This window comes from Pseudonaja textilis, chromosome 1 (assembly GCF_049901715.1).
Source record: "Pseudonaja textilis isolate UNSWEBS1 chromosome 1, rPseTex1.2, whole genome shotgun sequence".
NCBI lineage: Eukaryota > Metazoa > Chordata > Lepidosauria > Squamata > Elapidae > Pseudonaja > Pseudonaja textilis.
In genome coordinates this window covers 60,432,449-60,575,013 of record NC_141990.1, presented here as the reverse complement: position 1 = coordinate 60,575,013, position 142,565 = coordinate 60,432,449, and the positions used below count along the sequence as shown (strand labels likewise).

Sequence of the window (142,565 nt, the reverse complement as noted above, 5' to 3'; positions counted from 1 at the left end):
TTCCCCATCTGTGAAAAGTAACAAGTGAATATGAAATAGAATGAAATAGAATATAAAAGCACCAGGTTTTTCAAGGTCCCGCCCTAAGTGTTACAAATGAAAACATGAAGTTACACCACTTTCTTTGCCAGATAAAAGTTTATTTCGACACCCCACCATTCCCTAACTGCAAACATATTTCCCACCTACCAAGGGGATGCGTTAACTTGTGAAGTCTGTTCATAACTGGATTTCATATTCCAAAAATAGACAACCAACAATAATTTTCTTGCTGCCCTTTCAATGAGTTCCAAAATAACCCCTTGTGAGATTTCATACCATTTTAATATCATTCTAAACAAACAGAAGTACGTTTGTCCAGTTTAATCACCCACATTTTTTTTCCTCCTGTCCTCTTTTCATACCTTTTCTCCTTTTTTTTTCCTGGATCTTTTAATACTCTGGGCTGATGAAATACTCTTGGAAACTCAAAATCTCGCATACTCTTTTTTCCCCAAACCTAATGAAGGCATTAACTTAAGGTGGATTTGGTATTCCTCCTCCCCACCCCCAGCCAACGTAAGTTTTCCTCTGATAATGCTCTCATAAAGAGGAAAATGGGGATTGAGGGAGGGGGTGGGGAGGTATAGAACAGGCAAATTTTCAAGAGTGCCTTTTTTCCCCCTGTACCTTCAAGCTATTAAAAGATAACAGATTATCCCACCTGGCTAGGAGAAAGCAAGATGGGAGATGGGGGGAGAAAATGGGGACTGCTTTTTAGTCGAGACGTACGGTTTCCATGAGTTGAAACTGTCCCAGCCCGGGAATAAGAAGAAATCTCTCCTTTAAAAAGAAAGGGGTCCTAAAGAGCAGGTGGAATGAAGGTTAAATGAAGTCAGGAGAGCGGAGGGAGGAGCCCGAATTTAGAAACCGAACCCCACGAGGGCGCGCAGCTATTGCAACACCAGTTCCGATTGCCTCATTCTGTTTTACTTCGCCCTTTGGAGGGGTTACTTCCCCCCCCGCCCCGCTTTCCTATTTTTGCCTCACGGCGGTTCTTAAAAGCAGTCCCTTGCGCCGCCTACAGACGCCTTCTCCACAAGGACGCCGCGGGAGCTGCGAGGACACCTTAAAACCGGCGGCTCCTAAGCAAGGGCTGCGCTCCCTCTCAGCCCAGCCTCCTTCGCCGCTCGGAAGCAGCTGACTCGCTGGGCGGCTGCCAACTCCGTTTAACTGCCTGGATCACTGAAAGGCAACGTGCAGAATGACATGTAAACCTCCTCCGCCCTTATGCTAATACCAGGGGAGGGGCCGCCTTCCTCCCCCCCCTTTAACCCACCCCTCCCTACCGCGCGCGCGCTTGGCTCAAGTTGCCGCTCCATTCATAAAAACTGGGTAGGCACTGCCACCTAGTTTAGAGAAGGCGAAGCGCGGGGACCGGGCGGGCGGCCTTGCCTGACTTTGAGGCGTCTCAGCGGTCTCGGGGAGAGGGGTCTCTTTGGTAGTTTACCCGGGAAAACGGTGCGCTGAAAACAACCGACATGGCAATCATTCATCGCCACTCTTTGAAATGAGGGGCTGAGGAGCGACTTTTTTTTTTTAAGCGACTTTTTAGGCATTTTTAAATCGCCTATAGATAGATCATCTTCAAGTTTTCTTTGGGCGTTGGTTTTTTTTTTTTAATCTTTTGCTAGGCGCAATTTTGCTGGGTGTGTTGGAAGTAAAAACAGGTAGGTCATAGGATGTGGGTATCCATAGGACTCTTTTAAACCACCCTTCTCACTTTTTTTTTTTTTGGTTATACCATCTTTAAGGGAGAGAAATCCTTATTTCTCCACCTTTCCTCTGGGAGCCCAAAGTGGGGTCTTGTAATGTGGGCAGGAGCTCTTCAAAGGTATTTCTTGACAAGTCTGCTGAACTATTTCATGTCAACCATCAACCAACCAAAGGCTCTGAGTTCATATGGACCGACGCAGAGAGAAGGAGGGAGAGGCTAACACTAAGCAAGCTTAGCGTGATTTGAGAATCCAGTCCCTAGAGTTTTAACTGATTCAGATATATTTGTGGTATAAACTCAGCAACTATGAATCAGGGATGGATTCCTTGGCTTAGATTCTGGCACATCTGGTTTTTAACCACTGGCATACATGCATGCATGCCTGCTGGTATTTTTTTTTTTTTTCCAAATCTGGCAACCCCAGCTGAAGGTGGGAATAACCCAAAGCTCCCCCGCCCTGAGTTATTTTATAAATTTATAAAATTTATTTATAAATTTATTTTCCCTCATGCTGCCTCCTTTGGCAAGCCTTCCCTCCTCTCTTTACCTCTTCTTCTTCTTCTTTTTCTTCAGCGTTTGTCTCGCGCTCGGGCGAGGTCCGCTAGTGTCCTTGAGTACTGCTTCCACACCTCTCTGTCTGCCACGTGTGTCGGGTCTGCCTTCGCGATCTCTAGATCGGCCTTGATCGTGTCCATCCAGCGTTGTTTAGGTCTACCACGCGGTCTCGCTCCTCCGACAGTCACCTTCATTACAGATTTGATGATGGATTCTTCCTTGGCGCGGCTCACGTGGCCGAACCATCGCAGCCGGGACTGCCTCATGACCGTGGGGATGGGCACGACGTTGAACCGTTCACGCACTTCTTCGTTTCTGACGCGATCGGTAGGGTGAGGCCTACCGACCATCGGAGCATTCGTAGATCTCCATTATCTGAGTCTGCTTTCGACTTCTTTGGTCGTCGGCCAGCACTCTGCGCCGTATATGGCCACGGGGCGCACCACACCCTCCTCTCTTTACCTATTTTCCCTTTCAATGTGTCCCTCTATCCCTCTCAGTTTCTCTCCTTAATGCGCCCCCCCCCCGAATTTTCCAATATAGGCTTCTAAAAATGCCCCCTCTGAACTGCCGCAACCTTCCCTCCCTTGCCATTTTGGAGATTGCTCAAGAAAATCTTGCTTCCCAGAATTACCCATGTGCAGAAAAAAGATTTTAAAAGCCTGATACTTTGTGCTGAGTTGGACTCAGGTAAGAAGACCAGGATGAGACCCAAGAATGCCAAGCTGAAGGATCTGGTTGCTAGGAAAACAGGAAGATCCTGCTCAGGCAGTTTGCTGTGATCCAGATTACTAATATCCAACTTTAACACACCAACTGTTTTGTGAGGAACTGGAGTCATTAAACCTCCTTGTGATGGAATATTTTCAGCAGGTAGAGGCCTTTCTCTTGATTTATAAGAGGCTCCTCCAGAAGCTCAAGGTCATCATTGTCTTCCCCACATCTCCTTGATCAGCCCTTGTAGGTCACCCACCTTTCCGTGAGGCCCATGAAGAAGCAGAGCAGAAGGAGAAGAACTGGCCATGGGATGCACTACCGTGTTTCTCCCACAATACGCCCCCCCCAATAGGAAGACCCAGAATATTTTCTAGGCATAAAATGAAATTAAGCCCCTCCCCCCAAATTTAGGCCTAGTTTAAAACATGCAAAATTGGGGGGGGGGGACTTGCCATTAGGAGTCCCCCACGGGCAGCTATACCTCACCATCAGCCGCTCGCTCCTATCAGCCAATCATGGTGGAGCACGGAGGGCTCCCTTACCCCTCCCTTACCTGGGTCAGCAGGCGGGTGGCGTCGGCGTGGATGTCTGGCAGCATTTCAGCCGCTTCTCAGGCCTCCGTAGCTTCCACGGTTCCCACCAGTGCTGGCACCTCTCTCGCCAGCGCCATCTCCAACACCAGCATCTGAGGCTTTCCCGCTTTTCCCCCGTCCCTGTAAGAACAGGGAAAAAAAAAACATTTTGAGGTACCTGGGAGCGCCGCGCGCTGCGTTTTGGTTTAATCCTGAGCAGCTGGGTCGGCATGAAAAGAGCCGAGCGAGCATCTCTGCTGCTGCTACCCTTGATGCTCCAGCCTCGGGCTCTGCAAGTTTGCAAAAGTCCCAGTGCGCAGCCCGTTCCTGCATTCCAAGTGCCCAGGCCGAGCTGCAGCTGTCCCTCTCTTGCCAGCGCCATCTCCAACAACAGCGGCAGCAGCGGTGGGAACCGTGTAAGCGTTTCAGCCACTTCTCGGGTGGGGGAGCTGCCTCCGTAACTTCAGAAGCCTGCAGAAGCCTTCCTCAAGCATTTGGGGGCGCTGAAAAGGGCCTCAAACCAGCCAAAATTCAGCTGTGAGGCACAGTGCAAGTAAGGGGGTAGCGGGGTGTGTGGGGACTATGCATGGGGGCATGTATTGACTTCTGGATGCTGGCACGTGAGTGTGAGTGTGCAAGCGCGCACACAATTTTTGGCACAGGAGCCCAAAAGGTTAGCCACCACTGACCTATACCATTTGTCTCCTGCTTGAATTGGGGGGGGGGGGTTGGACTAGAAGACCTCAAAGATCCCTTCCGACTCTGTTATTCTGTTCTAAATAAATCACACCAATTGGGAAGGTTAGGAGCTTAATGGTAGGCTCATATTAGCTCACCACTTCAAGTGTGGTGGAAAAGACACAGGTTGGAAGCCCTGCAGATCTGGTGCAGTTGTGGGTACTACTCAGTGGTGGGATACTGCCGGTTCAGACTGGTTCTAGCGAACCAGTAGCTCTGATGATCAGTTGGTGCTGCCCACCCGCCTTATCCTGTCCCGTATTTCCACGTTATTCAGCTCAGCTGATTCATGCGACACAGTGGATTCCCACACCTCAGCTATTTTATTACTGGGGCTGTTCTAGAAGGTAAGCTGTAGCGCTTAAAATTGGTGTATTTTAAATGCTGCACGCACGCCTGGTAGACCAGTAGACTCAACACAAGGCAGTTTTCATGACTGTAACTATGACGTTTCATCTTTGACAGTCCATGTGAAATTTTAAATGCAGCAGATTTGCCTCTCTCATAAGAAGGAAAGCTGGCTAAAAATCTGAATGTTTCATTCTTCTGACAAGTGAATAGTCCGCAACGCTTGGAAGTATCGTTACTGTAATCCTCTCAGGCTGGGTGCTGAGAAACAGCTTTAAAGACAATCCTCTTCCTTCAGATTTCCTAATATTTACCCGCAAAAGAATGGAAAAACCCAGGAAGGCGGACCCTGGCCCTCTTCTTCCCCTAAACTTTTTTTAATTGCTCATATTTGTATAGCCAACTATTTCATGTAGTGACTTTGGGCACCGTACATAATAAAATACACAAAAACTCTTTAAAACAATTCAAAGTAACTTTAAATTAAGAAAATATAAAAACAAATAGTGGAAAAGAGTGCATTCAGTTAATTTTGCAGTAGTTGAAGCTTCTGGATATTCTTCAAGGGCAGCCCCACAGAGAGCACATTACAATAGTCCCTTCAGCAGGGGATTTCAGGTATGACAGTAGAACCTCCTGGCCCAGGAATGAGCTGCAAATCAACTTTCTTAGTTTTTCCTTCCTGCAAATCCAGCCATAAGAAAGCCACACCTCCAGGAAAGTGTTGGCACTCACACAAAAACCCTCAAAGGCAGGTGCAGGATCTGCCACTGGGATTATCTGAATGGAACTAACTGTCCAACCTACCATCTCCACCACCAGGGAAAGAAAAATAAGTCTCTTTGTGAATGAGCTGGCAGGAAGCAGAACAGCTGGAGGAGATAGTCTCTGTACGTGAGGCGAAACACGCAGAGCTGCACCTGACTGAAACAGCTTGCTTCAGCCCTGCAGGTCTTAGCCAAGCCAGTCACCTGAAGCAGCCTTGCCTGCCTCCTAAGGCAGAAGAGACACCAGCCCTGCAGAGGAGTTCACCCTGACACCCACATCCACTTCCTTGTCCCCCTCCACGTGCAGACACCCACATAGGGCTGAAAACAAAGAAAGGAGAAAATTGTCAACCATTTAAGAGTTTGACTCATATAGAAAGATAGGAGCTGGGCAATTGTGGGTCTGGAGCAGCTGACTGCATTCTGGGTCTTTTTTATTTAAAAAAAAACATCTTTCCATATTAAGTATTATTTGGACCTGTGCATTACAGTGGTCTCCTGCTCCTAACATGAAAAAGATTGGGAGTAGGGGCTGATGTGAACCATGGTGGCACAAGGGTTAGAAGGCAAATATTACAGGCTAGTCCTGCTGACTGCCGGCAATTCGATTCTCGCCGGTTCAACGGTGGGTAAAATGAGGAGCCAGCTTGTTGGGGGCAATATGCTGACTCTGTAAACTGCTTAGAGAGGACTGTGTAATGCACTGTGAAGTGGCATATAAATCTAAGTGCTATTGCTGATGTGAGCATTTTTAGGTAACTATGTAGCCTCTTACACAATAATATTGGAGGGGTTACCTGCTAGCCACCTGCAGAAGATTCCAATTGAGCAAATGTCCTTTCTGATCAGTGGCCAAGTCAACTCTGGTTTGATACCTAGGGGTATCATAACGTAGCATTCATTTTCTGCCTAAAGACACCGTATTACGGTAGTTTGTTGCATAAAACATAATGTTATCGTGTCACCTGGGGAAATCAGTAAGATGTAACACAATTGATTTGCCAAATCCTGCAGCTCCAGACAACATGTGGAATACATCATACTCCATCAGACAGAACCCCTTGCAGTTTCTCCTGCTGGTTTCCTAATCCAGGTGCCTCACGGCTTCTTATCAATCCATCCTTCCAAAAGTTAATTGAGTTTTGTTCTCATTAAAATGAGTTCCCATTATTGTGATTCCCAGTTGTTCTTGTTCTAGTCTAGGTAATACTGTGTACTGGGTGTCACAGCCCTTTTATCTTTCCTACTGTCATAACAAATTAGATTGCAATTTTCCATGTTTCAAATTCTCCCTGCTAAACTGAGTGATTTAGGGCAGTCTCTTTGTCAGTCAACTCTCAAGGTAGTTGATATGGGGATAAAATGAAGGGAGATCCCATAGCTCCTGAAGAAAAGAGGAAGGATGGAATATAAATCTAATTAATTAAATGAATCTGATCCAGCTGTCAGCAAGAAGATACACACAGTCAGGGCAATGCAAGCGCGGTATGTATTACAATTGAGGAACACACTGTCCGTGGATAAGAGTTTCATTAAACGCAACAAGCAGGGGCGAGTCCTGGAAAGCAATTAGATGGTTGGCTGTGCTGATGGAAAAGTTTTTCCCAAAGTCGATTTTTTTAAAACAAAAATGGCTACAACTACAAAGTCTCTTCTGAGCCCTTGCTTCTGCTTCTCTCCAATTTTCTCTTTCCGAGCGCTTTATATCTTTTTCCTCTGTCCCCTCTTGGACTCTTTCCCTCCTCCGTAGAAAAAGCAGAAATGTAACATTATGATGCCACCTAGTGAGCCTTTCATGTCCCCTCTGCAGATTGCAAATTATGGTTTCCTTTCTGATGTTTTGAGACGGGAATGTAAATCATGCAACAGGGTGGCCACATATGAGCCACTGCCAATCTCCGTCCTTTTTTTTGGCGTTTTTCTTGTTTAATTTGGGAGCGGGGGGCTAAGAAAAACTTTCACAGCTTTAAACCCTGATATAGAGCCTTGGTGGTGCATTGGTTAGAATACAGTTCTGCAAACTGCTTCTGCTGACAGCCAGGTCCCTGCACCTTGGCAGATCGAATCCCACCAGGCTCAGGGTTGACTCAGCCTTCCATCCTTCTGAGGTGGATAAAATGGGGACCCAGGTTGTTGGGGGGCAATAGGCCGACTCTGTAAATCACTTAGAGTGGGCTGTAAAAGCGGCATATAAGTCTAAGTGCAATTGTTATTGCTATATAATCTCTTCCGAATCTTACCCCTCCCGCTTTTGCTGCCTATGGTCTGATGCAGCATTTTAACCTAGTTGTATTGCTTAGAAAATAGCTCACTATTTGTTTTATAGTTACAAAATGAGCATTAACATTTCCTGAATGATATTGCTATTGCAATGGGCAGGCAAAAATGCAGCGGGAGTGGGAGTGACTTGCAATTTCCTGCTGGCTTCCCCATTGACTTTGCTTGTGGGAGTTGTCAGGGAGCATCAGAAGTCATGATCGTGTGACTGCCGCAGGAAGTAGTCATCAGTGTAATTCATACAGTAACCTCTCTAATTCACATGGGTGTTAAGAAGGGGAAGAACTAAGTATAGTGCTTCAGTAGTCACCAGTGTAATGGCACTATACTTAATTCTTCTTACACCCAGGTGAATTAGAGAGGTTTCTGTATGAATCCCTTCCAGATATTATCTCGTTGTTCTGAACTTCAAAAAATGTTTCAGTCTCTTTTGCCTAGCTAAATAATAATAGCACTTAAGATGCATCTACCGCCCCATAGTGCTTTACAGCACTCTCTGAGTGGTTTATAATGTCAGCATATTGCCCCCAACAATCAGGGTCAAAATGTTTTAATTCAAAAGAAATATTTCCAAAAAGAGGTCACTTGCCAAAAAGGGCAGCCCAGTGTCAGGCTTTCTTCTGCTCCTTTATAATATAGTACACCATTAAATAGTCTTCACTGGAACAGCAAATTGAACTGCTTCATCCTATACAGAAGAAATCCAAATCAGTCTTGCTTTTTAAACTGACGTTCCTGTGTGCCTTGAAATGTTTAGTACTTAAGGGAGAAGAAGAAAGATTGGATAGTAGGAAAGAATTTGGAGGCTCTGTGATTCTTTGCTATCATTTAGAAGTAGTGCAGTTTTTATTTTTTTAGTTTGGTAACAAGGTTTTAAAAATTGTAATCTTGTCATTTTTTGTTGTTCTACTTGTTAACTATTTTGTCATTAATATGGTAAGAGAGATAACAGGTTAATAATTTGCAAATAGAGTTAGAAGTTTAAAAATTGGGGCGGTCTGTTTTGCAAAGGGTGGGGAAAATATTGTTGAAATATTGAATCCATATTCAACTAGGGGGGATAATATGTGTACACGTGTTTGTGTTCTTTTTTTAATGTCTTTTTTGTTCACTTGTTTCTGTAAAAATATTTTGGGGGGAGTTTTATATTTTAACTTTTTTAATTAAAAAAAATAAAAATATTTTTGTGGCCCCACTTTTATTAATGCTTCCTTTATTTTGCCAAAGCTTCTCCTAGAACAGCTTTCTCCAACCTTTTCCCAAATGTGGCGTGGGAGGAGAGGGGGAAGAGGGGATGGTTTTGTGCCAGGGCATGCACGCACAGCTTCTGTTGTGTGAGTGGCAGTTACCATACCTGCCGCTCGCATGAGTGGGGCTGCACACACGCGTATGCACACATGCCGGCCCACCACTCACCTGTCACTGTTGGGAATAAGCCACAGCTTGACAGTGAGCCACAGCCCACAGGTTGGGGGCCCCTGTTCTAAAAGGTGTGGAAGCACCACACCTTTCCTGCAACTCTATGAACCTGAACCTATTAATCCACTTGCTTAGCTTTCTCTTTTTGCTGCTTTATCTGACTCCTCTTTTCTAAACTGGATCTGAGCTCATAGGAAATCTTATTGCACATTTCTTCCTTCTGACTTGTGGACTCCTGGTAGTATCTGAATTTGTCCCACCTGCTCAGGTAGCCCTCAGTTAGCATTTGTCTTAAGCATTTGCCAAAGAACAAAGACTGCGTTCTTCCCCCTTTTTCTCTTATGAAGAAATTCACACTGGTAACATTAGTAGTGCTATCTTGAAATGTCCTTCCCTGGTAAAGGGATTTCTGCTATGTTTTATCCACATTTTTTTTCCATTTGGCAAACCAAGAGACTAACAATGATAGAAACTAGAAGCCATCTCAGTTCCTAACAACCTCTAAGGGCTACAGCAGTATTTAAATACACAAATAATAATTAGATTTCTCCAGGCATAGAGAAGCTTGACATTCCTATATACCAGGGGTCCCCAAACTTGGCGAAGGAGGGTGGGGGGCGCAGAGAGCTGCAGGGAGCTGCTTTGTCTTTAAAGACATGTTTCTCCTTTTCTCATCCAGGGAAATATAATGTTCTGCCTTTTTAATATTTCCTAGAATATTTCATTCTTCTAGGAGAGGGGTGGGCGCTAACTTTCTACAGAAGTATTCGCTTGTTGCAAAGCTGTAACGCACCTGCTTTGAGGGAAAAACTGCAGGCCAGGGCCTGGATCCAGATCATGTGCACACCAGAGGTGATATATTCAGCAGGTTCTGACCAGTTCTGGAGAACCAGTAAAAAAAATTTTGAGTAGTTTGGAGAACCAGCAAATACCACCTCTGACTGGAGATTTTACAGTATTTTTCCCCGGCCATGCCCACCGAGCCACGCCCACAGAACCGGTAGTAAAAAAAAATTGAATCCACCACTGGTGCACACCTACTCCAAAACATAATAGCAAAAGAAAAGCCCCCCCCCCCAAAAGGGGGGGGGGGCGGAAAGGAGTTACCTGAGATTTCTCAGGGAAACTCAATCTTATTGTTAAAGCTGCTGCTTCCCAAGTTCTTGAGAATTCTTTTGCCTCAGATTATTTTCAGCCGTGGAATTTAATATGCAGTGAACAAAGCTTTCCAAAGGCATGCCATGGAAAAAGTGAAAACGTGAGACATCTGAATGAGTTAACCCTTTGGAACACTTGAAACTTCCAGGCTGAAGCACAAAGTCCTTTCAAATGATTTGGTTCAGACCTCATTACTCCCCAGCATTTCAAAGGTTTGGGTGCATGTCATTTTGTAAAGATACTGCTCCCAGTGTCTTTCTTCTAAACATTTCCCACTCCCAATGCAAATTCTTACATTGACCTGACATTATTAGAGCAAAAAAGGAAGGGAGGACATCGCTTTGCATTTTAATAATAATAATAATAATAATAATAATAATAATAATAATAATAATAATAATAATAATAATAATAGAAATTTCCATTCCCAACTACTAGGCTGGGCTCTGGATCTGAACTCATTTCAAGTTCCTAGGTAGTTTCAGATAATTTGGAAAAAGTCGATGTGGCCTATGTGGTCTGAATTTAATCGTAAATAAAATAATAATAAACATCTTTAATCTGTCCTGCTATTTCCTGCCTAAGCAGGGGGTTGAAGACCTCCAAGGTCCCTTCCAACTCTGTTATTCTATTTAGTCACTAAAGGCAGAAACTATCAAATACACGAGTATTCAAATCAAGGGTTCAGAGATTAAAGTACGTCTTTTCCTCTAGCCCCGTCCACTTCCTTGTCCCTTGTATATTTTTCAGAATGTAAAGGAACGAGTAGAGACCTCTCAGCCTCCTCCAATGGAAGAATGATTCATTCTTAGGCAGGGAAAATACAGCTGAGCTTTACATTTTAAGTATTGTCATGATCAGGAGACTTCGATATTGACTTGATTACCAAATTAATTACAGGCATAATTGTAGGGAATTTCCAGATTTATGAGCAAACGTGACTGTCACCTCCTATGCCTTCCCCACCCAGAGAAATACCTGCTGATTCTAATAATTCCCCTCAGAGGAGACTTAGGTAGAATCTTTCAACAGATTGTAGGTGAAACTGTTAAGAGACGATCAAAACACCCAGCTAAGCAATCAACATATTTTGTTTGCCTTGAAAACCCCTCTCCACAATCCTTCCCCGCTCCACCAATCTAAGATTCTTTCACATTCAGCTTGCCTTATCTCCTGCAGTTTGGGAATGCACTGACAGAGGAAAATTTGGATTATTTAGTTGTCAATCAAGCTTAAAACAAATTTAGAAAACTTGTCACTCACACAGAGTTCTTAATCATGCCTGCCCTCTAGTGGTCATAGAAGATATTCACAACTTTAGAAACAAAGATTACCTTTCCTATCTATAGGACAGAGGTATCAAACACAATTTTATCAAGGGTCCCATCAGGATTGTGTTTGACTGCGGAGGGGGGGAGGCATGGCCAGCTCGACATCACTTGTTGAGGCTCCATTTTTGGCCACGAAGGTCTCCTGCAGTCCTTTGCTAGAAAAAATGGAACATGGGCGAGCCATGAATGGCCACCCGAGCTCTGTTTTTGTTGGCAGAGGGCTCCAGGAGGCCAGTGAGGGAGGGCCATGTTCCCAAGCTTTGTTTTCACTGGCAAAGGCACTGCAGGCTGGTCCCTTCCCAGGGTGGTCCCGCGGGCCGGATCTAAGCACCCTCTGTGCCAGATACAGCCCGCGGGCCTTGAGTTTGACACCCCTGCTATAGGACAAGGACAGCATTTAATGCCTAAAAAGTATTGATTGTCTTAAATACAGGTAGTCCTTGACTCACAATAGTTCATTTGGTGACCATTCAAAGTTAAAACAGCACTGAAAAAAGTGACTTATGACCATGTTTCAGTTATGACCTTTGCAGCATCCTCCTGATCATGAGATCAAAATTCAGGTGTTTAGTAAATTGAGTATTTCCATGTTATTTACTTCTATATAATTTATTATGTTAATTCTGTTGAGAGAGTTTAAACATATTGACGAACTACTAAAAACAACCCTGTATGATAGGGACACACTCTTCCTCTGATTTTCATTAAACGTATGAGGATAGTGGTTTTTACTTTCCAGATTTTCAGCTATATTATTAATCTTTAATTTTGATTCTTGTGTTTAAATGGAATGAAAATAATTTTGAATATAAACCAGAGATGGTATTCAGCAGGTTCTGACAAGTTCTGGAGAACTGGTAGCAGAAATTTTGAGTAGTTTGGAGAACCGGCAAATACCGCCTCTGACTGGAGATTTTACAGTATCCTTCCCTTGCCATGCCCATCAAGCCACGCCCACAAAACCGGTAGTAAAAAAATTTGAATCCCACCACTGATATAAACATTATGGGTACAACGAGAAAACTATTATTATTCAATATCTTTGAAACTTGCCAAACTCTTGCTTCTAATTTTAGCCAAATTCAGATCAATTACTGTTCTTGTTTTAAAGACAGCAAGATATATTTGGAAAATTTTAGTTTGCTCATGGTTCTAAGGAGAAATTGGGATGGCTCTCATTTAAAAATGGTGGGTAAGCATTTTATTATTTTGTGAGAACTTGGGTGGGGAAAAAACATTTTCAATCAATGGACCTTAACACTCTTTTAAAAAACATTCTTAGACACTATATAAAGAATCTGAGAAATAATGCAAAGATTGATTTATCTGATTCCATGTGTTCAATGTTCAATGTGTTATTGAAAAAGTATCCTTCCCTTCATAATGTGGTTGCATTCTATATGCATGGTTTTTTAAAAAATCCTAGTTTGTGTATCTTAATCTTTTTTTTATGCTTGAGCCAATAAAATAAAAAAGTATTTTGTTATTTCCTTCTTCCAATATTTTCTTCTATTTTCAAGCTGGCCCTTAACTTTTTGAGATCAGCTAAGATACCAATGGCAAACAGGACATAATACTAGGAGAAGCATAAAACAGAATACTAGGAAACTGGCACCAGATCTAATGTCAGAATTAGACTAAAAATATAATCAATTCTCTTTCTTTTGTTCCAAGGTCAAATTATTTCTTTTTAGAGAGAAAGATCACACAAGAACCTTTTACTCTTGGTGGGAAACAGATTGGTCTTCCATACTTAGCCAGATTTTTTTTAAAAAAAAAAAACCACTGCAGTGATGGAAATGTGCATTTTTCTATTCTTCTTAGTGGATATACTTCTCTCTTTCAAACACTGATGAAAACTGTAGGTGGCCTCAAAATAGGAAAATATTTGGTGAGCTGTTTGGCATGCTTTCTTAAGCTCCTAGGATAAGGGTTTATTCACAATATTACAGACAAAATATCTCCCTGAGCTGAGATTAAAATACACTCATTGTCTTGTCCAATTCCCCTGCTACAAGAATTCAGTATTTAATATGGTGGTAGCTGCAGGAGGTGTTCAGCTCCAAAAAGAAAATCATAACATAACAACTCAGTAAACTGAATTGTCTCTTAAGCCCAAATTTTCTTCTGTTAGAATCAGATATAGTGGTTTTTCAAAGGATTAAATAAGATTTTAAGTAACAACCATGGATTTCTGTACTGGAAAAAAATGTATTTCTGGAAAAGTCAAAGTTCAGTATGTTTTGAAATATTATTTTCAGTCAAGAATCTGTTACTTGCAAGATATAAATTGGGAGAAGAACACACTGTCTCTATCCAACCACAGATTCTTTTTTTCTCTTTAGTCTCAGAACATTCATTCTTCTGTCTACATTTGTTTGCAGTTTAAACTTCATACATTATCTCAGTGTGTTGTGAGAGTGGTAGGAGGTGATCCATGGTTGGATCCATGAAGTAATGTTGACTTCTTTGATGGAAGCAGTGTGCCCCCACAAGAGGCCATTCTTGGACCCAACAGTTTTCATCCTGCCTTCATTTTCTGAGGAAAGTTGTTGAAAAGGTGCTCAATCTAAAGCTCATCAGAACCCTGAAATAAATGAATTATTTAGTCCCATTTCAGCCAGGATTCTGTATTGAGACAACTTTGGTCACACTTGTTGATGATCTGCGGCAGAGCTGAGATGGTCAATCTTGAGCTGGTGAGAATTGAATTGCCAAACTATTGGCAGCCAGTATTCAGCAGAAGTAGCCTGCAGTTCTGCATTCTAACCACTGCGCCACCACATTTCTTAGAGTATAGCTTCTAGAATTTTTTCCAACTGAGTTAGCCATGCTCTGCAACCTTTCCTTAGCTTGCAATATTGCAATTAAAGTAACTCTACACTCTGTAACATAATTTACTTTAATACCAAGTATCTTCTATATATCATCTTTCCTTATATCTACTTTCTATTCATTCAGTTAGGAGGCTAATATTTTTTAAGAAGACTGTCTCTTCCTGCAGCTATTATATTTCCACCCTCATTTCTTCCACTTCTGTTCCCTTTCTGTAGGTCTAATCTGTTCTTGACACTCCAAAATAAAGGCTTGTTCTCATCTCTCTTATATCCTTTATTAATTCTCTCAATCTTAACAGTCAAATCAATCATGTTTTCAGATTCATCCCTTTCCCCGCAAACACACAGAGACTTATGAATACACTTATGTATTACAGATAAACAAAAAAAAATCCTAACAGATGCTTGCTGGTCACCTTCACATTCATTCCTGGGTCGCCAAAGGGCTCAATTACTTTTTTCTGTAATCTTCTGTCTTGTGCCACTCACCCACTCATGTAACTGATAAAACCACCATTTTCTCTACATTCATTCCATGTCACAATTTTCCTCAAAATGAAACCTGGTTCTTCCATTATCGTCACAGTGGCCATATACAGCACATCTTTTTTATTTATTTGTCAAATTCAGATACTATCCTTCTCACTCACAGAGAGACTTTGGGCAATATACAGCTAAAATAACCATAAAGGACAGTCTTTTATTTCAGAAAGCTGTCCCTTGGATTAGTTACTTACTTTCTTGGATTTGCTCTTACATTTTCCTTTGTAAAGATAAAAACCTTAAAGAGCTGTTTTTTTTATCACTATGAAATTCTTTCAGATTTTCCTCTTTTTTAGCCTTGCCCTTTATTTTCCCCCCCAAGAAACTATGGTCACTGTGATTATCATCATTCATTGGAATGTAACAAGTTGCTATCTTCAAGCTATGGATTTCTACTTTCAGAACATATTAGAACTTTCTGATACAAATTAGCTCTTTCCTTCAAAATAAAATTGCACCTTCATTTCCCTAAGGATATCAGTTCTACTGCGCAAGATCATGTCACTATTCAAATACGTTACATCTTTCCCCTTTGTCTTAGTTTCATAGACATACAACTTATATATTATTTCATTTGTGAACTAACTTTTTATTATTTACTGCATTTCAAATTTGCAAAATTATTGCAATTTTATGCAGGTTGGAATCTTTACGATACAGAAAAGATTGTCTTGCAAGCCATTATACAGTACTGTGAACTACATCTCACCTACGAGAAGATGCTGTGTACTGACACACTCAATATATACAGGTAGTCCCCAACTTATTACCACAATTGAGCCCAACATTTTTGTTGCTGAGAAATTTGTTAAGTGACTTTTACCCCATTTTATGACTTTTTTTGCCACGTTTGTTAAGTGAATCATTACACTTGTTAAATTATAAACATGGGACCCTGGGACACAGCAATGGTCTTAAATATGAGCCAGTTGCCAAGCCTCTGAATTTTGATCCCATGGTCATGAGGATACTGCAGAGGTTGTACTGTGGAAAAAAAAGTTACAAGTCACATTTTTCAGTATGTTGTAACTTTAAACAGTCTGTAAGTTGTAAGTTGAAGACTAGGCTGTAAGTTGAGGACTAGGCATACCAGTGATGGGATTCAAAAAAATTTACTACCGGTTCTGTGGGCATGGCTTGTTGGGTGTGGCATGGTTTGGTAGGCACGGTGGGTGTGGAAGGGGAAGGTTACTACAAAATCCCCATTCCCTCCCCACCCCACTAACCTGCTTTCCAGCTCTGTTCTCCTGTGCAGGCAACAAAAGAAGACCCAGCCAATCAGCTGGGACTTAAGAGGCAGAGAATAAATGGGGGTGGGCCAGTCTGAGGTGGTATTTGCTGGTTCTCTGAACTACTCAAAATTTCTGCTACCGGTTCTCTAGAACTGGTCAGAACCTGCTGAATACCACCTCTGCTGTATACTGATTGCAAAAGATAATAAACAATCTGTGAAATTTATCTCAGTGAGTACAGATCAGTGGTGGTGTTCAGCTGGTTCGCACTGGAATGGGCGAACCGGTAGCAAGGATTTGGCATGGGTCGCCAAACCAGTAATAAGTTCTGGCTGGCCATGCCCCCGACCCTTTTGCCCGGTCACCTCTGGCTTGCTTGCCGCATCTGCCCAATGCTCGCTCACCCCGCCCACCTGACGCTTGCCCCTTAAGGTATTTCTTTTTTTCCCTTCTGACAATCAGCTGTTCATACAATCAGCTGCGCCGAGATTCTCCTTGCTGAGGCCCAGGGAGGTAAAAAATGGAGGGAGGGGTTCAGCCCCCCCCCTCCATTTTTGCGTTCCTGAGCCCCCAGAGGAGTTTTCTGGGAGCAAAAATGCCGTCCTAGAGGCTCCTCTGAGGCTCAGAAGGTCCCCAAAATGGGGGCGGCTGCAAAAAAAGGCCACACCCACCCAGTCACATGGCCATGCCCACCTAGTCACATCCACCAAGCCACACCCACAGAACCGGTAGTAAAAAAAAAATTTGAATCCCACCACTGGTACAGGTAATCCTCAACCACAAGTGGGAAAAGAACATTCATCATCAAGCAGCATGGTTATTAAGTGAGGCATCACATTGCTGCTCCCCATTTTATGACCATTCTCCCCATGGGAATTAAGCAGCTGGAAAGGACACAAATCATGCAGAATGGTGCAACCATCGAAACTGCCAGCTACTTGCCAAGTGCCTGAATTACGATTACGGGGATGATGATGCAATGGTCATAACTTCAAGGACGGCTCATAAGTCATTTTTTTTCAGTGCCATCGTAACTTCAAACTGTTATTGAACAAATGGCTGTAAGCCAAAGACCGCCTCTATGGGTTGAACTTCATTCCATGAATTTTCCTACCATAGGAAATCTGTGGTTCCTTATTCTGTACATTTTGTGGAGTTCCATGTTCATAATACAGAGAATCACAATGCAATCCAGATCTGTTTCCTCTGAAGTAAAGTTTATTGACTTGAATAGAGTTTATTGACTGGAAAGTGTTTTCAAAGACCTAACGTTCAGAAAAATGGAAAACTCATATGTAACCATGGTATTTTATGACAATTCTGTATTTTTTTTAACGTACCTTTTAAAACAGGAAGGGAACAAAAAGTCAAATCCCCAATAAATAAGCACAGTTGCACATGATGGTATGTCTCAGCAAGTGGAGCCAGTGAGTCATCCATGGCTGATCTCAGAAGCTAAGCAAGTTCATTTCTAGTCAAATGATGAGAAATGTCCTGGGAATGTTGGCTGGACTCACAGAAACCAAAAATATAATCCCCAAACAAGGTAATGACAAGCCACGTGCCCAATATTGTCAAGAAAACTTCAGGGAGTCCTTCATCAGGAGTCCTTTGTAACAAAGTCTTTGACCTTTACAGCAGTAGCCTTAATGTGTTCCTTGACACAATATGTTGTGCTGTCCCTAAATTAAATTGGAACTTGTTAAAAAAATAAGTTGAACGGCAAAATCCTACATATCTCTTTTCAAGAAGTGTTGCCAAATTCAGTAGAATTGACTTTCAAGCTATAGGGTGAGCAACTCCCACCTTCATCTGGGGTTACATGGGCCTTTTTAAAGGGCAGCTGAATTCAGAAACTTTTGATGGATGCAACTAAAAAATGTTCAGTTTAGAGGTACACAAGTATTTGTGTTAGCATAGATTAAATTCTGCTCTAAATCAGCAGAAAAGGAACTAGCCAAAGCTTGAATATGAAGGCTGCATCCTAAATCAGAATTATAGAATTCATTGAGAAGAATCAGGATATCCAGTAGTTACTAAAACTTCAACAATTAAGCCGGGGGGGGGGGGAGGAGCAGGGGGGGGAGAGAAATAGGCAGACTTCTCCACTGCTATTGTTTTGCAGTTTATAGCACATGCCCTAGTTTTTCTTTAAGTCATCCTGTAGTATGATTTCAACAGTTGTTCAAACTTTTTATGCAATACGTACAGCTTGTAACTGGTACGAGTACCAGTAAGAGTAACAACAAACATACATGGTGTTTCAAGATCAAAAGAGCTGGTCAAAAAACAGACACCGCAGGGATTCTAGGAATGCTATTGTTGTGGGGTGTAATAACATATTTTAAAAGCCCGTCCAAGTTTAGCTTTGTACCTCCAAGGAGTTATGATGAATTCTCACACTTCCTTCAGTCTCTGGACTGTGCATTATCTTTCATAAATCCTTCTTCATTCATGCCTTGCCCAGGATCTGCTCTGTATTTCTTTACAATATGAATTAAGATATGTGTAAGATGTATATTAATTCCAGAGAACCATGTCAGTCTTTGCAACCAACTTGAAGAGACCACTTTACTGGAGCAAATAAAGGGGTCATCTGCAATAGTACTTATTTGATCACCAACGGGTGCAGAGTGTGGTGGTGTGGGCAGTTTTGGGGGCCCTAAAATGGCCCCAGTAACACCCTTGCTCAGCAAGCTGCATTGGTCACCAGTCTGCTTCCAGATACAATTCAAGGTGTTGGCGATCACCTGTAAAGCCATTCATGGCATGGACCATCCAGGACCGTCTCACTGGGATTGGCCTATCCCACTCACGCCAGCCAGGGAGGCATGCTGCATGTCCCGTTAGCATTATTCCAGCTGGTGGGATCCAGGATGAGGGCATTCTCTGCTGTTGTTCCTGCCCTCCGGAACATCTTGCTGCATTGATGTGAAATTGGCCCCAACCCTCCTCTCTTTTCATCAAGGCCTAAAGACCTGGCTCTGCTAGCTGGCTTGGGGAAAACAGCAGTGGAAGTGGTTGATCAAGTAACAAAAGATCCCACATCCCCTCACTCTTCCTGCGCCTTCCCATGTGTCCTTAGGTTTTAATCTTGATTTTAATTATTTATGTTTTAACTGTTCATGTATAGATATATATTTTATGATTGTAAGTCACCTGGTTATCAGATGGTAAAATCAGTGGCTAATAAATTTTATAAATAAACTAGCTTTATACCCGTGCTTTGCTATGAAACTATGTGATCGGGATTAGTTTTTGGGAAGGAAAATAAGGGGGAAAAATTGTGCCTCTGCCTGCCAGCATCGAGCGGTATTCATCTGGCTAGCATCCAGTCAGTGTGAGAGAGTTGAGGGCTTGTTTGGAAAGTGAAACAGTATTTGCTGTGTGAGCAAAGAGACAGCAAGGAGCCTGGCCATGGCTTAGCTCAACTGTTCTGTACTAAAGCTGCTTGGTGCTCTGAAACTGAAACTCCTTTCCTCTGCATGTGTTTTGCATTTGGAAGAGATTTCTTTTTAGGGGGAGTAGAACTCCTTAGCATCAGAGCATGTTAATAAAAATATATGAAATACTAACGTTCTGATGGTCATTTTGAAAAATCCTTCCTAAGTGAGCACCTAGAAGCCAAGAGGAACATATGTGCCAAATTTCAAGTTTGTAGACTTTACGGTTCTGAAGATTTTGTGACGATGCGTGAATAGTATTTCATGTTTTTATATACAGTATATAGATTTTATATAATTTTATAAATAAAATTTTTAAATAAAGATTAAAAAAGAGGGAATTCAGTGATTTTTGTCTTTGTTCCTTTAACACAACCGCTTGTTTAAGTGCCTTGTTAACAAAAGGGGAACAAAAGCATTCTACATATATTCAATACTGAAAGCTTTTCTCAACAAACAAAATTCTTGAAATCAAGCCAGAAGCACATAGACATGAATCACCACAAGATGGCACAATGAGGGAAAAAAAATCTTCCATGCTCCCCACAGAATAAACCAGGAGCGTGCAACCTTGGCAACTTTAAGACTTGTGGACTTCAACTCCCAGAATTCCTCAGCCACCCCTGGAATAAACCAACTCTTGTTCTTTACATGCTAACTCTGCTTTTAAAATACTAAATATTGAATCTCCGACAATTTTTTTACAATCTTACATTTTTTTCTACCATATCAGTCCTTACATTTAAAATCCTTTGGAGGAACTACCTATCCCTGTGGGGATACAACCAAAGATTTATACTTCCATGTTGTGGAAATCCAGAATTTTGCCACGATTATTCTGGTTAGATTTTATTTTCTGCGTCAAAGTAAAACAGAATGCCAGTGATAAAAGGATTTGCATAGCAGTAACTCTCAGAAGTCAAAAGCTATTCATCAATAACATAAAGGCCACAATTCCATTCATGAGATTTGCATAATTTATATTTGGTGCCCCTAATTTATTCAGCTACCAATACAAATTCAGGGTTTATATGGCATAGATTGCAGATTAAAAGAAAAGAAAAAAAAACAAAGGACTGAGCAATTGGAAACCACCCGATGGTACATGAGTAACCTGAATATCCTAAGGGCTCATAATTTATGAAGGCTGGAAAGATGGGCATGGTTTCAGGATTTAATTCTGAAAAACCATTTCAGAAGCATTCTGCAATCCATGCCTCCAGTGGATTGCAATTTTCATCATCCAGAACCAGCACAGGATGTGAGCACAATATATCTGTAGAGCGTTAGTTTGGGGGAAGCAAGCATGCAATGCACATACTCTTTCTTTCTAGCACTATTTATTTAAATTACCACCCCTAAATGAGAGTATGATGTAGGTGCTGCACTAGACTCTACGACAGGGGTGTTAAATTGGAGGCTCGCAGGCTGGATGCGTCACAGGCAGGCCATACCCACTCCAGCTCAATGAATGGGTAAAGTGTTGCAAAATGTCACGTGAGTGATGCCATGAATTTGACACCCGTGCTCTAGGAGAACCAACTTCAGGACTCCCTCAGCCATAGCAATTCACTGGGAGACTTTGAGTCACTCCCTGACTCTCTGCCAACCTACCTCATACAAAAGTTGTGAGGAAATGGGAGGAGGATACTAGCTCGCAGATAAGATATAGAACTTACACATAAATTAAACCTACATTATGATCAACTCTGAATGATGTTTAACCTATTAATTAAAAGGGTGACCTGTGTCCTTCACATTGGTTAGTGAAATCCCAAACTACTGGGTTTAATTCAGTATGCAGAAAGCATCTGTAAACAATGAGGAAAGATAAATTATGAAAATGCGAAAGAAAAAATGAAAACGTGACAGAATAAAAATAACATAGTGGGGAACCTCGTTGTAAGAATAAAGTAAGGTATTGTTTAAGAAAGTGAAAAAGGGAGAGAAGCGGGAATAGTAATGTTATTTATGACATTCTTTATTTGCCATTTCCTTTTTATTTGCCTTTATCCATTGCATAAAACTATGCTGGAATATACTTTTAAAGTTATTGCTGGCTGGAATCTGAACAATGCACAGAATGTTTTAAGAATAAAACTGGGAAAGAAATAACTCACAAAAATAACTGGAGATCTATAGAAAAGAACAGACGATGGTCGGATCTTTTGACACTCTAAATGGCCCTCTCACACTCCCAGCCTTTGCTTTCTCCTTTTCCACCTCTTTCAAAACCATAAATCATACAAAAGTTATTTAACACTCTGCCTTTAATTAAATTAGTTCAGAAGAGCAATTGTTACCCAAAATAATGGAAAGTGTATTTCCCCCAAGGATGTCTTAGCACTCCGTGCCATCCTCTTCCTACTTTTTTTTTCAAATACTTCTTCCTCAATTCTGGGAATGAAAAGAGAAATGCAACTCAAGGGACAGTCCCACAACATCCCCTTCTTTGTCACTCGATGCCCTCCCAGGGAAGTCACACAAAGTCTGTGGCAATGGCCAACACTTTGGAGAATTCTTTTTTTTTCCTCAGCAGGGAAGGTATAGGTGTTTTGATCCGTGTCCCAACTGGATTCCCATTATCTTCGATGAGCACCACGTTGTTAGAATCAAACCGAGGAGTCATGCAAGGCCCGGGAAACTTGCACCCGACAATTAACGCCTTTTTCTTTTCCCCTTTAATAGCCAGAAGAATTCGATCACCCACTTTGCCCACTCCGTTTTTGGTGTAGACGTGGATACATTTTGGAGGCCGGTGATACGGTGTGTTCCCCAAGGCGCTGTTATCAACCACTCGCACACGAGTCAATTTCTGGATATAACTGCACACATTGCTGAGGCTGATAAAAGAAGAGAGAGAGAGAGAAGTCTCAATAGATCTCCCGGGGACGTTAAGTAAGCCAAGGTCACTTCAGGATCCATTTCAAGTACAGCATTCTCTTTTCTCTCCAACCCTGTGCACTCCAAATGCTGGCCATATGTTTGGGGGAATCTGGGAGTTATATTTGGAGGGCAAAAAGTTGGGAAACTTGCATTAACAAGGACAAATAGGCTGAAAAACAGCTTCTACGCCAGGGCAGTAGCTCTTTTGAATTCTGCTGTATAGTGCAGTATTGTGTGGTGTCAGGGGGTTTCGGTTCAATGTGTGGAGGGTGAAGGATGTGTGTTTGTCTTTATTTTCCTGGACATGGTCATGATGTGCACTGAGGATGGTGTTTGATTTCGTTGTACGAGGTGCAACGACAATACACTAAACTAAACTAAACTAAAATTATGGTAATCTCCTTCACAATAAAAACAATATTGTGCCAGAAAGTTAAAACCAGCAATATAGACAAAGAGGACTGAATTAAAAAAACATACTACCATTTTAACAGCGCATATACTGGCAATCCTCAAATTACAACAGTTCATTTAGTGACCATTCAAAGTTACAACAGCAGTGAAAAAAAAGTGACTTAGGACCATTTTTCACACTTACAACCGTTCTAGCGTCCCCATGATCACGTGATCAAAATTCTGATGCTTGGCAACTGACTCATATTTATGACACTTGCTGCGTCCCAGAGTCACACGATCCCCTTTTGCGACCTTCTGATAAGCAAAGTCAATGGGGAAGTCAGATTCACTTAGCAACACTAACTTAATTACTGCAGTGATTCACTTAACAACGGTGGCAAGAAAGGATTGTAAAAAGGAGCAAAATTCCCTTAACAAATGTTTCATTTAGCAACAGAAATGTTGGGCTCAAGTGTGCTTGCAAAATCAAGGACTACCTTCACCTATTTATGGAGAATGAGAGATGGAGAAAGAAAGCATCCATTCCATTATGAAGCTTGATTCCCACACAGAAACCTAACACTGATTAAATATTTATCTGGCAGGCTTTTCTGGCTTATATTCTGCTACCCCACCTCCATCCCCTTTTGCTAGCATTAGAGAGTTACATAAAGGGTATCTGGCCAACAGAATCAAGTTGTAATCCTACCAACACTTAGCATGCAGTACCCCCACTTAAAAGCAATGGGACTTAACTTCTAAATAGGCAATACACTTACCATATAGTCAATACAGCTTTGTACTTTTATAATGAGAGAAAAGGCGAACTGTGAGACTTATTGACTCATTTTAAAAAATACTTGTACCCATAATTTAAAAAGTGTTGCACGTATTTTTTGAGTTTTAGCAGAACAAGGGTCTGGTTTTTAAAATCAATTTATGTAGGGTCCACTTCCTTTATAAAGTTAAGTCACTAGAACTCTAGCTATCCAAGACACACACTTTAATCCCAATAAACTTTAGAATAATTACTTGCTGTTTTAAGTATATTCATTCTGTTTTTCTCTTGAAGTGATTGCTATATGAGGAATCTTTAATGTAGCTCTGGGTATGAAGGGCAGCTCTTTGGATTCAAAGGGCAGCAGCTATTTCCAAAGAGACAGGAGCATCAATGAAGCCCCAATCAGCAATTCCTCAAAGCAGCTGAGTTTTTTCTCTGGGATGGTGTGGCTCAAGGGTGTCAAACTCACGGCATCACATATCACGACTTTGTTCCCCTTCGCTAAAACGGGGGTGGGCATGGCCAGTGTGTGACGGATCTGGCCTGTGGGCCATGAGTTTGACACCCCTGATGTGTCTTCTCCCTATTACAGCAAGATTCCCTGGAAGTCTCAATTTCTATCCCCATTAAACTTTTTCCAGCCAAGCACCATGATGGCTAGATAGTCTAGAAATCGCAATCTGGGGAAGCCAGGTTCAGCTCAATTGGTCAATGCTGAGTTTCTCAAACTCATAATGGTATACTGTATAACCTGTTTTGGTCACAGTTTGTTGAGCAACCCCTAGTAGCCAGATTCATACTAAGGTTATACAACTTGTTTGACAAACTGTAACTCTTGAATTCACAGTTCCCACCAAGCCAAAAATCAAACAAAAGGTAAGTTGGGGTGATGCAAGACCACAAGCAGCATGGAACGTGCTGGATCTGGCTCTGAATATGGAGATGGCAAATAGACAAAGTAGCAATATGTAGCCACACAAAACAGAACCAAATCTTTTTATATTTTCACTCAGAACACTCTAGGCGACTTATTGGTTCTAAAAATATGTTTGCTATGAACTGCATCTTTCAAAATGCTCACTTGTAAGTAGGTGGCTTCAGGGCTTTAGTTTTCAAGGATCACTCCAATAATTGAGGAACAGCCAGCCTTTCTCTCAGGGTTTCCCTGACTCAACCAATTATTCATTACACAATGGATGAATCACAAATGTCAAGGGTCTTTGTTCCCTCTTGAACATCAAGTATTTTGCAGAAATATTTCCCGCACACTTGTAGAGCAGGAATATAATGATAAAGGGGGAAGGGCACATACCTCTACCTATCCAAATCTAATGATTCTTTTGGAACATAAAGCTGACTTTATGCATCAGATCATTGATTGAAGAGTTTAAAGTACCTTCAAAAAGCAAGTGTGTTCTGTGAGGAAGATGGGCAGTTAAGAAGTCAACCTGAAAGCTTCTGCTTTAAGCAAGCTCCTGGATACAGGTTGTCCTCGACTTATGACTCCTATTGAGCCCAAAATGTCTGTAGCTAAGCAAGATATCAGTAGCTGTTAAGGAAATTTTGCCCCATTTTACGTTTTTTCTTGCCACAGTTGTTAAGTGAATCTCTGCAGTTGTTAAGTTAGTAACACGGTTTTGAATCTGGCTTCTTCATTAACTTTGCTTGTCAGAAAGCCGCAAAAGTTGATCACATGACCTCGGGACACTGCATAAATACATGCCAGTTGCCAAGCACCTGAATTTTGATCATGTGACCACAGGGATGCTGCAAAAGTTGTAAGTCTAAAAAACAATAATTACTCACTTTTTTCAGTGCCGTTGTAACTTTAGACAGCCACTAAATGAATTGTTTTAAGTCAAGGACTACCTGTACAGGGTTAAATCCCTGGAGAAGAGTCTGTAAAAGGGGACACCTTCCAGTCTCCTCCTAACCACAATCACCTTTTTCTCAATCCAATCTGTTTCACAGGATAATGACAAGAATAAAACGACAATATAAATTGTCATGGATACTTTTGGAGAAAAGACAGGGTATAAATATAATGAAACGAATACCTGAAAGTACGTATATTTGTTGCCCTGCTTAACTGGGGAAGAGCCAATCCCAGGTACCGATACAAAGGAACCATCAGGATTCCAATTAGAAGCCTGGGTAAAAAAAAAAGAACAACAAACAAAAAAGTTTAATTTGTATTTATATGAATAGAGCCAACTCCTAGGGGAAAGCAGAATTTTTCATTCTGCTGTCCCTTGAAAGATCTGATGCTTGCATTCAGAGGTGGTATTCAACAGGTTCTGACCAGTTCTGGAGAACCGGTAATGGAAATTTTGAGTAGTTCGGAAAACCGGCAAATACCACCTCTCACTGGCCCCACCCCCATCTATTCTCTGCCTGTTGAGTCCCTTCTTTTGTTACCCTGCATAGGAGAACAGAGCTGGAAAGCAGGTTAGTGGGGTACGGAGGGAATGAGATTTTATTTGTTTGTTTGTTTATTTTGTCAAACAATTATTAGATAACAGGTATAAGTATAAACATGGTTATAAATATATGAAATGGATACAAATAAGAAAAAAAAGAAACAATAGGACAGGGACGGTAGGCACATTTTGGTGCGCTTATGCACGCCCCCTACAGACCTCTTAGGAAAGGGGCGAGGTCAATAGTAGACAGTCTAATGTTGAAGATTTTGGGGTTTGGGGAAGAATCCAGAGAGTCAGGAAGAGTACTCCAGACATTGACTACTCTGTTGCTGAAGTCATATTTCCTGCAATCAAGTTTGGTGCGGTTTATCTTTAGTTTCTATCTATTTAGTGCTCTTGTATTGTTTTGGTTGAAGCTGAAGTATTCATTGATAGGTTGGACATTGCAATATATAATTTTATATACTATACTTAGATCAAACCGAAGGTGGTGTAGTTCTAGGTTGTCTAGGTCTAAAATTTCAAGTCTGGTGGTCCACGGTATTCTGCTACGAGTAGAGGAGTAGAGGACTCTTCTCGTAAAATATTTCTGGACTTTCTCAGTTGTATTAAGATTAGATAATTGGGAGTTGTACTATCAAGCTACGAATCTGATGTGGGTTAAGGAATGGATAACACTAAGAAATACTAGATTGTTGACATTAGAAGGACATGATTTGTTGTTGGGGTGGCATGCTTTTTTATGGTATAAAGGAACTAAAACACAGGGGTATTTTAGAAGACATTATATATGGGAGTCTCTGTGGTTAAACTGGGAGAAGATTAAAAGACAATGTTATTTGAAGATTCCAGTCGTTATCAACTATTGAAGCATTTTCTTATCCTATAATATACAAAAAGGAACAAACAGTTAGATATGGTGAAATATTGAATGAAAGGAGTGAACTCAAATCTATACAAAAGCTAGAGAAACAAGGTATAAAGATGAATTGGTTTTCATATGCGCAAATACATTCAAGGTATGATAAAGATTCTAAAATGGAAGGTTTCTATGATAAATTGACTGATTTAGATAAGATTTTGACAGATACTGATGAAAAGGTGATTAAAAAACTGTATGGATATTTATTAGAAATTAAATTAGAAGAACAAGTTAAAGAAACTATGATTGCTTGGGGGAAGAATTTTGGATATGGGATCGATTTAGAGAAATGGCAAAAATTGTGGTCTCAAAATTATAAAATGACAATGTCAACAGCATATAAAGAAAATTTGTATAAGATGTTTTACAGGTGGCATTTTCCCCGACAAGAATAGCAAGAATGTTCACGAATAAATCCTAAAAATGTTGGAAATGTCATCAGACACCTGGCTCATATTACCATATGTGGTAGACTTGTGCGGATGCTAAAAAATACTGGACTAAAATCCACATGTGGTTGGAAAAAATGACAAAAAAAACATATAGACTTGAAACCAGAGATATTTTTATTGGGAATTTTACCTGAAATATATAGTAAAGACTTGAAATACCTGATTGTAAATGTATTAACAGCAGCTAGGATTGTATTTGCGAAAAACTGGCAAAATGAGAAAATACCATCGCAGGAGGAAATCATTAAGAAAATATTGAAATGTGCTGAAATGAGTAGATTGACATTTGAAATTAAAAAACAAGAGGATAAACAATTTTATAAAATTTGGGATCTTTTCTATCAATGGTTAGACAATAAAATACAGTAATGAAATATGTAGACTTTTAGAAAATAATAAATATATAAAGATGTACTTCTTTCTTATTATACCTACCAAATGATTTTAGGATAGATTTGGGATGATAATATGAACTGTTATAAAATAAACTAAGTAAATTATGATTATCTTGTAAAACATGAATGAATAAAAGTATAGTCAAATGATTGATGAATAATGATACTAGGGTATTTAATTTTTGATTGAAAATATTAGACTATATGCAATGTAATTGTAATTGAAGACTACGAAATGGAAGCACAAAACAATTTGTAAACCAACCGGCACACTGTATGTACACATATGGAAAATAGCTTGATGTTTTTATGTTTTGTTTGTTTATGTTTGTTTTTAAAAGCCAATTTTTTTTTTTTAAAAAAAGAGATCAGATATGTAATGCGGGTTCCAGACTGATGAGCTGTATTCAAGTATTGGTCTAGCAAATGTTTTATATGCTCTAGTTAGTAAAGTGATATTATCGGAGAAAAAGCTATGCAGGATTAGGTTAACAATTCTTAATGCCTTTTTGTTCCCCAAGTAACCTAATGGCTTTTGACTATGTAGTTACAGTGGGCTCTAGCACTTAGATCATTTGAGATCAGTACTCCAAGGTCCTTGACAAAGTTTTTGTCATCAACAATGTCTTTACTATTCAGCTTGTATTTTATTTTTTGATTTTTTTGCCAACATGTAAGATAGAGCATTTATTTGTTGAGATTTGATGTTGCCATTTGTTTGACCATTCTGACACATAGTCGAGGTCTTTTTGAAGGGTAGCGGCATTGTGAGTGGTGTTGAATAGCTTTACATTGTCAGCGAAAAGAACTCAGTTGTTCTTAATATAATCATTAATATAGAGTATGAAGAGAGTTGGTCCTAGAACTCTGCCTTGGGGGATACCACTGTTGACAGGTACAGGATTTGATAGGACGCTCCCAATTTTGACCATTTGTTGCCTGTTTGACAGGAATGCTTCTATACAGTTATGCAGGTATCCAGATTAGTAAAACTAATTATTTATTATACTTTTATACTTATATAGTTATACTTATTTTGCAGTAACCTTCCCCCAGGAGTGGGGAGGGAATGGAGATTTTACAGTATCCTTCCCTTGCCACGCTCATCAAGTCACTGGTAGTAAAAAAATTTGAATCCCGCCACTGCTTGCATTGTATTGTTAAGCCACAGCCCCCATACTGTTCCTCCAAAAGAAATAAATACAACAGAATTAATGTGAGGCAGTTATTCATAACACAATGGTACTGTACTTGGGGAACAAAAAACACACACCAGGGCTGCTTTCTTCAAGGGCACAGATCCTCATTGTCAAAATAACCTTCTGCTTTTACAATTGCTGGTTGTTAGCTGCTAATTGTGGAGGACATGAGTACAGAGCATAGTCATTTAGCACAGCATTTTCTATCCTAATGGTCTCCAGTGGGTCCTGAACTGATGGTTTTAAAGCTTTAAAAAAGAAACAAGATTTTTAAAAATTCAAAAAGCTGACACAGAGATCCATCCCTTTGTTATTTGCTACTTTTTCAGAGAGAGGCTAGCACGTGAGCATTTTTAAAGAAGTTTGAGCTGCAGAATTTTAAAAGCTTATTTGGTATCAAAATTAAGGGTACGTTTAATTTCTTTATTTGCAATGGAGTAGTGATATGGAATTTCTAATCAGCAATTTGGAAGAAGCTTAATTTTTAAAAAAATCCCCAAATAAAAATCATCCAATGATACTTCTGGAATACAGATCCATTTTACAGGAGTATAAATAGATTAAAAAAAACTTTTGAATAAAAATTACAATTACCCTCATTCTGATTAGCTCCTTTAATGCAAGTCCCGTGAACATGCCGTACTAAGTTTATTTTGACCAATTTAATAACTCAGCTGTATACGAATTACCAGCAAACTATTTATTTTTTATCCCAGGCTTATTTTTTATTCTTTATAGAACCTTTATTCTTTTCCTAGCTTCCCAATACAATGTACAATACCTAACAGAAAGATTCTCTGTCCAGTTTTTAAGCCACTCCAAAAATACTGATTTCATTAAAGACTAAATTTATGTATGTATACATATGTGCGTGTAAATTTTTGAGTGTGTGGTAGATTCCAAAGAAACCACAGAATTGCAAACATGTTTCAGATACATAGAGCAAGATCTTCTAGCTCTAAATAACCCATCTGGAAGGAAAGTGTTCTTAGCAATCAAGATCATAAGCATTTATTTGCTTGTTTGCTTGCTTGCTTATTTATTTATTGATTTGATTGATTGCAGGTTTTAATGTCACAATTCCACACTGGTGAAACATTCACCTTAAAAATGATGTAAATCAAATAAATGGACAATCTGCCTTCTAATAATACACAGGGAGAAATTACTACCTGCATTCCAATAATACAGGGGGGGTTATCTTCTTTACTTTTTTTCTGTTCAGTTATTAAGTCTTTTCCAGCTAGAATTCTGGAATAAAAGCTTCATGACAAAATGGTACAAAGTAGACCAGACAAGCCTTGTATAGTAAAGATGCAAGACTAAGTAAAAATAGCTCTCTGTATAGATCATGTATAATTTGTTTTTAAAAACACTGAATTATTACAGTGAAATTATCATGTCTATATTAGAATAATTTTTTTTCTGTTTTGCTTCCCCTTTTGCACTTCTGTGTTTATATACACATACCATATGTTTTGCTTCTGAGTGTTTATTTTCCTAATAACAATTAAATCAGTTTTTTCTTCTTTTTTCCCATCCCTTATGATAAAAGGGATTAAAGGGGTAAAAACTCTGAATGTAATATACAGATGGAACAATGGGAGAATATATTGATAAAAGGGCTGTAATACACATATCATAACTGTGAAGGTATTTTTTTATGAAAAATGTACCAGTGATATTTGTCACTGGAAAAATTGTCTAAAATGTGTAAAGGTACTTTAAATGAAAGTTGGAAATGTGAACAACAAGAGGGGACATTTTTATCATACTTGGTGGAACTGTAAAAAAGCTTTAAAATGGATTCATCAATGCAGAAGATTTTAAAGACCAATATAAAATAGAAATCCGAGATACTTCTTTGGGGACTGATGGATAAACAGTTGGGGGAGAAAACTCATGGTACTGTACCTTGTTTCTTCAGAAAAAAAATTTAATGCACAAAGATGGAAATATTTGACGTTACCTGCAATGGAAGAACAGACGGTGAAAGTTGTTGGAGTTGGCTGATGGCAAAACCAACTGTTTGATCAGAGAATTGGAAGCCCTTTCTGGACTTTCTGCCTAAAACAAAAAAATATGAAATTATAATATATGGATATGATTAGAATAACAATAACAGAGTTGGAAGGTACCTTGGGGGTCTTCTAGTCCCGTGATGGTGAACCTATGCACGCTGTCACCTGTTGGCTCTTCCGGATTCTGTCAGCTGGTCTTCGCGCACGCAGGAGCACCGGAAACCAGAAGAGCAGCTCCCCTGTGCGCATGCATGCACCAAGCAGCTGGTCTTTATGTGTGCATGCGAATTAAAAACAGGAAGACCAGGTGGCCAGCATGCATGCGTGCACCGGGAGCTGCTTTTCTAGTTTTTGGCATGCATGCGTGTTTTGGGACTCGGTGCCTTTTCAGCACGCACGCTCCCTTTTCAGAACTCTGTGTCGAAAAGGTTAACTCCCACTGTTCTAGTCCAACAACATGCTTATACAAGAAACCATACACCATTTCAGACTAATGGTTGTCCAGTCTCTTTTCTTAAAAATTTCTAGTGTTGGAGCATCCACAACTTCTGGAGGCAAATTGTTCCAATGATTAAGTCTTCTAACTGTCAGGAAGTTTCTAAAGCATTTCAGATATCTCAAATTCTGTGTGGTGGGAAACACCTCTCTACCTGAGTCCTATCGTAGAAATAATAGCACAGGTAGTCCCTGAGTTATGACCACAATTGAGCCCAAAATTTGTGTTGTTACGTGAAAGATTTGTTAAGTGAGTTTGTCCCATTTTACGACTTTCCGTGCCACAATTTTTAAGCGAATCATTGCATTTGTTAAATTAGTAAAATGGTTGTAAAGTGAATCTGGCTTCACCATTGACTTTGCTTGTCAGAAGGCTGCAAAAGGGGATCGCATGACCTTGGAATACATCGAGTCATAAATATGAACCAGCTGCCCAGCATCTGATTTTTGATCATGAGACCATGGGAAAGTCATAAGTGTGAGAAATGGTTGTAAGTCATTTTTTCCAGTGCTGTTGTAACTTTGAATGGTCACTAAATTAACTGTTGTAAGTTGAGGACTACCTGTACTTTTCTGCACTTTCAACTTTGGCTTTTTTTTCAGTCTTTACTTTTTCTTTTTGTCTATTTTTATCTTATTTTTATCTTACTGGTTCTTGTTAGTTTTTATGTCTTTATTTTAAAACCGAACAATTTCAAAACATATGTAATTGTTTTTAAGAGATGGCTAAAATGCTTTAAATTGTTGTAAAATAACTTTAAAATACTTAGCAAAGATCCATTATCTGGAATTTAACATAATCTCAGAAATTAGAATTAAAATTTAATCCTGATTCATTTTAGATTTTTTGTCCTATGTCATAAATAAAGACCCCGGATACTTTAAGAACCACTTTCAATGAAATGATATAAACAAAAAGTATCCCTGCACACAATTAGGAGTTAGTGCTTCCTTCTTAAAATATAAATAGTTCTTTTGTTTTTTCATTCCTTAACATGTGATTTGCACTACATGTTGATATGCACCACATGCTGCTAACTAAGATGAAATGTTGCAGGAAATCACCCGCCACCTAAGCATGACATGCAACATTAAATTATAATATGGTTTACCTATTGAGGCCTAGCATATTGTGCGGGCATAGTGATTCTGTTGGATTAACCTGGTTTTAAGGTTTAGCATGTTGAGGAAATGGATCAAGGGCATTTGGAAGGGGACATACTCCTTGATTGTAATTTCTTCTGTACTTCTCCAAATGTAAAGTTTTTTTTCAAACTGGTAATTTATGACTGGCTGTTACACAGAGTCTCTTCTAAAGATTACAGAAAGAATATAAGATAGACAAGAAAAGGGATATCCGCAATTCTTTGTTATTTATCTCAGAATAAACCATTTTTTCAGGCAGGCCTTGACATTTCATTTCTTTAATCAAACCCACTGATCAAAAATAACTGCTACGCCAAGAACAAATTTGTATTCTGAGTATAAAACTGATATGTTGAAAAATGAGTTTTGACACAAGATTATTCTCATTATTGGTGGCGTAGTTTTTATGACTAGAAACATCAAACACACAATTATTTTGTAACGTTAAGCCGTAATTGCAGTTCCTTAACCTCTTATAATCAACCATTTACATCAGCATAAAAGGAAATCATCTGAACACTCTGAATCAAGAATTTTTGTTTTATCTCATTCTCCTTAACTGCTAGGAATTATCTGAGAACAAATCCACTTTGAATTCAAACTAAACTGCATAAAGAATGGAAAGAATTAATTTATTTAAATATGCAGATAGATATTTGGAAAACTACTAAGGACTTTCAAATGTATGTTCATCTTTTAAGGCAAATTTGGGAAAATAAGACAGGGAAGATGGAGGGATCAATCCTTTCCTTACCTGCAAAACCCATAAATCATTTAAAACAGGACTGTCACAGCGAAATTGTTGGCCAGTTTGGGAGCAAAATCACACGATTAGCAAAGACAACAAATCAACAAATATAGACAAAACCTTCTCCATCTGTTAATCCTTTCTGCAAAGGTCTCCTCACTTCCACATTCATATTATCTTTGTAAGTCAGTTGCTCAAGAAAAACCTTTCCCCCCCAACTATGTCCAGGTAATTGAAAATAACAAAAACACTGGAAAACCTTTGGTTCTGGGGGGACAGAAGCCAGTGTTACAATACCATTCTATTAAGTACAGCATAAACACATTGACACAAAGACTAATTTGTATTAGTTTACTCTCCTGCTGAGATCTTTCTGAAAATATGCTAATCTTGACATAAAAAATAACATGCAAATTACCTTACCTTTTTAATTGCTCTGGCACCAGAATATTTCACGCTTCCTCTCAAACATCTAACAAAAATTTGAAGCACCTTGATTTTCCCAACTGGAGGAGCTTCTGAAACCTTGCACCAGGATTGTCAAAAGCCCATGAGAATGTGGACTGATATATTACACTGCTTCCCAAACTTGAGTGAATTACCCGAACTTGGGTACAAGTGGGAGTTTGGGGAGAGTTATGACACACAAATAATGTCCCAGAATATCCCAATGTTAATGGGGACATTTGAATAAGGACTTTATGAAAAAGAGTTTTGGATACTGAAGGAAAACGTTTAACAAGGACTGCTACACCATGTGTCAAGTCACCTAAAGAACACCTTAACCCAGAATATTTCATAGATCCTCTCTATCCTACACTGTTGTCTTCAGGAGAATTCTTTCTGATAGATAGGATGACTAATAGTTACCTAAACAGTGAACAGATGGAACTGGACTCACCTGTTCAATCCTCTACAAAGAAAGAGTGGAATACAATAAATGCTGTTGCTACCATAATTGCCTACATAGAGGTGTTTCATTTGAAGGTGGAATACTCATGGGAATTATTATGTTGTCATTGTGACCTTCCCCATAAAAGACTGTTTAATCAGAGATTTTGGATTGAATTGTTTGTTGGATAAACTATTTCCAGCCCAAGCTGTTTGGAGGAAGATCTGACTCTTTTCATATTATTTCTCTCACAATGCAAGAGAAATTTAATATACAAAATCCATCTACGATGAGCAATTTCCTATGTATGCACTGACATTAAGTTCTGGAAAGGACCTAGTGTGGACATTTAAAATATAATCTCAGTGTTCACCTCAACCCCCATCAAAATCTTGGTTCACAATTCCAAATCTATGTCTATTGAAATAGCAACAACACTTAGATTTATATATCGCTTCACAGTGCTTTACAGCCTTCTCTCAACAGTTTAGAGCTAGCATATTGCGCCCAACAATCTGGATCCTCATTTTGCCGACCTTGGAAGGATGGAAGGCTGAGTCAATCTTGAGCCTGTCAGGATCGAACTCCTGGAGTTGGGCAGCGAGTTAGCTTGCAATACTGCATTCTAACCACTGTTCCACCACAGCTGTTACTGGAGTGCAATCACTACTGAATTTGTTTCAGATACACAGTATTCAAAAGTTCCCACCAACGATTCTGAGGGCGTGGCTGCAGGGGCATGGCTGCAGGGATGTGCGCTCCAAACGCATGCTTTGTGCATGTGTTAAAACAGTAAAAACTAAGCTACGGCACCTCTCAGCTGTTTAGCACAGCAATCTACTCTGCCACACCAAACAGCTGAGAGGTTCAAAAGGACCTAAGAGTAGGGGCGGGCAGGTGGGCCCAACTGCAGAGCGTCGGAGAGACTCAGAGCGAACCGATTTTCTGCCAGCTGATCTTCAGTGCTACCGGTATGCCAGAACTGGGCCGAACCAGTAGAATACCACCACTGATCAGCAGGCTTTACGCTAGCTACCTTTACATTTTGCTTTCTTTAAAAAATTATAAATTGTCATTTTGTTGTTTTAATTTCCCTAGCAGTTTTGGATGAAATTTAGAGGCAGAGTGGCTCATTTTGGAAGTTTTATACATTACAAGTTTCAAAAATAGCCTTTCCCATTTAAGTTTCCCTAAAATAATAATAATAATAATACAAATCCAACTCATCAGCATCCCTATATATCAGGGAGGTAATAATTAGAGCTTGTCCTAATTAAGCTGCCAAAAATTCAAGTTGAATGTAAGCACAAGGAAGGAAGGGAGTCAAAAAATGGCCATGAAGTCTGAATGGAAGAAGTATATCAAATTTTCTGGATTATTGGAGCTAATTAGACCAATTTCAAAAAATGTTCTTTAACTTTCAAATCTTCCTTTGGATTTCATGGGCAAAGAAACATGATTGCCCCCCATATCAGTTTTTTAAATGTAAGTTTTAATAACTGTTGGACCTTAAACTTAAGTATATTAAGTGGACATGTGGCAGATCTCCTCACAAATATTAGATAAACTGCTTCAGTTTGTTGTGTGCTTCCGGTTGTTTCTTGAGAATCATTGAACAAACTGTTTTTAATATACTAAAGATATTGGGAAAAACAGATCCTTCCTGTTCCGCAATCATTCATAACATTCCACAATGCAAAGGATGTAGCTCAGATGTTTTGAAAAATGCACACGTTGTGTTCTGGCCAATGTAACAACTGTTTTTAACTGCTAAAGTCTTATGCATGCTTTTTTGAGAATATAAGAGTGCACAAGAATTTAGCTTTGAAAAATTGATCAGCAAATAATATTGTGCATTAAAGTAATATTATTATAGCAAAGCAATAAGTTATTTTTATATATCCAAGTAATGTGTAATTAAACTGAAAATAATGTATCTTAAAACTCAATTGCCTCTCCATTAAGTTTCTAACAGCCTACCCATATGCCCTCTTAAATATATTGTAAATGGAAACAGAACCAACTTTAAGTCACTGATTGAATTAAAAGACTGCAGAAGATCTAATTAATCTCAGATGTATTGTTAACAGTGATAAATGCCACAAAAAATCTGTTTGAAAGTATTGGGAGAAGAGAGTTACAAAGTTGTATCAAGACAGGTTAATATCTAGGCCACTTCAGAGATGAGGATGCTGAGATGGCAGTAACTTTGAATTTAATTTTCTAACATATAAAGTGTGTGGCAAGATAAGAATTAGGGTTCTTTTTGTTTTTATCTTCTCTTCTACTGTTTTCATTATGTGAGGGAAAAGAGAAGGAACTATTAATTATTTATACACAATTCAAATCATACAAATATATATGTATAAGAGTGTATATCTGGACACACACAGACCAATGATAAAGTACAAGGTCCACCATCCAAAGAGGATTCCTTGACATGAGATTTGGTGCAAGTGTGAATATAGACAGTTCTCAACTTAGGACCACAACTGAGCTCAAAATTTCTGTTGCTAAATGAGACATTCATTAAGACATTTCTTGACATAGTTGTTGTGAATCACTTGCAGTTATTAACTTGTTAAAGTGAATCTGGCTTCCCAACTGACTTTACTTGTCAGAAGGTCACAAAAACTCATCACATGATCTCGGGAGCCTGCAACCATCATAAATATGAGTCAGTTGCCAAGGGTCTGAATTTTGATCACATGACCATGGCGATGTAGCATCAGTGATAAGTGTGAAAAAGTGGTCATGTCACTTTTTTAGTGACGTTGTAACTTCCAAAGTCACTAAATGAATTGTAAGTCTAGGATTATCTGTATAACCTCAGGTCATGTTTCCAAAGAAAATGACCGCTTATTGAAGAAATAACATAGGCACTTATTAAATCTTCCTGAATAGTCCACATTTGCTTATTAAAGTTGTGCACATATATTAGAGCATATTGTCTCCAAGGACACCATAGACAATCTCTTCTAAGAAGGCACCAGTCCCATCTAGATTCACTAAGTGCTTTCATAGTTCTAATCTGCTACCTGCTTATTTAGGGGAACATTTTTAACTAACCAAAAAGCTTATTGACCGAATTTAAACAAATGCTTTTGAAACAGCCCTAATTAATAAATCAGGTTGTGTTCTCCACTGAGAATCCTTTTCCAGCAAAACCTAGGAAAGAAAGTTGATTTTCACTCTTCTAAATCCTTCTCCAGAATATTACCCATGTTTCCCCGAAAATAAGATCCAGTCTTATATTTTTGTGGTTGCCAAAATAAGCACTAGGGCTTATTTTCAGGGAGGTCTTATTTTTTCATGGCTGCAATAGAGCAGGAGACATGGGAGGGGTAAAGGACAAAGTGACGCACTTGGTGCTGTGGCCACTAAGCGAGGCGGTGAGGGGGGTGGACGATGAAGTGAGGCAAGGGGTGAGAAGCTACTATGCATACCCGGCACCAGCTTATCAGAGGGTCCCACAACCAGGCCATCAATTGCCTGGCCTCATGCAGTGGTGGCAGCTCCAGCAACCCATGAAGATCGCCAGCTTACTCACTGCTGCAACAGAGCAGGAGGCTGAGTGATGCACCAGTGCCGCAGCCACTAAGCGTGGCAGTGTGGGGTGCAGGATGAAGCAAGGTGGTGTGGTGGTAGAGAACGAAGCTTCTTCTCCTTGCTCACTGCCACATCGAAGCACGAAGCTGAGCAATGCACCAGTAACACTAAGTGAGGCAGTGATGGGGGTGGGAGGATAAAATCCCAACAGTATCCTTGACCGCCTGGCCTGCAGAACCCGATGCTGGCAGAGTGAGGTGGTGGTGGCCAGAGCAGCCTCTTCCCCATCTTACCCACTGGCAGCTATGTAAGAGCTACATAATGCCCTCTTCTCCCTTCTGATCTGATGTGCTATACAAGTCCTGTGGCATATGAGGACATAAAAATCACAACTGCCTCAACTATCACACAAACAATGGAAGCTTCAGACAGATACATGCATTTTATATTGATAAATCTAGGATTGAACCCCACAAATGCTGAACCGGCATTCACATGCACAGCAGAGAGCACAGTAATGTGGCAAGAGATTGTTTCCAGGTCAAAGTGAGGGGCCTCGGCTTGCAGTTCCCTTGGATAACCCTTAGGAAACATTAACCGAAAATTAATCCAAGCTATCAATTTGTTCTGCAACAACAACAACAACATGCAACCCAATTGCTTCCTCAAATTGCAGAGTGAGAAATTATCGTTCAGACAACTTTTCAAGGCTCTGGCTCATTTTAATCTCTCCTCTAGAAGCACAGAGGGCTTCTGCCAAGCCGCAATCTCAGCTTTATATCCAGGCAGCCCAGGACCAAATATTATTTTTAACCTAGAATTGACAAAAAAACAATACCTCTGGATCTGAGCAATGTTTGAAGGATTCTGCAGAGGTGAGGGGAGATTTGGGAACAAAATGTCCACTGTCATGTAGCTCACAAGGCTTCTGTCACTGAGTCAATCAATGCTTACCTATTCTATCAGCACATTGGCTAGAATCCTCGTAACTCCTTTAAGCATGTCACTTAAAGGCCCTGCCAGCCTGCATTTCTCCACAACTTCCATTTCCTCCTTGACCACCTTACATTGCCCTTATATCAACCCATCTCATGAACAAAGCAATCTTTACTTGTTCCTAGCTGTACTGGTTTTGTTTCCTTATTTCAACATCACCAAAGATTAGTCTGAGAATGTATAATACTAGTTAGACTTTGCTACCCATTTTCTTAGAGGAGACATCAAGTGAGCAACTCTAAGAGTTACATAGAAGCACAGAATCCTGAGGGGTTTTTTTTTCTTTTTAATTTATTATTTTTTAAGTATTGATCTCTTTCTTTTATTTTTCATTATGATGGTTTATCACAGTGAGCCAAATGTTCAGACTGGTTTTGGCATTTTTAACCAATTACCTTTCCCAAGTGTTTCTTTTATTAATGTTTGTCAGAGATAGATGTGAGCTTATCCCAAGCTGTTTCATGTCACTTACTGACCGTTAGTTCCAAGCTTCCACTACTCTTTCTGTCAATACTTTCTAGCACTACTTTTGTGCATCCCTCCTGTCAGTTTGAGGTTATGCCCCTCATGTTCTTGATTTTTGCTTAATATTGAACATATTGCCTTCTAGAATCTTATTCACATCCTTAATATCAATCAGAATAGAGCTGGAAGGGACTTTGGAGGTCTTCTAGTCCAACCCACTGCTCAATCAGAGTAGAGTAGAATAAGCTGGAAGGGACCTTGGAGGCAGAGGTCAGATCTGACCGGTGTAACTCCCGGTTCTGAGGCTTTACATTTTGCGCGTGCATGTGTATATCGTCGTCAGCTAGCTGCCTGGACAGCTGAGCAGCACTGCGCGTGGGTGCACAGCGGTTGAAAGAGCACTTTTTTCCCGCTTTTCCAACCGCAGCTGTTCTGCACAAAGCAGCTGCAGTTGAAAAAGCAGGAAATAAAGGTCAGGTAAGAGCCCAGGCGGGCAGGTGGGTCAAAACAGCATCAAACATAGAACTGGTTCTATGTACGCTCTGTTTGCTGCTCTTCAGAGCAACCGGTTCTACAGAAGTGGACAGAACCGGTAAAATCCCCTCCCCTGCCTAGGAGGTCTTCTTGTCCTGCTCAATCAGGACAACCCATACTATTTCATATAAGTGAATATATGTAATATATTTAAAGGTTTTGTATCCTCCCTTCCCCTTCTGTTTTCCAAATTGTATATATTTCTAATCTCTCCTGCATTCTCCTGACAGAATATTTTAGCCTCCGCTGTAGGCTTTTTAATCTCCATGAGCAAAACATCTCCTAGACTCTTTTCTTACCTGCCTTCCATTTCTAACACTAACTTCTCTCCAAGTTTTCCAAAAGGAAAGTCTTCCTCCACTATTTTATTTGGGGAAGAAGGGGTATGTTTGTGCTAGTCCACCTTAATATTATTTTGAAATCTATTTCTATTTTAATATGTAAAAGCCCCTCCGCTGCAATTGGATATTGAACTCGTCACCATTGCTTACTCATTCATTCCCTGTGCTTCTCAGAGTAAATTATTGTTGTGCCCTGCAAGTAAGAGAGTGGTTACCCAAAAGCTGGTCCATTTCAGTTATCTTACTCCCAAGACACGATCATGGCAGGATTTGCCTCCCTCCCCAGGTTCTATTTCTATCACAGGGTTGGTTGTTATTGTGGGAGTAAAATTAGGGGAGACCTCTTCCCAAGTCGCTTGAGAGAAAAAAGTGGGATATCCACAAAGTAAATCTAAACAATGACTCTTTGAACTTGTCGACATCACTAAGATTCTATAATTGTTTACTACAATAGTACAAGTAGTCCTCGTTGAGCAACCAAAATTAGGACTGGCAATTTGTTCATTAAGCAAAGTGGACACTAAGTGAAACGACAAGTGCACTTATCTTACTTCAGCTTTCCTTTGCTTTACAAACCTGCGAAAAATTGGTTGTAAAGTTGCTTTTTTTCATCACCATTGTAACGGCAGATGGATGCAAAATGAGGGCTACTAGTACTTTTCATGTTAAATGTACATAACAATTAACTGTCAGACTACATTTAATGCATGTCAGAAGCTAGTGAAAGAAAGGAAGAGTTTCTTACCAATCTTTTGTTTAGAGTTAAAAAGGGAAACGTTTATTTCCTATTAGATTTGATGCCAGCAAACCTTAATCCATCCTACGGTTTTTCTTTACCTGAATATTTGTTTCCTTATTTCTATTTTCCTTATCATTACCTTTTCATAGCTTCTTATGCATACGTCCCCACTCCCATGAAACATAAAGCAGGTAGATATGAGGAAAAAGTTACCATTTTTCATACCTTGCTAAACTCTGCCTCTCCTGCTATCCCAACTTTAAAGAAAGAAAACATGGGTAAATAAATGCCGTTAGAACTTTAAAACTGAAGCTTGCAGATGAAATTTTAGCAAGAGCTATTAAGTCATTCACATTATTTCATCTCATACTGGATACATGTGATGATCATGCTTAATATAGCCAGAAGAATATTCTTGTTACCAAAATTTGATATTGTTTTTGTATAATTTTGCTACGTTCATGTTACTGTAGCTTTAAAGGGGGGGGAACTAACTGGGTTCTTTGTCCTTCATGTTTGACCAGCTACTTTTGGCTCTCCAGGTATAATTGTCGCTTGGTGCCCTATTTCTCTTTGTTGCCTCTTTCTGATAAAACCACTGGTCATTGGTGTCTAAACTACAATCCTGGACCAGGAAGAAGAGAAAGTTTCTCATCCATCTTTTGTGAATCTTCTTTTTTAAAAATAGGTTATCCTACAGCCAAAGCAGACAGTAAATGTCCTTGCTAAAAGATCCAGATTAGCTTTGCAACATCTTCAAGCCCAGGAACTGGAACTACATTAAGATCTTAAAAAAAAACCCAAAGACATCAAGGTGGAAAGCGTTATCAGGATATTAAGAGAAAGTCGCCTATACTATAGTTCTCCAAATTCGATTTTAAAATAAAGCATTATTACTTTTTGCCTGATCTGCAAATTTCTTGTACACATTTATTTGGAAATAACCTCCATGAAACTTAATAGCATTTTATTTTCAGTAAAGGCCAGAAATTGCTGGAATTCCGAAACACTGAGGGAGAGGCCCTCAAACCTGAGCTGGTTTAATGCCTCTGAATTGAATGGGATTGGATTGTAGTCTTATTTCGAAAATCTGATGATCGTTTACTGCCTAGCTAGCAAACAAAGACAAAATTCCAACCTTCTGGATCTTTTAGGTTTGTATTCCAAGTCGCAAAGTTACTTCCGCACGAGTAACTTGCATAAGATGTCTCATTTGTAAGTAAAATCATTTAAAATAGCACTAAAGGGCTGCAATGCTACTCAAGCCGAGCGTCCTGATTTTCCAAGCCCGAGTGTACATACATATATATTATATACGACCGCGCTGCACGGCCTAACTTCTTTTTTTCCCCATCACTAGCACGGAGCCCCTGTCCTCATCTTAAGCTATGCCGGCCCTTCCAGCTCGAAGCCGCGAGGAAAAGAGGGAGCCGCTCCCCACCCGAAACGACCCCACCACCTTCCTTTCCCAACCCCCATCACTCACACGGTCTCCAGGCCAGAGGTTTTCCCGAGCACGCAGGCGCAAAACAGCCTTTCCAGGAGAAGGGGAGGAAAGGACGCACATGCGTAGAAGGCGAGACTCTTTCGCCGGCACCGGGCAAAAGGCCACGCCTCCTTCGCTCTCGCTCTCGCTCTCCCTCCCTCCCTCCTTATTCTTTTAGCCTGGAAGCTGGAGCAGGGAGGCGCGAGCCAATCCAAGGAGGCGAAAGGCGTCTTCATTTAGGAAAGAGGGGAACGTCGCTAAGGAGAGCTGAGTGCGCTGGAGGAGCGGAGGGAAGCGGAGCCTGCGGGGCGAAGTGGAGGGACTCTACCTTGGACGCCAGGTAAGCCACCTGGTTGTTACTCCGAGTTCCATTGCAACAGCGCTTCCCTTCCCCTCCCCTGTCCTCACCCCCACCCGCCCGCAGCGATAACAACTCCAAAATCCTGTTTCCACAAGGGAAGCTGGGTGGCCCCCGAGGAATCCTTGTGGGCGGTGGGGAAAGAAATGGCTTTCCCGTGCTTTCTCGAGGACGCCCTTTTTCTCCAACTCGGAATCTGTTTACACGGGAGAGATCTGCGCCTGGGCTTGCCAGTTCCCTCCCTCCTCTGCCTTGCCCAAGCCTAGAACAATGGAAGCGGCGGCGGCGTTGCTGCTCGGGATTCCGGCCGATCTGGCGCAGGCACTCGCAATATGCGGTGGTGGCGGTGGCGGTGGCGAGCCGGGGACGCGGGAACTGGAGGTGCCTCTCGCCCTCTACGCGTCTGCTTTCAGTCCCTTTGCGGAGCCCTGCGGCAGGCAGGATCGACGGCTACCTCGTTCTCCCCGCTGCGTTGCTCCCGTTTTGGTGGGATTCCCTTCCCTTCCCCCCCCCGACCCTTTCGCCCGCTAGATCGGACGCAGTTTCTCCTTCCTCGCTTCCTCCCGCCCTTAAAAAACCCACCTTGGCCAGTTGCTGTATTTCGTTCCGGGTTTCTGGGATTTCCTTCCCAATGTCAATGGGGGGTGTGGGGAAAGGAGGAGGGCAAAATGAGGTGGGTGGTTTTGGGGGGGGGGTGTTTTTATTTTTTGGTGGTGGTGTTGTCAACGGAGGGTCGTGGCCTTTTATTTTCTCCCGATCCCGAGGTGAGCCTCCATGGATCTGTTGGTGCTGCGTGCGGAAATAAGGCACGGGTAATCTAGATCAAGATGGCACGGAGAAGAGAAAAAAAGGCTGGGTTGCTTCTTTGTTGCTGTTTCCACTCTGGGATGGTGTGGTCGTGGTGATGATGATGTTGGTCCGCGAGGCTGCAGTCACTCCCCCCCACATCCTTGGGCATGCGATAGAGCCTGGAAGGAAAGTAGAAGCGAGCCGATGAGGGAGCAAGTTGCCTTCTTTTCATGCGGCTTTTGTTTGGGAAGATTTTGCTGCAGTTTGGAGGGGGGGTGGGAACGCACCAGGTGCTTCAGAGAATTAGGCCACAAAAGCAGCAGGCAGGGAGAAAATCAGATCAGTTCCTAGACGCCATCTGCACCTCCCCCTTTACACCACAACAGAAGCTTTCTGTCTTTTCCAGGGATATATATTCTCTTGGAGGAAAAGTGATTGACTTGTTGCTGTCAGTCAAAACATATTTTCCTACCCATGAGGGACAAAAAAAGCCCTCCCTCCCTTAATATCTGATGACTGCCCTGAATTTCTGCTCCCACAATCTCCATTCTGTCTGGGCTGCTGGCTGGGAATTAGGTCTTCAAACATACGACCACAGTGAAGCCCAAAACTTCTGTTGCTAAGTGAGAAATTTGTTCAGTGAGTCCTGTCCCATTTTACAATTTTTCTTGCCACATTTGTTAAATGAATTACTGCAGTTAATAAATGAGTAACACGGTTAAGTGAATCTGGTTTCCCCATTGATGTTGCTTGTCAGAAGGTCACAAAAGGGGATCACATGACCTCGGGATGCTGTAACCGTCATAAATGTGAGTTAGTTGCCTAGCATCTGAATGTAAATCAGTGACCATGGAGGTGTTGCAACAATCACAAACGTGAAAAATGATCATAAGTCACTTTTTTCCAGTGCCCTTGTAACTTTGAACAGTCACTATGCAAACAGTTGTAAATCAAGGACTACCTGTGTGGAAGTTAAAATCCAACACATTATAGGAAAGCCTTGAGGAATGATATGGTGTAAAACCTTATCCAAATGTTGCAACAATGTAATACTGTTCCCCTTCTTGCAAGATCTAAAGTCTATATACCAATGCTAAGACTAAATTGTAAGTGTATGTAAAGATATTTTAATTTGGATTAGATCTGCTTAAGTTTGTTTTTTTTAATCAGCTTTTCTACTGGTTTGTTTTGCCTGATATTTCCTTGTCCCTACAATTCATTTATTCTTTCCTCCCTCCACTCCAGTAACCACTTCCATTGAGCATCATCTTCAGACTGCTTTTGCTCTGATTATATTTTGTTGAATAGAAAAGCAAGCTGCAAGTGGAGAGGAAGATTCCATTCCTGATCATATTGGGGATTATTTTTTTTTTTTGCCGTGGTTTCCAAAACTCCTTTGTTTCCATTTGTTCTAGTTATTTTCTTAAACTTAGTCAGGGTCTACTAATGTGGGTGTGCCAGGATTTCAGTGTGTCAACACCTGATGATAAACCACTAACTGACTTATATAAAATTGGTGAGGCAGACTGAAGACTAAATAAAGTGATGTATGTTGAGCCTAGCAGTCAACGGGATAGAAGAGAGATTTTGCTCTAAAACAAAATGCTTAGCAAGTATTTGGCACGGGACAGCCCTTAGGAAGGACCTGGGCCTATGTTATTTGTCTTTGATGTCATTTTAACTAATGACTGGCTTCTAAATACATAAAAGTTACCTGAGCCTTTTGAGAAATTGGTGAAAGATTAGTATCCATTACTTGCCATTACAAGAAAGCACATCCTCCTGTTGCAAATGTAACCCTTAAACGTGAGGGAAGGCATTGAATTCTCATTAAACTGGTGAAGTTAAGCCAGGAAATATTGACATTCCCAAAGCCGCCCAAGTTGTTCATGGAATTTTAATGCTACCGCTCCCAATGTTTTTCTTTTTCTTCTCATTGAAGCTTTCAGGTCTCCAGATGTGAGTTTCAACCATTGACGGTATGGCATGAAAAGACTCCTTTGAGTCAGGCTTGGCTTCTGGGAGCCTTGTGGGCACATCCCTGCTGCTTTCTTGGCAGCAGTATAGAAATGATTTGCCATGGCCTTCTGGGATTTTTTTTCCTTTATCTTTCTAAACTAGCTTTCAGACATGGAATCCCCTGGAGTGTCTCCCATCAAGAACTAAATTCTAAATTCAGATAAACTGAGCCAAATATTGCCACCTGCTGTGGAATGCTGAAATGCAGTTATATTGTAGCTAAAGAGACAGAAAATGAATCCAAGGCGCAATAACCCTTGGATTTGAACCTAGGTTTTTTTTTTCTTCCTATTTGAGCTCTGCTTTTTGTTGTTACCCAGCATAGGAATGGATATGATCTCTGAATAGCTTGTTCTTTATCCATTACAACTTCAGTGAAGTGTATTCAGTTCTTAACATCTGTCAAATGAGAGTGGAAACAAAGATAAGGGTTTTCCCCCTGATGATTTTATTAAAAATTACTAATGAAAAGAGTCAAACACAAGCTAGAAAAATACAGATAGTAAAATACAAAAAAGGGGGAAAGGGGGGAAAGGGGGAAAAAGCAGCCAATTTCCTCCTTGATCCCAGCAAGTAAAGGCAATTTTAATAGGACTTATATCTGTAAATACAGTCTCTTCATCCCATAGCTTATTTAAGAAAAAAACAAAATCCCAATGCTTTGTCAGTTGTTCTTTGTCAGCAAAAAAAAGTCCAGTAAAAGCAATCCAGGTGTAATTGTTTCTTTTAGCCCCTATCAAATAAGTCAACCTTGTATTTTATCCCTGAGTTTTTAAGACTCTTAATTTTTAACTCCTCCAAAAAGAATCCCATAATTAAGTTTCTGTTCATCTTCTAGCCAAAAATAAAGTCCTCCAACACCTTAACAGCACTCATTTGTATATCCAGTTAGAAAAAAGTTATCCAAATCAGTTTGCTGGTTCAATGTTTGTAATTGCTTTTAGAGAATACATCAGCCATAAGTTCAATTTATGTGTCCCTCAAGTAACCTGGACCCGTGTCATGAAAGGCTTTAAAGGTGACCACCAACACCTTGAGTTGCACCTGGAAGCAGACTGGTAAGCAATGCAGTTCCCAAAGCAGTAGTGATACAGTGCCCATTCTTGCCCCCTCCCAAAACTGCCCACACCAACTGGAGCTTCTGAATGCTCTTCAAGGGCAGCCCCATGTAGAGCACATTTCAATAGTCCATCCACAGAATGACTAGGAACTGAACGACTGAGCGCAGGAAATCCTGATCCAGGAAAGGCCACAACTGGAGCACAAGACAAAGTTGTGCAAAGGGTCTCCTAGCCATGACTGCCACCTATTCCTTGAGCAGGAATTGCAAGTCCAAGTTGCCAACTGGGTCTTTCTGGGGCAGTCCCACCCCATCCAGGGTCAAAGATGACAAGATCCCAGAGCCCCATGGACCCAAAGCTAGCAGTATGGCAAGTGCAAAGATTTATTAGTTGAGCAGCCTGTACTTTTTAAAATGTTAATTCATTGCTGATGTTAGATGAGAAAGGATTTCATCCCCAGGAACTCTAAAATGCCTCATTAATTGAGAAATCAATTTGCTTGTAATTGCTATTATATATTAAGATACAATTGTGCTATTTTTTTTTTAAGAGAGGAAATAATTGTAAATTTATTGCTTCTATTTATTTATATCCAGTAGCTGTCAAACCTGCAAACATGGCACAATATAGTGCTATATAGCAATAAAAATCACATTAGTTAACAATGAAAAGATGTGAGATTTATTTATTATGCTGATAAAAAGACTAGAAGTTACCAAAAAAAGTGAAGATATACAGACAAGAACCTGCCTTCCAAAAATGTAGAATATTGGCAAGAGCTGTCCTGCCATAAAATTGTGTGTGTGCGCGCGCGCGTATGTGTGTGCCTCATTTGAAAATAAGGTACTGGTTGGATTTCTTGCATTGTAACTTTATATAACTTTTCTTCAAGTAAATACTGTTGATTAGAATTGCTAGCTTGTTATTCAATGGATGAACTGCTTCCACTCTAGATTAAAGAAGGGAACTACCTATAAGACAACAATAAAATAATAAAGAATTAAAGATCTTCACAGTAGCTAAAAAAAAAGAAAAGAAACTTTGCTACTATGAAACAAGCATATTTGTTAGATATAGTATAACATTTTGTTACCAGTTCCTTCCTGTAATTCATACCTAATGTTCAGTGTAGAGAAATACACAATTATTTTTTTAGTTATTTGAAGGATATTCAGAGTAATGATACACATATCTGTTTAGACATAATTTCCAATGAGCTCAATGGTGTTTTTCCCCCAAGTGCATCTCTTTAGGATTTTATACTATAACTGCTAAGAGATGGAAGGTGATGTTGGCAAAATGTTAGTAAATTTGCTTTTTGGACCAAAAGTTTCTTCTAAGGAACTTGAGCAATATATTACTATAAAATGGGTATACCCATACAAAAATTATAATTCATATCTTTTGTTAAGCTAAGCCTGAGGGTATTGATTTGGACGTTTAAGGCAGAAGATAACATAATAGCAAAGCCACATCTGATGATTTCTTACTAATAAGATTTGAATCAGAAATTTAAAATACCGCTTTTTATATTATGGGGAAATCTGTTAATTATTAGATATTCCTCAGAATACAGGTTAGCTATAGGCTAGATTTTTACATTTGTAATATTTGAACTTTCTATGAATGTTTACACAAAAATTACATTTTTTTGTTGTAAGAAAAATACAGGTGTAGCTAATCTATCCAGATTCAGGATGCTGATGCTATCCACATTCCAGATTCAAAATGATCTTTAATATTATATAATAACTTTATGATGTAATTTGGAAACACTAATCTGATTCCCATATTTCACTAAGGTATAATGTACCTTTTTGGTTTTGACTTAATGTATTTTGATCCATAAGCCAAGTGATTTATAGCTTTAGCATGTTAACATGAACTTTGAGTTATTTGATAAAGCACAATTAAATAATGACTTAATTTTATATGTGAAATCTCTCACTATTTATGTATAATATATTTTAATTGTACTGGGTCCAATTTTTGCTAGTGTATTGTACCTTTAACTCTCCTACCCTGGTCTCTTTTTAGTGAAATAGCAATGATTCTAGCTTCTATGAATTTAAATGTATATATCATTTGCTATCAAACAGTGAATTATATATATTAAAAGTTAGTAAAGATCTAGGGAAATGTATCATCTGATTCTTTCTAGGATCCTTTAGATTCTAGGATATGGAGATTAAAGAGGGACCCCTAGCCTGGCATCTTTTCAACTCTCCTTCTGTATCAGTGCCACCTAAGCCATTGGCTAAACTCACACACGTGGCGGAGGTTGCTAGCTGCCAGGCTACTTGCTCCCATTTATGAGCAACGTTACAACTTTACTTACACTCCCCATCTATGTGACAAGATCTCTAGACTGGTACCCACTGTCTGAACAATCTTACCTGTGGGGGAAAAGGCTAAGACAGGCTATTTAAGTAACGCTCCTGCCATTGGGGAGTATATTTCCTGGTGAGGAGAGTAGCTAGAAGGGTTCTGAGTAAGGTGTCCACAGCCTTCTTTCCCTAATTTGGAATTGTTCTACCTTGTTGATAAGCATCGTTTTAAAGGCTTGAGCTAACCTAACCTCACGTCTATCTGTGTTCCTACTCGGAATGCCCCACAGCATCTCACTGCCTCCAATTTTAATAAGGAATCATAAAGACGGCCACAGTCTTGGAATTTTCTCCATCCTTTGTCTAGATTTGCATTAGCATTTTACTAAGCAAATTTTAATGTGAGAAAGCATAGAGTTCCACCTTCAAATTTGCTCTTTTTTTCATTTGTGAAACGTGGCAGCAAACATACCAGCCTGCAAGCATCCAGTCATGTCTCTTTGCCTCTGGGTGTTTTTCAAAGATGGTAAGATCACCAGGGATTGCATTTCTGGGTTGGCATTTCTTAGGTCTTTAGTCTGTTGGTCTCTGTGAAGTTCTTGAGATGCATTAGGGGAAGAGGATGGTGTCTGTGAGCTAATCTAACCTGTAACTCCTTGAACACTCATGCATCTTTCCCCCCAAAATCAGCATTAAAAAATGACTCATTTTCAGCTTTACAATTTGTTGCTTATTTTCTTTTATTTTTGCCAGGTTGAAAGGGCTCAGGATGATAGTTTGGCCTGATTTAGCTCTATGTGGTTGGAACTGGATTTGCAGATAAACCAAGGAACCACTCAATATTACAACAGCAGTAGGCTATGGGAACTAAGGCCCTCTTAAATTGGAAAAAGAATTATTCCTGTGGAATTTGCTCCTGGTTCTTCATGCTGTAAATGCAGAAGCTTCACTCAGGGAAGGCTCCTTTATAAGATTCAGGATGAATCAGCCTAAGGCTGTTCTCTGGGCCTGACAGTCACCTTTTGTTCACAAATTCATGGGAAAGTCTTTATCATTCTCTACTGGAGAACACTATCGGTATTAAGCCACAGTTTAATTGGAAGTTTTTAGTACCCTTCACATGCTTGAAATTGATCAATGAAAAGCATCAGTTACAAGGTGCAGCTTCCGTATCAAGTAACTTTTGTTTCTTCCCATTCCATGAGAAGAAACATATTTATTACCTGGTGTGATGGTATCCTTGTAAACATCTCACACAATGACACTCCTAAGAAGTAAAGGAAATTATATTGGACGTTTAAGTTTATGTTTTCACATTTGTCAACCTTAAGACATGTGGGCTTCAATTGCCAGAATCTGGGAATTAAAGAAAATATATCTTAAAGTTGACTAGTTAGAAAAACACGGATTTAAGTGAAAGTGAGTAGATAAAAAGAAGTAAAGCCAATCACTGTATATGGAGATGAGAGAGCCAAATCCAAAGGAGAAGTTGATTTACTGACTATATTGTTGTCAGTTTCCTACCAAAACTAAGAAGAAGAAAAACCAGCTTGTACCACAGTTGTGAGGGCCTGCTATCATCTCTTTGTTACCCTACTCCCACCCCAGGAATAAGCGTGTCTTTATCAAGGAGAAATCATTAAAGGACAAATTCTGTTCTGGGTTTGTAAACGTCTCAAACCAGAAGCAAATGATAAAAATGCATTAATAGTATTCACAATGAAGGGGAAAAGTCATCAGCAAGCATCCATTATTGGTATTTGGATATTGAATTTCATTATAAATCTCACTGAATCAATAGTGACCAGTAAAATGACCACATTCGTTTATTTTTATATAAAAATGCATAGACGTTTGCTGCAGGTAACGGAATAGCTACTGAAATGCAAAACAATTAAGTGCGCTTGCAAGTTGGTGGTGGCCCAGGAAGAATGTTTTGGGGTTAGAGCATAATATGCACACTAAATACTTTAAATTTAATAGTTATTAGAAAAAGCCATGTAAAGATTGGGGTTATTAAAGGGAGTGTTAATAAATTTACAAATATTGAAATATTATTAAATTGTCAGATTTATTATACTGGGTAGGGTTTCATATCTGAAAAATGTTGCTAGACTGGAGATGGTAGCAAAAAATAGAAATCTTCACACTCACTTTAAATATTTTAAGAAAAGTTTAATGAGGAAGCATGCAAGTTTTAAAAATTATTATTATGGTTGGATCAGCCAGATATTTAGACTGGCTTTGGCATTTTTATCCTATCAAGTCCTTCCCAAAGATCGGGAATAGGCAGATGTTGCTATTTCATCATATGAAGGGTCGATGTAAGCTGTTCCAAATAAAGCTGCCTTTTGCAATTGACTGATGGTGATGTTGTCAATGCTGGTAGTCTTCAAGTGGTACTCTAAATGTTTTGGAATTGCACCCCAAGGTGCAAGGTGCCTATTGCTATTGGTACTATCTTTGCTTTCTTTTCCCCCATTTTGTTCTACTTCTATTTGCGTATGGTAAATATTATTTTGGTATGTTATTATTTTCTCCAGTTCTTTCTCTTCTATTTGGCTGCCTCCAGGTACTGCCACGTCCATTATCCAGGCTTCTTTTGTCTTTTTTATTGACAGATGTTAAGTCTGGGGTGTTAGGCTTTTCTGTTTGAAGTCTAAAGTCCCAGAACACTTCGTTTTCAATTGTTTTGTCTATTTTGTGATCCTACCAGTTCACAGACAAATGGTATTTTTTGCAGATATTCCAATGCACCATTGTTGTTACTTTGTCATGCCATTGTTTCTAGTCCTCAATCTGTGCGGTCTGTTTTTTCAGCTTTTGGGGAAAGGCGGCATTTACTTTCTCTTGCTGTCGTCTCAGTTCTGACTTTGTATGCGTTTGTTCTTAAGACTTGGTCTTGCAGCCAGAATTAGCCCTTCTGTCTCTTTCTTCAATTGTGTTGATCTTACCTATTGCCAGGCCTGCTATTTGTTTTGCCTGCTTTATTATGTACTATATTTGTTATGCTTCGTCTCAAGTTATAGGTGTTACTGGGATTGTTATATTGCTTTTATGTTATTATTTAGGTGTTGGTTTGGTTTTGATTGTATGAGTTGGGCAATCTTATAAATCACAAAAAGTAAATATTTAAATGCCAACAATTTGTACCTACATGTTTTTTGAGCTCCCAATCAGTGTAATGATTGGTGATAAAAATAGGTAGGGACAAAATAAAAAGTGCATAATGTGAATGACAGCATTCTGCACAGTAATCAGGAGATGGAATGAGATCTCAGGTGACCCAACAAAAAGCTACTGAAATAATCAACACATGACACAGAGTATAAAGCAGAAACTTGATCATCTCACTTACAGAGGAACTGATAAAGATAATGCAGTGCTCAGTAAATGGAAATAGTAAATTTTCATAGGTTTTTTTTTCATAAAAGTTCCATCAATTTGAGCTCTTAATTTTTCCCAATAGCAGGAAATTCTTCTATTTGATACAAGAAGATTCATCATGGACAAAATCATTTGACCTAATCCTTACAAAACATGTTGTATAGTGAATATAAACTCTGAGGTTGAAATATCAGGCATTCCAAAATGTTGCTATATATGTATTATTCTAGATATTAACAGTCTTTTAATTTTAGGGTGGATCATTGTGTGGAAAAATATGAAATAATCCCAGACAGCAACATAACCAAGTACCAAATATCGATTTTCCTGGAAGTCTGCCTGCCATTCTTTCTACCTCCTCTCTCTTTGCAGTGCTACATTTTCTTATTTTTATTCTTTGCCCAGAAAGCTGGGCATCCTTGCAAACAAAGCACAAGACATGTCCCTAAGGTGCTTTTCAAAAGGCAACTGAAGATCAGAACTGAAGAAGCTTCTTGGATGAGAAGTGAAACAATTTCAAAGAAAAACCAAGAAAAATTCAGTCACCTTTTGAAAAACACCCTTGGAATAATTATATGACCTGGATGATTAAGAATCTTTATAGACATAAAGCACAAGTCTCTTTTTCTCATTTGTCCAATATTTGTATTTCTTTTATATATTTTGGTTTTCTCTTGACATACAGAACAGTGCTTAAAGAACAGTGTTCTGTCTGGGTCAGTTCGTTTACATGTGAAGCTCCTAATTTCTACCTCTGTTGTCCAACCATTGATAAAATAAGTCCTAAATTTGAAAGTATTCTGTGACTTTTTCTTTTATCTTTTATAGCATTAATCTATCCATTTCTGCACAGTCCAATTTTTTTTTAATTACATCTTCTCCTGTAGGTGTTTCCTTGCTTTTCAAATGTGCAAATACAATTCTTGCCACTATTAAAACATGTAATATCAAACATACATTCAGTTTATCATATTTTTCTGGTATTATACCTAACAAAAATAGTTCCGTCTTAAAATCTATATGCTGTCTTAACATTTTTTCTAACCATATATGCATTTTTGCCCAAAATCTTTCTGCTTTTAGGCATGTCCAAAAGAAACATTTGTATTTCTTTAAAAGAGTAATAGAGCTCATCTGGGCCCTGGAGGCTCTGTTGGTAATAAAGAGTGTGCTGGAGATTGGCTTTCTTTTGTTAGCATCCTACTTTTGTTCAATTAATCTGATTCACATGTTGCACTAAGACATAATGTGGTTTAATTCAGCACTTCAAAGGGACAAGGGCAGATATTGAACTCTGAGCAATCTATCTCAGCAGAAAATCAAAACTTCTCTGAAGTACGTGATGATTGTCCCTTATCAAGCTATTCTGATATGATTTTTGCAGCCTTTCTGGTGTGGAATACCGTAGTATCCTTGGTCTTTAGTTCAGCTCAGTATTTCAGGCAACAATTTACCTTCTTCATTCATGAGAGATAATTATAAGACCTGATCCTGAGGATGGAACAGCCAGACACTAAATATTCTAAAATAAGAACCTTCAACATTAGTAACTATATCTCAGTGTTTTGGGGAATTTATTGAACCTTAAACTGAAGGTTCTTCCAGAGCCATGAGCTTGCTCCATCAGCCTTGTTCTGTTGAAGAAAAAGGAGAAAGCCAATAAAGATAAACAGAAAAGAAACAAAATAAATCTTTCATAGACTGTTAAATAGTATGCTACAGATAGTACTGACAAAGTAAGCTACACTGCAAGTTGAACATAAACCATAAAGATGTGTAAGTAAGCATTCCTCACCATAGTTCAGTTTGGTGCAATCAATAGGTATTGGGGGAGGGGGATACTTCTAGTATTCATTGTACTTTCATATGGTTAAAGGAAAATCCAACTCTTAAGAAGGAAGGCTGTCGAGCTGTTTTAACAAGCAACCTTTGACTGAGATATGCAAATATTGATTTTGTCCCCTGAACATTGCTTTGTAGTCTGAAACTGAAGTTTGGTAGCATGGCAGTGATACCCGAGACCTGGGATGAGGTTGCAAACTTTTTCACGTGGATTTCATCAACCCAGCTCTATACTCCCAGTAACAAACTCGGCATATTTTCAAGAGAAAGTGTTATTTCAACTCATACCACAGATAAAGAAGAGGAGAAAGATTTATCCAAAGTCTCTGATTTGCAAATGAAATCAAGGTGGACATTTCCAATCATTTCTATCATTTCTAATACTTGGTATAGGAATTTAACAAACTCTAGAGTAGACCATATTAGGCAAAAAGCTTATCTAAGGCAAGGTTTTATTCCCTCCTTCACTAATTAGATAACAGTGAGAACCTATAGACCGGACTTAATAGTACTTCCTCGTTTCATTTTTCAAGCAAACACTAGATCTGAGAAGGAATATAATGTATAGCCATCATGACTATACTACTGGAGTTGCCACTATTCTCATATTCAGGTATTCATGACTACTGCAGTTGCCACTATTCTCATATTCAGGTAGAAATGAATTGGGTATGTATGTGTTTAAATATCATATAAAACTTACAAAATCTGTTTGATCAAAGATGGTAGTGGAACATTTGATCTCATAGATGGAACAATTCAACTCAGAAGGACAGAGAGAGATTCATCTGAAACCAGAGATTGTCAAAGTAGTCATCTAGACCATCATTCATATAAACTAAGCATACAAACTCTTTGATTTTGCCTATAAGTTGAAACAAGGTCATTCCACAATTGCATTGTTTTCTGATGCATCACTTGAAATATGTGTTCTTAATTAGATATTGACAAGTTCTGCACTCCACATACTTTTTCCCTTCCCAGTAACCTCTTTATGGCCTTGTGAGACTGTTCAAGGGTTTCAGCTCAAACAAATGAGTCCTGGATTAATTTTACACTTGGAATCAATTCATTTTTATTTCTCTTATTTTCACTTCTGAAGAGAATGTTACTCATTCATTTCTTTTTCCGTTTGCTTTACAAATAAGTGAGCAACCTCATTTTTAAATGAAAAAAAGGCATCCAGTGGATCCTTTTTTAAAAATTATATGTGCAGCAATTGCAGTTTAAACAGCACTTGTAGGAATGGTCTCCTTAAACTCAAAGACCTCAGAAAATGACATAAAATTAAGATTAGGAACACAAAATGGATTTCCTAGGAATCAGTGTGGCAGAAGTGGAACAACATATTCTATCCTTGCCCCCCCCCCCCAAAATCACCTAATTTTGTTTCCATGTCTGAGAAGAGACCTATACTTGTCCTCCCAATCCTAATCCAACTTCATGTCTTCAATGTCCGTCATGCTGGCTGAGGAATTCTTTTTAAGTCCACACAATTCAAAGTTGCCAAGATTGAGAAACGTTGATGTAGGTTGTCTCTCATGATATGCATAGGATCTAAAGCTGGTTTTTCTCTAGAGCAAATCCATGTATGCTATTTCAGAACTGTGATGACTACTGGATTTTGCTGGGTATTGCAGAGCAAGGGTGGTTTGGTCTGGTCTACTGGTTTGGGTTCTCTGGCTTTTGATGAATGACTAATTAGGATACTACTGGGGCTTCCACATAAGCAGAGAAATAAATCATGTACCAGAACTGTTTTTTAAATGGCTACTGGTGATATAGGGTGATGACCCTATGGCTGTGCATTCTCCCTTGTGATCTGTTCATCTGTGTTTGATGAAGAGTCCCTTATGTTTAGGGAAATTTAAAGAGGAGGGTATTAATGAGATCTTTGATTGGGATGCTCAAATGAACTGCTAAGATACTGGGTTATATAACAGCAGAAAGAGCAACAGTTTTGCAAGGAAAGCCCAAATGCATATCATGAAGTAGAAGTGCTTCTGAGATTTTAAATTCTCATCCATGTTGCAACTAGGATAGGTATGACTCCTCCCTCTGATGTCATCGAGCTGAGTCTGCTACTACATAAGCCAACCCCTAGCTGGCTCCCCAGCTTTTAGGTAAAGATTGTGTGACAGACATAATGTGCATCTGGAAGAGAAAATATGACAATGAAATCACGCCCCCCACCAGGACCAGACGCCAAAGGGGCTGGCTTCTCTTGCAGCGTAGATAGAAAGGGTGTTCTCTGGTAATTATACCAACACCCATTCTCATCCATGCTGTGATGAGAGTCCAGGGTGGGACATACCAAAGACTGCATGTCCATAGGAGGGCCCTTGTCTGGTCCCCTCATTCCAACTGTAGGACAATCTTCTGTAAGACCCGTTGCCCAAACACTGCCTCAGCAGAGGCAAAAGAGTCCAGTCGATAATGATGTATAAATGGTGACTGGGACGCCCAGGTAGCTGCCTTGCAGATTTCTTCAAGCAACACTTGAGTGTTCCAGGCAGCAGAAGTAGCCACACTCCTAGTACCCTATGTTCCTGGAGTACGCTATGTTCCTGGGTACTGGCAGGGACAAAGACTGGTACTCCCCAAAGATGAGGGCTGGAAGGAGACGAACATAGCTTTGGACTTCCTAAAGGCCACAGTACATTTTATGTATATCCAGAGAGCTCGCCGTACATCTACGTAATGTATGCCATTTGCACTATAAGTCATGGTGAGGGAGGAGTCATACCCATCTTGGACTCTCTTGCAGCGTAGATAGAAAGGGCATTCTCGGGTGATTATACCAATGCCCATTCCCCACTTTTATTTTTCTTGCTTGCGCTATGTGCAATTAACAATTAAAGATACTGCAAAGCTCTCTTCTGAGCAAGAAAGCATAAAGTTCATTTAGATTTTTCTCTAAAGATTCAGGTAAGAAAACAGTTTGCTTGAGTTCTTTGACAATTATTGTACGTAACATGTCACACTGTAAAATGCTACCATTGAGAAAATTCTGGCAATTGACATTGTCCATCTTGTTCCATGTTAACAATTCTCATTAGTTATCCTGTTTATTTTAATTTATGATTGGTTAAATGTTTCTTCAGTCTAGGTGTGGTATATTGAGATAAGAAGATTTTTTTTAATGTTTAAAGGTATTAGCCCTGTGATGAAATAACAAGATGAAATTCTGCATGTGTCATTTCAGGTATAGGTCTGTATGGGCTGAGTGCCTAACTATCCTTGAGAATCCAGAGGAGGCAGCAAGATATTTAAGAGAGGAAACTGGGCTGTTTCAGCAAAGACAGAAGAACCTCAGAAGCTTAAGAGATTTAGAGTAACTCCACTTTACACTACATATAAGTTGTGTGGGAGAGTAGCTTCGGTAGGCTTTCATGCCTCTTTACAATGCCTTTCTAGCAATAAAGTTATTTCCAGAAACAGTTCTTGTCTCCTGAGCTTACCAGGCCCAGAGGATTTTATTATGCCCCGTTGAGTTAAATGGTACTTATTCCAGAAAACGAAATGCAGAATCATATCATGGTTCATAACTTTAAAAAAAATTGAAATTCTGAATTTGTGTGAAAAAGAATTATTGTCAATCGCTAATAATCCTGTCTTAACAGGATTTATTATAACTGGATGTAGCAACTCAAGCTCTAACAAATTCCAGAGATGCAACCTTATTCCAGGGGTGGGATTCAAATTTCTTAACCTGTTCTGTGGATGTGGGTGTGGCTTGGTGGTCATGTGACTGGGTGGGTGTGGCTTGTATGTAAATATTGATTTTTTTTTTATAAAAAAGAGTAACTTTTACCCAAAATCAGGCAAAGCAGGCACACTGAGTTGCTCCCAAAATCACAGATTCACTTAGAGATCTGTCTGCAATTAGCTATCTGAGTCAGTCACATAAAATTTGCTTGCAAGCAAACTCACAAAATTAACTCACAACACACCATGTATGTAAATATTGAATTTTTTATTTTAAAAAAAGAGCAACTTTTACCCAAAATCAGGCAAAGCAGGCAGACAGATCGAGTTGCTTACAGAATCACAGTTTCATTCAGAAATCAATCTATCTGCAATTGGCTACCTGAGTCTGCACTGAAAAGCTTCCGTCCTAAGGAAAGTTAGGCTCTGCTTTTAGATTAGCTAAAAAGCAAGAAACCCAAGGATTTCCTGCTTTCTAGCTAATCTAAATCTCTTGGCAGAGCAGAACAGCTGATGGTTGGGAAAAAAAGGAAAAATAGCAACTTACCAAAACAGGCAAGTTGGATGGCTTGCATGCCAGGTGAGGAGTGAGTGGGCAGGTAGGGGCGGGACCAACCAGTGGAGCGATTTGCTGGTTCTCCAAACTGGGGACAATCACGTGTGCAGCGTTTGCAAGAAATCATCAGCTGTGCTGCCTGGACAGCTGACAAGCACTGCACTCAGGTGCGCAACATTTGAAAATCCTCTTGTTTCCTGTTTTTTCAACCTCAGCTGTGCCGTGCAAAGCAGCGGAGGATGGAAAAGCAGGGAATAAAGGACAGCCTAGAGCCTGGGCAGGCGGGAGGGCCAAACACCGAACCGATTCGGTGTCAGCTGCTCTTCGCAGCTATGGGTTCTATAGAACCGGGCTGAACTGGTAGCCTCCCACCCCTGCCTTATTCCATCCTGTACCCTGCCTGGTCAGTTGCACACATAGAAATAGTTTCTGCATCAAGGATCCTTTTGCATTCAAATAGGGTCTTCCCACAGTTTATAACCTTGGTTTTCTCTAACCCATTTGTCCTTTTAATCTGTTTTACTGGATCAAGTGGGCTCTAATTCAATATTATTTGTGTTTCCATGTACTAAATAATTATTTAAATTAATAAGCTGCTACACCTTCTAAGCTCCTTATGCAAAATAGAAGTGATGGGGATAGGGAAGAGAAATGAAACTATAAAACTGGTTGCATTAAGAGCTGAAACTGGCAAGAGAGGAAGGAAAGAGGCTCCAACCAAGCAATTATGCTCATGCCCTGCAAGTCTCTTCTGCATTTCATCTGGGAAAAATATGACAAAACATCCATTAACATGAAGGGTTGCAAAAAGAGATCTAGGATTCAAACTCTGTGTTTTTGATAGACTGAAAAACAGATAGAGATGTGATTTATTTTAAGTTTGTAGTAAAGTTAAAATGAAGTTAAAGTGATTTATTTTAAGCCTTTGTCTTACTCTGCAGAGAGAGAGGTCTCCTATGTATATATTAACAATCCAGTGTATAATCTCTGTATATAGGTAATCCTTGATTTATGACCACAATTAAGCCCAACATTTCTGTTGCTAAGTGAGACATTTGTTAAATGAATTTTGCCCCATTTCTTGCCACAGTTGTGAATCATCATAGTTGTTAACTTACTAATCCAGTTGTTATGTGAATCTGGCTTGCCCATTGACTTTGCTTGTCAAGGTGGCAAAAGGTGATCACATGACTCCAGGAAACAGCAGTTGTCATAAATATGACTCAGTTGCCAAGTATCTGGATTTTGATCATGTGACCATGGGGATGCCACAAAGGTCATAAGTCACTTTTTTTTCTGTGCCATTCTATTCTTGAAGAGACACTAAATGAACTGTTGTAAGTCAAGGACTACTGTAATTACAACATTTTATATAAAATGTCAAAAAACTTCAAATTCCTTGCGAATTTGCAAATTATGTCAGTTCTTCCAAATGTATGTGAGACTTCAAATGCTATATATGCTTCTATTTTTCAACCTGGTTTTTAATGAATTTCTCCCTTTTTATTTTCTTTAGGCCTAGCCAATTTAGCCCTAGCCTTTTTTGCTCTCCATGCCATAATGGCCGTCCAATAACTTAACCAGTAAATTAATTGTTGCTTGCTTTATTTCTGAGGGCACCCTGGGAGTGCCAAAAAGAACTACTCATGGATAAAATCCAGACATATTTAAATTTCATGAATGCTCCAAACAAAACAAGTTAATGTGTTGATGGGGAGATAGCTAGTATGGTATGGTTTAGTGGCTGTTCTAGTCCTAGCTGTATTACTTTGTCTATGTTTTTAATTGTTTTAACTTTGTATTGGATTTTGTAAGCCACCCAGACTCTTTTAAGTAGCCCTAAAAATTCAGTGAAACAAATAAAGATTGTTAGTCTCAGTAATGAAAAAAGTCTAATGAATTGAAGAACCAAGGGATATATTACCAAGCTCTTAAACTTTTGGTTGTAGAAATTCCTTGGTGCTAACTGAAATAGAAGTAGTTCGTATGTTCAAAATGGTTCTACTATTCATTTGTTTCTTTTTGGTCTCCAATTAGTAATGTATATTCATTCAATGGAAATTGTGTAATTTTCCAAATTGCTGGCAAGTACCCACTAGCTCTCCATTTTAAGCAATTGTCATTTAAACATTTATTGGTCTTTGTAATATCTGTTGTAGCATATTTCTTTGTAAGCCATTGAAATAATAAATAAAAATGGGAAAAAACCCAGGCAATAAAAGGGGATAAAAATTAATATATTAAATGAGGGACCCCTTATTTTTCTTCTCTAGTCCTATGTTTGTATTTCAGTCATAAATGCAGATGTCTTGTTGTAAAGGCTACACCGGAAATAGTTCATGAGGTTGAGGTGAATGTGCATTATTTGATGGCATGCCAGTGACAGAACTTAAATAGAATAATCTTAAAAGTTTATTTGCTTAGAATCTAGCCTATTATTCCTGCTGCACAACATTCCTATTGGGCAACAATCCTGCTGAGATATTTCTGACCTGAATCAATAAAGTATTTGACTGTTACTTTATAAATAATAAATGTTAAGAACAAATCAATTTCCCTGTGTTTACAAGTTGGCTTTATTTTTCCTATCGCATTTTTACATTTATTTCCGTGATGGCCGATCAGAATATTGTTTTCTCATGCATATACAGGTTGAACGAATGCACTTCAGTGAGTTATGTGGGTCCAGTTGGTATATTGTCCTCTTTGAATTCCACGGGAAAGGACGGTGTAGTCCAAACAATTTTGGAACATTCTGTTCCTCCTATTTTTGATTATGTGCCATCAAGTTGGTATTTAGGGACCATTTCTCCAGGAAATCCCAATTTTAGCCCTGTAGTTATTCAAATGAAGCTCCTATCAGCACTGCAATCATGTCTTTCCATCTTATTGCTGGTGATCCTCTACATTCCTTCTAGATTTCTCAGCATTATCCATTTCTTATCAGAGCTAAGTATTTGTATAAGACTGTATGTCCTAACATGTGATCATATGAGCCTAGTCTTTGTGCTTATTTTGAATGACAACTCCAGATCCTGAAATTCTTTCCCTTTGCCATTTTTAATAACATGGTCCCTTCTCGTGATCTTTTTTTAAAGCACTGGCTTGAGGTCATTAACAGTTTTGCATGTCTTAAATGTGCTAACAATGTCATCGTTCCCAAATCTGGCTGTGGGAGATAATGGGAGTTTCAGTTCCATGGCTCAAAGTTGTAGGATGCCAGAGAAGGAAGCATTGAGAAATTAACTTTTCCAAGGCTGATGGAAGATTAGATACTATAGGTGAAACTCAAAAAATTAGAATATTGTGCAAAAGTTCATTTATTTCAGTAATGCAACTTAAAAGGTGAACCTAGTATGTGAGATAGACTCATTACGTGCAAAGCAAGATAGTTCAAACCGTGATTTGTCATAATTATAATTATGGCTGTAAGCCATAATCATCACAATTATGACAAATCATGGCTTAAACTATCTTGCTTTGCATGTAATAAGTCTATCTCATATATTAGTTTCACCTTTTAAGTTGCATTACTGAAATAAATGAACTTTGACACGATATTCTAATTTTTCGAGTTTCACCTGTATACCATTACTGATGCATCCATTATTAAGAGGTAAATCTGATAAAATAACTCTCAACAGGTTACAAAATATTGAAAGTGACTGAATTTTTTTTTAATGGTAGCTCGATAAAGGGTTCCTACTCTTCCCATTCATTATCCCAATTACAGAACAAAATATTCTAATTCATTTTAAAGCTTTGATTTTCCTCTGAACAATTTTCTTCCCTTTCCAGCTGAATCCTTTTATCCATGGTCTTTTAGGTTACTATATGCACAGAATTCTCCTAAATACTGTATATTGCAGTTCAAAGCTACAGCATGCTAAATTTTATTCATGGGGCACTGTTTGCAGAAGATATAGGTTACTTGGGTAAAATTAAGGACTGAGGAACTGATGAGAATTCTTCAGTCACTTTTATCAGCCCATCTCATTAAAGAACTGGCAAAACACCACTGGACCTTGCAACTACAGTACTATTAATCTCCCCCCAAAAAAGCTTTCTAACACCTCCAACCTCCCCCATAGTTACAAGGCATTGGTTGTGGATTCATGTTCCCCTTGCTGAGTGAGGAATTCTGGGAGTTGAAGTCCATGCATCTTTAAATTGCCAAGGCTGAAAAAGACTGTTCTAAACACAGTAGATATTTTACTGCCGGCCATTTGCCTTTGGACCAGCAATTGCATTCTGAAAACTGCTACCACCTTACTGCCATCCGTGTGAGAGGAGTCCCAGTGTTGACTCTGCCTCTTGTCTCAAGCAGCAGCATCAAAAATCTTTGGGACAAAGTGCATCTTCACTAGATTCTTTTCCTCTTTGGGCCCCAAGTGGTTCCTTAAAGACTATGCTTTTTCAGTCCAACAGATAACTGACATCCACTTAAGCAAGACCAGCAAAGAGAAGAGAAGATTCTGTTCTTGGGAGATTTGTTTAAATGGCTATACTTTTGATCAGTGTCTCTAGTGATAGTCACTATCACTGAAAGGCCTTATGACTAATCGGAAAGCTGTATCAGCTACAGTTAGCTGGGGCTGAGTCATCTTAATTATATGTTCCAGGCACATTAATGTATAGCTAAACAAACAGGACTCTTTCACCTTGGACAACTTGACCTGTAACTCACTTCTACTGATAATTAAGAAGTATGATTACCATTTCTTCTAATTCTGTCTTTCTGTGGCTATAGCAGTCGCCAACCAGTGGGCCGCAGCACTGGTGGGCCTTGAGAAAATTTTGGTGGGCCACAGAGAAATCTCACCCCCAGAGCAATTAATCCAGGCTATGCAGAAACACAAGGCTGCTCAGCCCACATGGCCCGCAGGAACCCTCCCCGCCCACTTACTCCTTACCCAGCAAACTTGTCTGATAAATTGCTATTCCTTTTTCCGACCTGTGCCGGGAGATTTAGATTAGCTAGGAAGCAGGAAATGGTTGGATTTCTTGCTTTCTAGCTAAGCACAGCCGAACCTTCCTTAGGACTGAAGGTTTGCTTGCAAGCAAATTCAGTGCAGGCTCATGGCAAGCAAATTTGAGAGACTGAGCTAGCCGGTGGCAAATAGATCACTGAATAATTCTGTGAGCAACTCAACCTGCCTGCTTTGCCTGATTTTGGATAAAAGTTGCTTTTTTATATAAAAAATTCAATATTTACATGCATGGTGTTTGTGAGTTAATTTTATGAGTTTGCTAGCAAGCAAATTTTAGACTGAGCTAGCCAATGGCAGATAGATAGATTTCTGAATGAATCTGTGATTCTGTGAGCAACTCAATCTGCCTGACTGCTTTGCCTGATTTTGGGTAAAAGTTGCTCTTTTTTTAAAACAAATTCAATATTTATATAAATATATTTACATACAAGCCATACCCAGCCAGTCACATGACCACCAAGCCACACCCACAAATAAGGCCATGCCCACAGAACCAGTTAGTGGTCCCTGGGATCTAAAATTATGAGTTTGGTGGTCCCTGAAGTCCAAAAGGTTGGCAATCCCTGGCTTAAAGAATCCGTGCTCCCTTAGCTTTTTCAACAATGCATGGTTGTTTTATATTGCCTTCTTTATGTGTGGCTATTATTAATGGACCTAACACAACTTTAGTTTAAACTTGCTTTGTTGTGCTTTCAGAAAAAAAGGACTTCCCTCTTATTTTCAATGGAAAGTCCAAACATCTGTTTCCTTTTTATATGGAAATATAAATAGCCACTTTTGAAACTACCTCACATCATTTTCTTGGCATTCTTAGCCATTTTGCTTAAACATCGAATCTTATGGGGTATTAGAATTCAAGCAGGATTTCCAGGCCTTTGAACTGTTTCAGAATCCTTTGAAGTACGTTTTTTTTTTAATGTATTTCTATAGCTGCTATCTCAGCAAATGATTCTAGGCACTATATATCAGGTATTGCTTATAAAGGGTGATTCCTAATTTAAGCAATGGGTGGAAACTAATCAAGAAGAGAAGCACCTTAGAACTAAGGGGAAATTTCGTGACAGTTAGAACAATTAATCAGTGGAACAACTTGCCTCCAGAAGTTGTAAATGCTCTAACACTGGAAATTTTTAAGAAGAGATTGGATAACCATTTGTCTGAAATGCTGTAGGGTTTCCTGCCTAAGCAGGGGGTTAGACTAGAAGACCTCCAAGGTCCCCTCCAACTCTTTTTCTATTCTAAAGGTTATCACAGTTATTTTCCCACCTTCCTCCTAAGAGAGATGTATGGGATGGAATGTTATTCCAATGTTAATCCATCATGTGGATTAGTTGTGGTGTTTCAGGGGCTTAGATCTACAGTAATTTGTCATTTCTTTAGCATCCAATATAAGAGCCACTCTCCTGAATGGAACCAAAATACTGTATTGTGGTGATGACTGCTCTCCTCCCTCCATAGCCAATCAAAAGTTTGCACATAATTTTATGTGCCAGTAGAATAAAATATATGTAGTTCAGCATTCATCAGATCCGATCTGATAATCAGATAATCAGAGTTGGAAGGAAGCTTGTAGGTCATCTAGTATAGAGTGGTATTAGTACTTCCCTTGATCTTGATTGTATCCCTCTGTTAATACAATTTAGGATTGCATTAGCTTTTTTGGCTGCTGCTGCACACTGCTGGCTCATATTTAGCTGGTTGTCCACTAAGACTCCAAGATCCCTCTCACAGTTACTGCTATTGAGCCTGGTTTCACCCAGTCTATATGTGTACTTTTGGTTTTTCTTGCCTAAGTATAGGACTTTACTTTTCTCTACATTGAATTTCATTTTGTTAGATATGGCCCAGTGTTCTAGTCTGTCAAGATCCATCTGGATCTTGAGCCTATCTTCTTGGGTGTTAGCTATTCCTGCCAACTTAGTATCATCTGCAGATTTGGTAAGTTCCCCTTCTATTCCCTCATCTAAGTCGTTAATGAAGATATTGAAGAGTACTGGGCCTAAGATGGAACCTTGTGGCACCCCACTGCTTACTTCCCTCCATGTAGACTTAGACCCATTAAGGACTACTCATTGAGTGCAGTTCATCAGCCAGTTGTGAGTCCATCTAGTGGTGGTGCTATCTATTCCACTTTTTTCTAGCTTTTCTAACATTCAAACCCACTTCCCAATTTTATATTCCACTGCTTTTTCACTTCCATATTTAACCTGAGGTTAAAAAGCAGAAGTATTGATGAATTTTTTGGGGGGGAGGAGTTGCTTCAGAATAATATTAATTTGATGTATCCTTTTGTGTATTTTGAACTTTTCCTTTTTTGAGATGGCTTGGGATCAGAATTTATACATTATTTCTAATTGGGTTATATTATAGACACAAATAGAACTCCTTTTATACTGATGGCTTTCATTTTTAATACCCCAAACAGAATTTGATTTTATTGGGGGATTTTTTGCATCCTATCTTCGCTTTATTAACATTTCCATCAGCTATCTACTAATACTCTTTTCAAATCATGTGCTAAGATATGTTCCTATCTTATTTTATGTTGTATCTACGGAATCCTTTTTTTTTGTTGTTAGAGCATCACTTTTCTCCCTGTGCTTGTGGAGGTCTCTTTATAGAACAAGAGTGAAACCCATTTATCTCTGGCAAATTAAGAGTGAACATCTTATCCTGGTGTCTGCAGGTTACAAAGGTCTGATTAGGGAACAACAGGCTTTATAGCTGAACTCTAGCGAGACTGAGTAGTTTTGGATGTGGGGACTCATTGGTTCCAGGACTATGCTATCTTTCATGCTGGATAGATTTTAACTTTTAACTTTTAAAGCTTTTGTGGCAGGCTTTCTGAGGGACTGCCTCTCCCTGGTTATTGCAGCTGCCCCATTTATCTGGTAGCAAAGGCATACTGCAGTACCATCAGCTAGGGATCTAGATTTGGTGAGTCTCACAATATGTACCTTCTCTGCTTCACTAACTCATCTTATAGAATATTCTTCCCTCAAAAATTAGATTTAACTCCCTCCCTTCTGACATTCCAGAAGGCCCTCAAGACCAGATTATGCTATCAGGACTGGGGCTCCCAGGGAACTGGAGGTTTGTTTAGGCAGGTCCCTTGTTGAGGTGGTCATTTTTATCCTCTCTTTGACTAGTGGTTTTTACACTTGTTTTTTATACTATTTATTTCTTAAAGTAGGTTTCTATATTTTTTATATATTTATGGCTTTTATTTGATGTTAGCTGCCCAGAGTTGCTTTTGGTTGAAACTTTACAAATTTGATTAATTAATTGACTGATTAAATAAATAAACGGGAATATTCCTAACGTAGCCTTTTATTTTAATTCAGTATTTTTGGGTGACATTTGTGTATTTCTTCAGTATGTGCAAAATTGTAAGAAAGGTTATTAATAGAATATAATTGCTTCCTGCATGTGAGATAGATACAGTATATGGTTTCTCCTAACAGTACAAATGTGGCTGTTGCTGCAACAGTTGTACATTTGTGACTCATGATTTGTTTATTACTCACAATGATTTGGATTTATCCTGTATAATCTGTTAATAATCATCTTCAGAATATTAGCTTCAATAAATTGCATGCCAGACAAAGAGCTATTTTGAACTAGTTTGTCTTCATTTTCTCTGTGACAATATTTAAAACGTCCTAATGAAGATGTGCTGCCTCCCTGAAGTCCTAAAATCAATCAAACAGTTAAAAAAAGAATTAATTTTATTCATCATGATCTCTCCTGGCTATTGTATACTGCTGATAATTTGAATACATACTTTGCCTAGAAGTGACCTGAAATTCAGTCTCTGGTAATAGGTGAAAGATTTATTTCTGATCTAGGTGAACAAATGGACTTATGCCAACTTCCCAGGAGAAGTTTAGCTCAGGCAGCATAGGAAGCTCAGGTGGTGGTCTACATCCCTGTCTTCAGCTGTCCTCCCCAACACCCCTCTTTGTCTCTGTGTCTGTGTATAGGTGCAAATCTTTGAACCAATTTTACACGAACAAGTTGATATGTAAGTGATTGCCTTTATTTGGCTGTCTTTTTAAGTTTCCAATTGCATAAAGATTCTGATCTGCACTCAAGAATATTTTATTGCTACATATAGGATATATAGCGGGGTCCCCAAACTTGGCAACTTTAAGAGTTTAAACATAGCTGGCTGAGGAATTCTGGGAGTTGAAGTCCAGAAGTCTTAAAGTTGCCAAGTTTGGAGACCTCTGATAAAGCTTCTCCTAATTTCAGAGAACTTCTAGTTATACTCAAGTATCATACGTTCCCCAAAGCCCCCAAATCTTCACTCTACCCTCTTCAGTGATGTCCTCATCAATCCTCCTATAGCTCTTAGAGAACCCCACCTTCCACCTAAAATACACACACACACACACATCAATAACAAGAAACATAAAAGAGTAGGATTCCTGTCTATAAAAAGATTTTCCACCCCTGTCCTGTTTTACTTGCTGGTCAGGGAATAATATAAATAAACCAAGTGAGGCCTGTTCTTTTGATGTCTTTAGACATGACTGCAAGGCAAATGCATTTATTTTTTCAAGGATTGTTAATTTGTGACCTAGGCTTCATCTTCCCACTTTTACATCCTAATCAAAAGGATATCCGTTTTCTAAGGATTCCTCTTTGTTTCATCTCTGCCAAAGATTAAAGGCACATAAAATGAGGATAGGCCTGATTTTAGGAATCTTATTTATCTTAGCAGCCCTTAAGTGTACAAACAGTTGAGTGTTGGATTTCTGGCACGCAGCTATGTAGAAATCACCATGACAAACAATTTAAATGAAGTAATATAGATCCAGAACTCTGTATATAGTGGGCAACATGATTGATATGATATAAATAACTATTGACAAGAAGTCTTTATGTTGATGCATATGTTTAAATTGTCTTTTATTATTTTTTTTTGGGGGGGCGGGGCTGGTTGAAAAGAGTCTCATCCCTACTGGGCTTCTAAAGAATTTCTCAGAAAACATTTTGCTTCATAACTTATAGAAATGCTTTGTGAGACTAGTAAATTCCAGTTCAGTCACAAAGGTCACTTCAATCTAGTATCAGTTGCAAAGCCCAAATTGCTTTACAGAGTAGTGCTCTTACAGAGGGAAAAGCAGGATATATCACTTTAATAATAAGTAATCATGGCAAGCAATGCATACGCACAAATCTATGATTTGATTGATTTGATATAGCTAATATAATATTTCCTGTCTTCATCCAAATACATACTACTGGTTTAATGAGTAATTTATGTAATTATTAATATGCTGGATAAATCTTCCCCTCTATAGTAGGGTTATGGCAGGATTCTCCATTTAATCTATACAAGTACGTTGGACAAGAATAAGAAGAATAAGATCAAATGTATCAGGAAGGGATTAAATGTGTACTACAAAATTAATGAGTCATTTTCCTATCCTTGCTAGCTTCTGAGCTCTAAAAGCTTGATCATGCAAAATATACTTTCTGTCATTTTCAAAATAAGACACTGCCATCAAAGGGCCTAAAGAGGAAATGTTATTCAAAGCTGGAAAAGACTTATCTTCTACAGGTAGTAGAAAAACAACTATGTTTTTGGTCCTGTCCTGTAAATACCCAACATATTTTAAGAGCTTAAAAATGACAATTGGTAAAATGTGTAAATCTGACTTGATTTGAGCTTTTTGAGTTTTTTTGATAATATAATTTTATTCTTATCCTACATTGTGAAAATACCAGTTTAGGACAGGTTGTGAAAGTTTTGGGAACTGTGGAGTATGCTTGTTCTGTTGCCAGGATGGAACCAATATTGTTCTAGGAGATTTTCACTAGCTTGATGGAATTTGTTTTTCTTCTCACTCCTCCCATTCTTTCATCAATGCATAATTTTAATATTGCAGCATCAAACAGCCTTCTTCGTACTGGCCCAGAGGACAGAATCATAACTCATTGGTTAATGGGCACAGCAGATCCAGATTATCTTTTCTTCTGTCCTCATCACCAGAGTCTTTTTTTATCTATGTTTTACAATTGTATTCTTCCAAATACATTGGACTTCTTTCCTTATCAGATTGCATTTACAAACTGCTGCATGTAATTATGACATGCTTTTTCCCATATCACCTAAAACCTTTTCTGCAGAAATTCTTTACTGATGTTTTGAATAAAAGTGCACCAGGAGAAACATCATTTTCATGCTAAACGTGCCTTTCCTTTTCAAATGTTCAAAGTTGTGAACCCAGCTAATATGTGTGATCCTGAAGAATATGGAAGAGCAGTGGAGTATTAGATACATTGCAAAACTGTGGGTGCCTTCAGGCAGTTTCTTCAACACTGAGTAATCAGTAGCATATTCTTACTTCTTCTAATAAGAAGAAGCTACAGACTGTGAGCCATATAAAAAAGATTATTAGACTTCAAGAATCTTTTTATATTCAACCTGCTGTACATGTTGTACCTCTCCAAACTCTACTTTCTCTGGCAAATTGCCATAAGATTATTTGTTTGTAATCTGTTTAATTCTTTGTAAGATCTCCAATATCTTGAAAAAATATATTTACACAAATTTTGCAACTATAAAACAAACTAATTAATATTTATTTATTTGTTAAATTTATTTGCCATCTATCTCTCTGCAGGGTTACACTAGGTGGCTTACAATAACAAAAAAAAGCAGACAAATGAAAGTGTAAACAGAACAGAAGTAAAATATATATTTAAATGAAATTGTCTTAAAACATTGAAACAGCAGAATATTAATAGCAATAACAGATGTTCAAATCACTTCAGATCTGCTTCAGTCCTGTGAACATAACACAAAGCTAAAAGTTTTCACACAAAAATAGATTTTACTTTTACTGGAATATTCCATTCAAGAAAGCAGGAGCATGAAAAGAAATGGTGATCTCTCTGGATCTTGATCCTGACATTGGTACAATCAAGGATTTTATTTGGCTTTTTCCCCCCTGCAGCTATATAATTTTCTTATAATTTTCTAATTAGGGATGGGATTCAAAAATCCCAGCAACCGGTTCAACCGGTTGCTTGGTGGGCATGGCCATGGTGGGTGTGGCCTACTGGAACTTTTGGGAGGGCCATTTTTTGCCCTCCCAAGGGTCCAGAGGTTTCTCCTGGGCATCTGGGAGGGCAAAAATAGCCTCCCCTGGCTTCTGGCTTCCCACCGGAAGCCAGAAACAGGCCCATTCCCAGACTTCTGGTATTTCCAGGAGGGCCATTTTTCACCCTCCCAAGGGTCTGGAGGCCTCTTCCAAGCCTCTGGGAGGGGAAACAGCCTTCCCCGGACTCTGGAGGCACACTGGAAGCTGGAAACAGGCCCGTTTCTGGACTTCTGGAAGGCCCATTTTCCCCCTCCCAGATCCTCCACGTGGACCTTGCACTTGGAGGGTCCTATCATGTGGAGAGACTCCTGGGAGGAGTGGGGCAGGGTGAGCAGGGCCAGCCGGTTGGTTGAAATACCAGTTCGGCGAACCAGATGAAAACTTTACATCTGGTTCGCCCGAACTGGTCCAAACCGGTAGAATCCCACCCCTGATTCTAATTCAATAAATCACCTTAACATTTTATATTTTGTTGCTTTCCTCCTATTCTAAAAGGCCATTGATCTTTCTTATTCAAATGTAGGCCTGTGCATGCTTCATTTTGCTGTTTTCTACCCACTCTAGTTTAGCAAGATCCTCCTGAATCTTGATGCTGTTCTTTTAGAAGTTCATCATCTCTATTATCTTTATGACTTGTGACTTTATGACATGACTCTATGACGTAAGACAAATAAGATACCATTGTTTCTAACCCCATAACCAAGATGGGTGGATGGATAGATGGACGGACAGACAGAAGGATAATTGTACATGATTACAGTAGAGTCTTACCATACACCACTCAACATTTCCAGTTTGATGCAGAGCCATCAATTTACATTTGTTGAGTTATATTGTTCAGTCAGCCTTCTGGAAGAAAGCAACCCACAAAAAGAACATATCCATACGCCCCAATAAAAGATGGTTTCATGTCAATTCTTTGAAGCAGGCTCTGATTTTCAGTTCTAAGAACTAGATTCTTTAGCCCTCTCATTGAAGAAGAGAGAAAAACCCTAAAAGTTTGAACATTTATTCTTGTGTGTGCTGGGGTTCTGCTGTAAACAAAGGTTATCTGCCAAGTGTGAAATTCCATACTTCCTGCTTGTTCATAGGAATCTAGGGAGACTTAAGTGACAGGAATAGACTGGAAAAAAAAACTACGTGACTTGACAGCATCTCAGCAAGAGACTGGTGGCAGGGGAAGAATATAATAAATTCTTTCCTTTGATTTGAATGCCTGTGTTTTCTCAGAGTGTGGTCAGTCTTAATATAGCTCAGTCCCAGATTGGGTGGGCCTGCAGTTTCTATGTCCCTGTGCCATCTGGTGTTTCTTGTACAACTTGGTAAGTATTCTTACCTATAGTTCAAAATTAGCTCTGATTGCTGCTTTTTATTTCCAGAATAAAAGAAATTGGAAGTGCTAGGATACAGTACCATTGGCAGTCCAAGTTAGAGCAGCCCAACATTTTGTCACTACCACCATCCCCTCCCACTTGTGACTGTATGACTTTAACTTTGTCATGTGTATCCTTACAATTTATATTGACTGTTTTCTAGTATGATTTGATTGCTTATTGTACCCTATGACTATCATTAAGTGTTGTACCTCATGATTCTTGATGAACGTATATTTTCTTCTATGTACACTGAGAGCATTTGCACCAAGACAAATTCCTTGTGTGTCCAATCACACTTGGCCAATAAAGAATTCTATTCTATTCTATTCTATTCCTATTCTATTCTATTCTATTTAGTTGGTTCTCATAGAGAAATCACAGTCTCCAGGTAATGAGGGAGGGAATAAACATCTTGCTAAAACCATGGCTGGCATCTTTAAAAGGACCCAGGGTTTGCAAACTTCCTTTTTGTAATTGCTTTTGGAACTTGATTGTTAACTGCTTTTTAGTTGTTTGGAAACTTTGGATCAACAAGATTTATAGGACCAACAGAATTTATTCAATCCTTAGCAAAATAAGTTTTAAACTCAAGTTTAAGGACTTAAAAAAGTATCTTGGAATAAATAGCAAAAGAATAATTGGAACTTTAATTTTGCAAAGTTATGAATGGACTAAGAGTTCAGATAGATTTTAAATAATTTTGGACTTAATTATAAGAAAATGTTTTTGTTTTGAATTCTCTCTTTAAAAATATGATAGGATGAAACTTTGAAGGGAAGGGGGAATCAGAAGGAACTAATGATTATGATTAAAGGTGAAGAGCATTAAATTTGGCTTATAATACAGAATGGATCAAAATATTATAGCATTGTTCATATTGAATAATATTTTAGACCCAGAAGCTAATTTTAAAACTGTCTGCTTCTGTGGATAGTTTGCATTTAAAAGATGTTATGGAACAAGTTTTATCAGACAACACTGATACTAAAATTCTTCATACTTGTGATGATGGGGGAAAGTTAATTCTTTGTATATTTCTTTTCTTTTTCTTCATTATATTCTTTTTCTTTCTATTTTCTGCAGCTACTAGCAGTATTTTTTCTTTTATCTTTTAGTTTGTATTAGTTTTTATCATTCTAATTGTAATTTTTAATACAATTATTATAAAAAAGAAGCCTCTTTTTCTAGTGCTGTATAAATTTCAGACATACTGTAATTAAAAATGCATAAAGCACCTCACGGTTCTGGTCCCAAATATCTTTGTGATCATCTTCCTATTGGTTTGCTTTATAAAGTCATGTTGTGAATTTCCACTCCCAAGAGGCTTCAGGTAGAGATGGGAATCTTGACTTTTCGATAGCCATTCCAGATCTCCAGAAGAGGCTCCTTTCTCCTGACCCACCTGGAAGGATTCGTTAATATCCAGAACACACAGCTTTAGAATAATACTTTATGGAATTTCAATTGCTGTGCTATTTTGCAAGTTACGTTTATTTATTAAAGGTGGTAGATAATTTCATGGTGCTATAGCTGTGTAACAATTCAGCCAGGTGTTCTCTAAGTAGGTTTTTGAAAAAAGAAAATATGTTGTAGACACTGCATTAATTGCCGTGGATCTTGCATGCCTTTGTTAGTAATGCTGGCCCTGTTTGATGCTGCCTCTATGATTGGTGGCCTTTTCACCCAAGATGTAGCTTCAGTTCCACCACTGAACAATCTTCAAATTTGGGCCCCAAGTTTATTCCACCCCCACCCCCCACCCCCGCACAATAAATCTAAGAACAGCAAACTCTTGGGAGTTAAGAGTTTGCTGTTTCCTTTTAATTACATTTTTTATTGCTATCCCTAAGGCCAGAGGTTTAATTTTGGTGTTTCTTCAGGCTGCTCCATTTCCATACAACTAAAAAGAATGCAGGTAGTCCTCGACTTACAACCACAACGGAGTCTTCAAATTTCTGTTGTTAAGTGAGACCGTCGTTGACTGAATTTTGCCCCCTTTTATGACCTTTCTTGCCAGGGTTATTAAGTGAATCACTGCGCTTGTCAAATTAGCTACGCAGTTGTTAAGTGAATCTGGCTCCCCCATTGAATTTGCATGTCAGAAAGTCACAAAAGGGGATCACATCAGGGGTGGGATTCAACCAGTGTTACTACTGGTTCAGTGATGTTTTGCTTCACGTACATGCGCGCCAGACACGTACTATGCGTGCCAGACAGGCACTTAAGCTGTGCCACCCAGAGAGCTGAAAAGCACTGTGCACGGATGTGCAATGTTTGAAAAGCCTCTTTTTTCCTGCTTTTTCAACCTCAGCTGTGCCACGCAAAGCAGCTGAGCTTAAAAAAGCAGGAAATAAAGGACAGATAAGAGCCCGGGTGGGTGGGTGGGCCAAACAGCAGCAGACACAGAACCACCGGTTCTATAGAGCCGAGCAGAACTGGTAGCATCCCACCCTTGGATCACATGACCCCAGGACACCGCAACTGTCATAAATATGAGTCAGTTGCCAAGCATCTTAATTTTGATCATGTGACCATGGAGATGCTGTAATGGTTGTAAATATGTCATAAAGTCACTTTTTTCAGTGCTGTTGTAACTTCGAACGGTTAGTAGATGAACTGTTGTAAATCGAGAACTAACTGTACTGTACACTTGTGAGAAAATAATTGCAAGGCCACAGTATTGGTTTTTCCTCCTAGAATTTCTAATTGGTTTTACATAACAGAGTAACAGAATTGGAGAGGACCTTGGAGGTCTTCTATTCCCTTCTAACTCAACCATATATCATTACAGACAAATGGCTGTCTAATGATTCCTTTAAAACCTCCAGTGAAGCAGTACCATCATTTTTATTTTATCATTTTATTTTTTATTATGAACATTACTTTTTCAGAAAATTAATATACATGGGGACATAGACAGGGGTGGGATGCTACTGGTTCTGCCCGGCTCTATAGAACCAGTAGCTCTGAAGAGCAGCAGACACTGAACCGGTTCTGTGTTGCTGCTGTTTGGCCCAACCGCCCACCTGGGCTCTTACCTGTCCTTTATTTCCTGCTTTTTCAACCTCAGCTGCTTTGCACGGCACAGCTGAGGTTGAAAAAGCAGGAAAAAAGAGGCTTTTCAAACACTGTGCACTGGCGCACAGCACTTTTCAGTTCTCTGGGCAGCACAGCTCAAGGTTTATTACATGCGTATGCAGCAAAACGTAGTCACCAAACTGGTAGTAACACCGGTTGAATCCCACCCCTGGGCATAGCATTAATCAATCCTAAACGATATCCAGAATGTAATTGGAGATGTAAATGAGGAAAGAACCTAATGAGACCTGTAGGGTAACAACCACTGTGCTACCAAGATATTTTGTAAATTGAAAAAATTGCTAAAGAATGCAAAAGCACTCGCTTTTGACAAATACCTCGCTTTCAGGGTTTAGGGGAGGGGTTGGTTGTTTTTGAAGGAATTTGAAAAGGAAAGTCCAATTCCTCCAGAAAATTGTGGAGAGATCCATATGAACAATGCCATCTACATCCCCCCTCAAAAAAATTGTAGGCTTTCCCTCAAATGGCAAATTTGAACCCTCAAGATTTCGTCTCTATTATCAGCATGCAAAGAGCCTGTCTTGCACAAATCGTCCGATTTTGAAAAACTTAAGTAACATGACTCACATGTCTTTGTGAAATTGCAAAACTTAACAGCAGTTTCCCTTTGAGTGATCCTTCAATTGCCCTTAATCAGTTCATCAACCTTTCCCATTTGAAACCCATTTGCTGTCATAGATCATCCATCAGTCTTCATCACACAAATCAGCTCTTTCTGGTTCACCATTTTTACATGTTTTGGTCTAGTGACTCATGTCAACACAGTCATCACCATAAATATTCTGCATTCAGCAGTGAATTTCAACTGGAGGGACTCTATCAGCAATCAAAAATTCAATTACTTAAAGGACACTGAAGAGTACTTATTTCAGGCTTCTGTTTCACAAACAACTACAATACAATATTTTCTCACAACAACTTCCTGCCAACTGAAGTGAAAGAACAGATGTTAAAGAACATGTCAGAGCTTCAAGCACATCAATATTACCATTGGTTGTTGACTTACAACAGTGGAGACATAACTTTACATTCAGCCTTTGTAGCTTGACCCAGAGCTTATCCGTAACCAAGAACAGACAATGAGGTAATTAGGGAGAAAAAACAGGAAGACTCTTTAAAAATGGAAGCAATGCCCAAATAAAGAGAACAAAATATATGCAGTGAGTCAGTATGGCATGCAGAAATGGATCTTGGAAAACAAATGCTCATTAGGATCCATAATTTAAAAAGTGCATTTAAATACATCAAATGCAAGAAAGTAGCTAGGGAAGTTCATGTGATAGCTAAACTCCTGGGGTAGGAATTGGGAGACCAAGAATTCAACCAGAAGCTGGTTGAATGACTTTGGGCCAGTCACTCTTTCAGGATAATCTACCTAACAGGGTTGTTGATGTGGGAAAAGTAGGAGGTGGAAGCATTATGTACTCAGCTCTGAGTTATGCCAAATAAAGACAACATGCACAATTAATAAACATTGAATATCAACACAGCTAAAAGAATAACAGAGGAGGATCAGGAAGCTGAGCTAGTATATTTGTAAGGGTGTACATAATATTTGAGGTTTGGAGTTAGTAAGACTAGTATGGAAAAGTCTTGAGTTCTAAATAGGAAAAGGTTAGAATGGTCCATTTTAAATTTGGAACACCTCTTCTTAACTTGAAACAAGCATGCTGCATTTGCCTTCTTCATTGGCAGCTCAGGCCAATTGTCTCACTGAAGCAATAACATGAAGATCTAGGACTCTTCAATATTTTGAAAATTACATACCAGATGCAAAGTTTCTCCAAGATTAAAGACCAGAATATTTGGCGTATCGGGAGATGCCATGCCTTGAGTCATAACATTTTATATGCTAATCTAAGCACTTAGCCATAACCCACCACACTGTGGGATCCACTATTACACAGACCCAATGAGTTCCAGTTGCTTTGTTTTGGTGCCCAATAAGAAGCAGGGTGCTATTATAGAAAGGTTTGGTTTTACAGTAGATGCTACTGGACATGCTACTGGATGTGACTGCAGAACTACATTTCTAGTTTGCCATTATGAAGGAGCATTGAGCTTTCCGTAAGTGAATATATACATAGTAATGTCTGAAATGTCTGGTCACAGAGCATCTTTGGGATGGTCTTTTTTTAAAAAAAAGTGGGGAATGGATTTGGTCTCTAAAAGAAGATAGGGGCCAAAACACATTTGGGCTTACTCACATGTTGGGGCTTTCCACATTCTTTTGTGGATAATGTATTAATTGGTTCCTAACCACTAGAGAAATTAGCATTTTTATCTCTACAATTGACTTCCTGAATGTATTTGTTTTATTCAGTATACTTATTCCATTTCTGTCCTTTCTGTCTGAGTATAAACAACAGACGAGTAGAGAGAAAGAAACTTTTGGGATCTTTGTTACAAATACTTTTATGTGAATATTGTGTCAAATCTGTTTTGGTTAAAATTTTAGCTTGAAGTTAAATAACTGTTGAAGTGAAGGATACTTCTTAGCAGGATTATAATGGTGAAAAGAATTATATACATCCTACTAAATACTAAATTTGAAAGGTATTTTATTGCCAAATTAAGCATTTCATATGGATATTTTGGAGTACATGCCTTGTACACTTTAAATATATTAATCTTCCCTATAGGCACGGTACACTAGAAAAGTAGGGCTGTATTTCATCACATGGACTTCTGGGTTTTCCCCAGACTGATGAGTCCTCAACTATGTAGCATTTTTAGCTGTGACATTCTGCTAATCACATATCTAACATGTCTCAGGGAACTCCCAGAGGACTGGAAAAGAGCAGATGTGGTTCCCATCTTCAGAAAAGGAGGAAAAAAAACCAGACCCAGGAAACTATAGACCAATCAGCCTAACATCAATAAGATACTAGAAAAATAATTAAAAAACAGATCTGTCAACATCTAGAAAAAGTAAAGTAATAACTAGCAGTCAGCACGCGTTTGTTAAAAACAGATCATGCCAAACCAAGCTTATTTCATTCTTCAACTAAGTGACTAAATTAGTAGATCAGCAAAATACTGTGGACATAATATATTTAGATTTCAGCAAGGCATTCGACAAAGTAGACCACAACCTACTTCTTAGTAAGCTAGAAAAAGGTGGAATAGATAGCAACACTACTAGATGGACTCGCAACTGACTGACAAACCGTACTCAACAAGTAGTCCTTAATGGGTTTAAATCTATATGGAGGGAAGTAAGCAGTGGGGTGCCACAAGGTTCCATCTTAGGCCCAGTACTCTTCAATATCTTCATTAACAACTTAGATGAGTGAATAGAAGGGAAACTTACCAAATTTGCAGATGATCCTAAGCTGGCAGGAACAGCTAACACCCAAGAAGATAGGCTCAAGATTCAGATGGATCTTGACAGTCTAGAACACTGGGCCATATCTAACAAAGTAAAATTCAATGTAGAGAAAAGTAAAGTCCTACACTTAGAGTAACCAAAAGTACACATATTGATTGGGTGAAACCCGGCTCAATAGCAGTAACTGAATAGTTTAATAATGAATAGGCAACCTTTGTTGATGACAGGTGCAGTCCACCAGCGAAGGGATCTGAGGACCTTCGGTGGCACTAGTACCCATGAGTTGGAAGTGTCTCTCCCTGACCTTTGAAGGGCAGCAGGTACCACTGTAGAGTTCTGGAATGCAAGCGGGCCCAGGGAACAGTAGAAATACAGGAGATGAGTTTCCCTAATAGTTTAGATAACTAGATCAGGGGTACCCATTTAAGGGTTCTGATCTCCTGAGCTAGAAGCCTAATGCTCTCCTGCCTGTTGGGAGAAAGGAAGACTCTCCTTTCTATGATGGTTCCTAGATGAATTAGGTGAGTTGATGGGGTTAAGTGACTCTTGGCCCAATTTATAGAGAACCCATGATGTTGAAGAGCCTGTATCGTAAAACGGGTATCTAGTTCAGACTGACTAACTGATGATGACAGAATTAAAATATCATCAAGGTAACACTGTAACCAGATAGGTCTACCTCGGAGGTGTCCGGACAGAGCTGCTAAGACCTTAGTGAATATCCTGGGAGCTGATGCTAGCCCGAAAGGAAGAGCCACATATTCAAAATGCATATTATTATAGCAAAATCTAAGAAATTTACTGTGGGAAGGCCCAATCGGAATGTGCAAGTATGCCTCTGTTAGATCTATAGATGTTAAAACATCGCCCTTCCTGATGCCCAGTAGGATAGATTGTAACATGGTCATCTTAAATTTCCAGTGCACCAGAGAGCGGTTGAGGTGTTTTAGATCTAAAATTGCCCTCCCACTACTGGATGCTCTTCACAGCTCATGGAGAACAGGCGTATCAGGTAAGTACCAACGCCCTGTCTAAGTCTACATGGAGGGAAGTAAGCAATGGGGTGCCACAAAGTTCCATCTTAGGCCCAGTACTCTTCAATATCTTCATTAACAACTTAGATGAGGGAATAGAAGGGGAACTTACCAAATTTGCAGATGATACTAAGCTGGCAGGAATAGCTAACACCCAAGAAGGTAGGCTTAAGATCCAGATGGATCTTGACAACTAGAACACTGGGCCATATCTAACAAAATGAAATTCAATGTAGAGAAAAGTAAAGTCCTACATTTAGGCAAGAGAAACCAAAAGTACACATATAGATTGGGTGAAACCAGGCTCAATAGCAATAACTGGGAAAGGGATCTTGGACTCTTAGTGGACAACCAGCTAAATATGAGCCAGCAGTGTGCAGCAGCAGCCAAAAAAGCTAATGCAACCCTAAGTTGTATTAACAGAGGGATACAATCATGATCAAGGGAGGTACTAATACCACTCTCTAAAGCCTTAGTAAGACCACACCTAGAGTACTGCATCCAGTTTTGTTCACCACATTATAAAAAAGATGTTGAGACTCTAGAAGAAGTACAGAGAAGAGCAACCACGATGATTAGGGGACTGGAGACTAAAACATACGAAGAACGGTTACAGGAACTGGGCTTGGCTATTCTAGTAAAGAGAAGAACCAGGGGAGACATGATAGCAGTCTTCCAATATTTGAGGGGCTGCCACAGAGAGGAATGGGTCAAACTATTTTCTAAAGCGCTATAGGTCAGACAAAGAATAATGGATGGAAACTAAACAAGGAGAGATTTAACCTGGAAATAAGGAGAAACTTTCTGACAGTGAGAACAATCAACCAATGGAACAGCTTGCCCTTGGAAGTTGTGGGAGCGCCATCATTTGAGACTTTCAAGAAGAGATTGGACTGCCATTTGTCAGAAATGGTGCAGGGTCTCCTGCTTGGGTGGGGGGGTTGGACTAGATGACCTACAAGGTCCCTTCCAACTCTGTTTATCTGTTATCTGTCTCTCCATCTCACTCACAGGTTAAAATGTCTACAGGATGCCCTGCATCACATCAATTGTTGCATGTTGATGTAGAACTTGTTTCTTTATTGCCCTACCAGAATGTGGCTTGCTTGTACAGATCTTTTGACGTGAAATCTTGCATCCACTGAGGAACCCTGCAACTTATCAGCATGTATTTCTTGTCATCTTTTCCTCCTCAAGTTAATCGACCTTCTATTTTAGAAATAATGCTGTTGCTACACAGTGTCAGGGTATAGGAAATAACTGTATTAAGTAGTTAATGATTGAGGATGGTACTGTAGTCCAGGGACAAGAAAGGAAAAGGTTTGTGATTTTTTTTTCAGCTCATTGCCCTGACATTCAAGGGACCTTGAGGCCAGCTGCTACTGTTCCAGGAACAGCTGTGCAATAGACTTCCTCTTTAATAATATTCTCATAAAGAAATAGAGCATTAAAGAGTAAATTTTATTCACGGATACCTATATCAGAGTTTGGTTTCCTATCATTTACAAGTAAGAATTCTTTAAGATCACAAATAGTAGCAGGTATTTCTTTTCACACAGTTTAGTCGTATGAAATATAATTCTCTACCAGATAGTAGAGCTTCTTGTAAGTAGTTTCATCTTCAGTTGTTAATAGATTTGTCTGCTGCTGCTTTTGCCATTGCAACTTGGAGTGGTTGCTCACCTGCATCAATTCATCTTATTCTCCACAAAATGTCACCTTTGATCAGATCTCCTGTTAGTTATTAACATAATTAAAGCACATCAGTAAAGTGCACAGGTATGTTATGATAGTTATACTTAATGTATCCAGACTGTTACATTGTCAAGCAGCCAACTTTCACCAAGAATATAGATACTTATTCAGTTGCTGAAATTCATTCAATTTAAGTCCATTCTTGCATTGTTTTCTTGGACATAAGCTGAACCACGTCATGCTCATAAATGCAATCCCACAATTATTTATTAGACACTTTTTTCAGCTTTATCTGTATTTGACAGCTGGAGTCAAATACAGATAAATACAGGTGAGCTGGAGGCTACGTTAAAGAACAAAAATTACCTTGATTAAATTGAAGTTACATTTCATTCAAAATAAATTAATGAAATGCAGTTAACATTTACTCCAATATATTTCATTATTTCACTGTTTTTTGCAACACAAAACAGGTTTGCAACAACTATATGATTCTAGAGACTAATATGAAAAGTTGAACAGAGATGCAGCCAGATACTCACATATGCAAAAAATTGTGGCTATCGCATTATCATTGGGGAATACAGTACTACAAATGGCAATAATCAATTTTTCAAAAAAAAACCCATTGCTTTTGAGTATGATACATAATAGTGATTTATTTGGAATAAACAGTTATGAAAATGGAGCCTCAAAAGAAATTATTTCAGGAACTTCTACGGAAAAATGTAATTCTGTACTGCATATTAACACATCCCATTTTCAATTGCACATAATTTACAAGCTTAAGAAATATTGGTTCATGGAAAAGTAAAAGCTAATAAATTACCTGCACAAAATAAATTTTAAAAATGGCAGAATCTGGCAATGCAGCAGACATTTTTTATTGGAACAAATGCATTTTAAAAAGGGATTCTGTATCAAAATGAATGAAGAAGTTCCAATAATTCACAAATTTCTAAAGTTATCTGAAAAATATTTCAGGGCATAAATAATTGGAAAGTATTTAATCCCTAGAGGGAACTATGCTATAATATTATGAAAATATGGTGCCATTAATTATTTATAATCCAACTAGATCAATTATTTTAGAAGCCACATAAAATTCTGCAGTTCTTGATTCGTCTACAATTAAAACATGAAAATCTGAGCTGCGTTTATTGTCCCTAGCAGTGATTTCAAAACCTGATCTAATAAGGAATCAGCTAGGAAGTAAAACTGCACTAAGTAGTTTTCCAGGGCAGTACATACAAGGCAGAAAAAGGAGGAATAGAATAAATGAAACCTTTTTTCTCTTTCTCTTTTCAGACTGCAGATATTTCATTATAGCAAAGATTGTGGCAGCTTTAGATAATTTTTTTTAAAAATGCCTTGGCGCAGAGGCTGAATGCAGCACTTATTACTTCTCCGTCATTGCCTTTTTTTGATCTGAAGTGTAGGTTGACTTTGGCAAGTGCATAGAATTTGCCATTTTCCACATCAGGTTTAATTGATGAGTGGAAGATCAACTACCGAGTTAGCCCTTTCTAACCTATTCTTGAAGCATTTGACCAGAGGAAACTAGCATTTCTTAGTTCAGCCCATACTTTTGACGTAAAATATGGAAATCAATTATCCAAATGTGAGGATTTAGCCTTCAGATGCCTTACAAAATTGCAAATCTGTATATGGTTACTAGGAAGTAAACTGTGAGATTTCTAACGAAATGTGAATAAAGTAAAGGGGATGCAATCATTTTTCAGTTTGAACTGAATGGTTGGGTTGCTATGTTGACATATATTTGTGCTGTGCTGATCTGCCACAATAATAGTTCAGCTTTCCCAGTTAACCAGCCTTCCCAGCCTTATACAGGTGAAACTCAAAAAATTACAATATGGTACAAAAGTTCATTTATTTCAGTAATGCTTAAAAGGTGAAATTAATATATGAGATAGACTCATTACATGCAAAGCAAAATAGTTCAAGCCGTGATTTGTCATAATTGAGATGATTATGGCTCATGAAAACCTCAAATCCACAATCTCAGAAAATTAGAATATTACATGCAATCAATAAAACAAGGATTGTACATAGAACAATATCGGACCTCTGAAAAGTATAAGCATGCATATGTACTCAGTACTTGGTTTGGGCCCCTTTTGCAGCAATTACTGCCTCAATGCAGCGTGGCATGGAAGCTATCAGCCTGTGGCACTGCTGACGTGTTATGGAAGACCAGGATGCTTCAATAGCAGCCTTCAGCTCTTCTGCATTGTTCAGTCTCATGTCTTTCATCTTTCTCTTGGCAATGCCCCATAGATTCTCTATGGGGTTTAGCTCAGGCAAGTTTGCTGGCCAATCAAGCACAGTAATCCCACAGTCATTGAACCAGGTTTTGGTGCTTTTGGCAGTGTGGGCAGGTGCCAAGTCCTGCTGGAAAATGAAGTCAGCATTACCATAAAGCTCATCTGTAGAAGGAAGCATGAAGTGCTCCGAAATCTCCTGGTAGACAGCTGCTTGACCCTGGACTTAATGAAGCACAGTGGACCAACACCAGCAGACGACATGGCTCCCCAAATCAACACAGACTGTGGAAACTTAAACACTGGACTTCAAGCATCTTGCGGTGTGTGCCTCTCCATTCTTCCTCCAGACTCTGGGTCCTTGGTTTCCAAATGAGATGCAAAAGTTGCTCTCATCAGAAAAGAGGACTTTGGACCACTGAGCAACAGACCAGTTCTGTTTTTCTTTAGCCCAGGTAAGACGCTTCTGACGTTGTTTGTTGTTCAGGAGCGGCTTGACAAGAGGAATATGACATTTGAAGCCCATGTCCAGGATCCGTCTGTGTGTGATGGCTCTTGATGCGCTGACTCCAGCCTCAGTCCACTCCTTGTGAAAGTCTCCAACACTTTTGAGTGGTGTTTTCCACCAGGCTGCGGTCATCCCTGCTGCTTGTGCACCTTTTTCTTCCACACTTTTCCCTTCCACATAACTTTCTAATAATGTGCTTTGATACAGCACTTTGGGAACATCCAACTTCTTTTGCAATTACCTTTTGAAGCTTTCCCTCCTTATGGAGGGTGTCAATGATGGTTTTCTGCACAACTGTCAGGTCAGCAGTCATTCCCATGATTGTGAGTCCTACTGAACCAGACTGAGAGACTATTTAAAGGCTCAGGAACCCTTTGCAAGTGTTATGGCTTAATTAGCTGAGTGGAACACTTTGAGCCTAGAATATTGAACCTTTTCACAATATTCTAATTTTCTGAGATTGTGGATTTGGGGTTTTCATGAGCTGTAAGCCATAATCATCTCAATTATGACACATCACAGCTTGAACTATCTTGCTTTGCATGTAATGAGTCTATCTCATATATTAGTTTCACCTTTTAAGCTGCATTACTGAAATAAATGAACTTTTGCACAATATTCTAATTTTTTGAGTTTCATCTGTAAGTGTTTACAAGGCAAGGCCAAGATCGGGAGGGAAACTCCCAATGCAAAGGTATAAGCAGAACTTGAAGTATGGTTAGAATTAATTCCTGAAGTTCAGGCAAGGTGAGAGTGTCAGTGGCAAATCAATCTTGCTTTGCCTGTAATGAGTCTATCTCATATATTAGTTTCACCTTTTAAGTTGCATTACTGAAATAAATAAACTTTTGCACTTTATTCTAATTTTTCAAGTTTCACCTGTATGCTCCATTGTAGAACCTGCCTGGTCTCAATGCCTTATGTGGACAATTCAAACAATTCAGCATGCATCTCCCAGAGCTTCCCCTCCCAAAACAGCCTACAAGTACCAGTAATCTTTGACTTACAACCATTCATTTAGTGACAGTTCAAAATTGCAACAGCGTTGAAAAAAGTGACTTATGCCTGTTTTTCAAACCATTGGTCCCCATGGTCACATGATCCAAAATTTGGGTGCTTGGCAACTGGTTCATATTTATTATGGTTGCTGTGTCCCAGGATCATGTTGTCGTAGAGAAGTCAGATTCACCTAACAGTCGTATTACTAACTTAACAGCTACAGTGATTCACTTAACAAAATGTCTCGAGGAATGTTGTAAAATAGCCCAGAAATTTTGGGCTCAAATTGTGGATGTAAGTCAAGGATTACCTGAATGTCTGCACAAGCAAGACATCATTGTTTCACTTTCATTCTTTGAAAAGTACCAGGGGAAATTTGTTTGCAGGAGCCGGTATTTAATTCATTTGGTGCATTTATGATTTGAAGTGTACAAACACTGCAAAGCCAGGCATCAAATGTTTACAAACAATACCATAGTAAAATGAATAAAAGAGTCAGCAAGATATAATAAGTAACTTATCAAGGTTGAATATATGGGTATTCCATCTTGCTGCTCAGTCAGGTATCTTGACAGGACAAGTGGCCGTTGAACCAAATGATACTCCAAAGTAAGTGTTCCATACTGCAGCGGAGATGCGGTGAGGTTGTTTATCTAAACCCAGCAAGTAAGGCTTTGGACATTGCCAAGATGCCAAGGAAAGCTTCTTTAGCAGATTATAAAGGATTTTTATGGCGATCGGGGAAAAGATAAGTCCTTCAGGTACACTGGGCACAAGCTATTTGGAGCTTTAGATGAAACATCATCTGAATACAGGCTCATTATCTGGATTTTTATAGTATTATATTTATATCAATAGGCTTTGTATAATTTTATTTTTTAATATTGTAAGCTGCTCAGAATTACCTTGTGGTAAGATGGGTAGCTAATAAATTTTACAAACAAATTCAGAAGCCAAAGTGGTTGCTGTAAAATAGGATATACTTGTTTCTACGAATCCTGGACAGGAAGAGATTAAATCCCAAAACACCACTTTCACCTCTTCCTCCTCCTCCTCATCTATTTAAAATGCAGATAACCACCAATTGATCTCACAATAAAACAATGCCAGATTACTTTTTATTGATTTTCTGGAAAGTTGGACTGTATATCCATGCCAGCTTTGCTTTTCAGAAATAAAGTAGAAAACTTTTAGAGTTCTATTGGGATAGCTTTGGCATTTTCGGCCTATTTTTCTCCTTTTCTGGCTGATACGTACTGACAATATAACACGTTTTCTTGCTGAAAACTGGAAAGAAAATTACTCCTGTTACTAAATGGTTCTTTATTAGGAGATCTCACAAAACTAAAAGACAGATTTGAGGTCTCTAATGTGTCCTCTTTTCCCTAGGGAAAAGGACTATATACATTATGTTACATAGTTAAGGCATTGAAGCCTTTTTATCTCAATTTTATCATGTTGTGCTACATATTTTAAATATTAGAAATTGCTATGTATTTATACAGTATTTTATATTATATATAAATCCTTCATGGAATCAGTTACCTCAAGTTGTGGAGAACTTCCCATCACTGAATATGTCCAGATAGAACATAAAAATCAATTCTACTCTGATCAAGGACTAATTGGCCTAAACATACCTTCAGTAATGGCATTACGTCCTAAGTTTTATCCTAAAATTCTCCTACCTTGCTCTTGTAGTGTATACAATGAACTATTACTTATCCTTTTGAGAATCTGTTTTAACTATCTGAAAATGAATGAAAGTAGGGAAAGTTTTGATAGAAAAAAGAGGTTATCCTTCCTGAATAAGGAAGGTATAGTGCTGTTGTGAAAAAATCTTGTATCATTTTTATGACTATAAAAGAATCGCTGGGCAAAATAAAGAGGGACACATTTTTTTAAAGGAATTAAGTAAGAATAACAGCTTGGGGAACAATCTTGTAAAGTCTGTCAGAACTCAATGATATGGTATTAGAAAAACTTTTTTTTTTTTTGAAGAATCAAATTTCTGAGAGAACATGGGGAAAACACATTCTTTTCACACTGACTATCATTATCACAAGCCTGATCTCTCCCAGGGAAAAATATTCAGTTGCTAGCATACGTTCTCCCCTTTTCCTGCTCAGTCTTTTCTGGTCTCACCTCTGTTGTGCAAACTACATTTTAAGTTGTCAGTTCTGCAAAATTACATTTCTAAGTTTTTGTGCAATGCTTCCAACTGTCTAGCTCATCTGTCTAGCTCATCCCCTTCCATTAAATTCATGAGGTGTCTTATTGGCATCTACAAAATGGAGAAATAGCTTTGCTGTTCTTCACTGTTCCAAAGCTGGTGCCCTCTTGCTGGTGAGCACAGACAACTATTTTAAAAAGGGAGAGGGAATCATGTATAAAATAGTTTGGCTGCTTTTCACCAGTTTGATAAAATGGTATCTTGCATGGAATTTTATATTGAGGACATGTGTAGCTGCCAGTGAATTTGTGAGAAGGAGATAAAAGATTTAGGGGGAGAGCAAAGCTCTACTATTCAAAGCTACTAAAACCTTAATAAATCATAGGAAATTCTCAGTAGTAATGTTGGAAGAAAATATCCTTCTGGGTTCAGTTCCAAGTGGGGAAAAAGACACTGGAAACATGAAGGCTGTTGGAAAGATGGTTTAATGGTGGACAAGACCACATGGCTTGGAGCTCCAAAGAAGGAAGGATGATCACATGCTTCAAGGTGGAGGAAACAATCAAGAAGGGAGCCCAAGATCCTGAGAGACCCTTATATAACCTCTTTGGGTACCCACCTTAGTGTTTCCTGTTCCTGTGCAAAAATTGTATCCCACTGCCTGTCAGACTCCCGGGGGCGGAAGTCTTAGCTAACTTTGTAGGCTTTGTCTGGACCACATGGCTTCACCTGAGTGTTGGCTACAATCTTCCCAGGCCAGGTGGTGAGATGGGTAGAGGCCTTTATTATGTAGAATACTCTGGCCTAGGCCCTAATGGCCCATTAGCAAGGATGGCGGGGGCAGGGTGAGTTTCTGCCTCTCTGAGTTTCTCCTTTACTCTTTTTAGGGGGAATATTCTTCCTTTTTAATATTTCCTAGGATATTTCATTTTTCTAGGAGAGGAGTAGGTTTTAACTTCCAACAGTAACACTCATACAACCACATTCCACAGAAGAGGATTTTATTTTTTATTTATATTTATTAAATTTATATGCCACCCAATTCGCTGTCACGTAAGGATACAGGCCACCTGATTGAAAGATTAGGAAAAAAAGTCCTTTCCCAGTATAAAAACATTGCACTGAAAAGAAAATGTCTTTTAACTGCATCTAAAGGTCAACTTTTGAGGAAAGAGAGACATATTCTGCTCAGCAAATCAAAATCAAATAGTTGAAAGCAAACAACCATAGACCTGTACTGTCCCTCAAAAGTGGAAGAGTTAGCTTCTTCCCCCTCCCCTTTCTCTCCTGGAGTCACTTCTCACATTTTACAGGGGAAGGCAGGGATGAAAAATTGTTTAAAGAGAGTTGCAAAACCCAGGAAGGACTGAGCAGGGTCTGAAGTCACTTTACCCTCTTTCTTGGTTCAACAAATAGACCAAAAAGTTGTTTGCCAATGAAATCAGAAAGAGGGTGAAAATGCCATATGAACGATAGGAAATATTTTAAAAGTGTGGAGGTTTTGTGCTTGGTGGATTGGATAATGCTCCTTCAGGAAGAGTCCAACCTCAGCCTTTGAAGCTCATTAAGACTAATCACCCCTCACATGGAGGTTATTTGGTTAAAATAATTATAATAAAAACACAGAAACCCCTTTGTGATCTTGGAGTAGAAGAGGATAAAAATAGTTGGTTATGCTCTAATGTCAGACGTAATGCCTATGCGAATACTTGGGGGTGAGTCAGTCTGCTTGGGCTTTGATTGAGAGGGTCAGATGAGGAGTAAATGAGACCCTGTTGATGCTATGACTTTTGGACTGCCCCAGGGAGGAGCTAAAGAGTGGCAGAAACAGATCTCATCAGCGAGAGTGCCTTTGCTACACAGCCTGTCCCATGCACAGAGACTTTGCTAGTTGCAGGAGATACGTGTTTGAGTAGCTGATTATCTTGCACTGTGGGACACATTTTTTGATCTCAGTATTTCCTGAGATTACTAAAGTTATAGCACAATCTATACTGATTGGAATCAGTAGACGGTGTTAAATAATTGCAGAGTCATTTGTGACGCAAAGGTTGACTTTGGTTGCTATGGCAAGAGTAATATTTCACTGGAAAAGATCTCTCTATTCAAAACTGGCTAAGCAAAGCCCAGGATATGCTTTGCTAGATTGTCTGATTTTTAAGGTCAGAATTATTAAAGAATATATTGAGAGACTTTGGAAGAAACTTAATGCTTTCATATATGTCAATAATTGTATAGTTAGCATTTCTCTCCTTGTTTCTTGTATATGAAATTGACAAATAAAGAAAATATTCAAATTGTTCAATTTATAAGCTAGTGCAAATAAGGATAGTGGCTGGTTTTTATCATTCCATATTAATGTATTTCTTATGGTTTGCATGCTGTAGCAATAGCATCCATAGAACTCTATTGATTATATTGTTATACATTATATAACATCAATTATTTTAGTTTATTTATTATTCATTTATTAAAAAGCACTGCATTTACAGTTAGTGTTGTTCTATAGCTACCAACTCTCCATGATCCAGCAGATATCAATTTGCCAGAATTTCTGTCATTAATTGCTTTAGAGTTCTTGTAAGCTTACGCTTGCATTATTAGTGAGAGTAACTACCTTGTCCTCCATTAGCCTCTTTTGAATGCATTCAAATTTTCCCAGCATCAGGGACTTCTCTGGTGACTTCTTCCTTTGCATTAGATTCTGAAATACCGTAAACTTCATAATTAATGGTTTTAATAAGGAATCTAATTTTATATCTATTTATTTCATCCAGAATTCAATTGATTGTTCTTCTGGTGGTCCAAGGTAATGTCAATAGCTTTATCCAGGACCAACATTCAAATGTGTCTATTTTTAATTTCGTCATCCTTTTTCATGGGCTACCTTTCACAGCCATATGTTTTAACTAGGAATACTATGGCTTTGACAGCAAGTACAATGTCAGTATGATATGTCTGCACTTTAATATTTTGGCCACATATCATAGTTTTCTCCCAAGTAGCTGGTGCTTATTTCATCACTACAATCACTGCCATGAATTGCTGTACTTAGGAATGTGAAGTTTGTAACTACTTCAACTTCTTCTCCACCATTTTTCTCTGGATTGGTATGGCCTATCAGTGTAATCTTAGTTTTCTTTAATACTGAGCAGCAGATTAGGTTTGGGTTCAATAATTATGTACATTTTCCTTGTTTCTAGCCATCAAAATGGTGTCATTAGCGTATGATATTTGTTATAGATTTTTCCCCATTTCCTATTTATTCTAGTCCAGCATTTTTCATTACATATTCTGCATATAAATTAATTAAATAAAATGACATAAACAACCTTGGTCACACCTTTTCCAATTTAGGGAAATTTAGTTATAAGCTAGAGGTTTCAAACTCACGTCATCACAGTAGCGTCACATGACTTATTGGGACTTTTGCCCTCTTTGCTAAACAGGGTATGGCCAACACATGATGCATCCGGCCCGCAGCCCGGGAGTTTGATAGTTCTGTTATAGGCAGATGGTATACCTGGCTTATGATCACCCAGATAGATGGCTTTATGCCTTAGATGACACTAGAATTCGTGGTCTCTCAGCTTCTCACTTGATGCCTTAACTTTTGCATCAAACTGGTTCTCTGAGTTTTATGTTATGGGACCTATAAAAACTATATTTTTACTTATTTGCTTTTAATCTCACCTTTATTATTTTTATAAATAACAAAAGGCAGCAAACATACCTAATATATACATACCCTGTTTCCCCCAAAATAAGACTCAACCGGAAAATAAGCCCACGATCTTTTCACTATAAACCCTTTCGGTTATAAAAGGGAATAACTCTTTTTATTCCAAAAGGTGATTCATAGTTTATCCAGGGTTATCCGTTTCTGCAGACTTTTGTCTTACTGTTTTTTCCTCAAAGGATCCTTCACAGTATTGATTCCTACTCGCACTCTCAGATCTCAGACTTGCTGTCTTGATTTTTTTTTTCCGTCTTTTTGTCCATCTGGAGCTACAGCAGAGCCTCTCCCTAGATCTGCATCCCATCTTTGAATTTAATGCATAAGGTGGCTCTCTTCCCAGATCTTTTGTGCCTCTTATTAAGTAAGCTGAGTCCCAGCCAGATGGTGATTCCCTCTATGTGCACTGCCTGTCAATCAATATCCTGCATGGCCCTTTGTTTACCATGCTTCTGCCAGTCTCCATCCATGTGAACCAGCCTCCTTCAAGCCAGTAGGAATTAATTAGAGAAAACGGGTGGGGGAGACTCCAGTGATGTGACACTGCAGGTTTATAATGAAGCATATTCAGTTGCCAATGTTCACTGCTGGGGTGGTGTTTTGTGTTTTTTGAGTTATAAAGCAAACCTGAAAGAATCAGACTTCAGCTTTTAGCATTAGACTCAATTCGCTATGCCAAGTCAGCCCTGGGCTTGAGGAAATGGGTTTTACAGATTTAATCTAGAGCAGGATCGGCGACATTGACTGTGGAGGAGCGAACTCACCATGTCAAGTGAGCAATTTTTTTCCTGGGATCCAAGCTTTAGTAGCTATCTGGGAAGGAGAATTAAAGCAGCCCCACCTTCCCCTTAATAGGAGAGTTTATTTTATTTAAAAAAATTTTTTTAAAAAACTAAAAACATGGGTGTGTCCAGGAAAAGAGTCAAGCCAGGAAGACAGAAGACATATGGAAAAGATTAGCACCTCAGCAGTAATCTTTAGATCAGAGTGTCCAATCTTAGCAGCTTCAAGTCTTGTGGGCTTCGACTCCCAGAACGGCTGGCTAGGGAATTCTGGGAGCTGGAAGTCTACAAGTCCTAAAGTTGCCAAGAAGTTGCCAAGATCAGACATCCATTCCTTTAGAGAGCAACTTCTCTGAGCTGTAAGACACTGAGAGGCAGAACTGAGAGATTGTGGGCAAGAAAATCCCACTTAGAGACTGAAAACCCCAAACAAGCCTAAAACCAAAACAAGCCCACTGCTTGCAGCCACCCCAGTACAGAGCTCTTCTGACCAGCTCCACAAACTCTGAATGCTGAGGGAGAGAAAAGCCCATTGGCAAGTCTGTAAAGAAGTGAAAAGGATTTTCGATGCAAATGGACTGAGACTGACTGCAAGAGCTGAAGACCTGGGAGAGAAAGGGAGATTTAAAGAAGTAGTTAAGATAAGAAAACTTTGTGGTAATTTAGGAATAGAAAAGAATGTAGAAGTGTGTGGATTAAAGAATAGAATAGAATACCTTTATTGTCATTGCATTCCACGAATACAATGAAATTTGAAAGCTACTCCAGCACAGTGCCCCAACACCACATCACAATCACACTACAGAGTTTTAAAAATTAAAATAATGATAATGATAATAATAGGACTAAATCACAAATGCACTGTTTGATTCAAGACAATTACTACCTTGGAAAAGAAGCTGTTTCTCAATCTATTAGTCCTCGTTTTAAGACACCTATAATGCCTCCCTGATGGTAACAGATCGAAATATGAATGTCCAGGATGAGAACGGTCTGATAATAACCCTGATAATAGAATAAATAGTACTACACTTACATTAATGCAAATTATGAGTTTTGTTTTGTACAATAAAACAGTTCTGTGAGGAAAAAAATGATTCAGTCTTTGTGTCTATATTCTGTGCCATATTGTGAAAACCCATAACACTGATTATATTTTAGCATCCTACTTAGAAGCCCATTTCCTATTTCTTTTTCTTTCTTAGTTGGATTGGCTTTAGTAAGTTTTCTATGCCAATCCATACATATCTGCAGAACGATAGGCTGTGACCATACACTTATGATCAGTTGGACAGAATGAATGTTAACACTTGCTGGCATTAAAAGCTCCTGTATGATCTGATGAAATTTCAGTGAATCCTTGAAGTACGTGAAATGTCCAGGATTAGAAGGAGATGTTTCAGTATAGTACAAATAAATGAGATGAAACTTCACCACCCCTATCAAAACATAGGCAGAAATTCATTGGCTTCTGGGCGGGGACCTGTGGCAGATTATATGACTCTGTGAATTACTACATGTGCTTGGATAGCATAGTAATGAAATTGGCAGCCAGCAGAAGTTCTGGCTGACAAAAAAAAAAATTCTGGAAAAATGGGAGATTTAATTTACAACCTAAGAGTGATATTTCAACAGCAGGAAGAACAAAGACACTCAGTGAGTTGCCTTCTTTTTTTAGAATTAAGAAAACTAAAAAAAAAACCCACTGTCTTAAAAGAGTTTAATTTAACAGGAAAAAGCTGAATAAAATCTGGATTCAAGGAAATTTTAAGTGGAGAAAGGGAATAGTAATTTTAGAAAACAAAAGAATAACTTTTTTCCTAGCAAAAGTGCCTTTGAAAACATTTAAATTAATTAGACAGACTGGACCTTCTTGGCAATGCTGATTATTTACTATTAAACAAAGTGGATAATTGGTACAAAATAAGAAGATGGGGTAATTTGAGCCAGACTGTGTGACTTTAACTGCTGAGAGCTAATTGGAATTAAATATTAAAGGCAGAGGAAAGCAAAACAAAAAAGGGAGAAACCTTCTTTTTACTTTCTCCCTAGTACTTCATATACAGTATGTTCACTTTATCATAATGGCAACATCAAGAAAAGCAGAAAAATTGGGGAAAAGAAGGAGAGAACAAATTACAGATACAAGTATTTCACCATTTCTGTATTGCAGAAATTGTTTGAAGAAATAATAATAAGTTGACTACAACTGCTGCCAATAGTTTGAATGCTTTTTAAAACAAAATGGAAGAAGAGTGTGCAGGAATAATAAAAGAAAAGGATATAAAAGAAGAACTTGTTTCTTTTAAAATTGAAGGACGAACGGGAAAAAAAGTCATGGAAGCAGTGGTGGGATTCAAATTTTTTTACTACCGGTTCTGTGGGCATGGCTTGTTGGGTGTGGCATGGCTTGGTAGACACCGTGGGTGTGGCAGGGGAAGGTTACTGCAAAATCCCCATTCCCTCCCCACCCCACTAACCTGCTTTCCAGCTATGTTCTCCTGTGCAGGCAACAAAAGAAGACTCAGCCGATCAGCTGGGACTCGGGAGGCAGGGAATAGATGGGGGCAGGGCCAATCAAAAGTGGTATTTGCTGGTTCTCTAAACTGGTTCTCCAGAACTGGTCAGAACTTGCTGAATACCACCTCTGGATGGAAGATATATATGGCTGCTGCAAGAGAGACAAAGATGGAAAGATTCAGCATTGCCCACCTTGGAAGAATGGTTGGTGAAGTTGACAGAATTTGTTGAGATGGACAAACTGATTTCTTCTATTAGAGAAAAGACAATATCTAAAGTTTTCAATGGTGACCAGAAACCTCTTATGACCTTTTTGCATAAAAATGAAAAAAAAATAACTTGTGATTTATGCTTTTGATGATTCAGAGTATAGATTATAGAAAGAAGACAATGATGTAACTTTAGAGAAGTATAATTGCACTTGTCAACTTATGTGAAGGATATCAGAACCTACGTCTTTTCTACTTCTTTCTACCTTTCTACTTTATTTTTCTATTTTATTTTACTTTTTTTCTTATTGCATTTTTAGCTTTTTTATTATTTCTTTCTTTTTCTCTGCTTTATTTTACTTTGCATTAGTTCTTATTCTTAATTTTTTTTAAATCAAAAAATAGTACATAGACAGATTTTTTTACATGGTCTCAGATGTTTCTAAACATATGAAAATTGTGTAGGGTTATATATGCAGGGTATCTCATCAAAAAGAATATCCTGCTGTCTTGTTTTCAGTCTTGGGCAGTTAAGCAAAGTCAGGCGATGATTCCTGTAGGGTAGTTGTCAAAAGGAAACTAGTCGTTCAATGTCTTGCTTGGCTGTTCTCTAGTCCAGGGGTCTCCAACCTTGGCATCTTTAAGACTTGTGGACTTCAACTCCCAGAGTTCCTCAGCCAGAAAAGCTGGATGAGGAACTCTGGGAGTTGAAGTCCACAAGTCTTGAAGTTGCCAAGGTTGGAGACCCCTGCTCTAGTCCAAATAATCTGCCAGTTAAACTGGGCATTTCCCCCATTTGCTCCTAACCAAGTTCTTTTCCTTCTTCTGCAGGTAAAACAATGAAGCAATAGAGATGCTTCCCTTTATGATCATCACCCTGGGCTCTGCAGGGACCACCTGCAGGTCTCCCAGTTGCAACAACAGCAGCACCAAGGATTACTGCTACAGCGCGCGCATCCGCAGTACTGTGCTGCAGGGATTGCCCTTCGGAGGGGTGCCCACTGTCCTCGCCCTCGATTTCATGTGCTTTCTGGTAAGAGCTGTTGTCCTCTAGCTTGGTGCAAAGGTGCTCATCCCATGCACGGGCAGTTCAGAGCACACAATCTCTGCAAGGCCTTGCACACAGGCAGCATGTGGGGTTAACAAAAGCTTTTTTTTTTTTTTTAAATCTAGCATCTTTTGCCTGCTCATTTTGTTACTCAACTGCAGTTTGGCACCCGTGGTGCAAGGCTGCTTTGCCTGGGTAAGCAGACAAAGGTCTTTTGTGGGACAACAGAGGGACAGCCACTCATGTGGGATGTGAGAGCGCATTGTCAGGATTGCTAGAAGCTCTCAAGGATCTAAGATACCAGTGCAAGTGATTTATTGACATATATTCCATCCATTTAAGTAATTCTGCCTCATTCCCAATAGCAAGTTATTCCATCCTTTAGGATCCATCATGGAAAAAGGCAGATTTGGTTGGCGTTAAATGTATTTGTAACAGGAGCTGCAGAAGGATCTAAGCAGTGGTGTTATTCGACCGGTTCTGGAGAGCCAGTAGTGGTGATGAGCAGCGGAGACTGAACCAGTTCTTTCTTTCTTTGTTTGGCCCACCCACCCGCCTGGGCTCCCATACTCACTTTTATGGCCAGAATTCAAAGCGCAGCTGCTTTGCGCAGCACAGAATAGTGCCAAGCAGCAGCTGCTGGAGCGACTGGCATCATGCAGGCTTACAGGAGGCGAGTTAGAATGCCTCTGCGTCTGCACAAATGCCTCTGTGCCTGCGCAAAGTACATGTTTGGCGCACGCATGCACGCAAAGTGTGTGCACACGCGCAAAGCACGCCCACCAAGCCACGCCCACCGAACCAGTAGCAACTTTATTTGAATACCACCACTGGATCTGAGAATGTGGGATTGGCTATGCCACAGGTGGGAACCTGCAGGTAACGTGGGCCTAAGTCACGTCAGGCGGAGGCCTCCAACCTTTTTGGGTACCAGGGACTGCTTCCATGGAGAGAGGTTTTTCCACAGACCAGAGCGGGTATGGTTTCCTGTGCTGCCTGCATCCCATGGATGGTGCTTTGCTTGTTTGCACGGACTGGTTTCTGGCATGCTGCCGGCTCATGGACTGGGGTTTGGGGACTCCTGATGTAAGGCTTTCTACTCAACTCAGTCCTTTGAATTGGCAAACTTTGTAGCTGTTTTCAAAACCGGTGATGGGAATGATGATTGAACTAGACGTCTTTTATCAGAATTAGTGGTATGGATGCTCAGTGGTACCTCTAGAATGTGCCACCCAGCACCCATGCTGCTGCATTCTGATAAAGGTTTCCAGTTATGATTGATTTCCTGATTTTGCCAGCCTAGACAATCCTAACTGGCAGTGCTCCATCTTTGAGAAAGTACCTGGTTCAGGCTGTTTCCAGCTCTGCCACCTGAAGTTTATTGATGGCAGCAGAAATAACTAATCCGAAACCCTAGGCAGATGGAGGAGCAGAAGGGGTTTGGGAGAAGCCCCCAGTAAGATATAGGTAATCCTTTGTGCCTACCTCCTCAGATCTTACTTTGTTCTAAAGCACTCTGAAAAAAATGGTTTTAAAAAAGAACCTTGGCTGTCTCATATACATTGAAAGCGTTAAGAGGTTGAATAGGAAGCACTGCCAAACAATCACATGTTTCCCTTATATTTCTGTATTTGCCTTTCTACAGGCACTGCTGTTTGTTTTTTCCATTTTGCGCAAAGTGGCCTGGGATTATGGACGTCTGGCATTGGTAACTGATGCTGACAGGCAAGTATAACTTTTTTTAAAAAAATTAGGAAGTGAAGGAACATCTTCTTGGATCAAAAAACAGCTGGGCTGAATTTAGGAGGAATTTCTGAAGTAGATATTCTTGCTAACCAGCAGTTCAAGACTTTGCTGCTCAAACTTTAAGTACCCCAAAGATTTGCATATGCAAACAGCTTGATGTTTTTGTTTTAAATCAAATGTTGGAAAAATGCTTCATAATTTAAAAATGGGTGAGGGGAGCATGCCCTGGAGGTTAGCATCTCCTAAGACACCTCTGCTCAATTCTCTGGATCCCAGTTGGTACTTCAAGCTATGGCTGTTGTAAAAATATACGGCCATGGTGTAGTAGCAAGTCCAGCCTGATCGGCCCTCATAAAGACCAAACTGAAGAGACATAGCCTGTCCTTTCTCCAAAGTTTTGAATGGCCTTTCTGGTAGAAACTGCTGGATTGTAATTTTAAATGGGAAACTGGGAAATATTAAACATAAGGGGACTCATGTTCACTGTATTTAATTTTAGTCAGAAACAAAGACCTCTTGGAGTTGAACTTGGCCTTTTTCAACCAGATGGACATGTCCACTTAGGGTTCTTGGGAGCAGTTCAGATATGCTTTGCCATTGCCGTACTCTAGGATTCTTTTTAAATTTTTCAATCTTCATTTATATATTTACTACCTTGAACAATGACCTACCGTCCTTGATTTTGCCTCCCTAAAACAGATTTGCAAGAAAAGCATCCTGTTCTATCATATTTATCCTAGAACTGTTTTTGTTTTGGATTGTACTGCATTGTATCATATGTCATTGTGTTCCCTTTATTCTCTTTATTCTTCTGTTTTTCCACCAGTAAAATTAAGGTTGAAAAAAATACTGTACTGAATGCTTTGCTTCATCATCATAAGGTGGGGGAGGTATTATTAAAAATAATTCTTAAATCTAATTTAATAAGAGAAACCTATAAGTCTTAGTAACTCAAAACAGTGATCAACGATCAAGATGCAAAACAGGAACAGGCTTATATTTGGGCTTAAGTACTGATAAAGTCCTTCTCCATATGTTTTTCTACCAAATGAAACTTCAATGTCAGTGTGGTTTGTCATTCAAAGTCCTTGTTATTCACAGTTCCAGAGAGGGGGAGAGAAGTTGCTTGCAGATAATATGTACAATAGAGAAAAAAATATGTAAACAACTATGCAATGCTAGGATAACATCATTCTTAGTCTGAAAAATAGTTTGATGTGGAAGGCAAATATTTGCTTTTATGGATATTTATTTTCCAGTAAATTCTAGGACAACATATGGTGCCTTTATTGGTACAGACATTACATCTGCCAAAATAAAAGCTGGCAATAATGCCTGATTGAAAGCATGGGGTATCTTGAGTCAGAAGCTAATAGCACAAAGGTTTGGATCAAACAGTGCATCATTAATTATAACTTCACTGAAATGAAGGATAGAGAAATAACTATTAGTATCATTGACCTTTATGTATATTGATACAAGTCTGCAGTGGGAAGCAGAGATGCTCGCTGAAATTAAATCATCTGATCAGCTGTGATATCATCTGCAACAGATAGTTTACTTGTCTGCCTCATATCCTCAAATAACAGAACCTATCATTTTCCCAGGCGTTTTGAGATGATTGTATTGAAATCCTTTGAAATTAATTGAAATCAGTTTCACCTGATCACAGATTGATTCATTGGTATTTGTTAACCATTGGTTTGTGTCTTTTATCCTGCAATGTCTACCCTGGAATGGTGTGAAATATATGTACATGTGCATAACAGGGATGTTATGATGAAAGAGAATTTGAAAGAGAGCTTTAAAAAAGAAAAAAAATTCCAATCCCAGCAAATGAAAATGAAGAAGCACTGTTGTGTGTATATAAACTTTCTTTTCTCGTGGGATGACAGTATTCCTGAAGGGAGACTCAGGGATATGAACTAGTCTGTTTCTACGTTTATAATTTTCATTTGCAGCTCTTAAATGCATCTTGGGATTATGTGCTGTCTTTCTACAGAATCTTTTTTCTTCTTATTTCTTTGGCCTGATATGTTTGTGCAACAACAGTTATTTGATATTTGAAATTTGGGGAAGCAAATGCAAGTCAGATTTGATAGGAAGGGCAGAACTGATTTCAAGAAAAAGCTGAGAATTGTTCAGAAAATCAGTCACAGTCCAGAAACATCTCTCTTTGTGGCACAGTGAGTGAGCAAAATTCATTTCTTTTTTTTTCCTGATCAGATTTGGTGAAATGTTTCTTTCCTAGGATTGTGAAATGTCAGCCAGAGGAGAGGAGAATCTTGACTCCTTATTAAGATGGTAGCCTGTTGGTAACACTCTCACTCTCTCTTTTAATTTTAATTATTTTTCTTCTGTTCTCAGGAAGCGACGCTGGCAACAGGAGCAAGAGGAAAGGGAATAGTATGTTATGGGTTTTTCAGTGTGTTTAATTCTCTTTTCTGCCACTGCTTTTACCATTTTCTTCTTTTGCTTTGGGAAACAAGGGCTTGGTTTTTTTTTTTTTAAATGTTGGCGTCCGCATTGAACACTGCACACTTAAATCTCCTGTGCCCTTTGTATTTCATGAGCCTTTCCTGACCTGGTGCATACCAGAAGTTACACATCATAGATTGAGCTGAGTGTGGATTAGGATGGGAGTTGTAGTCCCCAACATCCAGCAAGCACCAAATTGAGGTGCTAATGATGTAAATGAGAACTGGGGGAAAGGAATAATGAAGAAGATAAATAGCTATGTTGTAGCTGTAACAATTTAAACAAGTTAAACATTGTTACTAATTTAGAAATTTAGAGAGTAGACAGATATAGGAAGCATTTTAGTTAATCTTGGCAAGATAAACTGTGATGGAGAAGGTCTTATTACTTGTTTATTGTCTTTTCAAAATCTGCTTGTCAGAATAATTCACAGAATACTAATGGATTATCTAGATTATTTATGTTTTACTTGTAAACATTCTCTGTCCTTGCACCACTTATAAGACAGTTCAGAAGAAAATAGTCTCTAATTTCACAGAACTCGTGTTTAAATTATGCAGTTCAAAAAGCAGAGACAGCAGCGTCCTTAGATTATTTTAAATGGGCATTAGATAAATTCAGGGAAGATAAAGCTATTAATGGCTATAGTATGTGCCATGATGCCTTTAGATTACCTCCAGTAAGACTTTAGGGAAAGCATGAATTATTTTGCTGTGCTTGGCCGCTACAATAAAATATAGGACTATCTGGGTCTTTGATCTCAATCAGCATAGTTCTGATTGTGTTTTAAAATGTGAGTCTTTGCAATATGTTTTAAATACAACTCGATACTAAAAAGCCCCACCTAATAGTATTGCTTTTGGTTTTGCTATGATTCCACTGAACTCTGCGTTCAGAGTTGTTGATGGGATAAGGAACACACACACAAAAATCACTCATCAAATCTTGTATGTGTGCATGTGTGTGTAGATGTCTGTATGGATCTATAGTATGTATAATGACTGCAACTGAACCCAAAATGTCTACTGCTAAGCTAGACAGTTGTTCAGTGAGTTTTGCCCCATTTTACAACCTTTCTTGCTGCAGTTGTTAAACGAATCATTGCAGTTGCTAAGTTAGTAACATGGTTTATAAGTGCATTTGACTTCCCCATTGACTTTGCTTGTCAGAAGGTTGCAAAAGGTGATCACAAAATTATGACCGCGGGACATGGCAACTGTACAAATTTTGATCATGAATTTTGATCATGTGACCGCAGAGATATTACAGCGATCATAAATGTGGAAATGGTCATAAATCTTTTTTTTTTCCAGTGCTGTTGTAACTGCAAACAGACACTAAATAAATTGTTGCAGACTAGGAGGGAGGGGAGGGAGGGAGGGAGGGAGGAAGGAAGGAAGGAAGGAAGGAAGGAGACCTATGATGAGCAAAATTATTCTCTTGGAATAGGGTGGGGTGTAGAATTCCCAAATTCCTTCAAACAATCTTGCATGCTGATTTCTATATCTATTAGAGCAGAGCTGTCAAACTCCCGGCCCATGGACGGATGCGTCATGCGCTGGCCACACCCATGCCTGGTTTAGCAAAGGGGGGGAAATCCCGATACATTATGTGATGACACTGTGACAATATGAGTTTGACACCCCTGTATTAGAGGATATTTTTCACTAGCCTGGTTGAGAGTTTCTCTCTTGATGTGAAAAGAGAAGGCAACTCAGTAGAAGCGGCTGCCCCTAATTCCATTGCTGTTCCTTTCCTCACAAATTTTTGTGGAATTAAGAGCAAGTAAGGTAGTTTAAGAGTACTGGGAGAAAGGGGCTTTTGCTCCAGGTTCACAATACTTGTATTTGTTGATGAATTCAAGATCCAGTAAGTTCAGAGATTTTCTTTAATATCGCTTCATTTTTTTTTCAGAAATGGAAAGATAGAATCCATGTACAAAACACAACAAAATAAAGGTCTAATGACACCAAGGCCATCAACAGGCAAATAGTAATGAAACTTCCAGGAAATGTGTTACAAAAAAGCATTCATCCGTTTGTTTAGTTTTGTCTGTGAAACTGATAGAACTTTAGCCAAGGAAGTAGAAAAATCTTGAAACAGGAAGCATTTTGAACAGCTTATAATATGCAGAATTACAAAGCCTTAAGACTAAGATGCAGTAAATAATCTTAATAAAGGAATTGAATAATCTTTTCTCAGTTGTTAGTGTAGGGTTTGTTTGCTTGCTTGCTTGCTTGGGGCCAAGTGATGCTTTGTCTTGGTCTTCAGCAGCAATGAAGAGAGGGACAGGTGAAGGAGGACCCATTCATTCTTAGAGAGGTTTAGGAGTTTGACAGATCTGTGGGATCCACACTCATCTTACCTCTTGTTACATCAGCCACTGCCATCTCTTACACTACTTGCCAGGTAACATACTATCCTCTGGCTCTCCCTTGTGGCCAGTTACTTTCCAAGTTTGTTTGTTTTTAATGCACAACTGTACAAGTGCTACTTCTTCAAGTCAAGTCAACTCCAACATAGCCATGGACACATCCATGCTGAGTTCAAGACAATAATACAGACACGTTTTGCCATTGTTCTAGGTTTTTTAAGCTTCTCAATCTGCAGTTGGCAGTTACCAAGTATTACATAGATCCTACTCCACTTTGGCTTTTCAGGATCAACCAAGATCAAATTTTATGACTATGCAAATGAACATACCAGGCAATTCAAAACTATACTGACAAACATTCCCTGGTTAACAAAGGGGGAAATAGGATCATATTCATCCTGATTAGTATTTAATTAAATATTTGGTTTTCCAGTTTGGATCAACCTAGAGCAGGTGTTAGCAACTGTTTGCAATTGTCCAATGACTACCACCTTTCCAGATTCCTGAAAGGTCATGTAATAAAAGCTCCAGCTTTCATCCGTGAAGATCCATGGGCTATTACAGAAAAGATTTAAATCAAATATTGTGTAGTTTGATTAGTGCATTGTATCTTTAAGACCCTCATTACAAAACTCTCAAGCGTCAACCTAGCAGACCGTTCCTGCACAGGAAATCCCAAGTATTTCCTCCTTAAGACTCAAAGTATGAGCAAGGCTGAACTGCTTAGACCAATGGTTCCCAAACTTTTTCAGTCCACCGCCCCCTTGGTGCTACAAACTCATCCTCGGTGCCCCCCACCCATGATTCAAATTTTGGTGGGCATGGCCTAATTTGAGGGTGTGGCTTTCTGGTCACATGACTAGGTGGGTGTGGTTTGCTGGTCATGTGACTGGTGGGCGTGGCCAGGTGACTGGCAAACCAAATTCAAGTGATCCTTACTTAATGGCCGGTTGTTTAGCAAGTGTTCTAATTTATGACTGGCCTCCCCAGAGCTACTTGACCTGTTTTTGGAGTTTTGACAGCCATGCGCACACATACACACACACTCCCTTCCAACCCTGCTGGAGCAGGTCATTGGACTAGAATTGGCAAAGTATCTCTGATTAGATTCTAGTAGTGAATAGAATCTAATCAGAGATGCTTTGCTGATTCTTGTTGGTTTTTATTTGTATTTCTTTATTTTATGTTGCTGAATTGCATTGACATGTGTGTCCCTTCTTGTGCACAGCCCAGAAGCTTTTGTGATTCTTCGTAGCAAAAATTACTGACTCCGGCTTTGCTCTACTTTTCAAACGTGCCGCCACTGCCGCATTCTAGGTGCCGGCCCCACAGGTCCACCCCATTGAACCCACTGCACTGGAGGGACCTGCCTAAGCAAGTCCGAGCAGAGTGGTGCACCAAGTCAGTGGCGTGAGCCTGAGACAGGGAAAGAGAGAGAGAGAAGAGAAACAGAGAAGGAAGAAAAGAAAGAGAAAGGGAAAAGAAAGAAAAAGGGACAGAAAGGGAGGGGATGGAAGGAAGGGACAGAAAGAAAAATAAGTAAAGGAGGGAGGGAGGGAGGAGAAAGATAATGAGATATCTATTCTAGTCCAATAACCTGTTCCAGCAGGGTTAGAAGGGAGTGTGTTTGTGTGTGTGTTTGTTCTCCTTGTAATTTACCAGTACATTTTGGTTTTGCCTTCTTTAGTGTAATATATTGGGAAAAGTAATTTTTAGAATGGAGATCTGGTCCAATGGATCCTGTTTAAAGCCTCAACAAAATGTGAGAGCTTCCTGATAGTCTTGACCATGTTTCATCCACAAAACCTTTAATAGAAGCCAAAGAGGTTTGCTCTACTTTCGATAGATAGTTAGGTAGATATATTGGTAGGTAGATAGGTAGGTAGGTAGGCAGGCAGGCAGGTAGGCAAGCAGACAGGAAGACAGACAGACCTTTTGGATGGATGGATGGATGGACAGAAGACAAAATACAACAGTGGTGGCACTTTGGGAAAGTAGAGCTACTTTCCCAATGTACTGCCGCTGCATTCGACGCACCGACTCTGCAGGCTCGCTCCATTGAGCCCCTTGCACCACTCTGGTGCCCCCCTGCCACCTCTTAGCGCCCCTCTGCCAGCCCCCTTGGGGATGCTAAGAGGCAGCAGGGGGGCATTCAAGGCGCCGGCACCACAGGCTCACCCCATTGACTGTTGCACCACTCCAGAGCCAGTGGCTCGAATGCGGTGGTGGCGGCTTTTCCCAACGTGCTGCCGCATTTGAGGCATCTGCTCCAGAGCAGTGTAACAGTCAATGGGGCAAACTTGTGGGGCTGGTGCCTCGAACGGCCCCCTGCCACCTCTTAGCGCCCCTCTGCCGGCCCCCTTGGGGACACTAAGTGGCAGCAGGGGGGCATTCGAAGCACTGGCACCGCAGGCTCACCCATTAACTATTGCAGCACAGCAAGGGGCTCAATGGGGTGAGCCTGCGGAACCGGCACGTCGAACGCAGCGGCACATAATGTGCCATCGCTGCCATATTCAAGGCACCAGCTACAGAGCGGTGCAACAGTCAATAGGGTGAGCCTGCGAGACCGGCGCCTGGAACACCCCCCCTGCCATCTCTTAGTGCCCCCCTGCCGGTCCCCTTGCTTCTTAGCACCCCTCCCAAGGCATTCCACCCCCCCCCCCAGGGAGCGGTACCGCCCACTTTGGGAACCACTGGCTTAGACTGATTCCAAACATGTCTTGACAGCTGCATGGGTCTTACAACTGAGAAATTGGAACATAAAAAATAACATATTAGCAACCTGCTAATTCTAATAAAGGAGAGTATTTGTAGCTCAGGGTTAACATGAAGGGTCCTTGGTGCTTTCTAAGCTTGCAGATGTTTCATTACCCAAACTAGGTAACATCATCAGTGCTAGTAGGGAGTGCTGTTTGCTAGCATTTCATATTCTAGTCAGTGTTGATGGGGGCGGTCTTAGAGATTCTTTGATTGGGCTGTTTGATGTTGGCTTCTTTTGGCAGTTTCTTGATTGGGGTATTGTTTACTTGATTGTTGTTCTGATGTTAATTTTTGAGTTAATCTCTGCTGATCTGATGGGTGTTGATTACAGCTAGAGTGGTGCCTGGGTCTTTTTGTTCCTTTTTGGGCAGGGTGATAGTCTCTTTTGCATAGTCTCTAAATATTGTTAGTGTCTATGTGCCTATTGATTGCTGATATGTCAGAATGCCAGGCTTCTATTCCCTGGTGTTTTTGGACTTGACTTGATTTACGATGGTCACATTTTCCCAATTGAAACTATGGTTAAATCTGTCTCTATGTTGCGAAATTAAAGAATTTTCATCATGTCTTCTGACTCCTAGTTGGTGTTTGTGGATGCATCCTGCAAGTCTTCTGCCCGTTTGTCCTACATAGTGATAGTTGCAGTCCTTACATTGTATGTTGTAGAATAGATGACTCCTGTTTTTTCTTCTGGGGTTATTGGATCTTTTTCCTCTGCTTAGGATGTTTCGAAGGGCTTTAAGCTGGCTTGTGTGCTATGTGGATTCTATGTGGTTGTAGTAATCTGTTGGTGGCTTCTGAGATATTTTTGATGTAAGGCAGTGTAATTCTTTTTAGGGTTTGTGTTGGTTGTGCTCTATTGGGTTGAGTGGTCAGGGACATTTTGATAAAGTTGCATGGATATCCATTTTGTTGGAATATGTTGTATAGATGTTCTATTTCCTTCTTCTGCTGTTCCGGGTTGTTGCAGTGTGCTTAGGCTTGTCTAAATAAGGTCCTTAGGCAGGTTCTCTTGTGGGTGGTTGGGTTGTTGCTTTGGTATGGATGGTTTTTCTATAGACTTGCATTTCTAGTTTGCCATTATGGTCTCTGCTGATCAGAATGTCCAGGAAGAGTAGCGAAAAAATAAAATAACAACTCATCACCAACATTGACAGGCAAGCCACTAGAATATAAACTGTGGGCAACATTCCTTACTAGCCCTGATGATGATATCTAGTTTGGGTAATGAAATGTCTGCAAGAAAACAAGCAAGCTCAGGGAGTACCAAAGACCCTTCAACCTGCTGGTTTTTGTATATCTTGAATTACAATTCCCAGTAGTTCCTGTCAACATGGCCAATGGTCAAGGCAGGGGTGTCAAACTCACTGTCAGGACTCCAACAAGTCCACCCCCATTCAAATCATAAATCTCTAGCCGCATCTCAGAGAAAAGAAAATTGATTTATTAGAAGTGGCCATGTTGATGTTAGCTGGATGCAGCCGATACTAAAATACATCATTTCCCCCTTGACCCTGGTCTTCCCCCCACCCCCTGAATGTGTATTCTCCAGTGAGACACATCCATCCCCAAGAGTCATCAATCATGCTCTCCAGTAATTTTCTTGTGGTCCAACAACTTTGGGTTGCCAGGGTGATTAACTAGGCACTTAAGGTATGCACTGTTCCCCCACACACACACAACCGCTCCCTATTTCTGACAGGTAAAAAGACCAAAGGAGTATCTTTTTAGTTGACACTCACAGCAGCATCACATGACCAGACTTTTTCCCCCTTTGCTAAACTGGGTGTAGGCATGGCCAACATGTGATACATCTGGCCCGTAGACCAGGAGTTGGACAGCCCTGGGTCAAGGAGTCTGGTACCTGACACCTGCCCTCAGTAAAAGCTGTATCCAGGATCTTCTGTCTAAGAATCCTGAGTTTTTGTAGAACTCGTTTCAGGTATTCTGAAATTACTTTGGTCCCTTCTATAATTTCTTCATAAAAAATGTGATACTTGGTGCACCAAAGTGTATTTGAATATGGATTTGTGGGTTTGGTGTATTTGAGCTTTTTTTTAAAAAAAAAAAGCAGAAAAAAATATCTTTCTGATTCTTATAACTTTTATTTAGTGAAGATAGAAGGGGCTAATCAGTTTGATGTATTGGTAAAATGGTAGAAATCACTTTTAATAACATATTGAACATTATATATAACTTATTTAGTATATGCAATATATGAATTACAATCTTAATTAGTATAGCATCCAAAAGATGTATCACACAGACTTTTGATTCCAATTTTCTGATTGTATGCATTTATACAATAGGTTGTATAATTGTACAAATGATTGCCAATGATATTCAGGCTCACCAGATCCAAAAAGTTTTCCATTCCAGTTTTTGTTCACTTGCACATCATACTGCGCTAACACTTCCTTTTTTTTTTCATTCTTATTATTAATCTGACATTCTTTACTGGCCTGTTATATTAAATTCCTTAGAATAAATGTGTCTTTTGTATTTGTGGGATGTGGGTTTTCTTCATTTCTTGGTGGCTATGTCTGTGCCTATGTCTATATTTGTATTGTCTGCTAATAATTTCATAGGAAGCTTCCTGGCTGCTGGTTCACAACAAGGAGTACACAAACTTTCTTAGCTCTTTCTTCATTCATCTTTTGGGGTAGGCGTAACCCTTTTTTCCATCCTCTTCTGTATTTCATTACTCCCATATTTTAGCTGTGGAGGTAGTGATGGACACCTGGATCTTTTCTATCCATTCACATGATAGATACAGGAGATGGTACTCACGTTCTTATGGCATCACTGACCAAAACTTGTGGTAGCACAGAAAATGGGAGAATGGAAGTCCTCCTCTTTCTCATAGACTGCACACTGGAAGATTATTTCCAGTGTTTCGTGCGTATTTGTTGCAATTACCTCTTTAAAGCTATAAAAGTGCTTTAAATTGTACTTCCTCTGACTTTCACAGCAAAAATGTAAAGCAGATGATTAAGCCACAAGGCGCTACTTCATCAGCTGCCATTTCCCTGCAAAGTAGCCATTATCCTGCAATTGATGAGTTGTTATTTATTGTTTGTGTTACAAGCATGGAGATTGGACAGCTGCCACACCATTAATTTCTGTGGGGATTTGTTAGCTTATGAACGGGGTCATTTGTACATTGCAATTGTGCTAAAGTAATGGCTGTAAAATGTGGTGCTTGGTACAGCTCTTTAGCATCTAGAAGACATTTCGGTGAACACATGTCCCTCTGCTTAGATGTGCTCAGCCACAAAATGGGCTGCGCCTGCTGGAATCTCAGTGGGGGGGACTTCACGAACTTCCAGCCACGGAAAATGGGGATGGATTGCCTGCACTTCTCTTTGACCCACTCCATGACAAATTGAAACAGAATAAATTATGCAAATTTTGAGATTCAACCGTAGCTGTAGAATTCTTACCAAATGTTGATTGGTCAGGGTGTACATTGTGCTCTTATTCTCATGCTCAGTCTTGTATATGAAGCACCTTCAGTAAGGAATTGGAAATACCCATGTTTAAACACCAGCTGTACCTATCTAATAGAGTTAGCTCTATCACTGATGTATATGCATTGGATCTGAGGGAAAGGAAAGGAAGGGCAATCTTTACTAATGGCTTTTCTCTTTTGCTTTCTGCCTTCTCTGGAAGTTTTCTCTTCATCTTGCCTGGGCCAAACTGCCTTGCATTAACTGTTCTGACCTTTGGGTTCTCCTCTTTCAAGCTTCTGTAAGCTTCACTTAATAGGCTTTTCTGTTATCATTTCAGTGTTGCGTCTGCTCTACACTCTGATAGCCACGATCGCTATGAACGCCTCACTTCTGTCTCCAGCTCAGTGGATTTCGACCAAAGAGACAATGTGAGTGGAAGCAAATAAAAGGTTTTGTTCTTCCAATTAGAACCTTGAAGCAACATCTTTCCCAGATTTAAAAGGAACAGCTGTGATTCAGAAAGTGGAATTGCATCTAACAAGGAATACACATCCTCACGCAAACATGTGTTAAAGGAAGTAAATCAATAAGACACAGCCAACTAAACAATTTGGAATGCATAGGTAATAGCAGGGGGTCATATAAACTAGGGCTATGCAACATCCACCTCAACTTTAAATAGAGTTGTTCCAATCTTATCAGAAATGTTCCAATTAGGCTAGAAGCATTCCTAGCTTCAAAATGCTTGTAAAATAGTTAAAACATCGTAGGAGCACTTCCGATGAGGTCAGGACAGCTATTTCAAGCTTAAAATGGAACATGTTGAGCTTGGAATGTTTTGAACTTGGGAACATTTTGCATACCACTGGTATAAACCAAATCACATCCTCCAGGAAAAAGAGCATTATAAGAAAGTAAAGGTTTATTATAAATTTGCAAATATAGCCAATATGTAAGAATCCCTTTGTACCCCTTTCACTATCGGGACATTTCTTTCTCTAAAATGCTTTTTCATCCTACTTGTTCTACCACCAGTATCAGGCACAGTAACTTAATTAGGATGCTCCTGATCCAAAGTAGCATATCTGTTTGTTGAACACAGTAATACTTTCAGGGCAGGATTTCAGAAGAGACATCAAAGGTCCCACTTCCCAGAATGGGAGAAGGGAGCCACAATGCAACCAGAACAAACTTGCATACTGAGTTCAGTCCAGTACTGGTTGATAAAAGTAGAGTGTTCTAATTACCACATTTACATATGGATCCAACCCATTACTATCTAAAAGATGACTCCCATAGGGCCGCAAAACTCTACAACTGTCTGATACCACTATTGAGAGAAGAGAGGTGATAGAAAAGAGGCAAATGCCATTGACTTACTTGTTAGCTCATAGAAATGGTTTGCTTGTTGAAAATGTCCCATTTGCCATATTAAACATGAAGAGTTGTTTCTTTCAGTTGTTTTTGAAATTGTAGTTTAGCTAACCTAAAATGAACCCAGAGCTGGTTGAGCAATCCCTCTTTTTTTCTCTCCAGCACCTCCATTTTGTTTTTCATCTGTCAATGCTAATCACTGGAGTTCAATACTAGTAGCAAAAAAAAGTGCATCTATGCAGTAAGAAGTTTCTGTTATTTATTCTCCAGAAAACCATCCTGATTTCTGAAAAGTCTATGGCAGTTCTGTTTCTAAATCTGGACAAATAACACACACACACACAACTAGCTTTTTTTATAATTTATAATTATTTTTATTGTTACCTGATTATTCTTTCCAGGTGTAGTGTTCTATGTCCCAGAACTGTTCCAGTCCATTCTTCTACCTTCTCTCTCCCATTCTCAATGGGTGTGTGTGTGTGTGTGTGTGTGTGTGTGTGTGTGTGTGTTATGGAGAAGCTAGTAGAATCAGAACTAGGCACTTTGGTTTCTTATGATTGACTAGTATATGCTAGCAGATGTTTTGAAAGTGGGAAAAAGAACTCTACATAACATGGTCTTGTTTTGCATCTCCTTAGGGTTTTTGCTCCTGGTTGACAGCAATCTTCAGGATAAAGTAAGTTTATCCCATTTTCCATGCAGATGTTGCTCCATTCTAGTGAATAAATTACCACCTATTTTAATTGCTATTGCTCTTACAATTTTTATGCTGTCAGTATGATGATTGAAAGCATAGCCTTACACATATTTGTTTATTACTTAAATAAATGGGGAATGCATAATGGGATATCTCGGGGTGGGGAAGATCTTGGGAAGCCCAGGATAGGTGGATCTGAGCCTGCACAAGATCTTCTAGCATCCCCAATAGCTAAAGCACCCTGTGCTCCACTTAATGGCCTGCAATCACTTAATGACCACATTGGGAAGAGCAGGGGAGGGAGTCATTCAGTGAGGCATTCATGTGGGCTTAATAACCCTTACAACTTGCTAGTTTAATGAGCAGTCTCCATTACAGTCATTACTCGAGGACTACCTTTACAATAATATTGCAAAGATCTTAACAAAGATCTTATGTTCAGAACAAAATTAACAAAGATCTTATGTTCAGAACAAAATTAACAAAGATCTTATGTTTAGAAACTATAAACATTTCTTCAGAATTATTTTGCAGTCAAGAGCACTTCAGATTCAGTGGCTCATGGATGTCTGATAATGTGTTTTTTCTTTTTAAAAAAACAAAGTGGGTGGGCTTATACCTCCTTTTAATATATAGAAAGCAACAGTAGCCGATTAGTCAATTTCTCCTCTATTGAAGTCTATGGAGATTCTCAGTCATCCAAGTCACAGTTGTCCCAAAGGTGCTTTCAAAAGGCAACTGGATTTCCTTATTTTTCGTAGAAGACATTTCACTTCTCATCCAAGAAGCTTCTTTAGCTCTGACCTGGATGATGGGGAAGGATTTATATACCTTGCAGACAGCTGGTCAAGGAATATAATGACCAGCTGTCTGCAAGGTATGTAAATCCTTCCATTCCCCACCATCCAGTCAGAGCTGAAGGAGCTTCTTGCATGAAAAGTTAAACATCTTCAAATAAAAACAAAGGCCAGTTGCCTCTTGAAAAAGCACATTTGGATCCTCTATTAAAGGATTCCTCGGTTTTCATTTGAGAGTTCTAGAACCAGTTTGAGATTTCAGGGCTCTGAAATTTGTGTGATATAACAGTGAAAATAAGAACCCCTCCAATCATGTCATCTTTTAATTAATTTTTAATTAACTTTAAGCAGTTAGGTTGCAGTTCTGAGAAATAGGAATGATGCACCTTATTTCCAGTTCCAGCTGCGTAATTTTTTGATTTTAACTCTTCCCGTATGATGATATGGGGACTGGAGGATAAAACATACAATGAACAGTTGCAGGAATTGGATTTGTCTAGTCTAGTGAAAAGAAGAACTAGGAGAGATGTGATAGCACTGTTCCACTATCTGAGGGGCTGTCAGAAAGAAGAGGGGGTTAACCTATTCTCAAGAGCACCTGAAAGCAGGACAAGAAGCAATGGATGGAAACTAACCACGGAGAGAAGCAACCTAGAACTAAGAAGAAATTTCCTGACAGAACAATTAATCAGTTGAATGACTTGCCTCTAGAACTTTTGGGTGCTCCAACACTGGAAGACTTTAGAAAGGGATTGGACAAACATTTGGCTGAAATGTATAGGGTTTATTGCTTGAACAATGGTTTGGACTACAAGACCCCCTAGGTCCCTTCCAATTCTTTTATCCTGCTATTCTATATTTTTACTGTATACCACTTTACAATTTTTGAAGAAAGGAAAGGTGTTTTAATGAAGGGAAAGGGAGGGCAGCGAGAATGATATTCTACATCCTGGTCCGATCTACTCTACCTCCTCTATTTTCATAGCAATTGCCATCGTTTCATATTTGCCAGTCTCCTGAGAGACAGTCTGTCTGAAGAGCCATCTTCCTTGCTTCCAGTCTACTGAGAGTAGATAGCTCACTGCTTGCCAGATGTTTAATTATCTACTTCAGAAAGGACAAACTCAAAGAGCAGAAGCTTTATTGGGCTGACATTTTGGAGGAACATCTGGACTAGTCCCAAGTTATTCCAAATCTTACCCAATTTCTTTTCTTTTTCAGGGATGATGAAATCAGGGATAAGTGTGGGGCAGATGCAATCCATTACCTCTCCTTCCAGCGGCATATCATTGGGCTGCTAGTTGCCATAGGTGTCCTATCTGTGGGAATTGTCTTGCCAGTGAATTTCTCAGGAGATCTTCTTGGTAAGTGGAGGGCATTTTGCCTGAACTCTGCTGGGGGAGGATCTCACTCAGCTCTGGGACCTAAGTTTCTACTATTGACTGTGTGGGCCAAATGAACAGAAGTGATTCAGAAATGCAAGGAGACAGATTTCCCTCTGAAATCTCATCTAGGTTTTATCTAGCCTGAGCAACAACCATCCATGCATCAGCAAGCTTGGAAGAACATCAAGATTTGCAGCTGTAGAAACAATATTTAGGGTAACAGCCAAGGAGAGCTAAGCATGCTGAGTGGGCAGAGAATGACAATTGACCTGGAAAAGGGGCTGGCTAAACAAGAACACCCTGCGTTGAATTTGTTACGGTACTTGTAAATATTATCTCTTAAGCTAAGAGATAAGAAGGAAAATGTGATGGTGTGACATGGATGGCCTCTTCCAAGCATTTGTTTCTCCTAAGCTGCAGAGTAGCAATGGTTCTAAAGATTCAGCTCAGCAAGATGGAAACAAAACATAACCACTAACTTACATGAATTTTAAGGATCTCACATTAGGCAACTGTTACACAATGTGGAAATAACTTTCTCGGATAAACCAAACAGTAAACATGACTAGACAACTAATTCAATGTTATTGTAAGGCCACCTTAACTGAATCTGGAAAGTCTGAAAGTTTCTGGTGCCAATTCTTAACTGTTTGATCCTTTAGGGTGGTCATTTCTAAATTTCTTCCTCTGACCATTAAGCCACTGGGGCCTGATCATTATTGGATAGTTTCTTAGGTACCTTCTCTTCCTTCAATGTCATTCTTATATATCATTTCAGTGACACTGCAACCAAACTGTGTAAATACTTTGCTTTCTGGAACCACCTTGCTGAATTTGGAAGTCAGAAAACAAGATATTTTGTCTTTCTGTCCTTACTTTACAAGGGATGCTTAGATTGGATTGAGGACATGCTATGGCAGTATGCATCCCTCAAATTTTCCTGTACACATACAGCTACTTAATGCTTAACCAATTAACTTAGTTTCTTAACTCTTAATATTTTGCTTTCCTTCATAATTGGAAAAAAAGCATCCTCATAAAGGACAATCTGGATTAGAGGAAATGTTTTCTCAATAATATTAAGAAATGCTTTTAATACTGAAACAGCTTATGATACTCTGGACTCCGGAGAGAAATTCCAGATGGGGAAGTTGCAGCTGGCACATAGAACACAGCTTTCTCATAGCTGAAGAATCTGTAGACTTTTTAAAGTCTTCTGATACCTTAAAGTAGATATCAGATGTTTTACATTATAATGAATTATTTATTACAAATCATTTGGAGCCTCTAAGATAAAAGCAAACTATTTTTTTTTTTAAATTAAGTCAATAATCTAGTACATTCCTCTCTCTCTCCACCCTCCCTTCCACCTTTTTTTTTTTACTGTCCAGAAAATAACCCCTACAGTTTTGGCAGAACAACTATTGCTAACCTGAATTCTGGGTGAGTATGATCATTGAAGTGTTTCAAGATATTCTATGTAGAACAAGGAAATACTATTCATGTTCTTTTAGGAAAAACCTCTCCAGAAGTCATGTGAGTTGGTCCTTAGCCAAATGAGCCATCCTCTAGCAGTGGTTGAACTCCATTCTCTTCTTTAATCTTAATGCAGGAATAACCTCTTATGGCTGCACACATCTTTTGCCTTCTTGTATTTGCTGTTAACCGTGTACAGCATGCGTCGCCACACTTCAAAGATGCGTTACAAGGAGGATGACTTGGTAAGTCTATGTGAGCCCTGGACCCATTGTCAACCCCCTACCATTCATTCCATTGTAAACTTAACAGGAGTTGGGAATAGGCCAGGTCAATGTTAGTTCTCTTTGAGGTTTCTCCTCCTCAAAGGCTTGATGTGGAGGTGGAGACAAAGTACCAGATATACTTTAGCTTCTCCTTAAAGGCAGTTTCTTGAAGGTTCTTCCAGGTGAAACTTTTAATGAATGTCTCTTATCAGGAGCCATTGTCACTTGACTAATATCTGTCCCCCAATGAGGAGGATGTGGGACTCACAGTTCCTTGACGAACATTCCATAAAGATGTTCATTAAGTTTCCAGGAGTTCAGTTTCTTTGGGAAGAAATATTATTTTATTTATTTGTTATTTTATATCTATTCCAGGTGAAACGGACTCTCTTCATAAATGGCATCTCAAAATATGCAGAACCTGAAAAGATCAAAAAGCATTTTGAGTAAGTCTCTCATTCTCCATCCTGTCAAGGAGAAAAGGCTCTGGTATCTTTTTAGCGTACAGTTGTAACCCATTCAACAAACAGGAATAAGGAACCTGTGATCTTCAGGTTTTTGGATTCTACCTCTCAGGCTTCCTGACCAGGAAACAGGATGGGGATATTGTGGCTTAATAACATTAAGAAGGTGGCAGATACCTCATTAATACAATAAAGAGCTGGTTTAGATAGAAGTGATTTCTATTCTGTTTAATAGAAATGAAGGATATGGTTAATCTTCTGTTCCATTTCCTCTGTTTCTTTTTCTTTTGCACATCAGAAAGAAAACATCTCAAGAGCAAAAGCAAAGGGTGTTGTTCCTTTTCAGGATCAGAAGCACAACTACAATCTTCAGTAGGAATCCTTGAAATTTTGCTCATTCTTCAGGAATCTAATAAGCCTCTCTGGGCATCTTTTTTTTTTTTTTTTGCAGGGAGGCCTATGCAAATTGCACAGTGCTGGAAGCACGGCCATGCTATGATGTAGCCCGGCTGATGTTCCTTGATGCAGAAAGGTACAGAACTTGGAGCTTTCTCAACATCTAGGGGCAATTGCTGGTGGCTGCAAGGAGCAGTTTGATAAAAATTTGAGCATAGCTGGATCACATATGTGAGCAGCAAGTTTTCTGGGGTTTTATGAGAAACGTTAGGATTTATTCTGTTGCTTCGATTATGTTCTATGGTGTCTGCTATGGTTTTCATGATTCTTACCTCAAAGTGATGTAAAATTATGCCACCCAGGTTAGGTCCTACAACAATGTTGTAGTTAGAGGAGGTTCTGGAAGTGGAACAAAAAGGAGTGTGTGTGTGTGTGTGTGTGTGTCTTGGGGGCAATTACATGTGACTCTCACATTGCCTTACCACTGTTGGGAGCAATTAAATTCAATGGAGGAGCATTCTGAGAGTTTCAATTTTAATGTATCTGGAGAGTGCCATATTGTGGAAGTCTTTGCTATTATTGTCCAAGGTGACATCTGCAGTAAAAAGCCTCATCCATTTTTAGTATTCTTAATAATTAATCTTGTATTCAGTGGGGAGATAAAGGTGTTGGTTCTGGTAGACAGCATTAGGAAATAAAGAGCAAAATACAGTTGGGTGAGTATTGGGCAGCAAATAGGGGCAAAGTTGGAGCCTATATTCAATCAGGAATAAACTGGAACCAGTTCATTCCAGTACATGGCTCTAATCAGTGGTGGGTTTCAAAGATGTTTACCACCAGTTCGGTGGGCATGGCTTGGTGGGTGTGCTTTGCGCACACACGTGCCAAACATTCACTTTGCGCATGTGCAGAGGCTTTCCTATTCACCTTCTGCAATCCCTGTAAGCTTCAACAGCTGATGTGTGGCAATCTGCTGTGCCACACAAAGCAGTTGTGCTTCAAAAGCAGGGAATAAAGGTCAGTATGGAAACCTGGGAGGGCAGGTGGGCCCAACAGCAGAACATCGAAGAGAACTGGTTTGGTCTTGTCTGATCTTCGGTGCTACCGGTATGCCAGAACCAGGCCGAACCAGTAGAATTGCATCACTGGCTCTAATAGACAGTGAGGTTAATTCTGAATAACAGGAGGAAAAAGCCAATGGTCAGATAAAAGAAATCTCAGTCCAAAGCAGGAATATAATGTCTCAGATTTAACCTCTTTGGTTCTCTCTAGGTAAAGGCAAGGAGGGAAAGGCACATTCAGAGTTGCAAGATTCTGTTACTGTAACCTCATAATAAAAATAGTTTTAATATTCATGATATTGGCATTCATATCTGTTTTATCACAAAAGGCTGACCATGGCATAGCACTTAGCAATAGCACTTAGACATATATACTGCTTCGTGCTGCTTTACAGTCCTCTTTAAGCGGTTTACAGAGTCAGCATATTGCCCCAACAATCTGGGTCCTCATTTTACTGACCTCTAAAGACTGGAAGGCTGAGTCAACCTTGAGCTGATGAGACTCGAACCTCTGGCAGTGAGCTGAATTAGCCTGCAATACTGCATTCTAGCCACTGTGCCATCCCCCATCCCCACCAAGAACTCTCAATCAAAATCAAGTGATATTTAGAACATTCTATGAGTGATGAACCCAAATTCAGAAACTGTTGAGATATTGGATGCAACCAAAGTGGAAGAATGAATTTGATATATTCTCTGGAAAAACATTGTGCTTATCTTTCTAGTTATAATGAAGCTTGTCAGCTACCCCTGAAAAGCAGAATAACAGTAATCTCATGGCCTATAAAGGGTTAATTGGTTTCCCAGTCATTATTAGAGATCCAGTAACAAAGTGGAATGTATTCATTTATGAATTAGTTGGAAACTATATCAAAAATAAAGTTATATGTAATCAATGAAAACTCAGTAACCAAATAAAATAAAATTTAACTGTAAGTTAAATCACTGACTACACCTTAAAACGAGCACAGTACTATAAAAAAGATTAAACCTAATCTTAAAATAAGAAAATGCCAGGCCTCCCACCATATATAGATACTCATGTTTTTTGAGTCACCACAGCAGTCTACCCTAATCTAGTCCAAACATTATTTTCTCAACTAGGAGCCCTCTATGGCATAAAATACTCCTTCCTCTGTTAAATGTCATTTAATTCATTGAAATAGTTACCGTTGTTTTCCTTTCCCAGTTCATATGTTTATTTAGTTTTAGAAGTGCCCAGGTATTGCTCCATAATAGTTGGGTAAAGCTAACATTTAAAAATGTAATGAATTAGATTGTCCAATATCAGTTCCCAGCACACACAAAATCCTTCTTGAGCTGGTATGCCAGAAAATTGGCTGGTTTGCCCTATGGCATTCACTTGCTGTAAATGCAGATTGGTAAAAGCTTTCTGTTTCCCCACTGAAGGCTGTCTATTAAGAAAAGACACTAAAGTGCAGAAATTTGTATTGGCAACCCAGAGACTAGTGGGATCATTTTACTGCAGCAGAAGTACATGCAGATAAATGCCAATGAAATATTGCTGTCTCACCACACTTAGCCTACGCATAGGCTTACTTTGACTTGCAATGATCACCGCTCCCTGTTCTGAATGTCCGCTTTTCTCATAATCTTTTGTTTCAGGAAAAAGGCAGAACGTGGAAAAAACTACTTTACCAATCTGCAGACCAAGGAGAACACCCCCTCAATGATCAACCCAAAGCCCTGCGGCCATCTATGCTGTTGTGCTATCAAATGCTGTGAAGAGGTGCAAAGAAGGGCTGGTTAACAGCAGGAGATGGCGGGATGGTGTTAGGGAATAGCATTAAAAAAGAAAATCCAGAGAAGCTCTTTGCCCTGAACTGATGTCACTGCCTGACATTTATTGCTTGTGCATGCGGGGAAAATAATTTGAGATCAGTTACCAGAACTTCTTCTTGTTTTATGCCATTACTGAGAACCTTCTGGAGATAAATGCGTATCAATTTCAGTTGCTGATTATTCGGTGTATTATAATTGATGACAGAGAGTTTGTATTTATCTTAATCAAAATAGTCCTTATCAAAATGGATCAGAATCTAATTATGCCATTTTTATTCCCACAACAAACCTAAGCTAATGGACAGTTATTTGCCCTCTAACATACTTCTTAAATGGTTTGCATTTAATGGGCTGTGAAATATTAAGGTGATCAATAATTCTCATTTCTTGGGCAGATCACTGAGGAAATGCAATATTGTTATGTGTGGGCTAATGATGTAGGATACCTACTTTGGGACTAAGGCTATTGCTTTGTGGATACTTATGTAGGTGGAAGCCATTGAGTACTACACCAGACTGGAGGAGAAGCTGAAAGAGGACTATAAGAAGGAAAAGGAAAAAGTCAATGAGAAACCACTGGGCATGGCCTTTGTGACTTTCCATAATGAGGCCATAACAGCTATGTAAGTGCATGGAGGTCAGGCTGGAGAAACTTTTCACTTGCAGAAAAGAAGAAGGTGGGAAACCATCAAACTAGCCAAGCTAAGATCCCAATATCTTGGTCCCTGATATACTCACAAATAAAGAGATGGTCAGCAGTGAGGACAAATGGCAAGCCCACAGTCTTGGTTTTTTTTATACATTTATTTATGTTTGATTTTTTTTCCAGATTGTTATGTAGCTATGTTTATACCTCAAATGGAGTCACATCTGTGTAAGCCATATAAATATAGTAAATAAATAAATAATGACAAGCATCAGAGAACTTGTCTAACACTTAGCAGAAAACCCATCTTCAGTACAAATATCAAATCCCCAACCCTTAAAAGCATCAGTGTTTAAGGATAAGATACTCAAAATATACTACAGCTTGGGAAAAATTGTATAATTGGATGAAGAAGAAAATCCAGGAAATTAAAAGATAAGGATTTGAAAAATGAAGTGGTTAAACTAAGAGCATATATCAAAAATAGAAAATGAATATTAATAAAATTATTTTCAATAAACGATCACACCATCTTAGCTGATAAGAAATATATATGTTTTATGTCAATATTTGTATTTGTATATTGGTTTCGTTTGCAACAAAACATATCTTATACACTGTACGTATTTTTCTTTTTTAATCTTTAATAAAGTTTATTTTAGAATTAAAATAAAATAAAATAAAAGCATCAGTGTTACTTCATTCTGCAGTAGATAATGTGCATTAATTAGTCCAAGCACAATTGGACATTATTGCAATTTCAGGACGGCTCCAAATTCTACAATTCAGTTTACAACGGTCTTTAAAATTGTTGCCAGTTTATTTCATTGACTTAGATCTGAGTGGAAAGGAGAAAAAGTAAGGGAGGTGGTGGTGTTTTTTTTACACAACATCTCCAAACTTCATGATTTTCTGAAGTTCTCTCTTAAATCATGTTATTTTTTATTTTTTTGTTCTAATTTCTAATAAAACATTTTAAATAGTTATTGTCACATCACAGAAACGTATAAAGGCCTCTGATCGCTTCCTTATCTGTTTCCTCTCCACTTTCTTCCAGAATCCTCAAAGACTTCAATGCTTGCAAGTGCCAGGGCTGCAAGTGTCGTGGGGAGCCCAAGTCGTCTTCATGCAGCGAGTCTCTCCACATCTCCAATTGGGCAGTCTCCTATGCACCTGACCCTCAAAACATCTACTGGTAAGTTGGCCTAAAAAGGGGGACTCAATACGTCTTTGTGCTTCTTGTAGGCGTGTTGAGAGTGCCAATAAGAGGGATCCTTCCCCTGGAACTTTAGAAGGGGCTCAGGCCATTGATAATATTGTCCATGAACAGGCTTAACGTTTTAAAGTGGAGTTCAGCAATAGAGAGGGTGGCCAGGATATCATCCTAAAATGCAGTCCCACCTCCCCTAATTGGCACTGGATCCTTCCACGCTTAAAAGAGTTTCTTCGTGTTGTCTCTCCTCCAGGGAGCATCTCTCGATACGTGGCTTCTTCTGGTGGTTCCGCTGCCTGATCATCAACGTGGTGCTCTTCATCTTGCTGTTCTTTCTCACCACGCCTGCCATTATCATCACCACAATGGACAAGTTCAATGTCACTAAGCCGGTTGAATACCTGAATGTAAGATCTTGACCATATGAGGAGGCTTCTAATGAAGACCTTCCCTTGTCCTGCTAAGTTTAGAGCAAAAGCTGCATAGATATTTCAGCATAGTTCAGGGACGGGGACACGGACACACATACACACACACACACACACACACACACACACACACACGCACACCCCTTTCTGTAGATTTGAACCTGATCTTTCAGCACCTGGCTTTTGAAAGGAAAACAGAGGAAGAGCCTGCCAGAAGTCACTCTGTAATCGCAACCAGTGAAATGGCAAGGATATGTAAGGGAATCTATATTGTTAGCAGTGATAATCAGAGATAAAGGACTGCAGGAGTCATTCTTGGCTGATATGTTAGAGTTAGCTGATAGGTCATAAATACAATTCTACTAGTGGTTTTTAAATGGTTGCTGAACTCAGTTTGGTTTTTTTCATTTTCGAATATCAATGAGAAATAGGCTCAAACTGGTTTAGCAATATTGTTCTTCCCTCTGTAATTACTGACTGAATGTATAAAGGCAGATAGATAACTCCACAAAGCATCCATACAAAGTCTTTTTATTGGTTCATCAGGCATCCTCAAGATAACTCATAGTTACGTCGAGATTCATCTCAATGTCCAATTCTCTGCCTAGCTGCACTTTATGGTGTAAAAAGATGGTAATCTCTCATCCTGATAATGATAGAGCAAAGGGTGAGGCACCAGCATGCTGCTGAGTGAAGAAACCTCTCCCAACCCACCAAGGGTCAATTCAGTGACCAATCAGGATTACAGATGTGGCCACATGACATGGACTACATTTCTCAGGATACCTTAGCTACATTTACCATGATGCATTCCCTTAAGGGGACAGCTCCCAATTCCTAACTAACTATCCTACTTCCATTAACTATATACTGGCTAGACAGCACATATATATATATATAATGATATCAATGTACTTATATGCTTTAAGCACTAATGTGCTGCATTAAGAGCATTTCAGTGAAGAACGTTGTCATTCATTTATTGGAGTTTAAATAATTTAAAGTGGAATTCTGCTAGGTCCTCTAGACTGAATGTACTTTGCATTTATGGCTATTAAAATCCAAAACTGAAAAAAGATCCACACATTTTACTGGATTGCAGAACTGGTGTATTGATTTTCTCCTTTTTATGAAAAAAAGAATTATGTGCCTGATCTTCATCTGTTTGATTCTATAACGCTGAAGTGTAATTTATACAAGTAAGCATAGTTCATGCTTAGAGTAGGATCCTAAAATAGGAGATGCCCTCATATTTTTCCAATAGGCAAAATATAGGGACTGTGATTTGTACAAATAAGTGCATTCTATCCTCCCATTGTAATTTGGGAAAATAAGCGCTGTTGGGACCAGTTCTGCGTCCACGCACCTGATTTTAGAAGGCAAGTACAAGATATACTCCATGATATATTCCATCACCAAACCTTGTGTGTAAGAAATAGAATATGGTTTCAATGTGCATGCAGAAATCTCTTCATACTCATATGTGGTATAAATTTGTCACCCAAAGTTGGGGTTCTTAGATATTTTATGGCTCAGGATTTCTGCTTGCATATTGTGAGAGGGGAGCGAGCTAAGACCTGCAAAGCTATTCTTTATCCTCTGATTTTTCCTTTTAAACTAAGACTGTGAATTACACTGTAGGGAAATTCCATCTAGAAATGTAATGTTCCGTGTTTTTCTACAAGTTGCTTGGAATAGATGAATTATTGTTTTATCTTTCTTACCAGAACCCTATCATCACCCAATTCTTCCCTACTCTGTTACTGTGGTGCTTCTCTGCTTTGCTTCCTACAATTGTGTATTATTCAGCATTCTTTGAAGCCCATTGGACTAGGTAAGATAGAAAATAAAATTGAAGTTATTCAGAATTTAATTCTTGCTTATTATTTTTCTTCCTCGCAACCACAATATCATACTCTGGATTGTTTTTTAAATTTAAGATTATTTTTATGGATTTATACATTGGGTATAACCTCTGAAAATAAATTTAAGAGAGGCTGTCAACTTTTCTTCAGTTTTACTATTGGGAAAAATAACAAGGTGATCTTGTAATAAGCATTCCTTCTGGGAATATTTTGAAAAATAAAAAAAAATACAATTGATCTACTGTACATGTTGAAACATGGTTTGTTGCAATGCTGTGTTCAGTCTATACCTGCAAACTCAAAATGGAGATTTTTAAGATATGAAGTAAATACATTCAATAATAAGATGTTTGGTTCACAAAAGAAGTCTTTTGTGTATGAGTATACTCATCTCTTCATATCACTTTTAAGATAACTTGGAATTCAGCTCTACATCAATATTACTAGTCTTCTAGAAATATCTTTTCTTTAGGATTTGCTTTTTAAAAATCTTGCTCTGTTGCTTAGCATCATTATAATGTATATTTATCATGTGCCACTGTTTCAGTGGCACTCTGTATTTGCATTGTGCATTGCACTATTATATACATTTTGCATTTCACTATCATATGGCTTTTCATTCTCAAAAGAAGTAACCATATGCACTATAAATCTACTAATATTCTTTGTGCCACTAGGTCTGGAGAGAACAGGACAACCATGCACAAGTGTTACACTTTCCTCATCTTCATGGTCTTGTTGCTGCCCTCACTGGGCCTGAGCAGGTAATTACTAGGGTACTGAATAACATACAGTATACTCAATTTTACTTATACTGCTGTTGTTCAAACAATTTAAAAAAATCAAGTCACCCACATTGAACTGAAGACGTAGAACTAAAAAAAAAAAGGCATGGTGGCACAGTGGTTAGAATGCAGTATTGCAAGCTAATTCTGCCGATTGCCAGCAGTTCAGTCCTCACTGGCTCAAAGTTGACTCAGCCATCCATCCTTCCAAGGTTGATAAAATGAGGACCCAGATGGTTGGGGCAATATGCTATATAAACCACTTTGAGAGACCTGTAAAGTACTATGAAGCAGTATATAAATGCTATTACTATTGCTAAAAAAGTAGTAGAAGATACTTTATAATGTTCTATATAGCAATACAATTCCACAATGTGTTGCGGTGATCACTAGTTCAAGTCAGCTAATAATGTCAGTCTTCCCAGATAGACCAAAAAATAAATAAACAGATGAGCTACTGTTACTTTACCATAAATCTACATTAAGAGAATCTTGCTAATCTGAAAGTACATATCTCAAGCTTTACTCAAGCCTGAGAAGTTTTGGCAGGTCCCTTCTAAGCCTCTTTCTCTGCCTATTTTGCAGCTGAGAGTTGTAGCTCTATTATTTGATTAACTAATTATTCCCTAGGCATAATTTTTTGTCCCATTTCTCAACTTCTTCCTCACATACTATTACAAATATGGTTGATATCTCTCAGCTTCTAGAGATAATTCCTCTCCTGTGATTAAAGTTTCCTGTGCTGCCTATGATGAATTCATTCCAATTCTTTATATGCTGATTTTCAGTCCATTATTCCAAATGTTAAGTGTCAAAGGTGCTTTCAAATCATCTGAGGCTATATAACTTATGTTGTAGAGCGGTGGAAAAACCTGAGGCAACTCGGAGCGAACTTCAGCTGTTACTTTATTGAGACAATAAAGGGTTGCCGTGGCTGCCGCGCTAACAAGGCAGCCAGCTGGCGGACAACAACTGATGCCATTTGACAGCTCCTTTTATAGCCGGCTGTCAAACGGCATCAGCCAATAGGAACGGTCCATGTTCCCGCTGGAAACATGGACTAGAGTGAAGACTTCGGCTTAGTCCATTGCGAACGCTACAACTTACCAAAAAGCCCTTCCCCCATCTGAATTTCTATTTTGGTGTTCTTAATAGTAATCAGATGAAACATTTTGAATAACTTTTCTAGAATATCCCGAATCCTTTTTCTAAACAGGTGTTCCTGATTTAAACATCAGGAGGAACTACTTTTTCCAAAGTTGACAGTATTTTGGATTATCAGGAAAGGCAGGCTGCTAAATGAAAAGCAGTCAAAATAGCTGATAATTTTCATAAAGGAATAGTAGCAGATTTCCTGCAGTCTCACAGTGTGGATGTAATTTTTATACTGGAGTGGAGGCCAACAACTTGAAGCCTCGTAAGGAAGAAATACAGTGATTAGGTAGTTTTTAGTTCCAGACAAGTTAGTCCTCTGAGAGATGCCAGAGCTTTGACTAGTTTTCTTAGATGCTTTCCTAATTCACTGAACTGTAATGAAGAAGAGGAGGAACAGCATAATTAGACTTGCAACTTTTGTTATAGCCAGTTTTAATAATAATTGTAATAATTTAGCATTCCTATGAAGTTAAGTTTCTGCTTTGATCCATATAGTGGTGCTGACACTTGATAATTACATCTTTCTATATTTCTCTTCCTAGTCTGGATGTGTTTTTCCGCTGGCTCTTTGATAAAAAGTTCCTGGATGAAGCTGCTGTAAGATTTGAGTAAGTCTTAAAATGTTTTAAGAATACACTATAGTACAATAATAATAGGAATTTGCTCTTTTCACATCCTGCTTTCCTCAAGAAGCATCTTCCAGGACAGGGAGGAACCATTGTTATAGAATACCATATGTTTTATGAGATGTTAAGTGACTTTCTTAGTTCCCTCTTCTGGAGGTAGTAACTTCTCTATTTTTACAGAATGCATCTTATGTAGCATTTTTTATTAAGAGTGACCATCATGGAGATAATACCTAATCAACTTCATCCTAGATGGAACATATCAGGGCAGGCACATCGCCCTAATATCTGATTACAAACCTCACTTTCCTTCTTTTTTTTTAAACTATCACATGCAACTCTTACTTTTTTCATCCTCCCAGTAGCTATTTTTCCTTAAATTGTTGAAGGATGTATTCTGAGTATAAAGCATCTATGGGAAGTCAAGATGGCTCTGTAGACTTAAGTGTTTCCAAAAATATTAAAGAACAAAACAAAATTACTGTATTCAAACACATGACAACATACATATTTCCAGGAGCTTCAGATGTAATAACATTGCAGTAGTGAATTATGTAATGGACAGCAATAAAAGGTTTTTAATTTGCCAAGAAGCTTCCGTGAGTGGTTTGTTATTCCCTTTGTTGTTGAGGATGATTTTTTTTCAGTTTCACAGGCTGGTCTGCACTCATACATTTCTCGCTGACCTCCGTGATGTAATTTAGCTTTTTCCAAGTCAGCCAATGTCAGTTAAGTGCTAACCCCTGGTGTGACAGTATATTCACCTCTGCATTCAAGATTGCTAACCATCATCCTCTTTGGGCATCCTCTGTGCTCAGATTGCCAAGTTGCTTTTGCCTCTGTTTTCCCAGGTGCGTTTTCTTACCTGACAATGGGGCCTTCTTTGTGAACTATGTAATAGCTTCTGCATTCATTGGAAACGCCATGGATTTGCTGCGGATCCCTGGCTTGCTTATGTACATGATTCGGCTTTGTCTTGCCCGCTCAGCTGCTGAACGCAGGAATGTCAAAAGGGTAAGTCAGTTGGGCAAGGGAAGAGCAATCCCTGTTATGTTACCCAAAGGCTGAGGTAAGTGTAAAGTGACTATCACCAAAAACTAGCAACAGGAAATTCTCACTGGTTTGTTTTTTTCATGTGCTGATAGGAATTCTATTTTCTTTTTTAGCATCAAGCTTATGAATTCCAGTTTGGGGCTGCTTATGCCTGGATGATGTGTGTCTTCACTGTGGTTATGACTTATAGCATCACATGCCCCATCATTGTTCCCTTTGGTAGGTATTAACACATCTCCTTAGCTTTCTTGTAGCTAGTAGCATATTGATAAGTAGGTATATATATATATAGCTACATTCATCTTCATCATGGATCATTAATGAGACTTTGGATCTGGGTTACCTTCTCAACTGCCTTTTCTGAGTAGAGTTTGCCCATCCAGTAAGAACCAGTAGGGAGAGATTGCTGTGGGACTTGATCCGAGGGACGAGGCTTCTTAATGGTAGGCCCCTTGCCTGGAGCACCAAGCAGAGGGTACAAAAAAAACAGGGTAGATAACCCCATCCATTCTTGTGACCTGCAGGACTATTTGCCTGTGGAGGTTGTCATCCAGGTCATGGTTGTCCCAAAGGTGCTTTTTCAAGAGGCAATTGGACTTCCTGTTTTTCTTTGGTGACATTTCGCTTCTTATCCAAGAACCTTTTTCAAGAGCTGAAGAAGCTTCTCGGATAAGAAGCAAAATGTCCTCAAAGAAAAACCAGAAAGCCCAGTTGCCTCTTGAAAAAAGCACCTTTGGGATTGCAAGACTATTATGATCTGGGACTTCAGCAGGACCTCTGGGGATGGAGTTGTAAAATGTCTGCCTGAGGATTGGCATCATAATAGTGTGTGGTTGGGGAGGGGAGTTGCATGTTTTTAATCTAATTGTTGTATTTATGCAATTGTAATCTGTTTCAAGTTGGTTTTAATTGGAGAGTAAATAAAATAAAGAAAGTGCATTGATTTCTTCTGATTGATGTACCTTCTAAAGAAAGGGATGCTTCCCAACCCTTACTTAATTAAGAATCTAGCTAATACATTATTTTCTCTCTTCGCTTAGGTCTGATGTATATGTTACTGAAGCACTTGGTAGACAGATACAACCTCTATTACGCTTACCTACCAGCCAAACTGGATAAGAAGATTCATTCAGGAGCTGTGAATCAGGTGGTGGCAGCACCTATCCTATGCCTCTTTTGGCTCCTTTTCTTCTCTACTGTGCGCACAGGTGAGATAAATTTAAAGGGGCTTGTGGGGTTTAGGTTTTTATGTCCACCATCGTTTCTAACCTATATAGTACAAGCAACATGGTGAGCAGCTATACTAGCAGTGTAAATAGAGCCACCTTCTGATCTTCACAAAGAGCAATTGAAGGAGCAAACGGATTCCATTATTCTAGTACCTTCCGTCACCTGGTGCCTTCTAAATGTATTCGGTCAACTTGCAACAGTCAGCGTGGTCTACAAGTTGTAACACAGATATCCTTTAGAGAGTCAGAAATGACTGGGCTGAGAAAGGCAGTAGTACATTTGGGAATTAGGACATATAAAGAAACAAGGATGACAGGAGGAAGAATCTGAACTCAAATATCATTGCAGCATGCTAGGGCAAATCATAGGTCCAACTGATTTATCATCTATCAAGCCAACATGGCAATTAGATTAGGGCAAATCTTCCCCAAACTGTTAGGGATCCATAAGATACCATATTTACCATTTGAGAGAAAATTATTTTTATTGTCCACATATTTTCTATGTCTGTGTCCCATGTTACTCTCAGATGTTATTAGACACAGATGTTGCTCAGAGTGTCTTCAGCCATGTCCTGAAGTTCTTCCTCTATTATAGAATCTAGTGTTTGAACCTTTGTAAAATAGAAGCAAAAGAAGCAAACACAGAAGCTTCAGTTGCTGATATCCCTTCATCCGTTTCTCTTGAAATGCTGCATTTATTTGGGATTGCTTTTTGCCCATGCAGTATCACTTCTGATAATACTAAAGGCCAACATAGAACAATAGGATTGGACGGGACCTTGGAGGTCATCCAGTCCAGCTTCCTGCACAAGCAGGAGATTCTGTACCATTTCAGACATGTGGCTGTCCAGTCTCTTCTTGAAAGCCTCCAATGAAGGAGCAATCCCAACATCTGAAGGCAAGCCATTCCACTGGTGGGTTGTTCTCGCTGTTAGGAAATTTCTCCATAATTCTAGGTTGCTTCTCTGCTTGATTAATTTCCATCCATTGTTTGCTGACTTGCCTTCTGGTGCTTTGGTAAATAGTTTGTCCCCTTCATCTTTGTGATAGCCCCATAGCTCCTGCGTTGTTAATGGAGCCCTCTGAAGGTTTGCTATAGAGTTGCTATTAGATTTTGTGGATCCCAAAAGACAACTTGGGGGAGGGGGAGAGGTTCTATTGCTTATTGAGCAGTAGGAGTCTATGATCAAGAGAAAGAGGAATGCCTAGATGAGACGAACTGTACTTTCTCTGGCAGGGAACAGCAGATTCCCCTAACCTTTAGGCCATACCTGTTGTGAGAGAGCATTGAAGTAGAGTAACTGTCGGGGTAAATCAGATTCACGTTGGCTAGTTTGACTGTTGTTATCTGGTTTCCATAGGATTCTTGGCTCTCACGTCCATGTTTACTTTCGTGGTTCTTGTCATCACTATTGTGATCTGCCTTTGTCACGTCTGCTTTGGACATTTCAAATACCTCAGTGCTCACAATTATAAGGTAACACTTCAAAATATATTCAGGGGAGGGATTCGGGACCAAGGAAGAGGTGTGAAATGCCTCGACTTTTGTGTGCAGTTTTTATTAATTTTTTAATTGCGTGTCTGTTTTTATGGTCTGTTTTGTTAGTCTCCCAGAGTTATTTGTTTAAGATATAAATGTCCTAAATAAAGGAGAGTTGTATTTCTTGTATTCTCTCCACCTTGTATTTTCACTGAAGCAGGGAGGGGTGGAGTCTGTAAGCTTGCAGTTTTCTGTTTTTGCCATCTTTATGCCCAGTCGGAAAAATACTAGACATCCTGTCCCTGCTATTTGCACTTGCTAGAAGAAGAGAAAGACTGGCTGTTCCCACTGGGAAATTAAGAGTCTTCCCATGTGCAGTCTAGAAGTTGCCATTCTGAGGCTTCTTACAGGGCAGGAAAGAAAAGCAGTGATGGGTTAGCTCTGCATGTGAAGATTGAACCATCCCTGTAGAGAATAATACTGGCACATGAACCTGCTAGGTGGTTCTTTCATGATGGGAGCCCTGCAAGAAAAAAGAACAAATGCTAAATAGAATAGATGGCGGGAGAAGTGGTAGAAGGAGAAATTTCTATTTGTTATATCAATTTATACAGCCATCCATCTTACACTCTGGACAATGAATATAGAATGAAAAAAAAAAACAAGCAACAAGTGAAAAACAGTCACAATCATAGTGCAGTCATAAAATCCTGCCACCTGAGGACACTCTCACCCAACTCATTTAAGACAGTCACATGTATCCAATCTGCAGACTAGAGACTTGAGAGATGAGAAATAGTTTGCTGTTGTTTCATGGCACACTGTTGTCTTCCAGATTGACCACACAGAGGCAGATGCTGTGGATGGAAGAGAGAATGGGCGGCCTGCGGCCAGTCAACCTCCGGCCCCCAAATCAGCTGTGAGTCTCCAGCTCCTCCGCTTGCCTTCTACCTCACCAGATGTTCTGTGTCCTCTTATGTCTGACTTTGGGGAGGAGGGAGAGGCGCTCACAGATTACCTTTCAGGTTCCCCCCTGGTTGGCTACACACAGGCAGCATCAAAGGAGCATGGGCAGGAAACAGACTTTGTTACTGGCCCTGTCTGAAATGATGGACCCGCAAACCTCAGTTTTTGCCCCCTTCCCAGTGCCGTTTGTTCACTTTTGGGACTTTGTCTCTCAGCTGGACAGTGAACGTAGACCGGTCAGTGCCCCCCTTTCTCTCTTGCTTTGTGGCTCTAACACATTGGCATGTGCTCTAAGTGCTGCAGAAAGAGCTGGGGCCATCATTTCCCAATGCAAAGTGGTTTTAAGTAGAATGAGGACATGGATTCATTAGAGGCTTTATGGTTTGCTCCTTCCCAGTGTCCCCGATGCCTGAATTATCCAGAAGAAAAACTGGGAGTGTGAAGGGTTGCAGTCATGCCATAGAGAGTATTACGTACGCCCTCTAAGGTGGCTGCCAAAAGCTTAGAAAAAATCTTTACTTGAAGCTTTATTTAACTTAAAATGGATTGGTTGTCGTTTACTAAACATAGAGAAAATAGAGAGGAAATTACTAACTGTGATCATTTCCATCATCACCCATTTTTTCATAGTATTTGTTTTGTAAAATCCTTTCAAATCTTCCATGCTGATCCAGAACCCCAAGTGCGCTCTAGTAAACATACAGAGCTTCTTTCCTCAGTTTCCCAGTTCTAAAAGCGAAGGTAAATCGGCTTATGTCATCCTTTGACTTGAAAAGTGTCCTGTTAGACTTATTACTGCCACAGGACAAAGGTACTTCTCTCTCCCTCTGCTATTTCCTATTGAGAATCAGAGCCACTGATAAGGAACTGGGATACGTTGCAGAAGCGGATCAAACCATTGCAAATGAAGCAAGGTTTTTTGAATGGCTGCCACAATATCAACGTATGGAGATGTTCCTGCTTTTGATGAAGGTTCCTTCACAAAGGTTTCGGACTAAGTAGAAGCAAAGGAAATACTTCCTCTTTTGGCGGTATTTCATTGATTTGCTAAAAAAGGGGGCAAAAGCAAAAGGCCCTGATACAGAAGCACAAGGTAGGAAAACTTGGGAGCAAGCAGTGGGGTTCTCATGTAGCTATTTCTCACTATTGGATGTCTCAGAAGAGGATGTGTGACTCTCCAGATGTTAATTAAACTACAGCTCCCAGCATCCTTTATGTTTTGCAGTGCTGGGGTGGGGTGGTGCGGCTGGGTGTGTAGTTATTGGGCAATGTAGTTCAACCGTACCTGGAGAGCCACAGATTCCACAGCCTCGAGTTAGGGTCATCTTTAAAGAAAAGTGAGGTCATCCTTAATGAGAAGTCAAGTGTGACGTCTCAGGCACAATTGCAAACATTGTCTAGGATTTATAAGCTCTGGTGTCACCTAGTCCTTCCCCCCCACCCCACCCCACCCCATGATGAAGAAAAAACATGATGTGGGCTTCTTTTTGATGCCAGCATGATTGCTCTCCAGCTTCCATCTGCATGGCACAGCCATTATAGTTTGCCTCCAGGTTTCCCATACAGGCCGAAAGCTAATGGGTCCTTCCCTCTTCCCCTTTCTGTCCACTCCACAGAAATACATTGCCCAGGTGCTACAGGATTCTCCACCAGACGGTGACACGGCTGAGTCCGAACAGGGGTCCCAGGACGAGGATCTCATCAACCCCAATGGCATTAATGACACAGATTTCCAATCGTGTGAGGACAGCCTGATAGAAAATGAAGTCCACCATTAGGGATTGTGGGAAAGCATGAAGGGGCAGGGGAGTCCTGGGAGTTGACACGGCTGCTGTGCACTGTATGTATATGTATGTGTGAGTGGGCAATGGAAGGAAAGTCCAAGCAAGGGGAAGCCAAGAGCAGCACATGCTCAGCACCAACTATCACCACCTCCCATTCACTTGGCTGTTGCATTATTGCTCATTCCAGGGTGGGGCAAAACCATTTGACTTTCATTCTCTGTCTTTCCTATCATTTCTCCTTCTCCCTCTCCCTCTCCCTCTCCTCCTCCTCCTCCTCCTCCTCCTCCTCATGCCCCACCGAGAGTAGGAGCAGAAAGTCTCTGATAAGCTACCTGCCGTTCCCACTTTCGGAAGCCCTACAAGTCCAAGATGGAGTCAAAGGAATGACTTTGCTACTTCACGGTGTCAAGGAGAGGAACTGAAGCAAGGACATCAGAAGATTCTAATGGCAAGAATCTATTTTGGCAGAGAGCCCATCCTGCCCTGGACTGTTACCCTTCTCTAGAACTCTAGAGTCTCAGACACTAATAATGAATTAGGTTCCAATGAGGACTGAGCTTTAGTCAAGGTACTGAATTTCTAAGCTAAGATTATGGGTGGCTTTGAACCTGGCAGGAACCAATGGTTCCAGCCAAGTGGAGCTGTTTTTAATTGTGTATAAATTTCCTTCTTGCTTGTGCACCAGCAAGCATCTTATCTCAGATGGCCAGGATGCAACCCTATGATAACCTTGGTCTTGGTCACTTGTTTTCTCCAAGGCTGGCTGTAAATAAGCTATCAAGAGCAAGAGGGATTGGATGGAAGAGGCCATCTGCTGCCATGAACACTATCCAATTGGAGAATGCTGTCTTAACAGCAGGTATCAATGAACAACTGCTAGTAACCCCTGTAACTCCCAGGGGAAAGTGCCTGTTTCAGGGTGAGAAAGGGGGCAGGAGATAAGCAGCCCCTCCAAGTATCTCTTCCCACCACTTCCACACTGAATGTGGAGCAAGGCACACTGATTTGGGTTCTGCAGCAACTTTGCACATTTGTTTTACCTTCAAAATTGACTAAAACCCTGCTCTTTTGGCCTTATTTCCCAGAAGGGAGAGAAAGAGAAGGGTTGGTTTTCTAAATTTGTAACCGGAAAAAGGTTTCTACTGAATCCCCGAGATTGTAAGGTTTCCTAGCTCATCCATTTGCACCTCACACCCTTGCATAAGGTTGCCTGTGTATTCCATGAGAGGCAGCTCATCTGCTTTACTGATCCCACAGCCTTGCGTGGGACTCTTAAGGAGCACCTTACGACTCCAGAGTTGCCATCTCTTGACCTGCTTCCCAGCGGGGAATTCAGCTACTGGACCTTTTCCTTCAAAAGTGGCATTTCTGAATAAATCTAGTTATACTAGAGATGAGGCAAAGGGAGATCAGAATTTGCCCATAGAGACCCTGCTTTTTCAGATGAATTTTATGGGGAGGCCAAGAAGCCTCTTTGTTTGCCCCTTTCTCCTCTGGACTGCCTGGCATATATTGGCTAAGGTAAACCAACTCTCTTGAGCTGAATGAAACCTAGACAGAAGGACGTACTTTGATGCTAAGCCGTCTTAATATTTTGCCTTCTGTCCTCTGCACAATTCTGCCCTTTGCCTGCCAGAATCAGTACTTGAGGAATGCTACCAATGTTACCTAGAGGCAGAGGCCTTATCCATCTTTTCAGTGGAGGTGGGTGTGAGTTAATTCACTTTGATCTTTCAGCCAGAGGTGCTTGAAGCTTTTTAGGGAGGTGAGATAGCCAGGCGAGGAACAAGAGCATGGAAATTTGCCACTTGGTAAATCAGGGTACTCAAGGACAAGTACTGAGATTAGGCGTAATCAAAACTGTGTAAGCTATGGTCAAGAATCCAGCTAAGAAGCCCTTTGAGTCGGAGAAAGAGCTGGAGTTCCCATTTCCCTTATAGGAGGAGAGATGAACGTTTGAGGAACCTCTTTCACTCCTTGGAAGCTGGGCCACAGCTGGTGGTGGGGTTTCTTACCTGGAGCTTTCCTAGATGTTGGTAGGGAGGGGTGGAGGAGCATGAGCAACTCTCCTTCTTCCCCTGCTGTCATGGCCACGTTGTGCAACAGCCACCCTGCTTCAGAAGTTGCACATGGGATTTTATTTTAAGCATTTGTTCCCGGATGTTTCCTCAATGCTGTCTAGAAATAGTATGTGTTCCATGCCAGAGTTTCCTGTCCTGGTCCCTTGGCACCATATTCCTAAAAGCCCAGTCACCAAGGCTGTATCTGCATCAGCCCCACAGCTTCCAGCTGGGAACACGGAGAGAGATCTGACATCTGTGTAGATACAGCTGCAGGGCAAGGCTGGCTTCTGCTAGTGGACATTGGGTGCAGATCATTGGTGTCCCCCTCCTGCAGGGAGCTCTGTTCTAAGTGGCACTTTGTCTGTGTAGAGATGTGTATAAACACCCTGTACATATTTGTGTAAAAAAGGATGAAAAAAAGAGGAACTTATCATATTTCCATATGTCTGTGTCTGTGTGTATATATATAGAGGCTACCTAAAAGTGGGTTGGAGGGAAGACACAAGATTGACCGCTGTTTGAAAAGCAGCAGGGAACAAACAACAAGGTTAGGTTGTACGGGGATTGTTTATTTTATTTATATGTCACCCATCTCACTGTGGAAAGTGACCCTGGACAGCATTTACTTTAATGAGGGAGAAGCACTTTTATGTCAGCAGGACACTGGGAATTGCATTTCCCTCCCTACTGTCACCATAATACAGACGTAAGACTGAGAAGAAGAATCTCACTATGATTAACCATCATCAAGCTCTCTAGTGCTATGCGGAACATTTCTTGAATGGTTTTTTGCAAACATTTTCATACAATTGGAGAGAGGAGAAATGGCTAGCAGTGCATTTCCTAGAAAAACAGAACGCCAGTATCATTCCCATAAATGAAATGCACTGAAGCTAAATCACATTTTATATTTTGCCTCTCTAGACAATACATCCTGAGATATTTTTTCTCAGTTTAAAGTACAAAGGGAAAAGGGTGTGTGTGAAATCCTTGACAAAAAAAATCTTCCTTTTCATAGCGTGAGGGAGTGATGGGCATGGAAGAAAAACTCTTTGCTAATACAAAGTAAATACAGAATATGTTTTTCCAAGCATGGCTTTGAGGTTCTGTCTGCTTCCTCCAAAAAATTCCCAGCATCAGTGATGTATTGGGAGGAAAAAAAAGGCATCCATCTAAAGGTCATATCCCCAGACATTTGCCCTTCCTACAGCAACTGAAAGCTAATGTAGATCTATTACTTGACAACTATGTAAATCCCAGCTTGGGACAAAACCAACCCAGGCAAAATAGACTCTTGACTTGAAAGTATGGCTAAGGAAGCCAAGTCTTTTATGGCCTAAAAGGCTCTGGATATCTGCCAGCTACTGTATGAACACAACACTCTTTTACCATTGCTGTCTGTTGCTTCCTAATCTCGCTGCCAACTGGATCTGAATGAGATGGCAGTGAAATGAATTCATCTTCACTGGAAGCAAAAACACCGAAAAAAGAGGTTCTCGGGATGAAAAGACAGCTGCACTTCATAGGTGGGAGATTGTACCAGCCCTATTCTAAGGTGAATGCAAAGCAAAAATAACACATGTTTACAACTAGAGACAACTAATAATTCATATAAACTCAGATGCAAAGAAAGGCTTTTTAAAAAAAAATTCATTCAGACAGACACTAAAGAATTGTCCCCTCTTTTTGTCCCCAACTCCCAATATTTTTTTCTCCATGTATTCTGGCTTGCAGAGAGGCCATCAAGGAGAGCTGCCTCCATCTTTTGTTGCTGAAGCCCTGGTGAGAACCAAGGTTGGACCAAGCGATATCTCCATATTATAGCATTTAAGGCATTCTCACCTCTTTTCCCAATTCTTATGCTCTTGTGAGTACAAATAAATGAATCCATTTGTTAGAGTCTTCAAGCCCTGTATATGTTCATGGCGTGCAATTCAGTTGTGTTATTAGCCTTTGTTTTATTTATCTTAAACATTGAGTGGAAGGATCATCATGGTGAAATCCAGCATTTTGCAGCCTTCCTCTGAATAATAACCCCACCAATTGCCTCCATAATACAGTCCTATACATCTCCTGATTAACTACAGGTATCAATTCAGTTAAACTCACTTGCAGATAAATCACTATAGGAAATAAAGTTTAAAACTAATCAGCCTGGATCCAGGAGTAAGCTAACAGAGAATTACAGGCTATATATTCCCATTGTAACTTTTAAAAAATTCTTTTTAAAAATGGGGTTTTCATTCCTAGGGGTTCTGGAGAATTGAATAAATTCTCTCTTAAATATTATGATAGACATCAATTTAAATGACTTTAGAACAAATACATGGAACATTAGGCTTTCACTAGCTACTAGTTGATGACTCTTCAAGTAAGTGTTGGAAGAAATGTCCATCTGGGTTCAATTCCAAGTGGGGAGAAAGACTGGAACCATGGAGACTGCTTGGAAGGATGGTTTAATGGAGCAGAACCATTAAGCACATGGTCCTGGTGCAGCTGAACACATGGAGTGGAGAGATATATATATTTACATCCTCTCTTGGGCCTTGCAAGAAATGTATCCTATTGGTTGCCAGACTCCCAGGGGGCTATGTGGGGATCCAGCTAAACTTGTAGATCAGTGATGGCTAACCTTTTCGGCACCGAGTGCCCAAAATGCAATGCATGCACGTCCCCCATGCATACATCCCCATGCATGCGCTCCACCTCTGGCGCATGCATGGCAGAGACCCACCAGGTGGCTGCGGGAAGCACTTTCACATGTGTGACACAGCTGAGCTGGAGCGATGACTTCCATGCCCACATAGGGCTCACTGCCATCAGTTCACCATCACAGGTAGGTTCTCCTGCCTGAGCAGGGGGTTGGACTAGAAAACCTCCAAGGTCCCTTCCAACTCTTGCTTATTCCATTCCAGCGATGGCTAACTTTTTCGGCACCAAATGCTCAAAGCAGCATGTGTATGTGCACCTCCAGAATGCAATACGTGTGCATGGATGCGCATGCCCCCATGCCCCATGTGTGCACAAACCCCCGCCGCACATTCACACGTGACACCTACACATACGTCCTGCCCCCGCATATGTGTGTGTGACCCTTGCAGCTGGCCAGTGTCAGGTGTGCAGCAGAGCTGAGCTGGGGCAATGGCTCACATGCCCACAGAGAGGGCTCTGCTTCCCACCTCTGGCACAAATGCCATCAGTTCACCATCACAAATCTAAGGTTGAATTTGATACTGTGTACAAATGAACAGGCTGGCAGTGAATACACACACTGCAACCTCCTGCCACAGTTAGTCGCTTATGTAAGGCACAATCAAGGATTCGCTGCGAGGATTCCTCCAGCACTTTGCTTTCAGAAAACAACAACAGTCATGTGGTTTATACATCTGGCCAAGCTTAACTTTGATTTATGGAAAATCTACATACAGCCACCCCACTGTCCTGTTCAGTTCCAGAGAAGGAGGATAGAAAACATCAGCAAAGGGTGGTGGCTATTTTGTGTTATCTTTCTGAAGAAATGAATACTTGACTGTTTTTTGCTGGCTTGACAGATTCTTCACCTAGAGTGCCATTTCTGTGGAACTGCCTCCGTTTGTAAATGGAAGAACCCACCAACCCAAAGCTGAAAAGTAACCCACAGATTCTCTACATTTGGCCCCTGTCCTGTTCAGTTCCAGAGAAGGGGATAGCAAAAACCAGCAAGGTGTGGTGGGTATCAGGCCAGGTTGCAAAGAGCAAACCTAAAGAACTATCTGCTTGTACATAATTTAATTCTACTGCTAGAAGTTTTTAAGAAGAGATTGGACAGCCATTTGTCTCAAGTGGTATAGGGTTTCCTAGCAGATCTCCAAGGGCCCTTCCAACTCTTTTGTTCTATTTTTAAGGGGTTCTTTGGGTAATCAAGCCCAACTCCCTTCTTCAGTATTATGAGTAGACAGAATTTTCAACAAGTCAACAAAATGGCCACTCAGGTAATAGAGAGAGCCAGTGTAGTGTTGTAGTTTAGGTGCTGGCCTGGAAACCAAGCGACTGTGAGTTCTAGTGCTGCCTTAGGCATGAAAACCAGCTGTGTGACTTTGGGTCAATCAACAGGTGGGTGACTTTGGGTCAATTGACAGGTGGGTTCTAGTCCCGCCTTAGACATGAAAGCAGCTGCACGTGACTTTGAGCTAATCATCGGGAGATGGTGAGTCTTAGTCTCGCCTTAGGCATAAGAGCTGACTGGACAAATTTGCAACAATCATTCTCTCTCAGCCCAACCCACCGAACATGGATGTTGTTGGAAAAACAGGAGGGAGTATTAGATACATTTGCCACTTTCAGCTATTTATAAAGTAATAAAAAATAAATTACATGCCTATGAAATTATTTCTGCCTTTCTGCAGCTCTATTATCAAACTGTTCCATGTCGCTGATGGACCAAAGACCAGTTTCTTAACTCATCTTAACTCTGTGCCTTCTAAACCAGGGATGTGCAATTCTTCAGACTTCATTCTGAAATTCCAAATGTGACTCACTCAACCGAGAAACTGATAAGACCCTTGTTTCTAATGTGCAAGACATTGCATTTCTATGCACTCAACCCAAATTTGCATGAATTCTGTTTATAGCTGTTCAATTGCCTCTGTGAGTCACGAATCCACAGGCAGAAAAACCAGTTGTTGTTGTTATTATTATGCAGTTAGGCTGCTTCCCCACCCCCCCATTCCTCATCCTGCCTTTCCGCTACTAAACAGGCAGTTAGGCTGCCATGGCTGGACAGCTCTCCAGTGCGGTTCCTATGGTTATGGGATTGCCGTCTTTGGAGCCATAGTGGCTTAGCCACCATGAACCAACCCAAGCACCTACCATTACTAATGATGAGACGAAATCGACAAAATTCCACATCAGATCAGTCATCATCCATGTCAACAAGGACCACTTCAGATGCTATGGATCCTGGATATCTGCCGAGAAAGGGACTACAGGGCTCAGTGGTTACTGCTAGGGAACCAGGGGGTGCAACTGCAAAGCAACTGGAGCAGAAGCACAAAACTTGGACAACTGAAGAAAATCGTGAAACCATCGATTATTACTACCAGGCAGAACTAATAGCCAGGGGACTTCAAAAACGAATGATGCAACTGTGGAGGGAAAATCACCCGGAAAGTGATGTACCTGATCTGAACAATTCCATCATCCATAATAAAGTTTTCATAAATGTGGAAATGCAACATCTAGAAATACTGGCTAAAAAGAAAACAACAAGTAATGATGCACAAGCTGAGAAAACTGCTCCAACACCTGAACAAACTGACCAGCCAGTGGAAGAAGCCAACATACAGGATGAAGATCCTCCTGTGCAGCAACTTGAAAGTGTAGAGCTAAGTGATCTAGCAAAAATGATGAAAGAAAAGATTGAAAACCACATCAAAGAAAACATAGAAAGAAAAAAGATTACCTACCATTCGTGGAGGGCATAGTAAACAAGTGAAAGATCTGTTATCTGCCGTGAACAACGTTTTAGTGTCATGCCATCCAGCGCACTATATGAAACGAACCAACCACTGTTATAACTGCAGAACTGCGTTATAAAATGCCTAAAAAGAAACCCACTGGAACACCAAAGTAAAAAAATTGACTTGAAAATAAAATAAAAAATCTATGAGGGGATGTCAGCAATTTAAAGTACTTGAAAGAAGGAAAACCAAAGAACAAAAAGCTGAACAATAGTTTACACAAAAAATACAACCTGGAGGAAAAAACAATAACAAATCATGGAAGAACTAAAACAACATGTAATAGCAACAGCAAAGAAAATTAAAAGATACAAAGGATGAATAAAACAATATCGTGAAAATGTCCAGTTCAGAAAAAAACAACACCTCTTCTACCGGTACCTTGATGAAAATCAAGTCCAAATTAATGTTCACCCATGTAAAGAAAAAACTTTGAACTTTTGGAAAAAACTGGGAAAACCCAGTGGATTACAATAAAACTGCCTCCTGGATCAAACAACAAACAAAATGAAACAAAATGGAAGATATTGTAATAACAACTGACATGGTTGCAAAACAAGCAAAGAAGGTCCAGAACTGGAGTGCACCTAGCCTGGACGAACTGAATGGATACTGGCTAAGACACCTGACCAGCCTCCATAATCACATGATGTGATTGAAATGCTTCAAAATGCAACAAGCAAAGAATGGTTAACAGCTGGTCGAACATACTTGATAATGAAAGATCCAGAAACAGGCACAGAACCAACAACTATTGCCCTCTTACCTATCTGCCAACAACTTTCAAACTTTTTACAAGAATACTATCAAATTCAGTATTCAATCATCTGATGGAAAACTGTTTGTATCCAGTAGAACAAAAAGGAAATTATAAAAAACCAAGAGGAACAAAAGATCAGCTGCTCATTGACAAAATGGTACTAAAAAATGCAAAACCAAGAAAAATAAATTTAAATATGGTGTGGATTGATTACAAGAAGGCACTCACATCCCCACAGCTAGATTAACCTCAGTCTGGAAAACTTTGGAATCAGCAAAAATATTTGTACATTTTTGAAAGCAAATATGCAAAAATGGGAAACAGTTCTAACAGCAAACTGTTCAACATCACATTAATTCCACTGACAATAATCCTACGAAACACAAAACTGGGATACCAAACCTCAAGCAAACATGGCAAGATAAACCATATACTATACATGGATGACTTTAAAATGTATGTGAAAAGCCCCACTGGACTTAAATCAATGCTCAACATGCTTCAACTGTTCAGCTGGGACATCAAAATAAACTTTGGACTTGAAAAATGTGCTAAAAAGCAGCTCACAGATTGTCTATGTTTGACCCTGGTTGAGTTCAGTTCCAGAGAAGGGGATACCAATCATCAGGAAAGTGTGGTGGCTATTTTGTGTTATCTTTCTGAAGAAATGAACACTTGACTGTTTTTTGTTTTTGCAAAACATCAAGCCATCTTCCAGATATGTACATACAGTGTGTCAGTTGGTTTACAAATTGTTTTGTGCATCCACTTCATAGTCATCAATAACAATTACTTGTATATGTTCTCATATTATCTATCAACTATTCCTAAATACATTAATATCATTTTTAATCAATCATTTGACTATACTATTATTCATTCATGTTTTGCAAGATAATCCATATTTTAATTGATTTATTTTGTGGCAATTCATATTATCATCCCAAATTTATCCTATATTTATATTATGATTATGATAAAAATAATACATCTTTATTCTTTATATTCTAAAAATCTACATATTTCATTACCATGTTTTATTGTCTATCCATTGATAAAATAAACCCCAAATCTTATAAAATTGTTTATCTCCTTGTTCTCTGATTTCAAATGTCAATCTACTCATTTCAGCACATTCCATTATTTTCTTAATAACTTCTTCCTGCATTAGTATTTTCTCATTTTATCAGTTTTTAGCAAATACAATCCTAGCCGCTGTTAATACATTTACAATCAAACATTTCAATTCCTTACTGTATATTTCGGGTAAAATTCCCAATAAAAATATCTCTGGTTTCAAGTCTATGTGTTTTTTGTCATTTTTTCCAACCATGTGTGGATTTTAGTCCAATATCTTTTAGCATCCGTGCATGTCCACCACATATGGTAATATGAGCCAGGTGTCTGATGACTTTTTGAACATTTTTCAGATTTGTTCTTGAACATTCTTGCTATTCTTGTTGGGGGTAGATGCCACCTGTAAAACATCTTATACAAATTTTCTTTATATGCTGTTGACATTGTCATTTTATAATTTTGCAACCACAATTTTTGCCATTTCTCAAGATCTTATCTAAGTCAGTCAATTTATCATAGAAACCTTCTGTTTTAGAATCTTTATCATATCTAGAACGTATTTGCGCATGTGAAAACCAATTCATCTTTATACCTTGTTCCTCTAATTTTTGTATAGATTTAAGTTCACCCTTTTCATTCAATATTTCACCATATCTAACTGTTTGTTCTTTTTTATATATTATAGGATAAGAAAATGCTTCAATAGTCAATAGCCAGACTGGAATTTTCAAATAACATTGCCTTTTAGTCTTCTCCCAATTTAACCACAGAGCCTCCCATATATAATGTCTTCTAAAGTACCGCTGTGTTTTATTTCCCTTGTACCATAGGAAGGCATGCCACCCCAACAACAAATCATGTCCTTCTAATGTCAGCAATCTAGTATTTCTTAATGTTATCCATTCTTTAACCCACAGCGTTTCTTTCTCTCCATGCATCTTTTAAATTTATTTCATCTATCATTTTGAAAAAGGATCTAGGGAGAGTCTTTCTGCTTTGCTTTGTTGTTTTCTGTGTTTTATAGTCCAATTTATTGGCTACTATTCCATTGAAGTCTCCCATCATACAGATATTAACATAGTCCAGTTCAATTATTTTCATGTGTAGTTTTCTATAAAATTCTTTTTGATTTTCACTCGGGGCATAGATTGCTATTAGGAGTGTTTTCATAATGTTGTCCATTATTTCCACCATTAAAAGTCTTCCATCATCATCCGTGTGGATCAATTTTGCTGGGATACTGTCTTTGATGTATAAAACCACTCCTCTTTTCTTACATTGTGTCAAAGAAGTAAATATTTTCCCTTGCTTTGGCTGTATCAACAATTGTTCATATTGTTTTTTAATATGTACTTCTTGTAGGCAGATTATATCAAATTTTAATTTCTCTAGTTTATGGAAAGTTTTCCTTCTTTTAACAGCTGAGTTAAGTCCATTTATATTCATTGTAATCAATTTTTTCTCTTCCATGATTATACTTTATAAGTAGGTTTTGCAGCTCTAGTTGATCTTGGCTCTTGTTCTCTAGCTTCCACCTTTCCGCCTACTGCACCTTCTTCTTCTTCAATCGCTGCTTGACAGTTCTCTTGGAATTCAATTAATGACATTTCTTTTTCTGTCTTCTCCTCTTTCCCTCCGAAGTATTCTGTATAAAATAATTCAGCTTTCTCAATTGAATCAATTCTGTGTCTCTGTTCCTGCCATGTAAACGTCTGGTATCAACCATCTATAGTTCACCTCTTTTTTGAATAGTATTTTGGTCAAGAATCGATACTCTCTGCTCATCTCTCTCACTCTTCTGGGTATTTGTTTCAGAACCACAATCTCCTTATCTTTATATTTCAATGTTTTCTCTCTTGCCACCTGCAATATTTGCATTTTAATAGCTTTCTTTGTAA

General features: G+C 39.4%; 2 protein-coding genes and 1 long non-coding RNA gene across 10 annotated transcripts in view; 1 reads left to right on the top strand and 2 right to left on the bottom strand.

The window, feature by feature from the left end:
- LOC148127634 (uncharacterized) overlaps positions 1-961 on the bottom strand; it is a 7,306-nt gene extending 6,345 nt beyond the window's left edge. Inside the window, exons 1-2 of one of the 3 annotated variants that reach the window (XR_015743975.1) lie at positions 704-961; positions 1-8 (exon numbers count right to left, since the gene is read on the bottom strand). The exon at positions 1-8 is cut by the window's left edge and continues 199 nt beyond it. This is a non-coding gene — a long non-coding RNA (uncharacterized LOC148127634). The remainder of the gene's footprint in view (positions 9-703) is intronic. The other 2 variants (XR_015743974.1, XR_015743976.1) reach the window with 2 other exon arrangements.
- Positions 962-21,653: 20,692 nt separating this feature from the next.
- Positions 21,654-43,569, bottom strand: MRPL14 (mitochondrial ribosomal protein L14). 4 transcript variants are annotated; one of them, XM_087935582.1, is made up of 4 exons: positions 43,500-43,569; positions 31,117-31,214; positions 25,814-25,906; positions 21,654-22,536 (listed from the first exon to the last, which is right to left on the bottom strand). In XM_087935582.1, the coding sequence occupies exons 3-4, from the start codon at positions 25,885-25,887 to the stop codon at positions 22,173-22,175; spliced, it is 438 nt and encodes a 145-aa protein (XP_087791708.1). In that variant the 5' UTR covers positions 25,888-25,906; positions 31,117-31,214; positions 43,500-43,569; the 3' UTR covers positions 21,654-22,172. The 4 variants fall into 4 exon arrangements, with proteins under 4 accessions (XP_087791708.1, XP_026551351.2, XP_087791691.1 ...); XM_026695566.2 differs by lacking the exon at positions 43,500-43,569 and adding an exon at positions 42,560-42,670; XM_087935565.1 differs by lacking the exon at positions 43,500-43,569 and adding an exon at positions 42,562-42,626 and having other exon boundaries at positions 31,117-31,210.
- TMEM63B (transmembrane protein 63B) lies at positions 42,728-133,767 on the top strand. 3 transcript variants are annotated; one of them, XM_026695564.2, is made up of 25 exons: positions 42,728-42,899; positions 95,288-95,489; positions 97,150-97,229; positions 99,618-99,656; positions 108,655-108,745; positions 110,330-110,367; positions 112,407-112,549; positions 113,962-114,013; positions 114,183-114,291; positions 114,688-114,758; positions 115,228-115,308; positions 117,860-117,983; positions 118,526-118,659; positions 119,740-119,877; positions 120,149-120,302; positions 122,051-122,157; positions 122,866-122,952; positions 124,671-124,736; positions 125,606-125,768; positions 125,921-126,026; positions 126,848-127,015; positions 128,401-128,516; positions 129,355-129,438; positions 131,102-131,225; positions 131,577-133,767. In XM_026695564.2, coding segments are annotated over exons 2-25 (2,457 nt in total). In that variant the 5' UTR covers positions 42,728-42,899; positions 95,288-95,309; the 3' UTR covers positions 131,579-133,767. The 3 variants fall into 3 exon arrangements, with proteins under 3 accessions (XP_026551349.1, XP_026551348.1, XP_087791678.1); XM_026695563.2 differs by lacking the exon at positions 131,577-133,767 and having other exon boundaries at positions 131,102-131,402; XM_087935552.1 differs by lacking the exons at positions 99,618-99,656; positions 131,577-133,767 and having other exon boundaries at positions 42,764-42,899; positions 131,102-131,402.
- The last annotated feature ends 8,798 nt before the right edge of the window (positions 133,768-142,565 follow it).

Coding starts and splice junctions, on each gene's coding strand:
- MRPL14 (XM_026695566.2), bottom strand. CDS start 42,640: ATGTGCGTCCTTTCCTCCCCTTCTCCTGGAAAGGCTGTTTTGCGCCTG. Junction 25,907..31,116: donor CGTCTGTTCTTCCATTGCAG/GTAACGTCAAAT, acceptor TTTTTTACCCAG/GCTTCTAATTGGAATCCTGA. Junction 22,537..25,813: donor ACAAATATACGTACTTTCAG/GTATTCGTTTCA, acceptor TTCTTTTATCAG/CCTCAGCAATGTGTGCAGTT.
- TMEM63B (XM_026695563.2), top strand. CDS start 95,310: ATGCTTCCCTTTATGATCATCACCCTGGGCTCTGCAGGGACCACCTGC. Junction 95,490..97,149: donor TCGATTTCATGTGCTTTCTG/GTAAGAGCTGTT, acceptor GCCTTTCTACAG/GCACTGCTGTTTGTTTTTTC. Junction 119,878..120,148: donor GACCCTCAAAACATCTACTG/GTAAGTTGGCCT, acceptor TCTCTCCTCCAG/GGAGCATCTCTCGATACGTG.